General features: G+C 55.8%; 14 protein-coding genes across 14 annotated transcripts; 4 read left to right on the top strand and 10 right to left on the bottom strand.

Moving 5' to 3' along the window:
- Window positions 1–3,030: 3,030 nt before the first annotated feature.
- Window positions 3,031–21,845, bottom strand: NCLIV_051470 (putative dopey, N-terminal domain-containing protein; the record flags this gene model as incomplete). Its single annotated transcript, XM_003884701.1, has 23 exons — window positions 3,031–3,202; window positions 3,574–4,865; window positions 5,607–5,786; window positions 5,949–6,179; window positions 6,331–6,438; window positions 6,811–8,071; window positions 8,560–8,679; window positions 8,923–9,316; window positions 9,956–10,353; window positions 10,586–10,848; window positions 11,405–11,470; window positions 12,631–13,157; window positions 13,484–14,124; window positions 14,271–14,461; window positions 14,789–14,920; window positions 15,467–15,766; window positions 16,125–16,708; window positions 17,244–17,845; window positions 18,390–18,571; window positions 19,034–19,168; window positions 19,608–19,766; window positions 20,373–20,620; window positions 21,209–21,845. The coding sequence occupies 23 exons, from the start codon at window positions 21,843–21,845 to the stop codon at window positions 3,031–3,033; spliced, it is 8,823 nt and encodes a 2,940-aa protein (XP_003884750.1).
- Window positions 21,846–24,839: 2,994 nt separating this feature from the next.
- Window positions 24,840–25,906, bottom strand: NCLIV_051460 (conserved hypothetical protein; the record flags this gene model as incomplete). The annotated part of the gene is made up of 3 exons (XM_003884700.1): window positions 24,840–25,042; window positions 25,301–25,387; window positions 25,858–25,906. 3 exons carry the CDS (start codon window positions 25,904–25,906, stop codon window positions 24,840–24,842), a joined length of 339 nt encoding a protein of 112 aa, XP_003884749.1.
- A 3,257-nt stretch (window positions 25,907–29,163) lies between these two features.
- On the top strand, window positions 29,164–34,072 carry NCLIV_051450 (putative centromere/microtubule binding protein; the record flags this gene model as incomplete). Its single annotated transcript, XM_003884699.1, has 8 exons — window positions 29,164–29,304; window positions 30,142–30,383; window positions 30,741–30,840; window positions 31,002–31,078; window positions 31,522–31,967; window positions 32,527–32,740; window positions 33,227–33,371; window positions 33,926–34,072. The coding sequence occupies 8 exons, from the start codon at window positions 29,164–29,166 to the stop codon at window positions 34,070–34,072; spliced, it is 1,512 nt and encodes a 503-aa protein (XP_003884748.1).
- A 3,043-nt stretch (window positions 34,073–37,115) lies between these two features.
- On the top strand, window positions 37,116–46,083 carry NCLIV_051440 (putative WD-40 repeat protein; the record flags this gene model as incomplete). Its single annotated transcript, XM_003884698.1, has 11 exons — window positions 37,116–37,793; window positions 38,325–38,587; window positions 38,910–39,540; window positions 39,983–40,406; window positions 40,791–41,024; window positions 41,742–41,877; window positions 42,240–42,624; window positions 43,056–43,259; window positions 43,818–43,931; window positions 44,551–44,655; window positions 44,956–46,083. 11 exons carry the CDS (start codon window positions 37,116–37,118, stop codon window positions 46,081–46,083), a joined length of 4,302 nt encoding a protein of 1,433 aa, XP_003884747.1.
- A 2,569-nt stretch (window positions 46,084–48,652) lies between these two features.
- On the top strand, window positions 48,653–49,789 carry NCLIV_051430 (SRS domain-containing protein; the record flags this gene model as incomplete). Its single annotated transcript, XM_003884697.1, has 1 exon — window positions 48,653–49,789. One exon carries the CDS (start codon window positions 48,653–48,655, stop codon window positions 49,787–49,789), a length of 1,137 nt encoding a protein of 378 aa, XP_003884746.1.
- A 2,224-nt stretch (window positions 49,790–52,013) lies between these two features.
- NCLIV_051420 (KLLA0B04587p, related) lies at window positions 52,014–58,283 on the bottom strand (the record flags this gene model as incomplete). The annotated part of the gene is made up of 12 exons (XM_003884696.1): window positions 52,014–52,447; window positions 52,644–52,784; window positions 53,191–53,362; window positions 53,702–53,943; window positions 54,193–54,464; window positions 54,912–55,121; window positions 55,473–55,708; window positions 56,130–56,221; window positions 56,656–56,791; window positions 57,181–57,259; window positions 57,648–57,758; window positions 58,180–58,283. The coding sequence occupies 12 exons, from the start codon at window positions 58,281–58,283 to the stop codon at window positions 52,014–52,016; spliced, it is 2,229 nt and encodes a 742-aa protein (XP_003884745.1).
- A 3,990-nt stretch (window positions 58,284–62,273) lies between these two features.
- On the bottom strand, window positions 62,274–66,300 carry NCLIV_051410 (conserved hypothetical protein; the record flags this gene model as incomplete). The annotated part of the gene is made up of 5 exons (XM_003884695.1): window positions 62,274–62,418; window positions 63,391–63,516; window positions 63,999–64,304; window positions 65,039–65,170; window positions 65,663–66,300. The coding sequence occupies 5 exons, from the start codon at window positions 66,298–66,300 to the stop codon at window positions 62,274–62,276; spliced, it is 1,347 nt and encodes a 448-aa protein (XP_003884744.1).
- Window positions 66,301–71,301: 5,001 nt separating this feature from the next.
- NCLIV_051400 (hypothetical protein) lies at window positions 71,302–73,045 on the top strand (the record flags this gene model as incomplete). The annotated part of the gene is made up of 4 exons (XM_003884694.1): window positions 71,302–71,539; window positions 72,009–72,146; window positions 72,384–72,533; window positions 73,002–73,045. The coding sequence occupies 4 exons, from the start codon at window positions 71,302–71,304 to the stop codon at window positions 73,043–73,045; spliced, it is 570 nt and encodes a 189-aa protein (XP_003884743.1).
- A 4,225-nt stretch (window positions 73,046–77,270) lies between these two features.
- On the bottom strand, window positions 77,271–85,058 carry NCLIV_051390 (conserved hypothetical protein; the record flags this gene model as incomplete). Its single annotated transcript, XM_003884693.1, has 3 exons — window positions 77,271–83,354; window positions 84,105–84,182; window positions 85,014–85,058. The coding sequence occupies 3 exons, from the start codon at window positions 85,056–85,058 to the stop codon at window positions 77,271–77,273; spliced, it is 6,207 nt and encodes a 2,068-aa protein (XP_003884742.1).
- A 5,057-nt stretch (window positions 85,059–90,115) lies between these two features.
- On the bottom strand, window positions 90,116–94,951 carry NCLIV_051380 (conserved hypothetical protein; the record flags this gene model as incomplete). Its single annotated transcript, XM_003884692.1, has 1 exon — window positions 90,116–94,951. The coding sequence occupies one exon, from the start codon at window positions 94,949–94,951 to the stop codon at window positions 90,116–90,118; it is 4,836 nt and encodes a 1,611-aa protein (XP_003884741.1).
- Window positions 94,952–98,382: 3,431 nt separating this feature from the next.
- NCLIV_051370 (hypothetical protein) lies at window positions 98,383–101,550 on the bottom strand (the record flags this gene model as incomplete). Its single annotated transcript, XM_003884691.1, has 1 exon — window positions 98,383–101,550. The coding sequence occupies one exon, from the start codon at window positions 101,548–101,550 to the stop codon at window positions 98,383–98,385; it is 3,168 nt and encodes a 1,055-aa protein (XP_003884740.1).
- A 4,041-nt stretch (window positions 101,551–105,591) lies between these two features.
- NCLIV_051360 (Similarity to HYPOTHETICAL INTEGRAL MEMBRANE PROTEIN YIPA_yeast, related) lies at window positions 105,592–109,118 on the bottom strand (the record flags this gene model as incomplete). The annotated part of the gene is made up of 7 exons (XM_003884690.1): window positions 105,592–105,678; window positions 105,999–106,172; window positions 106,394–106,480; window positions 106,744–106,825; window positions 107,190–107,250; window positions 107,515–107,854; window positions 108,450–109,118. 7 exons carry the CDS (start codon window positions 109,116–109,118, stop codon window positions 105,592–105,594), a joined length of 1,500 nt encoding a protein of 499 aa, XP_003884739.1.
- A 5,282-nt stretch (window positions 109,119–114,400) lies between these two features.
- NCLIV_051350 (hypothetical protein) lies at window positions 114,401–125,281 on the bottom strand (the record flags this gene model as incomplete). Its single annotated transcript, XM_003884689.1, has 14 exons — window positions 114,401–114,529; window positions 114,908–115,036; window positions 115,380–115,478; window positions 116,061–116,213; window positions 116,636–117,267; window positions 117,717–117,873; window positions 118,244–118,365; window positions 118,662–119,054; window positions 119,262–119,906; window positions 120,292–120,460; window positions 120,734–120,937; window positions 121,210–121,663; window positions 122,323–123,752; window positions 124,436–125,281. The coding sequence occupies 14 exons, from the start codon at window positions 125,279–125,281 to the stop codon at window positions 114,401–114,403; spliced, it is 5,562 nt and encodes a 1,853-aa protein (XP_003884738.1).
- A 2,230-nt stretch (window positions 125,282–127,511) lies between these two features.
- NCLIV_051340 (putative toxofilin) lies at window positions 127,512–128,387 on the bottom strand (the record flags this gene model as incomplete). Its single annotated transcript, XM_003884688.1, has 1 exon — window positions 127,512–128,387. A coding segment is annotated over one exon (876 nt), but the record flags the coding sequence as incomplete, so codon positions are not given.
- Window positions 128,388–130,486: the final 2,099 nt, after the last annotated feature.

Below are 130,486 nucleotides of genomic sequence, written 5' to 3'. Positions count from 1 at the left end.
CGCGGCTTGCTGAGATCGGGCTCGAGCCTTGTTCGAACGGCGAGACTGGGCCTCCGGCGGCAACGATCCACGCGCCACGAGTGAAGGAGAAGGAAGTCAGAGAGGGAGGAAAGACCTTTGTCGCGGGGGAACGAGCAAAGTGAATTGGGAAAGGAAGAGAGAGAAGTGAAGTGATGGTTTGCACGGCTGTCTCTCTCTCTCTCTGGCCGACAAAAAGAGCATGCGATTTTCCGGTGGCGATCTGGACACATGCGTGACTCGGAGAGCACAGTTGCGAGAGAGGAAAGAAGCGACGGAGAGCTGAAGAAGAGGAGGGGAACGCTGACGGGACAGAGAGAAAAGACTGGGAAAGCAAGTCGTGGTTGACACAGCGGAGGTTTTCTTGAGGCATTCTTTCGGAAATCTTCCTTTTTCACTGCATGTGCATCAGAAGTGGTCCGAGGAGGAGCCGGCGAACCGAGGAAAGACCAAGGGCGCCAGAGAGCGGAAGGAGCGAAGAGGCGGGTTGAGAGAAAAAACGGACAGAAAAAAGTGAACTCAAACGACGAGGGAAAGAGGCATAGAAAAGAAGAAAACCGAGAACGGACGAAAAACGCCGAGAGAAGACGTCTTGCATGCACACCCTGCTGTCTCTCGCATTTCGCTGGCCGCCACGGGAACCTGCGACATCTTCTGATTTCACGCGACGTCATGCCGCCCAAAAAGACAGAAGGAAACTTGAGGTTTCTTGTGCACTTAAACAGGTAAAGAGGGTGCCGGGTTTTCTTGTTCGTAGACGACCCGCATCCCTAAATAAAATTCAGTTCAAGCGCGAGACATAACCTTCAGTGTAACATGTCTGCAAGCATCCCCCTGGTGAGGGAAGAGGACAGTGCCGAATAGTTTACTATCTTTGTGTACAGTTCTGGTGTTCGGGGATAGGTAAAGTGGTAGATCTACACTTTTCAAAAGGACGGAAGGACAGGCGTTCTCAGTATCTCACCCGTGTCTCTCTCGCCACAAGCACCGGAGGGGCCGGCTTCCTTTCCTGTTCGCAGTGTTGCCCAGCAAAGAACGCAGCTCTGCATCCTCTGTGGTACTCGAAGGACCGTGTGCAACCAGAGGAGAAAAATTGCACGTGTATCTACTTCTCCGCCGCAGGTGTGCTCGTCAAACCGTTGTCCTGACTGTCGGTGTTACCATGGAAAGTGAGTTTCGCACGCCCAACAGCGAAATGGATTCATGCACTGCATTTTTCGTTAAGCCGAAGACGTCCCCAGAGTTACTGGAGTCTTCCGACCAACTCTCCTCTCTGTGAAGTGTGGTTTCCTCACCGAGAAGCGTCGCTAAACACGGGCGTCCTGTCCATCACTCGAGGCTTTAGAGCCCCCACTGGAGTTTATGTAAAAGGCATATAACTCTTTATTCACGCTGTGTCGCTGCGCGTTTGGACGTGAAGCGGAAACGCCTGCTGCTCACAGAACCGAGGGCAAACAGAGCATGGGAATGTTCGTTAAAGGCCTGTGGCGCTTTCTGCAGCAGTCCTCTGGACACCGCCACGGCGAGACCTGGCGTCTCCGGGGTTCCCCTTTTCCCAGCATTTGCTCTTTGCGAGAACACCTCCACATTTAACAGAAGTACCAGTTCTTTCTTTGACTCTTCCTTGCTTCTGGGTTACGGAGCGGGGGCGGCGGGAGCTCCTGTGTCAATTAAACCCCCAAGTTCAGCAACATGGCAAGAGCCTCCTGTTTGGAAGGGCGTTGCATCCGTCAAGTTGCGTGCCGAAAGGAGACACGAGACCGTTGCACTGTCCTCAGCTTACAGAAAACAGGCTGGTCGGCACGGCGAGCAATTGTCTAGAAAACACTGCATCGTGAGAAGCTGTCCTAGCACGAGAGGATTCTTCGCGACAGCGACATCTGCCTTGATCGGGTCTCTCCGCGCCATTCGCGGCTAAAAACTGGAAACCGTCGTCTCGATCGACTCCGCGTCTTTCCTAAAACATCACGCTTACGCTGCCCTACATAACGACGTTCGGAACGTTTTCCTTTTTCGTTATTCACACCGACAACGCCGCCTAGAGACAGCGATTGAGCGTCTACGAGCTCGGACTGTGTGCTCTTCTTCAGTTTGCCCCAAGTCGGAATTCGTCGTGAGGCACGAAACAAGCAATTCCGCCGCGAGTCGCGCCCGAGAGGATGCGCAACTCTTTTCGGCTGCATTTGAAAGGTTTTGTCGGCGCTGTAACCCACCCAGGTTGCCATTCTCTACGGAAGTTAGTACGGAGCAGTGGGGATTTCTCTGCAGGGGCCTCGCGCTCAAATTTCACGGAAATAAAGATGCTCGATGTTTCCCGTTAAGGAAGAGAACCGTAGCCCTATGGATACCCACACTGGGATGCTAGGAACTCTGTTCTGTTTCCATTTCCCCCGTCTCGGCTGCGCGTTTCTCCGGATTCGTGTATTTTGCTTCTCGCGCAGTTTCTCCAGTCCTCCTGGCACTGCCGAGCCATTCTGGGCCTCCTACGGACCGAGAGGGGACCGCAAACCAGGCGAGGACTGCGCAGCAGAGAGTTCGAGAAAAACGTAGGAAGAAAAAGCGAGCGTGGCTTTCGCTGGCCTACAGAACGACAGACAGCGATCGAGAGAGAGGCGGCGTAGAGTGGTACGTCCAATGCGATTCCTCGAACTGCCCTCGATCCCTCCGGGACGAACAGAGGCGCCCTGAGACGGCCGAAAGGCTGAGCGGAACCCATGAAAACTCTCTCTTCGCCTAGAAAGCGCGCGAAACGTGCACAGGTTCTTGGAGAGGGCAAACACACATAGAGCGAGTTCACCCTGACGTTCTCGTTTGACGGGAAAAAACAGCAAGTCGCGAGCAGTAGCTGAGCTCACGCACAGGAGGCATCTGAGCGTTCCGGAAGGCCAGGAACGCCAAGGGGTTACGCTTTCCGAGCCGCCGGGCCAACATGGCGGCAGAGCCATGGCTCTCTGTAGCCGGAAAAAGAAGAGAGAAGAGAGATGACGGAGGCACAGGCTGCGATACGGCATCTCAAACCGCCCCGCCAGCGGCCGCGCCCGCATGCGGCGCCTGAGAAGGCAGAAGGATATCAAACCCGCACGTGTAGAGGCTCCACAGATGATCGAGAAGTTTCGGGCAGTCGAGATCCGCCCAGAGGTCGAGCATGCCGTCCGAGACTTCTAGAAGATCGTTTTCGATGGATCTGAGCGGCAGCGAAGCACACATCAGCGACACAGCCTTCAAGTAAATCGCCGCGATGCTCCACGGGTTTTCTTGCGAAACGGAAAGCGCGCCTCGAAGAGACATCCTTCGGGGGTTTCTGTTTCCCAGAGAGAGGCCACGATTGGCTTCCCATCGTCAGAGTCCCCTCCCGCTTCAGAGACAGCGCAGAACCTCCCCAAGCCGCCGGTTCGCCCCCTGACGCGAGAGAGTCGTTCACGTTTCTTTCCATTCCCTTGTGCGAAAACGGAGAAACCCTGTCCGGGTCCGCGCCATCGAACCGACGCCCGCCTGCGGCCGCCAGAAACGCCGTCTTGTGCGTTTCTCGCGCTCTGGCCCCTGTCGTTCACTCACCGGTCGACCAGGCCTTCGTCTAGCTTGGTGCGACGCAACACCCCCGCCACAGACGCCGCGTTGACTGCTCGGGCGGCCTGCGCAAGCTCCTGCGGAGTCTCCACGCGCCGCAGAGTCACGAGAGGTCCTCCCGTGACCGGTTCACCGTCGGTCTCCTGGAGCATGCAACGCTCCCTCCGCGCGCCGCGCTGCCTCGCCTCGTCGCCTCGCTCTTCTGTCTCCGAGCGCTGAGGCTCTCGCCCGCCTGCCTCTGCCTTCTGTCTCTGCGCGCGCGGGTCTCCAGATCCTCCGCGAGCGCCGCGGTCTCTGCTTCCGGCCGGCTGCGCGCCCGCTCCACCTCGCTGCGTCTCTTCTCGGTGCGTTGCCCGCCTCGGGCGCGAAGCCGAGGAAGACGCCTGAGAGACCTCCGAATCCGCGGATCCGTCGTCGTCCCACTGTGCCAAGAGGACGCTGAAGGGGATGAACATCATGGGCTCCGCGTCACTCTCTGTGTCGTCCTTGTCCTTTCCTGCGGGCGCAAACTGCTCAGGCAGGTGCCCTATCGCCTGGTCCGTCTCCGGCTGCGAGGTCGCAGATCCGCCGCGCGTCTCCCTCTCTTCCGATTCACCAGCCGAAGTTTGCGTCTCTCCTCTCTCTTCGCCTCCCACGTGACCGCCAGCCTGCGCCTGGTCTCCCCTGGCGTCGTCGCCTCGCGCTCGGACCCCCTCTTCGTTGGCGCCTCCGTCCTCGCCCCGTCTCTCTCTTTCCGCTTCGTCTCTCTCTGCGTCTGTCTCTCTCTTTGTCACGATGCCGTCGGTCCCCGTGTGTCCCTCTTCCCGCGAAGAAGAGACAGGGGCTGACTGCGCAGCGGCGCTCTCAAGCGGTTCCTCGCTGTCTCCCACCGCACGGATCCCCGCCTGCCCCGCGTCTTTCCGCGGCGATCCTGCGGAATTGAAGACGAGCGTCTCTTCGACAAACATCCACTGATACAGGTGAAACTCTGGCAGATCCAGCAGCGCAGCGACGTCGACGACCTTGAGAGCCGCGAGAAGCAGAGACAGCGAAGGGTTCGCGCCCGAGCACGTGTGGGCCGAGGGCGGAACTTGCGCCGCGTGGGGCATCAGCGCCGAGGACGGGAACGCAGGCAGTGCAGACGGGAACGGCGAGGAGGCGGAAGACGGCGGAGACAGAACGACCGAGGCCGATGTCGCGGAAGAGAACACTTTGATAAGTTCGGTCAAGAGAATCGGCCACACCGGAGTCAGCGCCGAAGACGAGAGGCGGAGAAGAAGCACTCGGACGCAGAGGAAAACCTACAGGGAAATGGGGCAGAACGCAGACCGACGTGACGCAGGACCACGAGCCGAAAACGTGCGCACGAACGCGAGGCCTCAGTGCCCCAAGATACCGGAAACCTGAGCAAGGCTCAAACGCGTGGTGCGAGAAGCCTGTTTCCGGCGCAACCTAACACACAAAGACTTGTCGCGGAGTGACAGGCTTGTGAGACAGCCAAAAAGACAACCTGTGTTCTCGACGAAAACGCCTCCCGCAGTGACGGCACGAGACTCGGACGCGAACCGCCCCCCCAAACCCGGCGATCGGTGTGGAACGGCGACGCCGGCAAGGCGCGCAAACAGTGTTTCAAATCGCGAAAGCGTCTCGGAACCCCACCCAGAGCCACGACTGGACTCGTGAGCTCGGAACGACAGGAAACGAGAGAATGCGAAGAACGCACGGGACCCGGACAAGAAGCGAAAAAACGATCAGCATGTGTCCTCAGAAGAACGGCCCAGGCTCCGGGGGCGGCGCCCCTGAAACTGCGGAGTGGAGGACGAGAGAAATACTACACGGCGACAGGACATGCGGCTGGTCGGAATCCCATCGGACCTAGGACACTAAATAGGACTCCAGTCTTGCGAGATAAAGACGCGTTTTCTTCATGATTGCTGTACACCACCGCACTGGGCTGCTGCAACAGATAGTGGAGTTCCAAATCCTACGACAGGAAGGATTTCCCACAACACGCTCTAGGCGCGACTTTTAATGCTGTTCACCTGCTCGGTGAGGCACGGAGCCTGGTTGCTGGCGTTGAGTTTCAGAGCCTCAGTCAGCTTCTCGAGAATGAACGGCAACTGCGGCTGAAAGATGTCTTTGCCGCTGCAGAGAAGAAGAAACGCGAGACGCCGAAGATACCGCATGCGCTGGGACACGTCGTTCTCCTTCGAGGAAAACACCTGCAAAGACGGGGAAAAGGAAGGTGGGAGCAACAAAATAGGCAACACAGGAAGACAGGGGAATCCATAAGACGAGACGGGGAGACACCCCCTTTGGAGAAGGGGGCCGTGTTTCGTGACAGTGTTTCTTCCCGGCCGATCCATCTCGTCGGGTCTGCTTACGCCTGCGTGTGGCGCCGGAAGAAGCATGTCGATCTTCTGGGGCTCGCCGCTCATCATCACTCTTGCGCCGATTTTCGCCCAGCCCCTCAAGGTACGTCTGTCCATCGCGAAGAACGAGGCGAGCGGCAGGTTCTCCAGAAGCGCCTTCTTCATCATCGAAATCCCCGACGGAAAGAGCCGTGTGGGGAAGTAGCGCAGGACGCACAGAATCAGGTACCGGTACGAGAAGGCCTGACAAACGCACACACGTACACACACACATCGCACGAGATGTCAAAACAGCTTCTCACTCCCGATCCGGTCCTTCCTCTCTTCTTGCTGCCTTGTGCGTCTGTGTGTGTCATCAATTCCTCCGCAATCGAATCGCGCCGTCTCTTCTCACTTGAGGCGATTGGTTGTGGAGTGCTGGAAGGACGTAGGCGGGGAAGTCGTCGCACAGGACTTGGAGAAAAAGAGCGGTCAGAGGACTTCTCCGATTGATCTCGCCGATCTGAAAACAGAACAAATTGATGCCAAGAGCGCCCATACGAGCCGCCGACGCTAACACGGAGCCCGCGAGGACGGTTATGCGCTTTCCTGTCTCATTGTCGCTGGTGCCTCGGGGCGTTTGGAGGGCATTTGCAGTCCCTTGGTTAGACGTGTCGGGCACCACGCGCCTCCAAAAAGCTTGAAAGGACGCCAAAAAAAATAAAACAGTCGCTGTCTGTCGCTGCCCCATAAAATCGTCCCGCCTGTCTCTAGGGCCCCTTGGTCTCTCGCTTGCCGAGATCCCCTGTCTCCTACGGCGTTCCCACCTGTGGCAAACGTCCGTCTCTTCTTTTCACCTTCTTTTTCGCTTCGTTTTCGTGGCTTCTCTTCGTACCTCTACGCAGAACATAACGATGACGGCGAGAGCGTAGTGCGCGGCGATTTCGACTGCGTCTGTGGGGACGAGGGCGGAGACGAGTTGTTTCTCAATGAGAACTTTGTTGATGGTCATGAGGCAGGGTGGGGAGGCGAGCGAGGGCCGGGCGCGTAGGCTCTTCCTTTGCTCGCGCTTGAGGCGGTCCACTTCCCAGTCGTCGCCTTCTTTCTCTGCGCGTTCGCTGCAACTGCCTGTCGCCGAGAACCGCGAAGACGACACAGAAAGAGACGTTGTGAGGGAAATCGCCTGGTTCACGAGATCGGCTTGCGGCGGGAGCGGGGCGAGAACGTCGAATGCGCTTCCACTCGCCGCCGAAGCCACGCGGGAACCGAACTGGCGTACCGCGACGAAGACGCACATTCGAAAGAGTTCCTGCAGCTCTTTCCTCGTTTTCTTCGACGCAATCGTCGCTTCCTTCGCCGCCTTCACGCGGTCGAAAGCCAGCAGAAGCGAGACAAGCCACAGAACTGAGACCGGCTGTCGCGGGTGCGCGACGAAGACCGAGACCAGCTGGAGGAGTTGCTGCCAGGCGACTTCTGCGTCGTCCTGAGGCGGCGAAGGAAAGTCGAGCCTCGAGTCGAAGAGAGGCAGAGACGCGGCGTTGCTCGCGATGCCACTCGCAAAGGTCGAAGGCGCGACCGGGACTGAGACGCCGCAACTCTCGTCGCCCCGCCCGGCAGACGCGGCCAGGGGTCCAGCGCCCGCCTGCGCGGGGCCGAGCGAGCGGCGCTTCCGGGGTGTATGTACAGCCGAGTTCACCCCCGAGTGGGTCTTCAGGCCGAGGAGCTTCGCAGCCGCGAAGGCGTCGGGCGTCGACACCAGACTGGTCTTTGCTTCGCCTGTGGAGAAGGACGGGATCGTGGTGATACACCGCTGGAGATACGGCGGCGGGTGCCTGGCGACTACGAGCGTGTAGAGGAAGTGGAGGAAGATGGCCTCGCGCTGCCGAATCAAACGCACGTTCGCGAAGGGCGGGGCGAGGAAGGAAGAGGCGAAGGAAGACGCGAACGACGAGGACGAGAAGGCAGGCGACACGTACAGCAGCCGAGGACCGCTGGGCGCCTCCGCTCTGTCCCCCGAAGATGCCGACGCGGAAGGCGTCCCCGAAGAGGAGACAGGAGACGCCAGCGCGTGGACGGAGGGGAGCGTCGACGAGGCGCCAGGAGAAGCGCCGCGCAGCCACTCCTTGAAGACAGTTGTCAGAGGAGGAAGCAACGCGCTGAGAGAGACAGCAACACAGGACCAGAAAGGGGAGAGGAACTAAAGCGGAGGGAGAGGAAACTCCTGAGCAGACCACGGCGCGCGCGCGAACACAGGCGCGTGTGCGGCGAGTGACAAAAAAGAAAAACGGGACGAGGAAAAAGAACGAGCAAGGAGGCGGAGCCGGAGGGCGAGGCACGGATAAGAGGGAGAGAAGAAGCGTTTGCAGGAGCGGCCTCCAGAAAAAAAAGAAAGAGTTAGAGGAGAGGAGAAAAGGGAATCTGGAAAGCGCAGAGGGATCCGGAACACACACGAGCGGTGCACAGGAGATAGCGAGACGATTCATGGAGAGCCGGAGCGGAAGGAAAGGCTTTCGAAAAAGAGGAAAGACGCCACAGAAAGACACAAAGAGAGTCGAAGGCAAAACAGACAAGCGTGGCCGCAGTCCTCTGCTTTCCGCAGGGGGCGACACCGCCTGCAAAGATTTCCATATGTTGACTTCCTCACGTGAGAAACGTGGTAGAGCATTGCTTGAGAATGAAGAGGAGAGCTGTCAGCTTGTCCCCCTCCTCGTTAAGGCCCAAAGCCCACACGACCAGGCAACTCTGGACGAAATGCCGCGGAAACCTGCAAAAAACAAAATGCAATCGCACAGCTGAAAACACAATCGCACAAACCTACACATACGCAGACACGCAAAACATATATATATATATATATATATATATATGTTTTTCTAGCTATCTATCCATCTAATATGTTTGTATTGCACGTTTCGGGTGTATCATGAAGATGTGGCAAGGCGCGTCGCCGCACACGTCTCTCTGGTTTTGTGGAAACGTGGCGTGGGGTCTCCCTGGGTCTCCTTACGCTTTGAATAGGGTGTCTACGATGGCTGTGACGCGCATTCGCACAGCCTCTTCGTTTCGTCGGGCGTCGAGATCCACGGCCTGTGCCTTTGAGTCGCGTCTCTCGACGCGTCCCTCGCCGCGTCCTTTCCTCTCGTTTTCGCGTCTTTGTCTCTCGCTTTCGCGCTTTCCCTCGTCGGCCAAGATCTCTCGCGCCCTCATCCTGCTCCGGTCTCTCCAGGACGCGTGGGGGGACCGTGGAAGCGTTGCCGACACCGCGACGACTGAAGCCACGACGATCGTCGGGAGTAGCAACGTCACGTGCGCCAGCTTCGCTTCCACTTGCCGAGACGCGCTGTCTCCAGAAACCGCCGACGAACCCCACGCAAACAAATCAAAAAAAGGCAACAGCGCCCCTAACGCAAGCAACACACCACAGCCATACACATGTATATTGCTCTACACTCACGCGTGCATCCATTTTCACGCATTCGATATATATATATATATATACTGTGCAGATGCAGTCTTCACTCGATTCGAGTCTATACATGCACACATCGGCATTCGTACCAAATACAGACATGCACATAAAAGCAGATCCTACAACTATTATATATACCTATATACATACATATAAATATCCATATATATATATATATATATATATACACATGTAAACCTCTATATGGAGGTGCTTGGTGGCTTTCCGCGCGAGAGAGAAGTAAGGTGATTTCCAGTCGCTGAGCTTGTGTGGTTGACGAGGCGTCTGCGCTTTCAGTGTCCCTGTGCATGCGCACGGATGCGAAACGCGTGGGGGGAGAGGAGCGCATGCAGCTGGACGTCGCCTGCACCACCGCGTGTGTCTGTTTCGCGACAAAGGCCCGATCCAATTTCGCGAGAAAACACTTTTGTTCCAAACGGTATCGACGCGAATCCCTGCATGCGTCTATTCGCATGCATGGATATTCCAGGCACAGAGGCCGTGCGCGCGAGCGAGGCAGCGAAGACAAGTTGCGACGAAGCTCCAGGAGCCTTTGTGTGTGTGTGTGTACCTCCGGAACTTTGCGCGTCGCCGTCTCCGCCGGCATCGAGCGCGGCGGCGTTCGCTGTGTCCACGAGGAACTGGAGAACTTGGGCGAGGCCGTTGATGAAAGGCAGAGCAGCCGAGAAGGCGAGGCGCGACGAGGAGGCCGAAGGCGCGTCGTCTTCTCTCGCATGTCGCGCGCATGCAGATCGTGCTCGGACAGTCTGCACTGGGTGGGCGAGGGTGAGGGACGGAAACGCGGTCTGAGCGCCAGGGAAACCCGTCGAGCGGCGAAGCGAAGACAGAGCCGAGAACGAAGAAGGCCGCGAGTGAGGCGGGGGCGGGCGAATGGCGAACATCACTTGGGAGCAGAAGAAGTGAATGAGGGTGTAGGACGCCTCCGAGGCTTTGTGGGCGTCAAGGTACCTGATGGAGGAAAAAGAGAGAAGGGAACTCATGGACGGGGAAGGGCGGGAAAATGCGACGGCTGCACAGTGAAGAAGTCGCACAGTGTGGGAAAAACTCAGAGACATCTAACAAATTCAGGCCTGCCCGGTTCGAGTTCGTTTGTCTCCGGTGGAGCGCCTTCCTTTGCCCGCTCTGCTGCTGTTTATCTCTAGGGCGGGGCTTCCACACTCCTCTCAATCACTCCTCGCACTTGAGATACAACGTCGCCAAGTCGACTGCTTGCTCGACGTTGTTGTCTCCTTTGCACGACGAGAGAAAGGAGGCTTCGACGGAATGTCGCTTCTCGCTGGAAACCGCGACGCGGTCTCGCGTTCTCCGTTCTGCGAGATGACGAGCCCCGGCGGAGACGTCCGGGGACACCTGGAGCGCTCTCGCCTCGCAAAGATCCATGCTGCGCAGGAGCACGGGCAAAAACGCGGCGGCTTGGTCGGGAAGCGAACGGAGGTGCGGCAACTGCGAAGGAAAAACAGATGCCAAACGTTTGGCGAGAACCGAAAGTTCCACAAATCACACAGAGAGCCTCCACAGGCACAGGCATGCGACCGACCCGTTCTCAACAGACGTGGAGAAAGCAGTGTCGCGAAGCAGACCGGCAAAACAGAAGCGCGTTGTGTGCGAGCGCTGAAGACGTTAAAACCCTTGGAGGAATCAACGCGGACGCGCACACACATTTTTGATGTATGCATAAATGAGTATCTAGAGGTAGGCATGCAAAAATATAAAGACAGATACACACGTGTTCATGTTCACAGATGCTCACCGGTTTTCGCACAGACCGTGACGCAAATGTACACACAGAGAATGCACTAAGCAGCGAGATACTCGGAGACTGAAAGATACATATATATATATATATATATATTCAGTGATGAATAGATAGATCGAGGTTAGGGAACTAGGTCGAGATTTGAGAAGAGAGATAAATGTACTGTAAATAGGGAGAGATGCGGATGGATCAGATTTCTAAACTGAACAGAACAGCCCACGCGGAGCGCGGTGAGCTTCTCACTTTGCACTTTTTTGTTTCGACAGCGACGCCAAAGAGAGGAAAAGGAGTGTTCGCGCCTTCGAGGCCCTGAGAAAGACAACGTAACGAACCCACGACTCGCTTTTCTCAGCGTATGTGCAAATGACGGAGACACATCTGATGCTTTTAGATAAACGGCTGGCCTCCTGCTTTCACTGGCTTACACCACCATATCTGCATACAGTGTGCACACGTGCATATATATATATATATATATATATATATATATATAGCGATAGATATATCTGCATCTCTATATGGAAAATATGGATACATCCTTATCTAGAAATGGGTATTCAATTCTATATATTTAGACATGTCGGTCTTAAGCCGTCATGATCGGGAGGATATGAAGCAGAGACAGTTTGATGAGAGAGAGTCTGATGAGCGTTTCGCTGGCGGAGCACGAAACGAACCAGTTTATGAGCGGCAAAAGAAAAGTCGGCCTGCGTAGTGTTGCCGAAAAATGGCGAGAAAAACTCGAGTTGTTGAGCTTGTTGCTGGAGAAATAGTTTCTGCTGTAACTGGAGCTCGGACTGTGCAAGGAGGAAGCGCGTGGAGGGAGAGCAGGAAGGCCCCGGCGCACTCGACTGCAGGATGACCACGCGAAGAAGACGGAGCAGCTGCGACTGGGAAAAGAAACGAAAGGACAAACGAGGGGATATGAATGAGAAGAAAGAGGAGGGAGAAGCAAAAGGAGGGAGAAGAAAGACGGCGACACCGAGACGACAGTCGAGAAGAAACGGAGGCTGTGAGAGAAGGGCGCAGCGGGGAGAAAGGCAGAAGAAAACGCGGTGGTGTGGGGCGGCATGCGAGAGTAAGAAGAAAGGTTTTCGCGTTTCCAAGACAGACTTTCTATCTGAGAGCGCATCCACGAAGAGTCAACGACAGAGGACCCTGACACACGACACGAATTCCCAAGTATAGACACCAGACACGCTCTTTGACATCAGTCTACCCGTTGCCGCCTCTCTCCCCCTCTCTCCTTTCTCTTTCTTGCTGTTTGTCCCTCCTCCTCTCTCCTCCGCTCCTCTCTCTCCTTTCTCTCTCTTGCTCGTTTTCTCCTTTCTCTGTCTCCCGTGGCGTTCCTTAGCGAGAACAAAGCGCCAAGGAGATTGCTTCAGCGCAGGTGATCCGTGTGGCCGGAGAGTCGAGCCAAACGGTCTGCTCAAGGAGAGCGTAGAGGAACCGGCGAGCAGAGCCCTCACTTGCATCGCGTGATCAGCCTGGTCGACTGCGGCGTCGAGCGCAGCGATCAGGGGCTCCGCGACGAGACAAGAAACCTCTTTTGCGCGGCTGACGGGGTGTATGGAAGCGATGAAGAGATGCAGAACTTCTGCGGAGGAACCTCGGACGGCCGCGAAAGACGCGGAAGAAGACAAGACGGGAGCGGGCGCAGAGGAAGAAAGAGAAGAGGAGGCAAACGCGGAACACGAGTAGGAAAGGGGCGAGGAAAAAGACGGGGAAGAAGAAAGAGAAGAAGAAAGAGAAGGAGAAGGAGGAGCGGGCTGAGGGATGTCGCTTTGAAGGTCGTTTGCCTCTTCAGAAGACGAGATGCTCGGAGAAAGGTGTGCGGGGACTGCGGCAGAGGAAGAGTGCGGAGCAGGAAGACTCTGGGAGTGGACGCAGTTTGGAGGGTGATCCAGTCGAATGAAGCGGAGAATGACAATGCAAAAGAGATCAATGTAGTCGACGGCAGCAAGCTCCTCGTAGGAGCCAAGGAGAGGAGGCGAGCCTGGAAAAACAAAACGCGTCACGTGTTTCACAACTGGTGGCGTGCCGTCTCTGTCCTGAACACGCCCTTGTGTATCTCTTCCGCTTCTCTCTGTGTCCCACGTTTTCCACTTTCTCTCGTCCTCTCCTCTGGCTGCCACTCCAGTTTTCGCGCATCGCGTCCCCGCCCTTTTGTCTCTCCACCTCTCCTTCATTCTGTTTTCTCCTCGCCTTCCTCTCCCCTCTCTCCTCTGCTTTGCTTTCTCCCAGTTTCCGTTCTTCTTTCCCGTATGTTTTATGTGCCTTCTTTCCGGCCTCTTCGTTCCTCTGTCTGAGCCAGGAGCGTACCGCTCTTCCTGCCGGCGACACCACCTTCATCGGTCTCCTGCAAGGCGGAGTTCTCGTCTGTCTCTCGCTCGCGAGCTCGGTTTTGCTCGCTCTTCCCTCCGCCCTCGACTCTGTCCTTCCTCCGCAGACAGTCGACCAGCGACTGGCTGTGAACGAAATTGCGGACGAGCAGTGTCTCTGAAACCAGGAAACGCTGCATGCTCTCCGTCAGCAGCTGGCCTTCGCACCGGAGCAGGTTGTTCAGCAGGCGCACAGCCTCGAGGATCCGCTCGGCTGCAGCGCACGAAGGCAGTGAAGGGTTCAAAAAGCCTGCAGGCAGAGGGGAACCCCCGAGAGGAAGAGAAGCAAGCGCTTGCGTGCATGCAGAGGGTGAACAAGACGCGTGCCCGGGAGCGAGAAAAGGCAGCACCACGTTGTGCGTCGGTCGCGCCGCGAAGGCGAGAGACGCGAGCGGCAGAGAGGACGGCGGGAGCTCTCGCGCGAGAGAGCGTCGAGGCGATTCGCTCGCCTCTGCAGCTGAACTGGACGAAGCGGCAAAGTGCGAAGAAGGCGCGTCGACAAAGAGCAACAGCTCGAAAATCGGGTCCAGGAGATGTGGCAAGTGACCGACTGCTTGGCGAACGAACGCGCGAGCGGCGTGCCTGCATGCAACCGCCCCACAGAAGGAGGAGAACGCGGCAGAGTGAGAAGAACGGAAGACGAGAGCGGGAAGAGAGACTGGCAAGGCGTCGTCCTCTCCCCGTTCGCTCTCACGCTGTCGCGGTTTCGCCCTGCTCGGATGGTTTACCGGATTCTAGGTTCCGTCTCCTCCAGCGCTCGCAACACCACCAACATGGGCAGCGAGTAGAGCGGTCTCTGAATTTCGCGTTTCTGCAGCTGCGCGCATCTCCAGAGCAGGGAAAACCTCTCGATGGCTTCGAGTCTTCGCCGCGGATCCGGCGACTCGAGCGCGCGAAGAATGATTGCCTGAACGACGTCCTGAGAAGCACCGGAGAGCCAGTCACACGCACTGGATGAGGGAAAAAGGACGCGACACTGGCGAACAGAGCGAAGGGGCGAGAGACGCCTAAGCCGAGAGAGCTCCATGACAGAAAGCTGCCGGTATGTCGTCCTCTAGACGCGAAAAGGCTAAGACGCGACCCGGACGAACACGCCGGTAGGATTCGCCGCGAGAGCGACGGAGACACACGCCGTTGCCGCGTGCTGGTCTCAGCTTTTTTCGAGTCTGTCTTTTTCCCTTTGAATTGTCCTTTCGTTCCTTCTTTGTCCTTCTTCTTCTTTCCCCCGCCATTCACGGTTCGTTACCTCCTTCTCGAGGCGGCAACTCGCTTCGAGTTGCAGCAGAAGATCGGCGACGGCGCTCGGCGCACCCACGACTCGCGGCCGCCCATCGTTGTCGGTGAGAGCTAAGGCCTCCCAGAGTCTGACTGCCGCTTGCTGAAGAAACGAAGGGAAAACGGAGACGCTGACGATTCTCCCGAGAAAATGCGAGTCAACGTGGGGCGAGCCAGAAGAAGCAGAGGTAGGCGCGGAGGGAACAAAGGCGGCGGCAACGACCGAGGAAACAACGGGAGGAAGCGCAGAGAACTGGAGGAAAGGGACACCCACCCCTGGCGTAGACAGGCGAGTTCGACGCGTACAGAAAGATAGCGGATGGAAACGCAAAGGAGACAGTGAGCGAAAGCCCCTCAAAAAAGACGTCAAAAAAGTGGAAGAGGGATCGGCGCACGTCAACCGGCCGCCTGGCACTGCGCGTTGCGAGACGAGAAACTCTCAGGAGAGGCCAAGGGCAAGCGTGAGGGACATAGGGGAGATGGAACGAGACAGCGCAGTTGGGAAGCGGACGCCCCAGATGCTGTGGAGAGCAAGACACAGAAGCGAAGAGAGCATCTGGACGCGAAACTCAAAACGGCAGCGCACTAAGGCTCAGTCCAGTGACAGTGTTTGCTTTTCCCCTGTCTTGGTTCGGGTCGGAATACTCACGTCACAGTGCGCTGTTCCGAGGATGATGAATCTTCGCCTTTCGGGCGAAAAGGAATTGAAGAGATTGAGGAACGCCTGGAGCGCTCGACAAGCAACGGGCAGCTGTTGAACTTGGCCGCAGTCGAGGAGGGCGCAAAACCACGTCGGCAGACATCCGCCAGGCCACGGGGAGGAGTCTTCTTTGCGTTCGTCCTCTTCTTGCCTGTGTGCGCCGCCTTCTGTTCGGCCTCCGTCCCTCCCGTCCGCCACAGCCTCGCGCTCGCCCTCGAGAAGGTCGATCTGCAAGCGATAGAGGATGACCTGAAACACATGCGACGGGAAGAGACAGTACGATTGGAGAAGTGAAGGCGCATGCGCGCACGCGAGGCCACGCACTCACAGGACCGGGAGAGGAAAGGGAGAGGCGCAAGCACAAAGCGCCGAGGAGAGCCGCAGAAGGCACCGTGGACAGGCCAAAGAAACCGAGGACGAAGAAACGCTTTAGTGTGAACAAGAGAGCGCACGAGAGAGAGAACAAGCGAGAGAACAAAGAGAGAGAACACGCACGTACACGGGAGAGAAAAGGCGGACAAAAGAGCCCGGAGAAAGGGCCGGGTGACTCGAAGGTAACACCGCAGAAAGGAATCGGATTCTGTGCCTCGATGGCTTTCTTCCTCACCTGCATTTCACTGAGGAGATCAAGCGTTGCAAGCACCCTGGCCTCAACGCTGTCAGCGTTCGCCCGAACTCCCAACCACAGCGCCTCCGTGTACGAAAAAAAGCCGTCGACAGCACAAAGAAATCTCTTTCTCTTTCGGTCGAGATTCGTATTGCGCGGAAGGGCCAGCGGAGTCCTCTTCGTGGCCAAATTGTCTTTGCTGAGTGCCGAAGAAGGAGAGGGAGGAGGCGATGCCGCAGGCGAAGGAGGCACGAGGCCGGTCTCGCCGTCGCCTCGCTCTTCTCGCTTCCTCTCCTGACCTTCAGCAAGAGCTGAAGAAGGAAGAGGAAGTCGTGGACTGACGAGAGCTGCAACACTGGAGCTGGGGCGGGGACCGGAGGGCCCGCGTTCAGTGCTGTCCTCGCCGGCATCCGAGCACGCAGAGGGAGGCGAAAGAAGCCCATCGGAAGTGTCTTCGTGGCGGCGCAGTTGACTGTGGAAGTGGAGAGCTTCTTCGACGCGAAGGAGACAGTCCCGCGAAGTCTGGAGGAGACTATCGATGACCGGCGTCGAGTCGAACGTCGGTGCGAGCACGTGGAACCCCTCTGGAAGATGACGCACAGCGAAGAAAAGGCGTGTGGGGAGAATCCGAAGAGAGCAAAAAAAGGCAGCGCCGCGCCCGTCGAACAGCGAAACACGCAAGCATGAAAAACCACGGGAAAAGCAAAAACTGAAAGCGCGCGCGGATGCCACAGAACCAGGACCGGAGGATCACGCCGGCGAAAAAAGGCGAGGAGCAGGGCGCAGAGGGAAGGGTGAAACACAACGGCGAATCGAGGAGAGACAGAAATGAGATTGCTGAGAGAAGAATGGGAGCTCAGACGTGAAGAAGAAACGCGCAGCCTTGGGCGCGTGCCTTATTTCCATCCTCCTTCCTTTTTCATGCGTTTCAATGCGCCAGGCCTCTTGCTACAGTCGCTCCTTGTCTTGCTGAACTCACTGTCCCAAATGTGTCTGCCTCTGGACATTCACGAATCACTTGTTTCTAAATGCACCCGTCTCTCTTGTCTCTCTTCTCTCTCGTTATTCTGTTTTTTGGTTCTGAAGCTGCTCCTCTCGGGTGTACTGCGAGTCTCTCACCGAAAATGTCGCTAAGAAGCGACAACATGCCACACAGGCCGTCGATTCCCACCAAGGTCCGGGGGCCCTTTGCCGCTCCGAGTTCTTCATTTTCTTCTTCTCCTTCGCTCCGCACTCGCTCGTCGTCGCGGCCCCTAATCCCCCCTTTCTCTCCCTCTCTCTCGCCCGCGTGTAGACCGCCCCAGCTTCGCTTGTCCCCCCGGTCCCTCTCTCTCTCAAGTCTCTCTCGTTCGCTCTCTCGTTCTCGCTCCTCCTCTTCCGGTCCCCCCTGGCCCCGTCCTGGCCGAAAGGCGGTCTCCGGCAACAGCGTCGATCCTTCCGCTCGGCTCAGGTACAGAGAGGCGAGCAAGAGGACCTCAACGCACCCCTCGGCCGCCTCTTCCCGAGAGAGAGAAGAGGAAGAGGAGGAAGGTGGAGATGGGGAGGAAGAGGAGGAAGGTGGAGATGGAGAGGAACGAGACAAGGGAGGGATTGAGGAGAGCATGCGTTGCATTTCAACGCCCAAGGCTCCCCAGACCCAGTCAGGCTGTGTTAGTTTGGAGTGGAAAAGCTGCTGCGCTTCTTGAACCACGCGAGATCCCCAGGTCGGATTTGTTGATTCTCTGGGAAAAGGGAAGAAACACAGGACGGGAAATTCACTCTCAAGAGACAGCGATAGATCCGGAAAAACAGAGGAAAGTGGACGAAGGAAAAAGGAGATCAGAAAGACGCGAGGAGACCAGGAACCGGGTAGCGAAAAACAAATTCAGACAGGAGCCTGCAAAGCAGCAGATGTGGAAGTCTGAAGGTTCCTCTCGAAGGAACGTCTGGCGGAAGAGAGGAAGGGAAAACAGATGGGCAACAGACAGAACACCACAGAGTCTGTATAGCGTGCAATCTATAAAACGAGAAACGCGGGACATGGTCCAACTGTATCCTGCGTAAAATAAGCAGGCGTTCGACAGCGGGCGGCGCTGCACGAAACAGAGAAACGAGACGGCGCTCCGGATAGACCGCATCGAAGGTACGCGAAGAGGACCCAGGGAAGCCTCAATTGCATCCCTTATGCGCCCTCAGATGCGAAGCCGAAAGACGTGGGAGTGCGTTCTACCCCGTTCTTCCGGTCATTCTCGCTTCTCCGCGTCTCTCCCTGCTTTTTCGACATACCTCAGTAAATAGCGAAGAAGGGGGACGGTGAGGGAAGGCATCAACTCCTGAGCGAGGCCTTCAAGGTCCTCATTGTCGACGATAAGAATCGACAAACTCTTTAGAGGATACGTCGCTTCTTCCGCTGTCACGGGGTGACTCTCCAACTCCAGCTTCACGGTTTCAATCAAAGGTCCCTTTACCTTCAGACACGCCAGACGCGCGCACAACCGCATGCACATGTTGCCGCATTCGCATACTTTACATCGTTTGTTATCAATTTAGGTGCATCTGTGTATATACAGAAAGGTACACTTGCACGCATCACACATAGGCAACAAAACATTTCGAGAGCTTGGCGCGAAATCTGCAGATTGCCTTTCTTTCTTCGATCACGGGCGCGTCTCTGAGTCAGCCCTTCGGATGCATTCAACGGTGTTTACTCAAAGACGAAACGAAAAAACACAGCTCCACTCATACTCTTGTACCGACGTGAATGGCACATAAAATCGGATACACCATTAGGTAAACATAACCCTAGATACATGCATATACATATATGTATATATATATATATACGTATGCCCGCGACTCTACATGCGCAGGGCAATACGCGATCTATATATATTTCCCTGTTTGCTCTTTTCCTAAAAGAAGCGACGCACATGTTCCGAGAGAAACGAGAGGTCGACAACATCAAGGATGCCGTCGGGGTGGCGAGTAATCCACTGAATGAAGCGCCGCGTCAGGGACCATTCGCGCAGGGGTAGAACCCGGAGAGCCGCGCGGAGAAGGCGGACCTGAGACGCACCACACGTACAAGACACGTGCACCTCAACGAGACACGATAAAACGGCTGGACCCGTTCCACTGTCTCTCCCGCGAGAGTGGAATCCGACACATGGTGCCCCACAAAAAAAAACACGAAACACGAACTCTACTCAACACAAGAACGACGTATCTCTCTATACCTATATATATGTATCTACAGGGATATATATATATATATATACATATGTACACGTATAGTTGAACACATGCAAAGATAGATAGATAGATAGATAGATAGATAGATAGATAGATAGATAGATAGATAGATAGATAGATAGATAGATAGATAGATAGATAGATAAAGGCTGCGATGAATCGATCGAAGGCCGCACTCTCTTGGGGTCATGTAGGAGACGGTTGTGACGATTGACGAAAAAGAAGTAAAAAAGCGTTTTCTCCGCGTCTCACCGTTTCCTTTCGAGTGAGCAGCGGCTGATCAAAGGGGAAGTTGGTGATGAGGACATCGAGCAGCTGGCGTTTGACGAGAGGGCTCTGGTCGCCAAACGTTGCCTCCAAGGCGCCGACAACGAGTTCTTCGCGGTCGGGCAACAGCGTCGCAATCTTTTCCTAGAAAGTAAGGAATCGACTGGGGCACAAACTGAAGCAGAGAAGGAAGACGAGGCGAACTCGAAAAGCGACACAAAGCGAGGGACGAGGAAAAGAGCGAGGCAGACGAGAGGTGTTTTGACGGCGAGAAAGGAAAAAACGAGTCGGGAGATTGAGGGGGAGACCGGATGTGTTCGTAAATGGGGACGGAGCGCGGGGAGGCGGCGTGGAGAAAGGAACGGGTTCCCGCCTTCCGGTGGATGCCAAATTGGTACGAGAAAGCGCCCCTCTACACCAGAGGTGTCCGGTGCAACGGAGTCTCTACAGAAGAGGCACTGTAATCTAGAGACACTTACCGGAACACAAGCGTTCTCCCTAACTCCTCACCCCTGGATCTTCCTCTCTCCTCTGTTCTCACCTCTCTTCTCTCCCGTCTTCTCTCCCGTCTTCTCTCCTCTCTTCTTTCCCTCTTCTCTCCTCTCTTCTTTCCCTCTTCTCTCCTGTCTTCTGTCCCCCTTCTTTCCATCTTCTCTCCTCTCTTCTTTCCCTCTTCTCTCCTCTGTTCTTTCCCTCTTCTTTCCCTCTTCTCTCCTGTCTTCTGTCCCCCTTCTTTCCCTCTTCTCTCACCTTGTCATCCAGGAGAGCGGGTAGGGACGGCGTCATGAGCTGGACAAAGACGCCGAGCGCTGCGAGGCGCACGCGACTGGCTCTGCGCAGGGCTAGCCAGAGAGCGGCGACGAAGGTGCGTTCTCCGACGCAGTCTCTAAGTCTCCAAATGGTAGAGGAAACGTACGCGAAGGCCGGGGCTTTGTCGTCGTCGAGTCCGGGCAGCATCGACACCAGCAAACCCGAGAGACAAGGAATCAGCTGCCTGCCTGAAAAGGAAGGAGGGACCGAGAGGGAAAGCGAGATCCCCGTCTGCGAAATCGAAACGCAAAGGCAACGTCTCCCCGCCTCCCCCCCTCCCTCCATGCCAGGCGGCGTACGCAGCAGGACAAGCGTGAAGCGCAAAACCCGCTGGCCGGCGAGGGATGCCGCGGGAAATCGCGAGGAGACGGAAATCGAGCACGGGGCGCCGTCGGTGCACGGAGGGAACGCAGGGAGACGCGACGCCGCTCGTCGACAACGCCAAGGCATTCGCAAAAACCGGCGAATCCCGGAAGACAGGAGCGGCTCAGAGACGCGAACAGCGCAGAGGGAAACGGGGCAGAGAGAGGCAGAGGCGCCGAGAGCTGCCTCTCATGGCCGAGACGCAACCACGCTGGGCGGAGCCGAAGTGCTCGGCTTCCCTGGCTCCGCCAGCAAGGGTTTCGCTTTCTAGAGCATGCGGTGAGAGGACAGGCTACAGCAGGCAAAGAAAGCAGCGGTCGCGCGCGCCTTCCCGAGGAAAGAAGCGGAGACGCGTGCGCGGAGAACGTGGAACACGACCCCGAGAGGCTGCTAACCGTTTGTTCGTGTCTTACCGAGAGGCAAGTAGTACGCATTGATAAGGTCGAGGAAGAACGGCTTGACGTGCGTCGCTCCATCTTGAAAAAAAGGCAAAAGGCCAGCGCTGTAGATGGCGAGGTCTCGCGACAAGCCGTCAGGCCCGATGCGTTCGAAGATGGCCGCATATGTCTCCAGAGCCCGCGTATGTACACCGGAAGGCAGGAGCGGATTGAGGCACTGCGCGAGGCGCTTGGCGACGACTGCCTTGTGCGGAATGAAGGGAAAGAACGGAGCAGGTGGAGCGGCGGAGAACGCAAACGAGGAGACAGTTGGCGGGGAGAAAACACGCAAGAGTTTCTGGAGACAGTTGTTCAAGTCTGCCCACTCTTTGGCCTTGTCGAAGCTGTGCAAGACAGCCAGAACTTCGGCTTCGTACCTCCGTGCCTCAGGTCCGTCCCAAACGACTACTTCCCTCTGGAGCCTGTGCGGCGCCGCCCGACCGTCTTTCCGGCCTTTCCGCGACTCGAGCAAACTCGGCGTGTCTTCCCCTCGCGCGGCCCTTGAGGCGGAAGACGACTGTTCTCGCGACGCAAGCGCATTTGCGGGCGGAACCTCCGCGCCACTCTGCAGCTCTCCGGGAGGCGAAGAGGCCGGTAGAGAGAGAGAGCTCATCTCGAAGCCCCGTGAGTTTGCGCTCCGCCGCTCCGGTGAGAACCTGCAGCCCCAGCGACATATGACGCAGGGAGAACAGAGCCTTCGCGTGTCCGGCGGGCGGAGGGGACAAACTTGACTCTTCCCCTTTCGAAAATGCTTTGATATGCAAAGCAGCCCTCTCGTCTCTGATCAAAAGACGGATCTCCAGCAGGAGCAGTTGCTGCCTGCGCCCGGTTGTAGTTTTTTTCCGAGCTGGGAAACGAAAACCGTGTTCGGGGAAGCTAGCGGCTGTCTGACTTCCGCGTCAAGTCTGCAGAGTTGACTCTGGAAAATCGGCAGACAGAAAAGGAAAAAGAGGGTGCGAGCGAGGAGCGGGAAAGCGGCAAGCAAGGGGATGGGACTGTTCGACGGCCAGCGCTCCGTCACCAGCAAAAAGATTGACAAGAACAGCGAAAGCGGGGCGTGGAAACGTCCAACCGCAAGGGTGGAGGAGGATGAGACGCAAGGCCACAAACAGACTGGAAGAAAACCGAAAACGTGACGACGGCAAGACAGGCTTCTCAGCACGAGACAAAAACGACCTCTCCGAGCCAGCTGTGCAACATGAAAATAGACCGCGTTTTGTCTTAATTGCATACTCTCTCGCTGATTCACAACCGTACTAGAAGCACGGGATGCAAAACGGCAGAAAAACGCCCAAGTGTGTCCAAAACAGCCAATTCGTGGTCCGTTTTAGGCGGAACAGCGACGGTTCGCCACAAGTCACCCATTGTCCTTGTCATGCATGCGCAGTGTGAGGCATGTCTCACTATCCGCTCGAGCCGACGACGACACACATTCCAGTCCTGGTTCTCCGCAACCTCTGGAAGTTTCATGAACGAATGGCAAGTCTATCACAAGTTACGCTGCTGCTCGTCTTTCTTGTCCTATCTCCTGCCTGAGCTCTCCCAACCCCCGACCCTCCTTCGCATGCAAAGGTCCAGTTTGTGAGCGGACACGCGGTCCCTTCTCGCCGGTGGGTTCAGGCCGGGCGAAGCAAACGCGTTCGTTCAAAACGCGGCAACCCGAGACAAGAAAGCGTTATGTTCGCATGGAAGTGGTTCTCTGCTAAACACTGTCGTCTCAAGCGGAGGCTGATGAGCCTGCGCTGCGGTGGTTCGGCGCGCTGAAACGCGGCGGTGTGCTGCGTCAGGAAGTCGCGAGGATCCTCCTGGTTGGTCCTCTCAAGTCCCTATAGCAGCATACACTTCCCAGTACAACACAAAAGGCAGGGGCAACAAAACCTGCGAAGGGAAATCCGCTGTTGATTCGCAGATATCGCCTTGTAGCGTACACACACATCCAGGCAATGTCTTCATCTTGCAGGCGTTACAGAAACGGTCTTGCAGGCGTTACAGAAACGATCTTGCAGGCGTTGTCGAAGCAGCCACTTCCGCGTTGCGCTAGAGGGCGACAAACTCCGTTTGGGAGAGATATCGTTCCCGAGCTCGGTCGTGGATTCTCGTAGCCGTTGGGAATTTGACTGCGGGGTGGTCCAGCAGCCAACAGGTATTCCGAGGGCATGCAGGTGACAACCGTTTTCTAGTGTGCAGCGAGGCCGAGTCTTTCTCGCGATTGAACATATCCGATGGTGGCGGGTGTACGGCACCGGGATGCAGATTTTGTATTGTCCTGCCACGTTAGTCTTTCATTTATGACCTAACAAATTCTCCCCGTTTGTGGTTCCCTCCTGAAAACGCTTCACTGACAAGGAATTGCTGGTCCGAACAGTGAGCATCGTGCCTGAGAGTGTTACGCGCGGATCAGCGGATTCAGTTGCAGCAGTGGCAGAGAAGGCTCTGCTGTGAAACTGACAGGTCGCGTGGGTGCTTCCCGTATCCTGTTTGAAGCAGCTCTTTAGGTGCACGGAAGATAAGTATTGCTAGCGCTTGCTAGAGTGAGTCCCGCGGTATTGCGTTTGCGCGTTTCTCTTCTCGGCTTTGATACATTTTCAGGCAAGAATGCTGGGGACAGGCAGCCTCTGTGTAGCAGCTTAGAAATGCGGAGTGTCCTGAACGAATCGTATGCCTGGCAGTGCGGGCATTGAGAAGCGACTGTTATCTGTGAGAAGTGAACGAAGCGACTCAGTCACTGGGGGTTTCCTCCTTTCGAATATTTTTCTACAAAGGACTCCTGATATTTTAGACCTTCGCAGACCAAGAACTTCGTTGTGGCCATATCTCTATCATGGAATATGCTTCTTGTGTCACACACTCTTCGTGCGCTTTTTTGCACGTTGAAGCTCACCAGGTAGTGCCCCGGAGAAAAGCCTCCTCTCGGTAGATTTCTTACATGTGGCTACAGCGTCGTCGGTGTGTGTCACGCTCCAGTATAGTTCCCGGTGATTTGTAGAGCGTCACCGACGCATGACCCATCTGGGCGTATATAGCTGGTGTGCTACACACAGAAGACGCTGCGGGTTGTGATTTCGGTGTCGCTGGAAGACTCTCCCGTGATCCCGCGGTGTTGCCAATACGCTCTCCACGCTGGCCCCGCCACGCACAGATCGACCTTCCTTTCGGAAGACACATCCATGTTCAATAAAACCTGCTTGAATTTTTTCCAAGTCAATGCGTTCTCGTGTTTTTCATACCACGCGGCCAGGGAGGGAGGCAGGCTCCTGAAGCAGCTTCACCGCCACCAGCCAGCAAATACATACCTGTTCATACAATACCTTTCCCTAGGCGTGACGTTCCCATAGAAAAACAGAAGGATCTACACTGAGAATCACTCCCCTTGAGCGACACAGGGAGACTGAGTAAACGACTGTCCTGTTCAAGGCGTGAATTACGGCGCTTGAAAGCCGCCTTGAATTCCTGTCGAGCGGCCTGTTGCTCCCCGTGCGAGGTCAGTGGACCTGGGCGAAGCAAAGGACTGTGGAAGAAAGGCACGTCCCGTGGCGGGATCCTGTCCGGTTCTCTTCCGGGAACGAAACGAGGCGTTCACCTGCACATTCTTCGCGGAGAAGCTCGCTTACTTCCCACCTTCAAACTCGCCGAGTCCTGCTCCTGCGTCGGTGCTTGTCGTTTTTGTCGCCGCCAGCTTAGTGTCCACGGTGTAGCGGCCGGTCTCTTTCAAAAAGTTGATCGCGTGGGCCTGGAGTTCGCTGTCCGTGATCGAGTTGTCCACGTAGCTCATGATTTGCTCACGGGACCAGTTGCTCGGAACATTGCCGCCTGCGACAAAAAGCAGTTTTCACGGGTGGAAAGGAGTAAGTTGCCAGGGAACACATGAAAGAGTTCCGCTGTGCCCGACCCGGCGCAGTGGTCGCAAGAAACCGTGACGCGCCGCACTTCCAAGGAACCGCGCGATTGCGCCATGCAGCTGCTGGTCCTCTATAAAACGACCCGGGTAAATCGTCCGAATCTTCAGCCCCATTCCAGGCTGCCTTAAACGGCTCTCTGTGGTAGCCTCGGCACAGAGAGTTCACTTACGAAGGTTCAGGAAGACGAGCACCTCTCCTAGGAGAGGTTGGAACTTCGACGGCACGGGGACAGCGGGCGGCTGCGTGTCGGTTCCGCCTGAAAAGACAGCAAATGGGCAGAACGAATGCACAGAGTGAAGCATTCGGAAACGTGGAGTACGTCATCGGCTTCAAATCCACGTTTTGGCAGCAAAGTGCCTTCACCCCCTGTCCAGCCCCCTCCCTCTCTACGTGGCATTGCGTCCTGACCCTAGGAGACGCCCGTGGGGCTCTGGCTACTCAAGGGAACCAGCTCACGCAAATCACCCACCCCGGTTTCAAGCATAAGCGGATGCCACATCTGCTTTTAGAGTTTGATGACTACGAGTGGAGCACAAACAGGTGAACTGCAGAAGAACCAAGTTCAGCGGTCGGGTCTCCTAGCCGCGCTCGAGAGCGCTCTCTTCCCACCGGGAGACTCCGGAGTACTGGCTGTAGCGATGGCCTTTCGCCGGCGGGTTACACCTCCTGCCGGCAAATCCAACAAAGGTTTTGTTTTTCAACCCCATCCGAAAAAAGGAAACTTACCGACAAGCCAGTAGGTGAGACGGTGGAGACTCTGGAGCAGACTTGCCATTTTGACTCGGTCTCAAGCTCTGTGCACCCAGCGGATTGTGCTTCGTTGATCCTAAAAAACTTTCGGGAGTTCTCGCCTACTCCCGAGTAACTCTTCGTTACGAGGTCGACGCGTGAAGCGCTTTGAAACAAACGGAAAACACGATATGTACGAGTTACCAAAAAGTGGGGAAAAGTACCATTGCGGATGCGTGTGTTCCCCCGAAAGAGTCAACCACCGACGGGCAAAGCGCGTGGTGACGCCGATGGCTGCGTGTGTCGAGCTCGGCTGGTCCGGGTCCCGGCCAGCTAGCAGACTGGGAAACCTGCCTTCATTTGGCGGGGAGAAGGTGGAGACGCCCTTTCGTATGAGACCACAAACGCTCTGTGGATACTGAGGTGGGCGTTTCGCTTCCTGTGGTTCCGGTTCAGTGGGCGGATGACGCCGTGTTCCACTTGTTCTCCCGCTGTCTGCTCAATTACACCTGGCAAACTCAAAGAGGCGCCGCGCAGATCCCGATGCTGTCGCTCACTTCGTGCGGTACGCCACTCGGGGACAGAGCAGTTCTATATTGAGCAAAAAAGGCCGAATCGGGTTGTCGTGAGTGTGCGTTGATGAATCGGCAAGTAGGGGGAGGTTCGAAAAAGCTGGTGTTTCGCCAGACGTTTTCGGTGGTTCGAATCGGCAAAAACACGCCGCTACGCAACAATTTTGTCTCGACAAGTACCAGGAAACGATTAGTCATCCGACCGCGTCACCAGCAGTTTCGACAACCAATTATACGCAAGGCGTCACTTGGTGGCGGACACGCGGTTCTCCCGGGATCGCTGTCGTTTGGACGTTCACCCCGTGCCGCGAACAACAGGCAAAAAGTGGTAGTCCAGTTTCGTAGGCGAAATACTGGAGGCTGGTGGATTGGTAAACGTTTGGGTCGGTAGTTACCACGTGCCAATCTATGCTGTTCTGAACCAGCATAACAAACCTGGAAGAACGTCTGAACAGGCAGGTACTGAGAACACATTACGATACCTCCGTTGCACTGAAAGGTTGTAGAAACAATGCGAGGCCAGGGTGGAAGTCGCCAGTTCCGCGTTTTTAGCTTATGGATTCTTTGTACCATTGGTAGCTTAAAAACCCGTACCCCCGTGAGCGAATCCACTCTGCCATACTCCTTCCCTCCCTCGCTCGTCAGGCGCTGTCAGCCTTCACAAGTGTCTAGCTTGCTTCTCGTGTGGGCAACGACGCTTGAGATGTCGTACTCTTAAACCTTGTACAGGCGCGCTTGATCCCACCACTAGGCACACACGTCTTTTCGACGCGCCAGCGTACGAGTAAAGTGGTCTTTGACTGATAACATTGAAATAGCGGATGAAAACAGAGCCTGTCATGCCTCTGTCGACGTGCGCTGCATTGTGACCACATCCACGGTACGAGAGGCCGTCCCACGAAACCTGCTGCTGCTGAGCGTTTTGCCGGTTCGTGGGTATCTGCCGGTCTCACCAGCACTTGGGGTTGTGAGTAGTGATTAGTCTTTCCGCGAGCACTTCTCGAAGCCAAGCCCACGTTTCCTCCTCAATCGCCGCATGAACAGGCGCCGTGGACGCCTCCTTTCCGTTTCTTGGAGAACGGTCCAAGCTGCAAAACAACAGTTTCGGTGCGTCAGCGACTGCAAGGTTCCACCTACCCACCTGATCGCTGCAAGGGATTCAAAACAGTTCTGTGTTTCCTTGGCGCACTGAATGTGAAGCTCGGTCGGGTACCGCTCGCAGAGGAAGTGTGGCCGCAGTTCGAAGCCACTATCTCTGGTGGCGCATCGTGTGTTTCCAAGAAATCTCGAACGTGTTACGAACCGTTCCCGAGAACTACGCCATACGTACCGCAACGGAATCTCCCGGCGAAGCTTCACTGTTAGCGTACACCTGCTCTCCCCCTTTGGTAAACCGGTTCCGCCCTGTTTATACCGGAGTCTTCTCATGCTTTCTTCCCTTGTTTCACTTTTCTCTCACCCTTGAAAACAGAGGAAGGGCGAGCAATACACGTTAGCTCATGGTGGACTGCTTGTGCAACAGCACGCAGCCCCACTCGTCCTGCTATCGAGCGCTCGGCGGTTGCATACTGGAGCTCAGAACGGAACTCGAACTGCAGAGATGGGTCATCAGAATGAACCAAAGGGACGACAGGAAGAGGTGCCCCTCACATTGGTTTCGTGTACATCTGATTCCTGACATGAACCCCCGGGACTAAAAGCCGCAAGTCTCGAACTCCACGAGGACAGCGCCTGCGCGCTAGTAGTGTTAGGTCTACCCTGCGGAGAAAGGGGATACGCCTTTCTTGCCACTTTTAGATCCACCGGAAATGTAAGGAAAGGGTTCCGTTTTTGAGGAGTTCGCCTCTTTGAGAAGAAACTCTAACTGTCCGCGATCCGCAGATTCCCGCGAAGTCGGCACCTGCGCGCTCGTCGCAACCTGTGTGCCGGCGGTCCCCAGTGAAAAGAGACAGCCCCACACAGCAACCGCTGGCTCTCTTCTCTCTGGATCTGCCTTTTCGTTTTCTTTTCCTGGCGTTCGCAGGTGTTTCTCTTCAGTTGCGGGTTCGAACCATTCTTTGCTTGACTCGCCTGTTTTTTTTTGACTGGAAACCCGCTTTTCCGGTCGAGAATACGCTCCGGCCTTCTGGGACGAACGGCCTCTGCGCTGATAGAAACTCCTGGCCGAGTCGTAGGCGGCTCTTTTCCGTTTTCTTCTGTCGGATCCGCCTCGGGAATCCTTGCGTCATTTTCCATGTTTTCTTCGTCTTTGTAATTTCCCTGCCCTTGTTCTTCTCCTAGTCTCCCCTCCTGTGCTATCCGCGTGCCCTTCTCGATTGTTTGCCGCCGCGTTCCCGATTCTTCCGCTTTTCGTCCGGGGCTTGGCATCGAGGGGAGACAGCTTTTTCTTACGTGTTTTCCGCGTTTCCGTTTCTCGTCTCGTCCACAAAACACCGCGCCGTGTCGCTCCACAACGGCTGCCGATCCGCGCGCAAAAACGACGCCGGGAACGTCACGCCCCTCGGTGGCCCCCGTCCTTTCTGCACGGTCTTCTTAGTCGCTGTCTATCTACTTCTCAGTCTCCGCTCGCCGTGTTTTGCGTTTTCCCCCCGTTTCCCGGTCTTTTCCCGCACGTGCTCCAGCCGCAGCGTACGGAACACGACGAGGAGTTCTGTGGGTTCGCCGCTCCTGTGAACTGCGTCTCGCACCGCTCTTTAGTTTGTTAAAGGCCGCTCGCTCAGCCACAGGCGTGATGAAGGAAGCAACGAGCGATCCCGGCGTGCTGGCCTCTGCAGCCGCCGAGGGAGGGAAGAAAAAGAAGAAATCAGACTACGCGATCGAGCCTAGCTCATCGCCCCCCATTGACACGAGCAAATGGCCTCTCCTACTGAAAGTAAGAACCGCTCGGCGTCTCGGACACCTCGCATGCATCGCAGGATCTTGAAAGCTCCGTGGCGAATCCTCTTCGTGTAGCATTTCTCTTCATCGTTCTCGACCCCAAAGCCGTTCGTGGTGGAATCTATGACACAATACTTGCATACGTCGATGTGCCTAGATGCATGTAGAAAAACTGTAGTCTTGTGCGTGAGCACCCCCCTAGCTCAGTGGGTGAAGGGACACGCATACCTCTCTCTGTTCTCTATGCGGTTTTCGCCCGGAGAGACACTCCGTTGCTTCCCCGCCCGTACACCCAAGTCGCGCTCTCACTCCTTCTCCGTGTCTCTCTCTGGACCCTGAAGATTCTTCGCTCGCGGCGCGCGCAAGTTCCTCATTTCATCCTTATGGCTTTCTGACTCGCGGCTCTTTTTACGTCTGTGAAGTGCGCCCCCGCTCCCCCCCCCCCCCCCCACCTTCGGCTTCTCTGGTCTTCGTCAGCCCGGTTCCACGCACTGGCGTCACCCTTTGCTCTCTCCCGTTTTCTCTCTCACTTCTCGTCGCCGCCTGCGTCCTTTTACATGTTGCCTGCGCAAGTCTCGCTTGCCTGTGCAAGTCTCGCCTGCGTGTCGTCTCCGAAAGAGACCGCGTACCTTCCTCCTTTCCCCATCCTCTCCGGTGGATCACAGGCATCTGCTGTTTTTGCACCCTATCTGTCTCTCTCCTCGATTCCCCGCGCGTGGCCGCCTCATTTTCCCTGCGTTTCCACTCCGGTGGTGTGCTCCTTTTCTCTGGCTGTTTCCTCGCGTGTCGCCGTCTGCTGGATTGCGTGCCGTCTCCTGTCGATGCCTTGCAGAACTACGATCGCCTGAATGTGCGCACTGGGCACTACACGCCGCTACCCCACGGCTGCTCGCCGCTCTGCCGCCCGCTGCAACAGTACATCAACTACGGCGCCATGAACTTGGACAAGCCTGCAAACCCTTCGAGCCATGAAGTCGTCGCCTGGCTGAAGAAGATTCTTCGCGTCGAAAAAACCGGACACAGCGGCACTCTTGACCCCAAGGTCACCGGCTGTCTTCTCGTCTGCATCAACAGGTCGGATCTCCGTACCCGCTCTCGTAGAGGTCCAATGTAGAGATCACACGTTTCTTTGCTCGTGTTCGTACCCGTCGATATGGGCGTGCAGACGCGGGTGTACAAAGCGCTTTATGGGCAGTTTAGGCAGGTGCGTGCTGGCACGAGCAAAACGCTCTCTGTGCATGCGGCATACAGCGGTCGGATGCACACACAGTTTTGCATACGCCGCGCCAGACACAGCCCTTCTGAGATGCAAGAAGAGGAGCGGAACCGCTCCGCATTACGGTTGTGGACACAGAGATAGGGGGAAGGAGCGAAAAAAGGCGCGCGCTGCATGTCAAGTGGCTGGCGCGCTTTTCCTTCCTTTTTTCGCAGAGCCACGCGCCTGGTCAAATCTCAGCAGTCCGCGGGGAAGGAGTACGTGTGCATCATTCGTTTCCATGCAAAGCCGGAGAGCAGAGCAAAAGTTGCCCGGGTAAGCCGCTGCGCCGGAGGCCTGTCTCTGCGTTCAAAAACCTTCGGCCCTTCAGACAGTTCAGGGATCGACAGCGGAGCCTGTTTCGGCGTGCGTGTCTTTCCAGTTCCTCGTTTCGCCATCTCTCGTCACACCCTTCTCTCCTCTGCTCGTCTCTTCAGGCTCTTGAAACCCTCACCGGGGCTCTGTTTCAGAGACCTCCAGTTGTCGCTGCAGTCAAGAGGCAGTTGCGTATTCGGTAAGCCGTCGTGCTTTTCACTTCGCGTTCGAGTAAAACCGCACTTCTGACGTCGGCCGAGCTCAAAGGGGCGGGGGGCGAGGCGCAGGGCGTTCGTGCGCGCGCGTGCGGGGTGGAGACGCAGCGAAGGAAGACGAAAAAACTGTCCGTTGCGGCGCGTTTGTCTCCCACTTTCTTCTTACATAGGCGTGTACTTGTGTACAAGAGATTGTATACTTTTACACATATACAACTGTGTGTTCCATGTGTTTATCAACATACATGTATGTGCACGGTGAGACTCGTCGTCTGTCGTCCCACCCCACGGGGATTCTCTTTTTCTGTGTCTTCAAGTTGTGAACGGCTGTTGCGTTTGCGGAGTATGCGTTTTTTCGTGGGTAGGGTAGCCGTAGTTTTTGTAGTTTGTGGCGCGAGTCTGGTTTTTTCTGTGTGTCCGTGTGCAGAACGATCTACGAGTCGCGCTTGCTGGACTTCGATGACCAGCGGCACATGGCAGTCTTCTGGGTCAAGTGCGAAGCAGGGACGTACATTCGAACGCTTTGCGTCCACCTCGGCTTGGTGCTCGGTTGCGGCGCACACATGCAGGAGTTGCGTCGCGTGCGGAGTGGGAACCTCGGCGAAAATGACCACCTGGTGACGATGCACGACGTTCTCGACGCCATGCACGTCTACGACAGCACGCGCGACGAGACGTACTTGCGCCGCACGATCTTCCCGCTCGAACTGCTCCTCACCGGCTTCCCGCGAATTGTCGTGAAGGACAGCTGTGTGAACGCCATCTGCTACGGAGCCAAGTTGATGATTCCCGGAGTTCTCCGCTTTGAAAGCGGCATCGAAGTCAACCAGGAAGTCGTCCTCATGACCACCAAGGGCGAGGCCATTGCTCTAGGTAAGACAGAGCCCCCACGGCATCACATGCTTGCATTCAAGGTACAACTCCATATGTGGATATACGCCTTTGTATATGCGTGGGGTAGAAGAGCAAATATATTTATATATTTATATGTATTTGTATATAAACATGTGTAGGGTTTTTGTTTGGTTTGGTAAGCCGTGCGTTCGATGTGTGGATCTTCAGACTCAGCATGTTCTCCTGAGTGGGGGACCCGGGGATGCGCGTCGGGGGGAACGGTGGGATGTTTTGGAGCTGTGAGGAACGACCGTCACGCTGTGTTTGTCTTTTTTGAGAGGCAGGGTTTTTCGTCCTTTCGCTTTCCGTCGCACGCCCCAGCCACTGCAAAAGGCGACTCGCTTCGCTTCTTCTGGCAGGTCCCGCGCGCCTGTAACCTTTTTGATACTGCTTGCAAGTGGCGGAGTGCACCAGAGTCGGAAATGTTAACAGTTAAAGGTCGCTTTCGCGTTGTGTTCTCTTTCGCAAACAGTAGGCCGATGCTGCGTCTTGGGGAGCGAAACGGCGCGTGTGTTGTTTTCGCCCTTCCTGTGTTCAGCTGTCGCGCAGATGACTTCCAGCGTCATCGCCACTGTCGATCACGGCGTGGTGGTAACGATCAAGCGCGTGCTGATGGACCGCGACACGTACGACATGCGATGGGGCTACGGGCCGAGAGCCAGCGAGAAGAAGAAAATGATTCTCGCAGGCCTTCTCGACAAAAAGGGAAAACCCAATGAAAAGACACCCGCCACGTGGCTCAAGAGTGAAGGGTACGTCCGGCGCAGTTCAGAAGTCACATGTATATGTTTCGACACACACATCGATATATATATATATATATATATATGTGGAGGAAGAGACGAGCGGCTCGGCGGTGGTCATGTCGGTGTTGATGTGTGAGGAGAGGGCTTCTGTGCCGTCGATCCGTATCGATTCACCGGCGTGCACTTCTGTGTATGGAAAAATACGGTAGAGTGAGAGGTGATTTTGCGCGAGTCTCGTCTGCGCTTGCAGAAGTCTCTCCACGCAGTCATGGAGGTCTGAAGAGGACCGGTCCCGGAGAGGATTCTGTGGCTGTCACGCGTGTTTTTGTCTCGCTTTTTTTGGGGCTTTGCGCACTGGGTGCGTCGCCGGCGTGACTGCCCGCGTTAAAACGCGGGCAGCTCGTGTCTTCGCGTCGTGCTTACAACCGCGCCTCTCCCACGCTCTCTCGTCTGTACTTGGCGAGTTTCCGCTTTCCGCGCTCTCCGTTCCAGGTATCTGCCGAAGTTGTGTGGCTCGGAGGAGACAAATGGAGAAGCGGAGAACGCAGTCAAAGAGGAAGAGCAGCCTCGTATCAAGGAAGAGCCGGTTGACGACGAAGAAGAAAGACGCCGCAAGAAGAAGGAAAAGAAACTCAAGGTGCGTCAACATGTTTGCATGTTCACGCGTGGGCGCGTATTAAAGCTGCGCCTTTGCAAAGTGCCTGTGCCCCCAAAATGTTAAGGAAAGGACAAACACCGCTCGTCTTGCAGCGGGTTCACCTCTCCGTTTTTCTCGTGTGTACAGGGCTCTTCTTCTCTCTTTTTGGGGCTCTTTTCCACACGCAATCGTGTATCTGCACAGAATGCTTCATATCGACCTATATACATATATATATGTTTGTATAGATGATTGTTTATGTGGTTTTCGTCAGTGCGTCAGCTAGTGTGTATCATCAGAGTGACGAGGTTGTGATTCGATGTTCCGTCGTGCGTAGTTTTTATTTGAGCTGCAAACAGAAGTCGAAATGCCATTCAATACAACGCTGTGGTCGGTATGGCTTGCCTCCAGCATGCACGTGTGCGCACGTATTTATGTATATATTTATGTATGTATTTATGTATATATTGATGTGTATATTTATGTGTATATTTGTGTGTATATGCTTGTTAATGTGCATGAGTGTTGATGTACGAACGTTTGTGGTTTCTCAGAAGAAGGAGCGCGAAGCAGAGGAGGAAGAGGGCGATCGGAAACGAAGACTCTCTCATGGGTCTGAGAATGGCGACGCGACGATGGACGAGGCGGTTCACGAGAAGAAGAAAAAGAAGAAGAAGAGTTCCAGCGCGGAAGACGAGTGAAGAGTAGAACCGAGGCAACAGAGCGGTTTTCTTTTTCCAAGTCTCCCGTGACCTTCACTTCCTGTCCCCTGTCTCTGGCGTTCGTGTCTCGCGAAACGACGTCTTTTGAATTCCAACCAGAAGCGCCGTTTCCTAAAACAGTGGCTGTAAGCTCCGCACAGACACCCCACCAGGCCTCTTGCGTTCTGCGCAAGAGAGAGCCTAAACCTTTTTCCAGGCAGCCGCATGCGCCGTTTTCGCCTGCCGAGAAACCGAACGATTTCTCTTTTTGCTGTTCATGCTGAGTCTTCTGCCCACTTTAAGGAGACTCGTACCTGCCTCGACAGCGGCGCATGTTTTCGCCAGGAGAGAGTTTCTTCAAGACCTCAGAGTTTGAGCGGCACGGCGCTTTCCGGAAGCACCCAGCCCATTTTTGCTCCACACAAAAGCTAGAAAACTGTGGGAATCCGCTTCAACGCAGTTAGCAGCCCACGCGCTGAAAAGCACTGTGAAAACGGCGAGCGTCAAGAGCGACGGAATAGAGAACGCCTTGTAGCAGATTGGAGAGGAGCCCGCCGCTGCACACAAACGAGTCGCATGCTTTCTAGATCACCGAGCAGTTTCGTAGATCGCGTTGCCTGTCCTGTCTTCACAAAAGAACCTCGGCTGTTCCACCGGGTCCAACCGGGAAGTTCTCACCCCGCCACGATGCCGAGGTTGGGTAGGCGGGAGAGAGAGCGAAGCTTTCGTTATTTTTAAAAAGTGTCGTTTGTGAAAGCTCTGACCGATCCACGTTTTTTTTTCATCACGGTTCTCGGCGTGTCTCACCTTAGGTCGACCTCTAAAGGGACACGAGAGCTAATGCGTGTGTCGTTCAGCCCTCCCTAGCGAATGCCGTGCTTCCTTCTGGAGAGGCGTCACAAACGCTTCGTTCGGTCCCACCGGCGGTGTCGAGTGTGTCGAAAAGAATTTGAGTTACGTGCGTTCCCGCCGGGGCGCAGAGGTGAAGGCATTATAACGTTTTGTTCTTCGCAGCGGCCCCTCCTTCCCGAGGAGCTCCAAATTTAAACAAAACACTCAAAAGCATCAAACAGATTGGACACCCAAGGGCCCATCGCGTCGCATGCCGCTCTCACCCTCTCTCTCCTTCTCTCTCGCGGGTGGAGTAACAAACTCAGGCTCCTTCCGACAGAAAGACACTTTCCCATTTAGCCAGAAACGCGGAGGTACTCCGTTTCCGCTCTACATGCGCCGCATCTGGGTTTTTTCAACGAGCGGAGACGGGGACAGCCGACCTGCACGGAGAGAGGCCTAACGCGGAAAAAAATCGCTGTTTTTTCACGAGTCCACAGCGTTTCCTGTCCGTCAACCCGGAAACGAAGCTGCTGCAGAGTGCATGCCTCGCGAGTCCTCCGGTTTCGTAAACAATTCACCTCCCGCGAGGTGTATCACTGAGAGTCTCAGGCGCACAGGACAGGCATCGGAGACTTTGTTTCGGCCTGGCTGCTCAGGCACGAAAACGCTTTTTTCCTCTACTACGATTCGCTTTTTTGCTTCGCAGAAAAGGTTTTCAGCCGCTCGCCCGTTAAAAGCGCTCGGGAGATATGCGAACGCTTCAGAGAGTCAGAGATCCACTAAAACATGCTTCCTCCGCCCACCGACGCTCGCCTTTTCGTCACAGAGAAAACTCGAAATTAGAGAGGCTCTGTGCAGTGTGACTACCTTGGTGGCCGAGCTCGCCTGACTCTCCAAGCTTCCGTCTCGCTGCATTCTTCTTTTGTCTTGTTCTTCCTCGCTTATCCAAATTTGCTTTCTTCTTTCTTCTTCTTCTCCTTCTTGCTTCTTCCGTCTCGGTTCTGTGGGCGAGGACGTGTGCAAATGCACTGGGATGAGGAGAATTAAAACGCAGTGGCGTGCCGTCTTCAGAGGAGCGTATTTTCTTGAATAGTTTTACCATATAAAATTGAACAAAAAGGTAATTCTAAAAATCCTTTATAAGATAAATTGCATCTGAATGTACAAAAATTAGTTACACCACAATGATACTATTTCATTATTTCTTGAAGAGGTTAACTAAACGACGTGGACATTGAGAACGCCTCCCCGGCTCGGGGCTCTCTACGTGAAAGACGGGCGAACGGCACGAGAAAGATGCTCAGAAAAACTGGGAAAAGACAAAGGAAAGGAGAGGAAGACAATTGGAGAGGAGTGCTCTAGACGCTGGCACGCTGAGATACGAAAGACACAACACAAGAGCGAGAAAATCGACCTCTCAAATTTCCTGCATGCGCATGCGCTCGACAGCATCATCTTTTTCCTCGCCCCACATCTTACTCTGCTCGTTTTCTCAGTTTCTCTTTCGCAAGTCCTGACTAATCTTCTCTCTGGCGAAAGGCGCTCGCCTAGCTGAGCTTCGTTTCCATCTGTTCTTGGACTTGCTTTCTCAAGCGTCTCTCTTCTTTCTCCGTCTCACTGTTTTTCTCCTCTCGAGTGTCGAGCCGTCGTCTGCACTGGAGAGAGGCATCAGCTGTTTGAGCCGCTCACGGGAGAGCGAGAGGCTGTTTGCGGCGAGTTTTCGTTCCAGCTTTGAGTTTTTTTCTCCTTTCTCTTAGCGCGCGAGGAGACAGGTGTCGCCTCTTTGCTGCGAGGAGTTTATCTGCGGAGATCCAAGAAAGCGCCTACCTCGGAGTCGGCCTGCTACACTCTCTCGTTCCAGATCTCGTGCTTTTCCAAGTTCCCGAATTCCTGACTGAAAAAAGGGGAAACAGAATCCAAGGGAAAACAAAATGGAGAGTCCTGTTCGTAGGGTGTGGTGAACGGAGACGTCCGATGCTGCCCGAGGCTTCGAGACACGTTTCAAAGAGAGCCTCCAACCTTGACGCCTTCCCTCCTTTCGTCTCCTCTTTCTCGTCCTTCTTGCTCTTCCCTCTTCATTGCCTCACTCTCCCTTCACCGGTGAAGGTGGCCCTCCTTTCCTTCGCCTCGTGATTCGCCCGGCCTCACCTGAATCGCTGTCTTCTTTTTTCTCTTCTTTTCCTTCCTCGTTCCGTTTTGTTTTTGTCTAATGGCCGAGCTGTCGACAACCTGGCAGCCTCGGCTGCTGCTGCAGTCTTTCTGCAGCAACGCAGCGACTGTCTCCTCCCTGTCTCTCTCTACTCCGCCGCCCTCGGTTGCGGAGCGAGAAGCGCGTGGGGAAGTTCTCTTCTCTCTGTGTGGCGGCTCTCTCTTTGCTGTTGCGCTGGACGCGGCGGTCCGCTCGAGCTCGGCTGACAAGACCAACGGAGCGGAGGAACGGGCGAGAGATCCAGGTGTACATACACCAGAGGAAGCGGGGCCGTTGACTGCGCCTGCTTTCCTGCGCAATCCCTTCGCCGCGCCGCAGCGGCTCATCGATGAGGAAGTTGAAGAGGGACTGGCAGCCTTCGCTGCCGCTGACCTCTCGTTTTCCTCCTCTCCTCCTCCCCTGCATGCTTCCTCTTCTGCACGCCGCGAGGGTTTGCTGGTGACTGCAGGAGCCAGCACCGGCCTCGTGCGGTGTTTCCGGGTGTACGTACAGCCGAGGCAAGGGACCCCTGAAGAGGAGGACGAGACGGCAGATGCCTCTCGAGGCCTGCAGCTCCTTCGCGCGATGCAACAGAGGACGGGCGAAGGAAAGGAAAACGCAGTTGCATCTCCTGTTCTCCTGAATGGAGAAAATGGCTCTGGATCTTGGTTGAAGATGGAAGAGCTCGTAAAGTGGAAGGTGCGCACGCTCGCGTTGTATCTGCGCATGCGCTTGTCGATCGCGCGTGTGTCTCATCTGTTTTCGGTCCATGCCTTTTCTCCTCACCTCCTCTGTTGTGTCTGCCTGGTGATTCTGCCTAGTTGCCTCCCATGCTACCCGCTCGGTGTTCCTCCTTAGACTGGAGCTCTCCTTTGCTCTTCGTTGGGGTTCCAGCGAAGTCGCTTGTCTCGTTTTTTCACTCATTTCTCTTTTTTCTCTCCCTCTTCTCTTCTCCTCTTCTCATCCCCTCTCCGCTCCCTCTTCTCCGCTCCCTGTCTTCTTTCCCCGTCTTCTCTTCGTCTCTTCTCTTCCCCTCTTCCTGTCTTCTCTTCCGTTCTTCTCTTTCCATCTTCTCTTCCCGTCTTCTCTTCTGCTCTTCTCCCTCTCGTCCGGCTGTTTTCGCTCCTTGTCGTTCTTGTCTGTGTCTTGAGTCGGTTTGTCTTCTTTTCTGTATCTCTTTTTGCACTGCTGTTCTTTGTCTCTCCTGTTGTGTGTGTCTCGCTTCCTCAGAGCCCGAGCGCAGTGACTCGGCTGATCGTTGTCTCTGCGCCCTTCGCGCCTCCGTTCCTGCTGAGCCGAGCGCGGAAGGCGGTGTGCCGGTGTGTGGCGATGGGCTGCGCAGACGGGACGGTCGAGTGTGCCTTGTTTCTGTTCTTCCAAGGGGAGAAAAAGGAGAACGAGGAGGGCGAAGAAGACGGCCGCCCAGCACAGCTCCAGGTCGTTCAGCGCTGTTTCGTGGACAGGCTGAGCGGCGAAGCTGTCAGCTCGATGAAGTGAGGAAACGGGAGACCGAAGTGTGCAGAGAGAGGAAAGAGAGACAGGGCGCAGAAGTGCACAAGAACGGGAGAGGCAGGGATGAGAGAGCTGTGAGAACCGTGGATACAATGTCGCTGAAGAAAACAAACGTGCCGGCCAATCTTTCTGTTCTTTTCGCGCACACCTGTGTATACCTTTTTTCGTCGTCCCCACAAAACGCAGTGTCCGTCTGTTTTTTGTTCTGTCTGTTCCTCGCGCTTCCGTTGTCCTCGCTTTCTCGCCGCCGCCTTTTTTCTGCCTTCGACCTCACCGTTTTCATCCACCGTCTGCTTCCTGCAGATTCCATTCGTCACGCCTCCTCCTGGCGGTGGGCGGCGAGCGAGGAAGTTTACGGCTCATCGACTTGTGCCCGTCGGTGCTGGCTTCTTTGTGCGCGGTCGCCGGCCGACCAGAAGCCCACTCGAGTCGCCGGTCGAGTGTATATACACTCGCCGACCACATGTCGGCCATCAACAGTCTGGCCTTCGTTGACGCGGATGCGGCGGCGAAGAAGCACACTGCCGGGGACGCGAGCGAGCGGCGACCCCGCGCCACGCCAGTCGCGCACCTTGTGTCTGCTGGTGGAGACAAACTCATCAACTTTTGGAACCTTGATAGATTGCCGGAGAGTGCAGGCGACCTCGAGGCAACTGCCGTTGAACTGGGAGGGCGAAAAGGAGACGGCAAGCGAAAGGAACTGAGCAAAAAGGCACACATGACAGCGGACGACGAGCTGACTCCTGCCTTTCAGTTTCCCACTTCGGAACTCATTACAGCCATGGTGTACGTACACCCGAGAATGGAGGAAGGCGAGTCGGTCGACCGAAAGACACAGTTCAGGGACAAGAAGGAAGAACGAGGCGTGCTCATTGTCGGAGGAGAACAAGGAACTCTCTTCGTCCTCTCCCTCCAGCTTCGAAAGTTCATTCGGGTAGGGTGTGAGTTTAAAAACAGCTGGGAGGTACATCGTGAGTTCTTTCGGGGATCGTCTGAACGCGTGCGCGTCGGCAGGGGTCTCCAAAAAGGGGTTCAACCACAAAGTGGTCAACGAAGCTGCAAGGACGCACAGGGAAAACCAGCCTCCCGCACTCTCTAGACAAGCAGTCAATCGCATGCCGTCACTCAGATAGATCGCGAGATAGAAAAAGGTAGGGAGATGGCGAGCGAGAGATACACAGAAATAGATAGGTGTCCTTACGGACTTTCAGCTGGAGCATTTCACTTGTGGTTTGTGCAGGTGGCTGTACACCTCGATTCCGCCGCACACCTCTCTCGCTTTCTGCCTGTTGTGCCGCTGCTGTCTCTCGCTTGTTCTCAGTGACTCATCCACGTTGTCGTCTGTGCTGCGTCGGTTGTCTCTGTCTCCTCTTCAGAGTTTGCCGCTCCCCACGCGGAGCGCGGCGGCGGTGGCGGCTTCACTTGCAGGTTCTTCCGCGCCTTCGCCGGCGTCATCCCAGCGACAGTTGGAAGACTTCAACGCCGTCGTGCGCAGCCTCACTCTGCTCTCGCGAGACGGGACTGTCCATGTTCTCGCAGCACAGGAGTCAGGCGCAATTGCGCTTCTTCCCCTCGCGCTCTTCTTTTCTGCGCACTCTCTGCCGTCTCCCGCCCTGAGGAAACAAGCTCTCGCGAGCTCCGCCTTCTTCATCGGCAGAATGGACGGAATCCTCGGCACCAAATTCCTCCCGCAGCCCCCTGCTTGCGACTGTCCGTGCTGCCGCGCTCGGCGGGACACCCTCAGCCTCGGCGAGGCCCGAATCGGACGTGGAAAACGAAAGAGAGAAGACGCGTTGGAAGGTTCGCAGAGACACTCGGGATAAAAGGGGCTTGAAAGCGGAAATCCACGTCCTTGTGGGAATCGAAAACTGCTGGAAATGTGGACACATTGCCTAACCGTATCATCTGACCCCGTCCGTCGTTGATCACGCCAACGTTTGACGTCGACATACACATACACGCGTATATCAGTATATGCATATGCATATATATATATATATGTGAATTTTGATCATGTGTTTACATTTATGTGTGTGCATGCATTTGCGTGCGTTTGCGTGGAGTTCTTGTGGCGACTCCTGCTCGCGCGGTGCGTGCCTGTGGATTCGTGTCTCTCTCTGTAGGGCAATCTGTGTGTATCGCCGTAGAGCGTTTCTGCCTGTGTTTCTGCGCTCTCTTGGACAGAGGACGAAGACTCGCCTCTCGCTCCGTCGTTTCCTCGCTCGCTTGTCGCTCTCGTCGGCGAGCGACAGCCGTGGGTGTTGCGCCTCGACGGCCCCGCAGGGGAAGGTCACCCTGTGGGTTGGACAGCCGAGAGCACAGAAGAATCTGCAGACGATCAGAAAGGGGAATTCCCGGGATCGCGCCTCACAGAGGCGCACGAGGCGCCTGCCGCATGCTGCGATGTGTCTCGAAAAGGTGAGCAGAACACTGTATTCTCGCGCCTTCTCTACAGGCAACACAAACGCGAGAAACAACGAGCAGTCATTCTACAATGGTCCACATTGGCAAGTATATATATATATATATATATGCACAAAAAACGTATACGTGATTGTCGGCGTAGATATATAAGTGTATACATATGCTTATGCCTATTAATATATATATATATATAAATATTTGCACAGCCGTGTTCTCATCAGGCGTATAGGTGAGCACATATGCCTATGTATATGTGTATATTTACTTGGACGTGTTACTATTTCTAGTCAATAGAATCTTTCCCGAGCTGGCCGCCGAGTCTTGGGCTTTATGATCTGTTCGTTTCTCACCGTTGACCCCTCTGTCTTCTTTTTTATCTCTCCTCTCTCATCCCTGTGACCGTTCTCTGTTCCTGAGAGGCGAACGACAGAGGCCTTTCTTACATTTTTCTCAAACGTCCACTCGTCAATGGCGACGACGGCATGCGAGGAGTTGGGTATTTCTTTCTCTCGCTTCATTTCTCTTTTCTTTGCCTTGAACCTTTTTTTCCCTCTCTGTTTTCGCCGCTCCCGCGGGTGGCGTGTGGGGCACAGCTCGCTGCGGCGTTTTGTGCGCTTGGCGGCTTCCTGCGCTTTCTTCGTTAGGAGCCTTGGATCGCGTTTTCCATTCTTCCTTTTTGTTCTCCCTGGCTTTTTCCCTTTTTCTCGCCAGGTTGCTGGGTGCTTAGTGGCGCGTCAGACGGCTCGATCGCGGTTTGGCACGTGGCGACAGGAAATTGCCTCGCGCGCGTTCCGCCGGGGCACCACGGGGGCGCAATCAACGCCGTCGCGTTCCAGCAGAAAGAGTGGTGAGGCATCTGTAAACTGCATGCGCAAGAAAAACTGCATGAGCGAGTGTACGAGACAAACGTGGCATCCGCAACTCTAGTCACGAAGAGAGGGGTTAGGCAGCAAAGGGAGACACCGCGGAACGGGAAACGCTAGGTTCCTACGAACGCTTTTTTCTCCTTCTTCACCTTCTCATTCGTCTAGGTCTCCGTCTCGATCTTGATCTCTTTTTCTTTCTCCTTTCCTTTCATCTTCGTCTCATTCGTCCTCTCGCTCTCCTTTGCTACCGTCTTTTCTTTTCTCCTTTCGTTCTTTTTCCTGTGTCGCTTTTTCTCCACGTTCGTTTTCTTCCGCGCTTCGTTTTGTCTTCTCTTTCTTTCAGGTTGCGGCCGTCTCCGCTTTTCAAGAAGGGCGCGCCTGTGGACGTCGCCGCGGACTCGTCTCGGAAAGACAAACGGGGAGATTCCTCCGGCTCCGCTGTGTGTTCGTGTGACTGTCGAGGCATCAATTCCTCTACGCCTCACTCGCTTCTCTTCGCCGCTGCGTCCTCCGGTGACCACGCCGTGAAGGTTTGGAAGGCGGAGATTTCCCCTGCCTTTCTGTCGCAAACTCGAGGGAAGCGGCGCGAAACCGACGGAGCGTCTGCAAAGCGCAAAGACGCCGACAATGCAAAATGCAGTGCTCCGCAACTCCTCGTCACATCTCTTGCCTCTGTCGTCGCTCATCGAAAAGAAATCAACGACGTAAAGATCTCCCCTAATGACTCGGTGAGTCTGAGCCTCATTCAAACGTCTGCCTTTCCGCATTCCGCAGCTAGTGAAGGGGGTGACACAAACCAAACGCGGCCATGCGAAACACCGACGCCCTTTTACGTGCATGGGTTTTTCTCCGCTGAGATGTGTACAGAGACGGATTCAGAGGTGTGCATGCAGAAGTATTGTTGTTCATGCTCGTCCCTGCATGCAGTCTGGCGCGTCGCACAAAAGGGGAGGGACAGGAACAGGTGTTTCTCCGATGAGTTTGGCTTTTTCCCTTTTTTTCGACGCGACAGTGCCACCGCCTGTCCTCGCTCCAGTCGTTCTCTGCTTGTGTCACGGTCTGTCCCCGGCTCTTTGTGTTTCTGGCCGGGCCCTGTCTCCTGTCTCCTTCTGTGTATGTTTGTGTGTCGGTCGCGTCCTCTGTGTGTGTCGAAACGCAGCTCCTGTGCACCGTCAGCCAGGACAAAACGGGAAAGCTCTTCGCGTTCCCTTCTCTCGTGTACATCGGCGAGCTGCGTGGTCACACGCGCAGCATTTTCGCATGCGCCTTCCCCAAACGCGAGAAAATCGTTGCCACTGCGAGCGCAGATTCCACAGTGAAGCTGTGGAACGTTGACACGTGTGCATGCATCAAAACCTTTCAGGTAGGAAGCAGAGTCTTCTCACCTTGCCCACACAGACGCATCATCCACCGTCAACCGTATATATGCGCACAGAAATAAAGATATATATATATATATGTATTTACATATCTTAGGCACGTATCTTCCTATATATGGATATCTGTCTGTGCGTTTGCTTTCATGCGTTCCGGACACAAACCGCGCTGCTGAGTGTAGAAGCGCTGTGCGTATATATATATATATATATATGGATATATGCATACATGTATTTTATGTATGTGTGTAGGTTTATTTGTTGATATCAAGGTATGCATTCACGTACAGGGAAACGCTTTGTAGCGTGTGTGTGTATCTCGTTTGTCTGTGAATAAACGCACCGCGCGTCATGGTGGTTTCTGCGCTACCATCAAACCCGGTGGCTTTCTAATGTATATATATATATATATATATATATATATCATCAATACGTCAATGAAATATCAATATCCATGTATATGCTGTTTGGCTTTTCTAAATGTGTGTGTTGAGGCGGTGCTACATCGCATGCGTTTCTTTTCCCGCTTTTCGCGTGTGCTGCAGAGCACTGTGGGAGGAGGCATCCTCGCCCTCAGCTTTTTGTCGAGAGACACGCAGCTGGTCACCGGGACGAGCGAGGGGCTCCTCCAGCTGTGGAATTGTCGAACTGCGGAGTGTGTGAGCTCCCTTCCGCCCGTTCACGAGGAAAACAAGGCAAGTTTCTCCGCTGGCTTCAGTCAAGGGTCTGGGCTGAATCCAATGCGGAGTGCTCGACCGAAAACGCCGAGTTGTATCGAAACAGAGGCTTTATACTCACGAAACGGAACTATCGGAGAAGGAGAACAAGTCGTCAAGGTCACATTTCATATGTATGTGTGTATCCGGTGTATATGTGTTTATGTATGCTTATGTGTGGATCTTTACATGTACATGTTTGTAGCTGTCCAGGGTGTGTATACACCCCGATAGGGCGGGGCAGCAGGCTCGGAGAGAGATTTGTATCTCTTCGTGTGCTGTCTCGACCGAGAGGAACGCGTCGATAATTGTGACAGGCGCCAGCGCACTTGTGGAGGCGTCGGACAGTGTGTTTCTTTCCCATCACTTGTTTTTTGTCTTGTCGCTCGCATTTCCGCATCTCCTCGATCAATCGCGGCGACGGCTTCTGCCGCGGACGTGTTGGCGGGTGGGGACTGTCTCTGCGCTTGCCTGCGGTCTGCTTTCTCTCCCCAGTGATCCGCGTTTTGGGGGGCCATCCTCCGGTCAAAAAAAGGCGTTTTGTTTCTGGTTTTCTTTCCAGATATGGTGTCTCGACGTCTGCGGTCCGGCGATGGTCACGGGCGGCTCAGGCGGCCAGTTGTGCTTGTGGGAAGACATCACAAAACTTGCACGACGCAAAGCTGAGGTAATTCGAACGCCAGCTCTTTCCAGCGCGACGGAGACAGAGCATGTCGCCTTTGCAGAAACTGCATCCATTCGCAATGCACGCTTACACATTTTCATACAGCTATATAATCTATACATCTACAGATATATATATATATATATATATGTATACACATCCGCATCTGTATCGACACTCACACATATATATGTATATATATACACATATATTTGTAGGGGTGCCTGTCAGATTCAGAGTGTGTGTGTTTACTGGTCGTTTTGTGTGCGTGTCGGCTTTGTGTTTTCCGGCTTTTGCGTTCAGCTGGCGCAGCAGCGAGAGACTCAGCAGCTTGCAGCGTTGAAGTTGTTGGCGGCGGAGGGCCGCGGCGACGAAGTGTTTTCGTTGCTGCTGCGGCTGCGAAGAAAGGCGGGCATGCGCGAGTTTTTGGAGACGCAGAGCGGGAAGGTGCTGCTCGAGGCGTTCCAGAGAGGCCTCGATCTCCAGCGGCAAATCGTTCTGCATGCTGGTCGCCCGCTCGCTCTGTCCGGCTCCGACCGAGACGTTTCGACTTCGACTTTCGGCCGGTTCACCTCGTTCCTGGAGTCTCTCGAGGAAGAGCGCGAAGCGAGAGGCGCCGGAGCGGGCGAGGGCGAGACGCACAGCGCTCGTGCGAAGAAGCGGAAGAACGGCGGCGTCAAGCGCGAGGAGAGTGAGGCAGGGAATGGAAAGAAGCGAGACGGCACGCCTTTGCGGAGTGCGTGGCTCTGCGGTTTGGACGGCGAACTTTCGCTGCTCGACTTGCTGCGAAACATGAAGAAGAAAGATGTCGAAACGCTCCTCGAATTCGCGGCAGACTGGAACACAAACAGCCACAGTGCGTGGCTAGCCCAGGGTTTGGTCAACCTTCTCCTGGAAGTCCGGGGCGCCGACATTCTCGGCGACGCCGCGAAAGGCCGGCAGAGAGACTTTGACGTGCAGAACGTGATCAGCAGCTTCTGCGCGTACACCGAGAGACACGACCGACGCCTCACGGCTCTGATTGAGAAAACGTTCCTCTTGGACCTGCTGCAAGGCTGCGAGGCGGTCGGCGAGAGCGACAGCCGCCGCGAACGCGAGCGCAGAGAAAAGACGCAGAACTTGACTCCAGAAGACGCCACGACGTTCACGCGCCTCTGTCTGTACGGAGAAGAAAACGAACAGACCGAGATGCCTCGGAGCGAGAGAAAAACAAAGGCAGTGGCCGCAGAGGAAGGAGCGAGTCAAGGCGTCGTGGAAGAAGAAGATGAAGAGGAAGAAGAAGAGGACGAAGGGGAAGAAGAGGAAGAAGGGGAAGGTGGAGATGGGGAGGAAACCGAGGAAGAAGACGAAGCAGAAGGAGAGGAAGACGGTGACAGTGAAGAGGAAGAAAGTGAAAGTCAAGAGGAAGCCGAAGAGGAAGAGGACGAATGAAAATAGGAAAGCACTAGCTTCGAGGGAGAACTCAGAGGGTTTGCTTGTCTGATCCTGCATGCAGGATCCCCCGATCGTCACGTCTCAGGTCTTGGGGCTTGTGTGGCTGTCCCTCCGCTGTGAGGCTGGCGCTGGGTTTCTCTTGTACGCCTTGCGCGGTGCGGTTGTGTCTATCCCTGTCTTTATGCATGGTCTTTACCATTCTCGTTGTCTCTTATCTTCACCTTTTCGCTGGCCCCTTCTTAATTGTTTCTCTGTATTTGTCTCTGTTCCCCAAGACTCCTTCATTTTTCTCTATTGTCGAGTAGAATACCCCTGCCGTTGTCGTGTTTCGACACGGTCGCGAAAGAAACACAGCAAATCCGCGTTCTCGCTTTCTCTGTATCCTAGCAGTGTCGCCAGACTTTATGGACTTTGTTAGGCTTTGCAGCGAACGTAGGCTTTCTCCGACTTTTTGAACGCGAAAACAGAGACCGATTCAGGTCTGCTGTACATCTCTGGTCTACACACCTCTCTGCGTGGTCCCCTTCGTCGCTCAGAACCCCGGAGGCGCCTTTTCCTGGTTTTGGTATAATCTTTCGCCTCCACGTTCTTCTCGCTTCCGGGTGTTCTACGACTTCGTCTCTCGTTGCTCCTGCCTCTTTCTTGGTCTGCCGTCATCGCTTACGTTCCTCTATCACCCGCCCCGATCGCTATGCCGCCATCTCTTCACTGCCCGGTCTCGCCTTTAAGAAGGACGAGGGAAGGCCCTAGCTTCTAAGCGCGAAGAGTAGATGCGCCTTACACTTAACACCGAAATGTTCACCTTTCGGTGTTTGTTTCGATCGCCTCAGAGCGTCCAAAGCGCAGGGGGATACCCCGCAGACGCATTGGCTTTCGCCCTTGTCTCTTTGTGTGTAAGAAAATCGTCGTTTTTCGCACAAAAGGACTGGCAAGAGAGCAGCAAGAAAGGACACATCAGCGGAAAGGGGTCTGGGGGTTCCGTGCAGTTTTCTATCGAAGGAAAAAACAAATCCGAGGGATGTATCGCTGCTTGCCTTTAGCGAGCGCATTCGCAGCGAGTCGGTTTTCGTGAAAGCGGCAAGTGTATGGCTTCTGGGTCACTGTAGAATAACGCGAGGGGTTTTTATTCGTGGCACAGCTTGCAGTTTTGACGCAAAAGGTGCGTGTGGGAGCTGCAGTTCGGACGACGGTGCGCCTTAGCCGCTTCACCGCTCCGACGCAAGAAAACGGGAAGACATGTAGAGGGAAAAGAAAGCATCTCTACCAGCCTATTGGTTCTATTTCCACAACAGTTATGAACTATGCTCTGCTAACACGGTAGAACTTGGATCCGGTGAACAAAGACATTCAAGATCTAAACCAGATATAGAGGTCTCCGACAGGAAGGTGCGTCACGCCTCAGCGACAAGTTTGGACACTTTCCTCGCGGAAAGTCCAAGGGGACGGTCCACTTGGAGGCGTGGCAGACGGTCGGGAACTGGATTTGAAAGAGGTTCAAAGTGGGAGGGAGATGTAGCACAAGTTCAGAAGAAAAGCCGATGAAGGTGAACTCAGAAACGCAGCAGCATACACGCGGAAGTGACTCCGAAGAAATGCATTGGAAAGAGCAAAGAAATTCGACGATGCATATGGGTCAAGACACACTGCCAGCGAAGCAACCCGTCCCTCCTGTGGAAACTTCTGCAGCGCAAAAGTCTTCTTCTGTGAAGTTTAAGATCAGACCTGCGCGGGGGCTAGAAATCGCCGGAAGGAGGTGGCGAGGTTGCAAAAGCTTTCCTTGGTGTCCCTCGTTTTCGGGGACACTTTCCTCCGTTTTTCGATCTGCTGCACTGGTGATCTACAGGGACAGAGACAGATGACAGCTTCCGGTGAATATACAGTGTACAATTGGAAGATATTCCTCCGCGAAGCTCCGATCTATTCGGCGGGATCTCGAAATAGGCGTAGGAATTGAGTTAAACGAGCAGCCGTCTCGCGTGCGTCTCGCTTTTTTGGGCTGCGTAGCTGTTCAAAAACCGAAACGCACGCTGCGCGCCAGTCTGTCTCCCGATAGGTGGGGAGGAGCCCGAGAGCAGGCCCCTGCACGGAGACAGACAGGCGGTGCTTCACCTGTAAGGAAAAAGAGGGAAGACAGGCAGCGAGGCCTCTCCCGCGCAAGCAAAGAAGGCCTTCTTGTCTCCCTAGCTTCCTTGTGTTCTCTCCGGCTGGGCCTCGGCGTCTCTCTGTCCTGGACGGAGACAAGAGCGACGCACACACGCCGCCCTGCCTCACTATTTCTTCATTCTCGCACATCTGTTTTCGGCACCCTCTGGTCGCCGCTGCTGTCTTTTTCAGAGTTCCCGGGGAGAGATCTCGCCGTCCACTTTGTGTTTTTCGGGCAAGTGTCGCTCTTGCGCCGCTCGGTTGCTTGCCCAGCTTTCCATTCCAGGGCTTTTTTGCCTTTGCCCGCGTATTTGTCGGCATTCTCAGAACCGGCCCCTAACGCAGGCTGAGCGCCCTTCCGTCCGGGGCACGTGTGTTTCCTCGCTTCCTTCTGTGCGCGTTTTGTCCGAGCACGCCGTCGAAAATGAAGCTGGCGTCCTCCGTGTCTCTGCTCGCCACAGCGGCGACCGGCCCGAGCCTGCTTCTGCCCCTCTTTGCAGACGCTGCGGGAATGGCTGCAGTCTGTGAATCGCCCACTCGGCCTCTGGAGTTGGTGTCTGAGACCAACGCGCCTCTGCGCTTCCGCTGCGGCAAGGAGTTTCCCGAGTTGGTCCCTCTGGACGGTCGCGCCTTTGCCGTCGACGCCGACGGCACGTGCGGCGCAACCCTCGTCGACGAAGATCTGGTCCAGGTTGCGCTCCGGCCGATGCCTACCAGTGAGTCTGCAGGCGTGAAGGACCCGAAGGGATATCTTGTCAATTTCACGAAGAACGCTGTGGAGAAAGACACCAAGATCTGTTTCCGGTGCGCACCGTCTCCGAACGCCACTCCAAAGCCGACGCCTGGCTCCACCCTGGACGCATGCGTGATCTTCGTCACGCTCAAGGCTCGAGAAACCGTCACGTCTGCCCCAGTTGAAGCCGCCGACTCCGACGACGTGCCAGGGGCCTCGGAAACGCCTGCTGGGTCCACGGATGCGGCGCTCACCGAAAACAGCGAAGCGAACGTTGCGCGGCAAGACGAGACAAACCCGATGGGCGGCAGCGCGTCCACTCCCGGTGTCGAGCGGCGAACCCCGATGCAGGACAACCCGGAGGAGGCGACTCCCGCCGTCGAGGTAAAGGACACTCGGCCGCGTGTTGCAGGCGCACGGATCTGCTCGGCAAACGAAGAGAGAGTGACAGTCCCCCCGAACCAGCAAACCAGTTTCGGCTGTGGTGCGTCGATGGTCCTGGAACCAGCCGATCGCACAACCGTCTTCTTTGCAGGTGCTGACGAAAAGTGCAGCGGCGCCGCCGTCTCCCTCGTGACGGTTGTGCCGGGGTCGCAGCTGACTGCCGAGACCGTCGCTGGACAAGACGTCTTCACATTCAAGGCTGGTACCTTGGCCGCGAACGAAACCAAGCACCTCTGCTACATCTGCTCGACCGTCGAGACCACTGGAAACAACACGCAATGCAGAATTCTCCTTACAGTCTCCTCCGGCGCCCCCAGCCTCGCCCTGTCTGTCGGTCTTGGTCTTACTACCGTTCTCGGAACCTCCTTCGCTCTCGCTTTCTAAGCAGCCTCGTTCCGTGCAACCGGACAAAAACAGAGACTGAGAAGAACGGGGATTCTGCACGTCTTTATAGGCAACCCAGTCCCCATCGGCCTGCCTGCGTGCACGGACCTCGAAGTTGTGTCGCTTCTCTATCAGAAGGAACGGTCGAATCACGCTGTTGAAGCGAAGCGACTGTCTGGTTGCAGTAACTCGGAGAGCAACTGCTCTGCAAAAGTGGAAATTAGACATTGTTTTCTGCCCCGCCAGCGCATTCTCCGGGACTCCTGGCGCATAGCCAGTCGAAGGTTCCCGGTCCGTCGTGCCGCCTTGCCGGGTTACCGTGTTGAAATCGATTAGCGTTCGTGTCCCAAGACTCGGTTCCACCCCTACCAATTTTTTTTTCTCCGTACCATTCAATCTGCGCCTGTCCAAGCCTATCCTAACACTTCTTCCTTCCAACTGTCAGCTGTGTGGTCGCGCGTTCCAGAATAATAAGCAAGCTGAGGGACAACACTGAAAGTTCTAGATCACGTGTCTCTCGAGACACCACGAGAACGTCACAGTTCCCGTCAAGCGGAGAGTACGAACTCAGTGAGGTCGCAGTCCTGGGCTGGGAAAGAAGAGGTTTCCTTGCACCTGTAGCCTTCAATGCTGTACCGGTGAGTCGCGACTATTTCCATTTTACTTCCACACTTTTCACCCTATAAAAGGGTTTCGTACCGAGTCTACTCTTTCACTTGCGTCGAAGAATACGATCGGTACTTTTGGTGTCGGTGGTCACCCTGTGCCTGACCGTCGAACACAGTTTTTCTAACCTGTGTACATGCGCTTCAGTCTCCTCGCCGTCTTCTTGTTCTCCGTTTCTCTAGCATCTGACAAGACACACTTTCCGCAGTCTGTTGGCCTCCCCCAATGCCTGGAGGTTCACATTTGTTCAGAAAAAGCACCCTTCCCCGCCATTTCCTCGCAGAGCTTCAACTTTAAAAGCGCGTAGTCTTTGTCTCAACTAGCACAAGCAGGCTTTCCTGGCTCTCCCGCCTTGGGATTTCTTTCGATCGGCCGAAAAAGCGGGGAAGCTTACATGCCCCCTGAGCTCAAGCTGTATCAAGCGAACACGTTTGGGACGGGGCGTCGCTCTTGAGCATCTGAACGCGACCGTGAAGAAAGCTGTCACGAAATGAATCCAGAGTCTAGAGAGTTCACAAAGGCGCCTTTCCCCGGAGCAACTCGAGACGTCGACATAAGTTTTCGCTGCTGTCCTTTCTGCACTTTCCTCTCTGTAACACGACTTCCTGTAGTCCCGCCCGTTCAGAGGCACACGTGTGGAGACGGCGTGAACATCCGTTTCACCCAATCTACGAACTGACGCGGTGGACCCGCGGGGCTCCTTCGTATTATCTCGTTGGGGACTTACTTGTTGCCCTCCCTCTTGCTTCGTGTCTCATTTCTACTCCGGACACGTTGCTCTCCCCTGTCTAACCGACCTCGTTTCGGATGTGAGAACTTCGCTTCTTTTCCCCTTTCCGCGGCGTGTCTAGGTTACAGGTTTTACCACCTTTATGAAAGAGAGGGCGAGCAGAGTGTTTTTCGTCTCCCGCTGCATCAAACGTCTTTCTCAGTAGAAAAGTGCTCAGGCGACACGGCCACACAACAAACGAAAGAAAAGGTGAAGAAAAACAACACTTCTGTCATGTTTGCGGTGTAAGTACACGCCGGGTCCCCGCCAGTTCTCACTGTGAAGACCTGTCGCATCTGCACTGTGTTGGAGATCCAAGCAAAGGAATTTTTCCCTTTCCACCTACGAAAATCTCGGATCCGACAGATAGTTTCCCATTCCGCTGAGAGCGATTCTCCTCAGAAAAAACCGCTTTCCTCACACAACTCGCAGTTCCCTTCCTCCGTTCACGACGCGTTGTATCCTATCCGCCCCGAGGCGAGTCCCTATTCACTCCTCGTCTTTCTTCTTTTGTGCTCGCGGTTCACTCATTCCCTCTCCCATCACACTCTAAATCGTCTCCGTCCTAGTTGACAGACACCGAGGTGAAAATCGTGCACGGCTCGGCAACGAGACCCGAGGTGTATAGACACCCTCTGTATGCCGTGTCTTGTGTTCCACGTGTTCAGACCAAAGCAGAGACACCCAAGCGCCGCACCACGGGCACGGCCGCCTGCCTTTTTCTTCGCATTTCGTTTGCTCGCAACATTTCTGCTGCGAAGTGCGCGCTGCGGACTTCGGCTCCTGCGTTCAGAACCCTGTCGTGGCAGGCGACCCTGGAAACGGGGACAGCACAGCTGCGCCGCCCACGCCTCCAGAGGGCTGGCCGCCTAGGGCTCCAAACGCGGGTGCGGCTGTCTGAAAGGCTCCGAAGGCCCCTCCCGCCGCGCTGCCGGCGCCTGCTGGGGCTCCACAGAAAGGAGTAGAGGACGAGGCAGGAAACGCAGTGGCCGAGCAGCCGGCTTGAGGCGTCGGCTGAAGAGGGAAAGTCGGATGAGCCGCTTGAGGGCCTCCAAACGGAGCGGAAGGTGCCTGACCATAAAAGGGCGAAGCCGCCGGCGCCTGCGGGGCCGGGAAACCGTTCGACAATCCAGCGTTCGCAGAAAACGCGGGACCCGCCATAGCAGCGGGGACGCCGGCAGTGTCAGAACCTGTCGGCTGTGGTGTCCGATTCGCGTTCAAATCTGACAGAAAAAAACAGAGGAAAACACGGAGATGCATATGGACAGACAGAGACATGGATAAAGCTATATTTAGACAGAAAGCGAGGCAGAGATAGAACTACAGCGAAAGATGGAAGGGCCATGGAGATAGAGACACCTATACAGATAGGTATAACGATTCGCAGAGATAGGTGTACGATATGCATTTCCTTCTTACTCGGGCCAGAGACAGAGAAGGAGGGGCCAGGAGACGTGAGGCTAAACGCGGCGCCGGCGGCTCCCGGGTGAGCCCGCGACTGGGTCCCGTTCTCTGTGAGGTTCATGCTCAACATGGCGAATCGCGAATCCGAGAAGAAACCTATAGAGAACGAAAGACACCCAAAAACGAGACAGGCCATCAGAAAAACGGAGCGAGTGTGTCAATGCCGGATCCCATACGCGGCACCCTGCAAGTCGAGTTAACAGATACGGTTTGGGAGAAGTGTAGCGTCAGTCCCCGTACCGAAACGCATGCGACCATAGGATAGCGCACATCTGAGGAAGTGGCAATACAAACTTGAAATGAAACGAAACCGGACATCCCCCTGGCAGCTAGCAAAAAGATAGAACTCCAGTTCGTCCTCGAGTCACGCGAAGTCCACGAAATACGGAAAAACAGCTACAGAATCTCTTTCCGAACGATATATACGGAGATATAAGCAGACATGGGTATATCCATGCATGCACGCGTGTGTTTTTCTCAACGCATTTTCCCGCGGCCTCACCGTCCTTTGGTGCCTGTGGAGCGACAGAGGCGGCGGCTGGGGGGGAGAAGGGATTTTTGTCGGCGCCTGTTGGAGGCTGAGCCATGACAGCTGGGCCTTGATTCGGAGGGGGGGGTCCGGCGGGCGATGCGTCGGCAAAGAAGTCGATGGAGGAGACAGGAGCCGCCGGAACCTGCAGGTCGGAGAGGGAGGGAAAACTTTCACAAATCGATCTCGCTGTTCTTCCCAAAAACCCGGCGCCGCCCTTCCAAACTGATAACGGCACAAACCATAAACGTGTGTGAATGGGGATGGTCCCATCTGCACGGGAAAACGCCCAGAGGCGCCAAAGAGCCACGAAGATCGGACGACAGGGAGGGGACAGAGACCACGTGAGGAAGGAGGAAGAATGCAGGGAAATCTGTGTGGAACTGTTTGCTGCGCAGCCTCCTCGGCCGGGGCCTGGAGCGCCTCTGGAGACACTGTGCGCGCACTTGGCGTGTTCCCGAGACACCTGTGGATCTGTGCCTACCCCGGTGGGCGCCGACGCCGGCTGCGATGGTGCAGCCTGGAAATTCCCGAAGAAGTCGCTGGACGCGTTGCTGTTCGCGTTGCCGTTAGGGCCCATCGCCGGCGCGCCGCTCCACGGATTTCCGCCAGGAAAGGAAGGAAACAACTCGAAAGGCAGGTTGCTGCTCGCAGTGTTCGCCTGGGCGCCGTTCGCGGGCGCGGCTGTTGAGGCCGGCGCCGCAGTGAAATTGCCCCAGTTGTCATCTGCAGAGACACCCGGAAGAGAGTCCCCAACAAAAGACCGCGCAAGATGGACTGCTCACACACCGCTCCACAGACAGCAACAACGAGAGAGATGCTCGGCAGCAACGCGCCGGGCGACCTACAGACAGCGGCGGGAGACAGACAAATTTTGAGATGGTTCCTCCAGAGCGACAGCGAGCAGCGAGCGACAGACCCGAACATATGACAGCAGAGAGAGAGAGACAGAGAGCAGAGAGAGTAGAAGCGTACTGGGATCGAGGTAGGGAGGAGACACACCAACGGAGACAGTAAGACACAAGTCCCAGAGCGCGCCGTGCAGGTCCGACTGCCGGCTTTCTTCTGGCGAGCCGAAGAAGTCCAAAGTTCTGTGCGGACCCAGGGCCTGGTGTTTTGCGTGGAACAGCACGTGCCTACCGTTTCCGAAGAGAGAATCGGAGGGGAACGGAGCGGCCGAGGCAGTCCCCCCCTCCGCGCGCGTCGAGCTCGGCGGCTCATCCAGAGCCAGCAGGTCGTCGCCGGGACTGAACAAAATGCAGTCACAACTCGCAAGTGCGCGGGTGCGTCTCTCCATGTCTCCCACGCAGATCGCAGCCAAAACGGAGTGGAAACGAAACTCGCATTTACACGTCACTTCTGAGACACACAGCCCAAGGCAGCACGGAAACAGATGCACGTGCGCGTGTACACTGCCACGTACGGCTATATATATATATATATATAGCATTGAGTCGTCTTCATGACGAGACTATTGAGCAGTCGACACGCGCTACCAGCGACATTCTTCGTGTATCGCATGTGTAGCACTACACCTCCGCCCTGCACGCAAATTCAAAAACATGTTTCATAGTGGTGCCTATGTAGCTGTCTTCAGGACATTTTTGGCACGAGTATGTACATATATACATATTTACATATCTTCATATGCCTATTGTGTGTGCAAGAAGATGGTTTTTCTGCGTTTTGCTTACGTGAGTTGGCCGTTGACGCGGTGTTTGCGTCGAGGTTTTTCTCCTTCCTCCTTGTCTTCCTTCTTCTTGCTTCCGGAGCTACCCTTTTTTCGCTCTTTCCTCTCCTCTTCTGCGCGACCCTTGCTGGAATGCGCTTGGGGACTGCCCGACGGCGACGCCCGTCTCTCGCTACTTCCCTCTGCCTCGCCTCGCTGCAGAGAGTTCGTTGGGCTGCAGCGCGAGACAGGGACAACCGCACGTGAGTGTGGCTAGCAGAGAAGTGAGACAGAAGAGCGAACAAGGGAGAAAACTCGGGCGAACAAAATCATCGAGGGAGGAGACATGGAGGAGACAGGCAGGAACCGAGAAGCGCAAAGGAACATGCGAAAGGCATTCGTGCCTGGGCGATCCCGCGTCTTTCCTTTTCCTTTTCGTCCCAGCCTTCTGTTTGTGCTTCTTCTCTCCGGTCTCCTCTCGCTACCTTCCGCCACCTTCTCTTCATTCTTTTCCCTCCGCGTCTCTCTTTCCTCGATTCCCGTCCTCTCTTCCTTCTCTCCACTCTTCTTCCACAGCCTGTCTTACCTCTGTCGTCCGTCTCGCGATTTTGCCGAACTCACACCGGCAGCTCCAGCGGAGCGCGACGCGCCGAACGGCCGCCCAGCCGTGTGGACTTCGCCGGCTCGCGCGCGACTGCCGAGATTTCCCACATTGCTTCCGGAGAAAGAAGAGAACGAGGAGGCAGACCCCGAGAAAGAACTGGAGCTAAAGGAAGAAAACCCTGCGCCTGTCCTTTCGCCGCGTGCGCCGATCCCCACGAACTGTGCGCAGAAGCAAAAAAAGGACACACAGCGACGCGCCCGCTCCTTTGCACACAACTCTCCACATCTCTACACATGTAAACAGCTTCGCCTTCCTGTACCCATACATATATATATATATATATATAGGTGTGAGGGTATGTGTGTCCTTGTATTTGGAATAGGGACGGTAAAGATGTAGGAGCACGTGGAGTCCAAATGGTTCAGGCACGCGACTTTTCCGACCACACCCGGTGGACATTGGCGCGTTCAAAAAGAAGGGTTATGGGACCACAATTCCGTCGGTTCACTCTCTGCCTTTCTCTACATACAGAAAGAAATAGTTCTGTGTCCACACATTCACACGCGCATTACGACGCACTCGATGAAGATGAATATGTCGTTGTGAACGGAGTGGCGGACGCACGAGAAAGACAAGTACCTTGTTTCTGTTCTTCTGGGCTAGCTCTCGCTCCTCTTTCAGCAGCTCCGGATCGAAGGCCAGTCGGCACACGAGCTTCGCCTTTTCACGAACTGAAAAACGAGATAGACGGCACGGCGATTTGGAACAAGACATGGAGAGAGGGGGAAAAGTGGAGGGGAAAAGCTACCGGGCGTCTCGCTGCAGGAGACCTAGATAGACGATCATGTACACAGCAGGGAGACGAGTTTCTCTGTGCCTTGCGCCGTCGCTAGACAGTGCTGGGTGTGTGCAAAACTGTCCGTCAGCAACGACGGGCGAAAATTGCTCGTCTGAATTCCTCTATGTGCGCTTCAAAAACGAAAAGACGCTGCACGGAGATCTGCAATGAAGAACGCGGAAGAACGGGAAGAGATACGTGGCAAAAAGGAAGCCGAGGAAGACAGATTCAGCACGGGAGACAAGAGACGAGAGAAGAGAACTCGCAACGCAAGAGCTTTTCCGCTTCTGCTTGGATAGAGACGTTTTTCTGGGGAAAAGGACGCACTTCCTGCTCCTTTGTCTCGGCCTTCCTCCGTGAAGCTGAACTGCTGAAGAACACGAAGAGCGAACTGATTTTCTCGCGTCTCCTCCACCACGCGCTCGCTTCCGTTCTTCAGAAGGTACTCAAGCAGCGTCAGGGTCTGAAAAACAAAGAAACTGGAAGATCGCGACTTGGACGGGAAAGACCGACTCGGCAGGAAAGCCCTGAGGCTGTCCAGCGGAGAGACGGTCGAACAAAAGAGAACGCAGAGAAGCTTATCAGCGAATGTGTGTCACGGTGAGTGGACAACAGGGAGATTCGGTTCTTGGCAGAAAGGAGACAAACAGTGCACACACCTGCTGCTCGTCTCCCCGGGAGAAAGAAAACAGTGCGCGAAGGAAAAGGTGGAAAAGGAGGCGCTTGTCGCCTCCGCAGGAGGTCAGGCTCCACATTCCCTCGCGGCAGACCCATGCACAGCGCGCGGTTCCACAGAAGGTGTGCGACTTGATTTTCCACGGTCTTTTTGGAAAGTCTTCGAAGGGTGCTCACCTTGTAGATTCGTCTCCATTTCTTCGGAGGCTCGGCCAGAGCCGTCCACAGAAACTTCATAATCTGCATGTAGTCCGTGCTGCAGGAAAACGCACCACCAGAAACCGGAGCTGTACAGATACCCCCTTTCCGCTCGAAAGGGACACGAGTTGAAGGGAGGAAGGCTTCGGGAAAGGGGGAACGAGCGAGATGGTGAAAGAGAGGAGGCGACGGTGTTCCAGAAATGGAGAAGATGCTCGAGGAACGCAAGAACCGGCTCAGACTGCCGGAATGGTCCCTTTCGGCAAGAGACGAATTTCTCTTGGTCGATACTTGGGGGTCAACCTGTGAAGCGGCGTGTGCGGCACTCCTCGACAGGCGCTACAAAAAGAATTGTAGCGACAGCCGACAGGGTGAAACACAACCCAGTGACGAAAGCAAGAACCGACAAGAATAAAATCCCGAGTCTCGCGATTTCAGCCACTTACCAGTTGAAGGAGCACCTGGCAATTTCGCTCAGCACCGACGTCGGACATCCCCAGTTCTTGTCGCTCGTCGCCTCTTTCAGGTTCTTCTCCAGTGGGCTGTCTTTGCTCAGCCTGTGAAAGACGAGGAAGCGAAAGAAAGCCGAAGAAATTCGAAAACCAGAGTGGAAGAAGTGAAGGACGGAAGCTTCAGGTCCAGCAACAGAGACGATGGCAGAAGACAAGCAACACCGTCCACATTGTATGTATATCTATCTATCTATCTATCTATATATATATATATATATATATATATATACTTGAGAAATCGAATTCTGTCTCGATGTCTGTCGTTGCTCATAGATGGGCAACTGGGAGAAGGGAAGGACACAGGGGGACTGTGTCCCGCTCGGCAAAGTGCAGTCTCTAGTGTTTGTTTGCTAAAAAGCGGAAACAATAGAAGAGCGATACCCCGTTGTTCGACCGTTTCTTCTTGATGCATACACACCTCCGACAGACACTCTGGTCCTCTTCGGACGCTTCTTCCCTGACTCACGTCTTCTCGGTAACTTCCTTGACCTTTTCGCTGGCGACAGAAACGAAGACTCCCAGCTTATCTGCCAGCTTGTCGATTTTCTCTTGCGAGAAAAGCGACGACATTTTGCCGACGACTAGTGGAAACGACGAGGAGCTGTAATCTGGGAAATAGGAGCCAGCCACCCTCAGGCTACCGGGTGAACGAAGAAGGCCGAAGCCCGAAACGCGGCGCCGTGTCGATTACCGCAAACTCTCGGGTGTACATACACCTCACGCACACACAGGAGTGGCGCCGAGGACGCTCGCCGCACTTGTTTTGGACAGGCAGGAGAAAACTGGCTGGACAGGTAGCAATGCAGAGGACCGTGTCTCTCGCTCCTGGTCGCAAGAATCGGCAGCAGTCCGTCACAAAGATCGGGCCTCTTCGTTTGAAAGAAAAAAGTCTCAGTGGAAGCTGAAAGTGTTGAAAGGAGAAGTGAACTGTGTTCGAGACACAGTTCAAGGATTGCCCGCGGCGCCACGGCAACCCCCAGTTACGATTGGGGAGGGGAAAAGGGGAAAGACGTGATAGGCAACTTAAATTCTCGTTGTGAGATGGTGTCCAGATATCCTGGTCAAGTGTATGTACACTCGACCCGACAACACACGCAGCAGACTGTTCGTAGAGTAGCTGAGCTGACGACGCGGCGGCAACTGCCAAGGTGGTGATTTGCGGCTTAAAACCAAGGCGGAAACGGCACGGAAAGAGACCGGGGTTGCCTCTTTTCCCTCTCTGAAGAATGAACAAAACTGCGACGCGATTTTGCCTCGTCCAACGCTGGGAAGCGACACGGAAGTCGGCAAAGGACGGAGCGACAGTGGACCGCAAGAGAGGTTGGCAGCGTGTTCGCCCTATAGGAAAAGAGAAACAGTTCCACAGTAGGGAAAAGCCGCCGAACGCGTCTAAAAACACGAGAAAAGAGCAACTGTCAACGCTGGAGGTCAGCCGAAAACAGGGGGGAGACCGAGCGTTCTTCCGCGACTTAACCGACGAGAGGAGAGGACCTCTCTGAGTCCACTGACGAGGAATCCGGCGCAAAATACAGACGGAACGTCACCGAAAAAAAGCTGAAGGACCCAGTCCCAAAGACAAAGCGAGAGAAACATGTGTGAACTTTTTTCTTGAGTCGCCCTGTCGCCGCCGACGGCGTGGATCTACGAAGGCAAAAAATGACGCCGCACCGGGAGACTGAGCAGCCGGCAGATGGAGAAAAGTTCCCTGGAGAAGGGTAGCTGAGCAACGGACGGGAAGGGAGAAAGCGAAGCGTTGCGCAGCGGGGAAAAATGAAGTCATTCAACCAATCCACACAGCGGAAGGAAAGCTCCGAAAAAGAGAGAAGGCGAGAACGCGTTTTCGGTTCGCCACGTTAAGAAAAACGAGCGAGGTGTACCTACACCGTGTGGTGAGCAGCACTTCACAGCTTTTTCCCTTCTCTCGGCTGTCTCCCGCGCTCTCGCCTCGCCTCCCTGTGCGATCGCCTCGCTGCGAAGCTGCCGCTTAGAGAAAACCGCCCGAAAACCCGGCGTTCTCTGTTAGTCCACCTCAAATAGAAAGAATCCCACCGGAAGGAGCCAAAAGACGAATCAGGCCGTGCACGGAGACCGGCGAGGCGAGGGCAAAGAGAGGGCCAACGAGGGCGAAGAGGGATACTTGCGGTTGCCCCAAAAAGGACTACCACAGATGCACGCTGCAAACCAAATGTTGGCGCCTAACAGTCTTTGTTACCCGATTTGTCTCGTTCGAAGTCGGAATCCCCAAGAAGAGAAATATGTGAAGGGTCTCGTGACACAGAGAGACGGGGAAAGAGCAGGGAGAAAAGAAGCGGTTTCGCGAGAGAACGCCTTCTTGTCGCGTCACGCAAGGCACCTTCCGGTCTCCCCGCCCATCTCCTGTTCACCATACAAACCGGGTGTACGTACACCACACGTCAGGGGAGCAACCGAGAGGGGACCTGTGAATCACACTGTGCGTTTTCGCTCGGACCTCTTTCCAAAAGGAATCCGTTTCTTACCGAAGCGAGCGTAAGTTCTCAGTGTGAGGGCGCGTGTCCCCCTCTGCATCGACTGCAGATCGGGAATTGATCGTTTCCGAGAACAGCCGCCACAACGGGTGACCGCGAGTCGCTCCTCTCGTGGGAGACCACAGAAAGCCACATTTTCTGGGCGTCTACAGGCGACAGACAGTGCCGCCTATAGGGTTAGCACTCTGCTCCAGTGCCAGGCGGGGCTTAACAGGCCTCCGCTCCACATGGTGTGGAGGTGCTTTGGAAGAAAGCATTCGCCCTTATGCCTTCAGAGAGGCGACCAAGATGCGGACAGAGAGGGCTGCTTGCTCAGCGATACGCCTGACACTTGTGACTGGAGAGGGGAAGAGAGAGCAGAGAAACAAAGCGCCAATTGCCTAAAGAGAGCTGGAAGTGGAAAAATGAAACCCAAACAAGCAACGGCGCGGAGCAGCAGAAGGCAATGCGTTACTCTAGCGATGACGTAGTCACCGTGGAACAGGGAAATGGCTATATGCGTATGGAAGTGTATGGATGCATTTGTATACCGACCACATTCCTTATCCGCATATACCTGAATGGATAACGATAACCCGGAATCTACACACATGCACATATATGCATATAAAGACGTTTCGATAGATAGAAACGTGTGTATGCATTGATGTCGATACATGCATGTATATACATATATATATATATATATATGCATATAGAGTGACTTACATGGGGACAAGTGCGTCCCGATACGTTTTTAGTGTGAGGACATTTCAGTGAGTTTGTGAAGAAAGAAGAGAACAGCCATTGCACCTACTAAGCTGGTGTTGTGGTGTTGTGCTCCCAATATCTCTCCACGGAGAGGAAAACGTCGCGTTGTTGCGGCAGAGAGGCATGTACAGCCGAAGGGACGGGTTAGAGACAACAGCCGCTTCAGCACCTTCTGTCGGACTGCTCCTCGCGTGCTAAAAGGTGATTGGTTCATATTTTTTGTGTGATCCCAAACGACGGTCCACTCGGGTTTACATCGTGAAGACAGCGCTAGTTGTCCACAGCACGTCTACCGGAGGCGCTGTGCGTGTTTTCAAGAATTCGCTAGAGAGAAATCGTCAAGGCGCTTCATAGAAATCGGACCGGCTGAGAGAGTGACCCATTTTAGGAAAAAGCGGCGATCTTTTCTCACAGAAGCTCTTATGTTGAGAGTCACGTCGTGGAGACTTTGAGAGCGCAAGACGCATATGCCTCCCGGAGTCGTGTGCCCGCGGGAAGGATGTAAGAAGGAAAACGGTGGCATTCCTTCTGCTTTCTTGCCCATATTTTCTTATTTTTCCTTATGTTTCGCAGGGTCTCGCGTCGGAGAGAGAGGAAGAACCGTTGTGTCTCTCGTGATGGCGCCGCGGGGACTCCTCTGGCCTGGGCCTTCTTGGTCCAGTCTTCCGAGGGAAAACGGGCGCAGCGCAATCCAGCTACGCAGTTGGCGACAAGTATGTAGAAAGCGTACGTCCTGATATGGAAATATATATTTCGTTGACTGTTACACGCTAGTGTATATCGCGTGGTGCTGATTTCGGTTGACTATCGTGGAGATTGTGGCGGCAGCTCTGTCAAAGGATTGCGTTTTTTTCTAACCTCTCTTGGCGTCTTTTTACACGCAAAAAAGGGCGGAGTGTACAGAGTAGAAGGACGAGAAGGGCTTTTAAGTCCGTTCTGAAATTTTAAACAAGAAGCTCCGCTTCACTACATATTGATGAATATTTATTAGATAAATTTGCGGCGACGAACCTATAGAAACACGTATAGTTATCCAAGATAGACATACGTGTAGATATAGAAATATGCACAGAGGCGATTATTACACAGTTGAAGACGGTGAAGAGAGGAAGAACGAAATCCTTGTTCTGCAACACATACAGCATCTGACCGCATTCCCTCTCTCTTCCTCATCTTTTCTTTCTCTCCATTTTCTTCCGGTTTGCCTGCTACGTGCACAGCGCCACAGGAACGTCTTCGCTTCCTCTTGATCTTTCTCTCCAGTCTCTGAATCCCCGTCTTCTGTCGACGCTCTCTCCCGCCCTCAGACAGAAAGAAGAAGAGTCTTTTCTTCCTCTCTGCCGTCTGCGTCAATTCTCTGTTTTTCCACGCGAAAGAGACTCCACAAAACCTCGCCAGGCGCCACGCTCGCCGCAAGAGGCGTCGCAGAAATGTCCAAACTGGCGCCGCTGAAAGAGACTCAAGACACGAAAGCAGAGGAAAGCATGCAAAGCCGCAGGGAAAACCGAAGAGGAAGGTCGAAAAAAGAAGAGGGAAGACAGACGAGGAAGAGACAGATCGACGAGGACAGAAAAACAGGAACATACGCGGGGACCGTTGAGAAGGCGTAAGGCGTAAAAGGGAGCGACTGTACACGCGAACAAGGGAGGGAGCGAAGAAAAGAAAGAAAGCAAGACTCAGAGAGAGGAGGTGGAGAACTAGAGAGGGGGAACTACAGAGGGAGACACAGAGAAGAAGAGAAAGAGGAGAAGGCGCGGAAGCAAAGGAATAAAAGAGAAGAGGAGAAAGAGAGAACGAAAGTGGAGTATCGAAGAGCGACACAACATGGGCACCTGTCTTTTTCTTTCGTGTCCACGAGGCAGTCGCCTTACTTCCTCTGTCGGAGTGGTATCCACACGCTGTCTTCTCTCCCGATTTCGTCTGCTTCTGAGGAGGGCTGCGCGCGCATCGCTTTGCAACGGCTGGCGCATTCTTGATGCCGGAGTAAAAGTTGACGGTACAGCTGAAAAGCTGGCGAGCTCTCCTGTTCGCGCCTTGGTCGGAGATTGGTGTACGCGAGGTCCACTCTGGTCACCAGATGAATGCACATGCACATGCAAGGTGTAAAGACGTGTATAGATATACAGTGGATATGCGCACATGCACAAATCGACCGAAAGAGAGAGAGACGGAAAGGAAGAAGAAAGCGAGGCGAGCGGAGACACGAAGGGGAAAGAGGAGCGACGAGGAAAGGGGGGCAAGTCGCGCGAACAGCGACAAGGGAAGAGAGTGCGGAACAGCTTTGCTCTGGACTAAGAGAAGTGAGACAAGAGCAGAGAGATTCGGAGAAAAGAGAAGCCGTTAGGAACACGAGCGAAAACGGGATGTCCAGGCACTCGAGACGTCACGCCTCGCGCAGGCCTTGCAGCTCCGCAGCTTACTGTTCGAGGCGCGGAAGGTCGGCAATCGCCAGCAGAACGGGGCAGAGAAGCGTGATTTTCTTGTTCTCTCTGAGGTTGAGAACTCGGAGATACGGCAAGAAGGGGATGTGGCTGTGTGCCCAGAAGCTGCGTGAATATGCAGAACACAGACGGACCACGCATGAACGAGCGTCGCAGAGATGGAACCGTAAGCCGCCAAGAGGAAAGGAAACGGATGCTCGACCCCTGGTCTGTTTAGCACCACAAAGAGCTTCGGAGAGGGCGGCGCACTTGCCTGCTCTCTCTCCGGTGAAAGAGCGACACACGAAACGACTCACACAGAGGCGAAAAAGGAGAAAAAACAAAACCAGAGAAGACCCCGCAACGTGGAGCGCAGAGACACCCAAAGTGGGGGGGGGGGGGGGCAGTCAGTCTCCACAACGTGTTTTCGCTCCCGACGTCTTCGCCACAGCAGTCTGCGGAAACAAAGAGAAGCGAGAGCAAACGTGCGCCCGCCGCAGAGATATGGACGGCCAGACACTCAGAACGTGCCCAGAAGAGAAGGAGGAAAGGCAAAAACACAGAAGAGAAAAGGTCAGCTGCAAAAAAGAAGGGGGAAACAGACTTACAGATCAGCCACGAGGTTCCCACTTAAGTTCAGCACATCCAGTCTACTTCCGATATCCGCGAGAAGAGGATACGGCAGGCGCTCTAACCCCATCGCACTGAGGTCGAGAGCACATCGATGCTCCTCACAAGGCCCGCTGTCTTCTCCTCGCTCTTCTGGATCCTTTGCCTCTCCTCCCTCTCTCTGTTTCTCGGCCTTTTCCGAGTCGGAAGAAGTCGCTCTGAGAGCCGAAGCCGCCGAGCGCGCGTCGCTCTTGAGGCGATGACACGCCTGGTTTTCGAAGAAACCCCCAGAGAGAACCTTCCGTCTGAGAAAGGGACAAGACGTGGGAAACAGCGGAGGTGGAAGTTTGCGTTGTGCGCAAGAGTAGCAGAGAGAGAATGCTTACACACGGTGGCACATAGACACACAGAAGTCGGGCGTTTTCTCCCACCCCGCGTTACGCCGACATGTGCCCGCTCAGGCACATAAGCATACATACAGCTATTTATGAACGAAAGAGAGATGGGGTGGAGATGCATGCGGGTTTTAAAAGCGTCCTTGATCAGGAGTCGCAAGATACACTACATCTCGCCACCAACGACCCATATATATATATATATATATATATATTCATATTTGGATATAAATGTATGCATATGTAAATGTTTGACAATGATATATATTGACATGCACGCAGCCATCTACGTTAGTGCTGATAAGTGTGTATGCCGGTGTGTGTATATATGTGTACTTCGTATTTGCCTTTATATGTATATATGTATATCTGCATGTAGATAGACAGATAGATAGATAGATAGATAGATAGATAGATAGATAGATAGATACAGATGGAGATACATGGAGATAGGTAGATAGACAGATAGCTATGGACAGACGGATATATAGATATAGATAGATATACACATATATAGATGGATAGATACGCAAACGTCAACACGGATTTGAAAGCGTAGCTTGATGGGGTTCGATGCAGCGAAGTGTTGAAGGTCTGGGGATGAGTTTGAAGTTTCGGGATTCAGAGGCTCGCCTTTGGCTTACTGGACTTCCAGGAGGAGAAGGCGAGCGTCGTGGAGGCGTTTGTGGCGAGGGTCTACAAGGGCCATCGCGCGGCAGAGAGTCGCCTGTTCGCCGAGAGAAGTCCGTGGCTTAAAGGTTCTCAGCAGATGCCACCTGAGGCGGGGAGAAACCGGAAAGGCGAAAACACAAACGGTTGTGAAATGCTCTGTATGTACATGAGAGCATCTTTAAGAAACGGAAGAAAGACGAGCGAGATGCAGCGGAAAAAGAACAACGCAGGACTGAAAAGGAGAAGAAGAGAAGCCAGAGGAGAGAAAGAGGAAGAAGCGAAGGCAAGAGCGAGAACGGACAGCGAGACGACGACACACAGCGGCGAGCATTCCTGGTTTTTCTGTTGCTGGAGAGAGAGCACGCGTAGACGCCGGCTTAACGAAGGGGGAAAAGACAGCTCTAGGCAGGTGGAGCTCGCCGAGATAAAGACGAGAATTTCGGGGAGTCGCGCAAGCCGGCAGGTCACCGTCGGACACAGATGCGAAGGACGATCCACAAAAAGAAAAAGAGACGGCAACAAGGGTGCGACCAGAAGTCCCAGAAGGCGCACGCGAGATCTAGAAAACAGGAGACACACGAGGCGCCATCGCTTACTTTGCTTCAATCGCCAGTTTGCACGAGGGCTCGAGTTCAAGGAGCTCGTCGATTTTCGCTATCTCTTTCTCCACCAGCCTCTCCCGTCTTGTCTCTTCTTCACTCTCTTGCTCCTCTCTTCGAGGGTCGTGCAGCCGGAGGCCAGAGAGAGAAGAAACAATTCGCTGCGAGATCACCCGCCAGGGAGACGGCGGGCGGCAGGGAACACTTGAAGAGAGCCAGCACGAACAAGAACAAGAGGAAGAACAAGAAGGAGGCGCAACAAGGAAGCGAATGCGACGCTTCGGGAATTCGTGGCTGTCCGTGTGGACGCTAGCGGCAGAAGAGTGACAGCAAGGTCTAGTGGAAGAAGCCGCGTCTCGAGAAGAAACGGTACCCAGCCGGACTTGCGCCATCACACTTTCTGGAAGACGTAGAAGATGGTGATCTTGCGCACGCTGTTCCTCGGCGTCGAAGGCGCCAGCAAATCGCGAGAAGGTGATGAGGAACTCGAGCGTCGATCGTTCTTCCGTCGCGCTGTCTGTTCTTCTCTTTTTCGCCACGCAGGCATCTTCCTCTTCCTCTCGCGACTCTTCGTTTTCAGGACGAGTCGAGGTCGCGGGAAGCGCGCGAGCGACAAAGACCCAGACTGGGCTCATGGCAGGCGAACCGCCGTCTCGGATGCTGAACGTCGACGGGCGCAGGAGGAAAGCAGCGCCAGCAGTCACGCGTTCCGCGGCCCTCGACGCTTGAACTCCAAAACGAGTGCAAGCAGGCGAAAGCGCAGGAGCACGGAAAGAAGAGAAATGCGACGCAGCAGACACCGGCGACGAGACAAGGAGGCACGGAAGGAGACAGAAGAGATGAAGCAAGAGACAATGAGAGGAAGACGGCGAAAAGGCGGGCAAGAGTCAGAGGAAAACGATCTAAAATTTGGGGGAGACGGACAGGCACACCCGGAAAAGGCAACAAGCGGAAGAGCGACGGCAGACGTGCCGGCGATTTCCTGCACACTTACGTTGGGTTGACGCCGGCTGTGATGTCCGCCATGAGAGGATTCATGGGTCTCCAGACGCCTCGAAGTCTGTTGCCTGTTACCAGGAATAAAAGAGATAAAACAGAGACGCGCGCCCTCAATTCGATAGCGGCGTGTGTGTTTGTGTGTTTGTCTTTGTGGATGTAAAATCCTTCGAGTCGCCCTCTCTTCGCCGCTGCGCGCCTAGCTCGTGTTCTTCCTCTTCAATTTCAATCTTCTTCTGCTCCTTTTCATTCCCTTGCCCCTCTTTTCTCTCTCGTTTCTCTCTTTTCTACCTTCTCCTTTCTGTTGCTTCTCTTCCTCTCTCTCTTCTCTCTCTCTTCTCTCTCTCCTCTCTCTCTCTTCTCTCTCTCCTCTCTCTCTCTTCTCTCTCTCCTCTCTCTCTCCTCTCTCTCTTCCCTCCTCATCTCTCTCCTGATCTCTCTCCTCATCTCTCTCTCTTCTCCCTCTCATCTTCTCTTTCGTCCCTTCCACGGGTCTGTGCTCCCCCAGAGAGAGCTGCCGAGGAGGAGTCTAACACCGCACACGCCTCGGCAGATACTCGCAGGCGAATCGCCAGGTCGTCTGTGCATGCGCCAGTGTACAGTTGGTGGCGCGTCTTCTCTTCTGGTCTACGGTCCTCGCGTAATACCTGCATCGGGCTCAGCGTCGCGTCCGCTGTCGCCAGGAAAGAGGAGCGAACAGTGCGACTGCGCGGCGTCGATCGAACAAGGTGTCGAAAAGCAGAAGCACAGCGCGAGACAAGACGGCGAGGAAGAAGCCGGGAATGGGAAAAGCGCGAGGAGAGAAGGAGACAAACGCGAAACGTGGCAGTCCAGGAGGGACATGTACACCTTCCACAGGGCCTGGTCTCCCGGCTCCGTGTAGAGTCCCTGAACAGGAGCAAAACGGGGAAGAGAAAGCATGAGAAAACAAAGCGAAAAGGAAAGCAGCGGTGAGACGTGCACTGGACCGCGAGAGAAAGACCACTGCCTCTTTTGTCTTCTCGCTTCTGCGAAACTGGAAACCGCACTCTCTCTCTCTTGCCTTCCCCCCCCCCCCCCCTGTCTTTTTGCTTCGCCCCTCCCGCACCTGCCATATCCAGTCGAGCTCTGCATCCCAGTTGACGAGGCCAGGCGCAAGGCCATCCACTCTCCGCCCCCACGCCGAGTAGTTGCTGAAGTCTTTGTCGATCAAGGCCTTGGTCAACTCCAGTGTCGCAGCAATCTGTTTGGCGCTTTCTCCTTCTTCGCCTTCATTGGTTCCTGGCGCTCCCCTTGCTCCTTCCTGCGCTGGCCCGTCGCCTCTCTGCTCCTCCCGCGCCGCCAGGCCTCCCTGGCGCTCTGCCCAAGTCGGCGCTTCCTTCATCTCGCCGGTCGCGCTCTCGACCCCGACCGCGGCTGCACTCCTGTGCTCAAACCCGTTCTGCGTCTTCTCTTCGCTGTGCATCTCCAGAGCTTCTCGCCGAGCCGTTTCTCCTCTCAGGGACTTGTCTGTCCTCTGCTTGCGCAGCTCCTCGACAGCGACGCGCCAGGCGACAATCTGCGAGCGGTGTTGCCAGCAGTGGAAGTTGCGGCCGTCCTCGCCACGCCGAAGAAGCAGTGTGTTGCAGTGTTCGATTTCTTCGTCGAGGACGGCGAGTGCCGCTCTGAAGTCGGGTTCTGTCGATCCGTGGCGCGGCTCTTCGCCTGTCGCCAGCCTTCCCTCCCCGTCTCCCGCTCGCTCACCCTCCGACCCCAGAACATCTCGTTCTCCCTCCTGCCTCTCCGCTCCACCTCTCCGAGAGACAAGAGACGAAGAAGGAGAGAGGGAAGACGAGGAAGGAGACAAAGACGCCACATCTGCATGCAGATAGGAGGCTAACAGTTGCCCGAGGGTCCACGTTCGGTGACTCCAAACGCAGTACGACTTTGCACTTTTCTTCCCTATCGCCTCGAGAGTTACTTTGAGTTCCTCTCTCAGCAGCAAGCGCTCCGCAGCTCGGCCATCTCCGTCTAAATCGAATTTCCTGCCAAACAAAACCAGGGTCTTCTCGCCATCCTTCGGGACACACAGGGCGGTCTCCGCTGTGGAAGGCGAGTCTGAAGTAGACGGACAGGCTGCCGTCGCGTCTCTCGCATCAGAGACACCTGCTGAGGAAACAGCAAAGGAGGAAGAAGGAGAGGGAAAAGAGGAGGAAGAGGAAGAGGAAGAAGATGCGGAGACGGAAGTTGATGGTGTCGGCGACGGCGGAGATTTCAAGAGTTGGACGAAGTGGCTGAGCATGACCCGCCGATATGCCCAGAGCACAGCGATCTCAGGAGACACTTCTAGGAGCTTTCCGGTAGAACCAAAGTTCTCTGGAGTGAAGCAGTTTTTCTTTTTTTGGTCGAGCAAGTGCCGAAAGAGAAAGACGCCCTTCTTGACTCTCTCTCGCTGTTCTGCTTGTTGTGCTGCTCCGAGCGCATGCTCCGCTTTCTTGAGACGGCCGTGCATTTTTGAAAAAATCACTGAAAGAAACGTCCGCCAGTCTGTCGAGCATCGCCTCCCCTCTGCCCCGTGTTGACTCTCCGCCTCCTCCCTCCTTCGCGTTTGGCGAGATCCAGTGCCCCGCTCCGCTCTCTGGTCGCCTCCTTTCTCTCTCCTCTCGCCTCAGTGAAAACGGAAATCTCAGAATCTGGACTCCTTCTCTGTCTCCCTTCTCTCTCTTCCTTCTCGGTCTTCCTCTCGGAGTCTCTCCTTCGCTCTCTCTCTCCTTTCTCTCTCTCTCCTTTCTCTCTCTCTGCTTTCTCTCTCGTCGTGGAGGCTTCCAGGAGATTGAAAGGGGAGGAAAGTCGCCTCGCAGAGGGATTTTGGAGCCTTTACTTTCTTGAAAATGTAGACGTGGAATTAATTTCATGAATTATAATCATACAGCCACTTTTTGTAATTTTTGTGGAGTAGAAAAGAATGGAAATCAAAGTAGACGCTGAAGAATGGCTTCTATTAATTTAGCCACTCTTTTTCCGCAAACACGCGAGTGAAGAGAAGAGACAGTCGCGAGCGGCGGGGTCGAGAGCGGCGGGGCCCAGCTGGACGCGTCGTGCTGAGCCGCAGGGGATTCGGGCAGATTCGAGACGGAAAGACGAAAAAACGGAAAAGGCAAAAAGGTGTGAGCGTCTGTGGCGGAGAAGATCTTTCTGCAGTTCCCTTCCGCCGACTCCCGAGCGGCCAGATGTGCGATCGCTGGAGGGTCAAGAGGCGGGCGACGAGAAGACCGCAGATGCACAAAAAAAAGGAAAAGTCGTACACATCCCGCTCGAAAGCGGCGAGACAAACGGAACGCTGAGGGCCCGCCAAAGAACAAAAAGCAAAGAAGACACGGAACACAAGCGGAAGAGACCGAGACACCGACCAGCCAGGGTCCGACGCATGCATCGTGGCGCATGCGCACGCCTGGAAAAAAGATGCGACGTCTCTCCCCGCACGCGTCCCTTCCTCGCTTTCTCTGGGAGTCAACGCTGTCGCCACTTCTTTTCAAAACTGGTCTCTCTCCTTCCAGGCTGCGTTTTTGTCTCTGCTTTCCTTTCCGAGATCTCTTTTCGTTTTCGTCCTCTCGCCTGTTCTCTCTCGCGGCGACCTCGTGTGTCTTGTCTCGCTCCCGCCTTTACAAACGCTCCGCTTCCGTTCGCGTTTGGGCGTTGAAGAAATTCTCTTGAAGAAGAGCCGTCCAAGCGTTCAAACATCTCGCTGGATGCTCCCCTAGGCCTCGGCTGTCTTTCTCGCATCGCGCCGTTTTGACAGCCGGTTTGTTTCCGCCTCTCGCCTCCCGAGCACATCTCTCCGCTTTTCGCCGCAGCCTCTTCCTCGTCGTGTCGCAGTGGAGGAGAACGTGTTCTTTGCATCGAATCTCGCCTATGACTTGTCGCGGCTATCCAGTCTTCGCTCCCTACTTCCTTGTCCCCTCGAGGACCGTTGTGAAGAGAGCTTGGGCGTTGTGGAGAGCCGTCTGTCGAGACCTTCCGAACGACTTTCTCCCCTCGTCCTCTCTCTGCTTTTCCTGTCCGTTCCTCTCTTCGCCTCCACTGCAACTTTTCGTTTCGTGACCTCTTTCCCCCCTTCTCTTCTCTTTCTCGCCTTCTCTTCTCTTTCTCGCCTTCTCTTCTCTTTCTCGCCTTCTCTTCTCTTTCCCCCCTTCTCTTCTCTTTCCCCCCTTCTCTTCTCTTTCTCGCCTTCTCTTCTCTTTCCCCCCTTCTCTTCTCTTTCTCGCCTTCTCTTCTCTTTCTCGCCTTCTCTTCTCTTTCCCCCCTTCTCTTCTCTTTCTCGCCTTCTCTTCTCTTTCCCCCCTTCTCTTCTCTTTCCCCACTTCTCTTCTCTTTCCCCCCTTCTCTTCTCTTTCTCGCCTTCTCTTCTCTTTCCCCCCTTCTCTTCTCTTTCTCGCCTTCTCTTCTCTTTCTCGCCTTCTCTTCTCTTTCTCGCCTTCTCGCGCGAGAACAAAAACTGCCCTGAGTGTCGCATCAGCGACCGCGAGACGGTGCAAATTGAAGACGGCCGGGCTTCTGCTTTGATAGTCTCCGGTGTCTCCCTACACTCTGAGAAGGCCTAGCGGGCGCGTGTCTCCCCTTTTTCTCGCGTCGCGTCTCTCTTTTCTGCATTTTTCCTCGCCTCCTGTTCTCTCCTTGCCAGGATGGCTGCTCCAGTCGATGACGATTATTTGCGCACGGGCGGCGTGAACCCGAATCTGTCGATTCTCTCGTCGCCCCTGTCTCCGTCTTCCTCTCTCTCGCCTTCGCTCTACGCGACCCAGCCGTCTCTCTCTCTCTCCTCGCACCCTGCGAAACTCGCCGGAGACCTCTACCTCAACGGATATGGAAAGCAGTTCGGAGACAAAATCACCTACTCCGCCGGCATCTCTTACGCGGCTGGTGAGACGAAATCTGCAGCGGCCGAACGGCAAACGAGACGCGCAAAGCTGGCCTCTCTCGCCAAGTGTGGCAACCTGGGTTCTGCTCTAACCGATTTTCTGCTCTCCGTCGTGGTCGTGAGACGCAGTTTCTGCAAGATTTTGCGAAGGATCCGAGGTTGGAGGGCTCCTCGGCACCTGTCTTGCTTTTCTCTCTGGTGGCTCTCTTCGATTCCTCACTTTTACCCTCTCCTGTCTTGTCTCTGTCTCTTCCTGGCCTTCCCCGTTTACCTGCTGTTCCTCGCCTGTCGATCTCTTCCTCTCCTCTTCGTGGCTTTCTCCACCCGTTTTCACCCTCCCTTCCTCTCCTCGTGTCGCCCATGTCTCCTCTGCCTCTTCTTTCTCGCCCTTTCCTTCGCGTTTTCCTCTGACACCCGTTCTTTCTCGTTGCTCTCAGACACTCGGTTTTCGTGTTTTCTCGCCCCTTTTAGGTCTGAGTCTCGGTGGCCTGTATGGATTCGGCGTCGGTCTGAAGCGAGGAGGCGCTACCGCTCGCCTGCGCATCAACGCAATCCTCAACGGCTGCAGCGAACACGCCCCAAAGACAGGCGCCCAACTCGGGACGATCAGTAAGCACCGCTCTCGAAGAAGCGAACGGACAAGTCCTAAAAGAGCGCAAAACAGAGAAAATGAAACGAGAAAGAGGAGCAAGAATGGCGGGCGGTCTTCTCCGAAACGAGAACAGAAATCTTCAAACCCGAAGAGGTGTTTCTCCAAAAAAAAGAGCACAGTCGCGTCAGCCCTGTCTTCTCTCCGCTAGTCGACTTTGTGAAAAAGATCTCTCTCGTGCGTGTCGGAATTCGCAGCTCTTTTCTACTGCTGCTTCAACAACCTCCTCGGCCTGTTCCGCGAAGACGAACCGACCAATGCTCCGATCGCCGGTGCTGCTGCTGGCGCGCTGTACAAATCCCTGGCGTCCTGGAAGGTCTTGGGCGCGTACGCGGCCACAGCCTCTCGTAAGTTTTCCCCCTTTCTGCTGAATCCCCCGCTGTTGCTTGGTCGCGTTGGTGCGTTGTCTTCTTTCCAACCTTTTCACGGTGCCGAGGACATCATCTTCCACACAGTCTCTTTTGCGTCCCGGGGTCTGCGTCGCCGAGTGTCCTGCGCGTAGAAAGTGTATGGGGTTGCCTCTCTTCAGCTTGTTCCTTGTGTCTTCCTTCCGTAGTTGATCTTCCTGCTTTGCGGCTCTCTGCGTGTTTCTAGAGAGGGAAGCCGAGCAGAGTTTTCTCACTCTTTTTCCTCCCCGCCAGTCGCGGTCTTCGCTCGCCGGAGTGGAGAGACGGCAACCTGCTGGAGACGCTCTCTTCGCGTCCTGTCTTGCCGTTCTTGTTCCCTCGCTCCCAACTCTGTCCATGCGTCTCTCTTCCACTTCTCGCGCCTGTGTTCTTCTCTGCTGCAAACGTCTCGTCTCTTTGCTTCCGCAGTGGCTTTCACGGGAATTGACCAGTATCTCCGCAAGTACGTCTGAGGCGCTCAACTCCAGCGAGAGGCGTGACGTGATAAAGAAAAGAGGAGAAGAAGAAGAAGAAGAAGAAAAGAGAAGAAGAAGAAGAAAAGAGGAGGAAGTGCTAGTCGAGACGGAGAGAAAGGCGACAGTGAGGGAAGGTGTCGTGAAAGCACGGACAGTGAAGGTTCCTGCTTGCATGCTTTAGGGATGGGCGGGGTGGTTGTGAAGTGGTTAAAAACCACGAAACAGGAGAGTGAGGAGCATGTGGAGCCCAAAGTATCCTATGAACCACAGCCAAGAAGTATGCAAATCTGGATCCTAGTGTTTCACTTTTTCTGCCTCTCTTTTGGAGACATTTACATGTGTATATATGTACAGACATTCATGCGTCTGTATTATATATATATATATATATAGGCGTATTTGTTTATTGACACGCTGATGCCTACTTGAGTGTGTACGTGAGCGGACAGACGGGGAATGTGCGTTTTTCGTTTCCGAGCGGCGAGTGTTTTATCCGTCTTCACTATGTGCGTTTTTCGTTTCCGAGCGGCGAGTGTTTTATCCGTTTTCACTATGTGCGTTTTCCGTTTCCGAGCGGCGTGTGTTTTATCCTTTTTCACCTGGCCTTCTTCTGTGCTTCCCTTTCTCTTCTGTGTCTTTCCCATACTCTCGTTTCTTCCTTTCGTCGTTTCTGCTCGTGGGGGTATCCATGCACCACTTTGGTGCTGTCGACGCGTTTTTCGTTCTTTGCTTCCTGGCGGCTGAGTTGGTTCTTCTACATTTTTGATTTCTGTCGAGTGCCTCGCGTGTTTGAGCGTCCAGTGAAAAAACGACGTTCCGCTTCTTCCGCAGCCTTCGTCGCCTCTCTTCGTCGGCGAACCTTCCCTTTGTCAGCGTCCTCATCTCTGAAGAAAATCCCGCATGCAATGACCGATCCAACCGCCCGAATATATATATATATATGAAATATTGGTTTAGAAACAAGTGTTCTTCTGTTTAGGTGAATATTTGCTTCGGTGCTGAAAGGTCTTTTCTCGGGGTTTCGCGACAGGCACGGGAGCGCGTGGGTAAACGGAGGTATTGCGTCACGGTGTCGATGTACTTGGGGATTGTTTTACAGAGCGCCTGCAGACCCCCTGTCGAGGTGATTCTTCCTCAGACAAAGGTCTTTTCCCTTTCACAGCGCATGCACGTGCCTCTCTTCACCGAGTTCTGATCGGTCTTGCCCGCTTGCCTGTCTTCGCACTTAAAAAAGAGAATTCGCGCACTAAAGAGGAGACCCGCGATCAGACACGAACACCTTTGCATCTGATTTTCTCCCCTCGCCGAGGCTCCTTTTTCCCTTTTCTGAGACTCTGGACAGAACACGTCTCCCTGGCGCAGTGACAAACGCCGAAGACTCCATATACACCTCTGGATCTTCTGGACGTCGAATGATATAGATACAGTTCCAACTATATATATATATATATATATATATATATATCGGTGGATATATTGGGTATTATCGGATTTTTGGGACTGTTTCTAGGCCTCTTTTTTGTCAGCCTCTCTCGTCGCCAGCCTGTGTGTTTGAGGAGGCTGCGTTGAGTCTTGCGCTTGCACACCCATTTGTACCTCTGAGTTTTAAAAGTGCCAAGAAATCTGTTGTGTCTCTGTTGTTCTTCCACGAGGCCGAGAAGAACAGTCACGCACGCATCTCCGGTGGGGTGTCCGTTCAGTGCAAGCAGGTGCTCGTTCCAGAAAGCCGCGCGGCGACTCTGGTTCTGCTGCGTCAGTCTTGCCCTCCTCGTTCGTGTATTTCCTTGTATTTTCTAAGCTTCCCCGTGTTATTTAACTCAGTTGATTAGTGTTCGGTTTGGTATTTTTGTACCACCGATCTAAAATTGCTGCGTGTTTGTCATTTACACAAATCTAGCGACGTTTTTGTCACGTCCTGTGTATCGAGTTAGCGCACTGCGTACTTCGGATCAGACCAAAAGAGTTCACTAATGGACCTAGGCAGTAGAACCTTTCTGCACTGTCGCTTCTTCGGCCGCTTCTCCTTGTGCCGTCCTTCGCTGCAAGCCGCGCTTTTTCACCGAGCCTCGCTTTCCTCTCTGGCTGTTTCCGGGAAGAATCCCCGATGCTTTCGAAAACACGAGCGCAAAGACAGTAAAAGGGTGTGTGTGTGCGCAACATCATTCAGCGCGTCCCTCAGTCGTTCTCTGCTTCTCCCTTTGCTGGCTTCGAGCGCTCCGTCTACCCTCTCTTCGAAAGCTAACTCACGCTCGGGTCGCTGATTCTGCGGATCGAGAACAGACGCTTCCGAAGCTCCTTGCGTCTGTTCAGAAGACGTCTGTGGCGTCACCAGCACGCCGAATCGGTGAAAACAAACGCAAGGCGGAAGTGGAGCTGAGGCGAAACGCGCGCGCCGCATATATACACAGCCGGGATCTTTCCTGTGTTCCGGAAAGTCGTGGTTCTGAAACACCTCAAAAATCGAGTCTGAAATACCTTTTCTTCTCGCTGACGCGCGAGTGGAAAACGTAGGGAAGCAGCGACCTTCTCCCCTCTGAAGACTTTGAGACGAGCAATTCTCGGTTTCCACTTTTAAAAAGGGAGCGACGGAAACGAGCGCAGAAGAAGAGCGACAAAAACATTTCCCACCTCTACACCGAGGCAAACAATATATACAGAGGCGTCAGCCATATCGTGAGCTCCAGCCATCGAATATAAACACTTGAAACCGACGTGTGTCTGTAAAGCGGGACTCTGCGAGTCTAAATGTATCCAGAAAGGAACGCACAAATGTCGCGTTTGTGTTGTCTGTGCATGCCACGCACATACACGTGGAGGCGCGCTCGCCCTCCTCCGCCAGCGCCTGTGTGCAGAACATGCCATCCCTTCCCTGCTCTGCTTCTCATCTCGGTGCGAGACAGCGGAAACAAGCTGGTCTGGCCCCAGGATAAAATCGGATGCACGCGTTCGCGCCCCTCGTAGGCACGGTACCGGTCGCCAGATTCTCCCTGTCCCGCTGGGAAAACGACAGCGACTTCGGTGGAAAGGAACGCGACTGAAAAAGGAACACATGTAGATCGCACCCTCCGTCTCCAGAGCAGCGACTCCTCGCAAAACTCTCCCCCGCGAAGGCGCATATGTGTCTTGGTTTTGGCTGCGTTGAACAGAATGCACGAGGCACACTCCCGAACCTCCATTCTCCAGGAAAAGCGCAGTCGTGTGACCGCCCGCCCTGACTGCTCCTGTCGGGCTCTCCACTCTCTCCTCTCTCCACCGGGACGGGAGAGACTTGGCACGGGACCACCCTAGAGAGGAACCAAGACAGCTATGCCCCCGCATCTGCGCGTGATACCCTACGCTAGTGCCACGCACGCGCCCGCGACTCCAAGCATCCAGATCAACACAGAGAGTGTGAGCAGGCATGTGCCTGCAAGAATGCGAACCCGGCCTGTGAAGAAACTCTCTCGGGTCACCCTTCCAATCAGAAGAAAGAAACGACACACGCGCCGACGCACCGGGCGGACGCACACAGCCGAAAACGGAAGGCGCATGCGCCGTGCTCCTCGCCGGGGCTGGTTGCTTGTGGAAGGCACACATGCGTGAGCGACGGAAGGAGGAAAAACCGCGAGTCGGGCACTGCAACCTGGCCTCTCCTTTCCACACACGTCTTTCAGACATGAGGCGAGAGAGCATCCGAAATCCGGCACAGGCCGGAAAAGAGGAAGAACTTGAAATACCAAGGTCCATTTAAAAAGCGCATATCTGCATTCGAGAGTCTAGTTCGAGGCGGCCGTTGAAAAACATATAGTTACAGAAGAAAAAAAGACGTACTCTGTGTGCGTATGCGCAAAGAAACGAGTAGAATAGCACACATATGTTTATAGGTTTACATGCATACATACATATATATGCATATAACTATATGGGACGCATGCGTTGAAGACCGGACTCTGTGAGTGTCTTGTTGCCGGCTGCAAGCTGGCGGTTCCCTGTTTCGCCTTTCCGCACTACCCCGCCCCCCCCCCCCTCTCTGGCCTGCAATTCGCCTGCTTGGTTTTTGTAAGGCCCAGTCTGGGCTGCGAGCGCGAGTTTTCCTGCTTCTGCCTCAACTCACGCCGGGCGGTTCTCCCGGGCTTTTCGCGTCTTCCGATCCCTCCCAACCCGCGCCTGAGAGACCCTTGGGTCTCGACCCGCTGTCTCCCTGTCCCATGTGTGTGGGCGCGTGTACATACACTCGAGACGCCTAGTCGGCGCGCGCGTTGGACCCCACAGCTTCTGCCCGGGGTAGGAACGGCTCTGCCGCAAAGTCTTCGCGGGCGAGGCTCTCGTCTCCCTTGGCCTCGTGGCCGGACTTCTCTTCAAAGACGTCTGCCGCGGATCGATACTCAGACGACTCTTCGCGGTGGCCCAAGAGCGACACGGAAGACGCCGAGAAGGACACGGCGAGACTCCCCTCACTCGTCGACACTTCCTCGCCGGTCCACGCCCCACTGGAGTCGCTCAGCGAGAAGCAGCCCGAACTGCTGCTGTTGATCTCTCCAGAGCCTTCCAAGACTGTGTGGAAGGGGTTGAGGTTCTTTGCGTCTTCGGGGAGGTACCTCTCGCTCTTCGCTTCCCGTTCGTCCAACCGCGCGTGCTTCGCAGGCGCGCTGCCTGAAATCTCCCGACAAGTCTCTCGCTCTCTCTTCCGCGCTGTCTCTGTCCGTGGGAGCTCCGCCGCCTGGCCTGCCGCTGCGGTCTCCGACACCAACGGCCCAACCCCCCGGATGGGGCCCTGGGCGTGGGTCGTGCCTCCCGAGGCAGAAGCCGCCACTGCAGGAAACGAGGGCGACGCCGCAGCGCTTGTGTGCGCCGTGCTGACTCCCTCGCTGGTCAAACCGGCGCCGCTCTCTGCCGAGAAACCTGCGGTTGTCCCCGTTTTTGAACACGCGCCCCGCTCTTCCATCGAGGAGCTCGTCACAAGAGGCGAGGCGCTTGATCTGAACGCCGATGCGAAAGAAGACAGTGCGCCTCGCGCCGCGAAGGCAGCTGAACTTGAGTACGTCTCCTCGCCTAGTCCGCTATCGGGTCTTGCGTTGAACGCCGGCATACTGCCCGGGTTCCCCCTCAACCCTGGAGTGGCGAGAAGCATCGGAGACACTTTCTTCGAGACACCACACAGGCCCTCTCCGTTCGCCCCTTCCGTGCCCAGTCGCCGCTCCCCCGGCCTCGGTGGCTTCGTCTCGGGCTTCGAAGGCCACACATTCGGGTCCGCGTCGCCCTTCGAGACGTGATCCCCACCCCTTCGCTCCGCGTCTCCGGCCGGTCTGTCTCCTCCCTGCCTGACTGTCTCCGTCACGCCCGTCGCCTGTGGGGTCTCGCCAGCGAACGCGGTCCGGGCTCCAGCGCCCCCGAGGCCCCGCGACGAATCTCCCTTGAGTTCGCCTCTGCGCAGCTGCGACAGCCCGACCTGACCGACAGGCGCGCCGGATCGCTGGGCCGCCTGGCCCTCACAGCCTGCCGTCTGAGCCTCCGGAGCCTTCTTCCTTTGCGGTGTCTGGGCCGACCGAAGAGACAGGCCGGCAGCGCCGCCTTTCTCCAAAGGGCCCAGCCCCGCGAGCCCGCGGGTCCGCCTGTCGATGGCGTCCAGTGCGAGCTGGGAGTTCACCGTTTTGTCGCGTTGCTCTTCTTGCATCTGCAAGAGTTTCCTCTCGACTTCGCGCATCTGCGCCTGTCTCCTCTCTTCTTGTCGCTTCGCCAGCAGCCGCGTCACTTGGTCAATCAGTGCCGACGCACACGAAGACCGCGTGGCGGCCTTGAGATCGAGGGGCGAGGCACACGGAGGGGACAGCGGGGGACTCTGCCCCTCGGCCGCAGTGCCGGTTGTCTGACGAGCCGCCGCCAGCAATCGCTCGAGCCACGCCTTCATCGGGAGCGGGGAGCCCTTGCCTGCTGGAGTCGTGCGGTGATCTGCCTCCGCGCTGTGCGAGTCGCCCTCGGGAGGAGACAGAGATGCCGAGGGCTGCGCGTCCTCGGCCGCGTTGCTGTGTCCCCGCAGCGCGTTCCAGAGGCGAGCCGGCAACGCAGGCTCCGAAGGAGACGCCCCCAACTGGACGGTAGGCGCAGCTGACACGCCGTACGGGCCAGGTCGCCCCCCGCGGCTCGCGGGGGGCCGGGGCCCCGCCCCACTCGCCGGCTGCGCGCCTCCGGGGCCTTGGGCTCCAGGGGTATCGCGCGTCGCCTCCGACCGCGGTCGCCAGCGACGCATGTTCTCCGTGTTGGCTGAAGCCTTCTGCCGATTAGCAGCGGCAGTTGCAAGGAGGCGCGCTAGGCACTCGAGACTGAGGGGGGTCTTCTCTTTTCGCTCTGTTGGGCATTCTCCCGCGGAATCTGAGCCTTGGCGCCCCGAGACGTTCGCCCGCTTTGTCGACGCCAGGGCCTCCGCCACAGTCACGAACGACTCACGCTTCGCGCCACCCTGGCGGGCCACAAGGCGCACATACTCCTCAGGGTTCTCTAGGTACTGCTTCGCCGTCGCTTCACAGAGAGATCCCACAGCCGGCTCCTCGCCGGAAACGGCTGCCTCAGGGGGCGTCTGTACGCCTGAGCTCGAACGGGCAGACAACTGGGCTTGTCCCGACTCGGAATCTGTAGAGAGCGACGACGTCTTCGCGGAAACAGAAAAGGGGCCTGGCTGCGCGCGGCCCAGTTGCTTGTCTCTTCGCATCGGCCCGTGGATCATGTGGTGTTCCTGCTCCACAATAAGCTCGCCTCGCCACCGGTCCTCGGACGGAGAGCGGAAACCGTCCCGGTCTTCGCCGCCCCCCGGCGGCAGGCCCTCTTCTCCCGCGCCCCACCGGACTGGCGAGTCGCAGCCCGAAAAGAAGTCCTGGGGTTCGATGCGAACCTCTCGCTGCGGCGCGTTTTCCCCTTCTCCCTCGTCTTCTTCCTCGGCGTTGGCCACGCCGCTCGGCGCTTCTTCGTTCCCCGCGGCGCGCAGCCAGGCCCGATTTTCCCGGCCCCAACTTGCCAGGAGCCCGTCCCTCCGGCGGCTTCGCCCCTTTGAAAGGCGCACATCTCGGTCTGCGTCACCCAAGACCGGCAACAGCTGCGGGAAGGAATATTTCACGATCTCGTTCTCGAGGACGCGCGCGGCTGTCTTCAGTTGCTTCTTGACGAGCTGTTCGAGGAAGAAGTCCTCGTGCTCGTAGATGGACTTCCACCCCCACTGCGTGATCTCCTTCAAGAGCTTCAGCGCCGCTCTCTGTTGGCGGAGCGCCGAGTTCGCCTGCCAGTTGAACGTCGTCGGGTCGTTCCCGTCAGCCTCCTCCTCCGTCTCCTCGTGCTTCCCCGGCTCCTCTTCCTCGTCTCGCCCGCCTCGGCCCACGCCGGGCCCCCGCTCTTCCGCCGCCCCACTGCGCAGGCCCTGCCGACGGGTCGGCAGCCCCGCGCCCAGACCCACGAGCCGCCGGTCGCCCCAGTCGCTCCCGCCGCACGGTTGCCCGCAGTTGTAGTACTGCTGTGTGTCTTTGTCCTCGCTCAGGAACGGATCTCTACAGCTCACCGGCACGCCGTTGCACATCCACGGGGTCTCCTTCTCTTCCTCGCCCGCGCCACTGGCGTGCGTCGCCCCGCACCCGCCGCGACTGGCCCGTGTCGCCGCGCGCGTCGTCATGCGCGTCGTCACCCCCGCACCCGCGGACGGGAGATAGCCTCTGCTCCGAGAGGAGCTCGGAAAGGCCGGCTGGCCTCCCGCAACGTCTGCAGGTGGAGTCGGCGCCCGCGACTCTGCGCGCCGCTCCGGGCTCAACGGCGGGCTCTCGCCAGTCCTGCCTGCATGCGTCGCGGAGCCAAGCCGGTCGGCTTCGTCGTCGCGTCTCGTCTTGCACCCTGCCCTCTGGAGGAAACGCTTCCTCGCGTCGATGGCGAAGAAGTTGGACGCATGCAGCAACTCCTTCAGCGGGTCGGGGCCCTCGCGCGCCCCGACCACTTGACTCTGAACCATATCGTGGAGAATGTGCTGCGCATACACCTGATAGACGTTCACCACGCCCTCGTCTTTCCGCTCTTCTCCACTGGGCTTCTCCTCGCCCTCGCCCGAGCAGCTGTCAACGGCCGGAGCGCCTTCGCGCCGCTGCGGCGAGCACAAGTTCAGGGCCCCCGCGCCCAGCTGAGCGCCGGGCCTCCACGCCTCGCGCCCTGCGTTCGCGCCTCGCCGCTGCGCGCCCCGAAACGCGTTCCCGCTCGCCCCCGGGACGGGCCGACCCCTGACGGTAGCGAGCGCCTTGTCGGTTTCGTCTACTGCCCGCAGTTTTCCTCGGGGCCCGCGGGAAGCCGCGGCCTGCAACGCCTCCGTCACGACGATTCCGTTCGCGTTCAAAAAGCGGTGGAGGCGCTGGATCTGCTCGTCCTGGTCGGCCTCGTCGTCCTTCACTTTCTTCTCGCCGGCCACCTGCGCCCCAGGCGGAGGCCCTCCGGAGACTGCGCGCCACGCCGCACGCCCCGCCGGCGGACTCGCGCCTGCCGGAGAAGGCACAGGTTTCTGGGGAACCCCCTCGTTTGCGCGCGGGAGAGAGACCGCCTCCGTCGACTTTCTGTTCGATCCGTCGCTCAGCCCAGACACCCCGTTAGAGTCTTCCTCGGCAGCTTTGGCCTTTGCGTTTTCCCGCTCTTTGACTCTCATGGCGACTGCAGCCAGCAGCGCGGTGGTAGACGCCAGGGAGACAGTCCCCGGCCCCCGGGTCCCGTGGTCTTGGTCGAGATTCATCCCGTTTCTCAGAGACGTCAAAAGGGCCTCCGCACTCGACGCGAGCGCGTTCGGCCGCTCTTCCGGCCTGCCTCCGGACTCAGCGGTGGGGCGAACGAACCCGGAGGCGCGCCCCGCGAAGGGATCTTTCTTTGAGGCTTCGTCGTTGCCGTCGCCCGACACCAAGTGCGTGCGCAGACTCGCGCCTCTCAAGAGCTGCTGGACTGCGTCGGCGAGGAGCGACCGTCCCGACGGCCCGCCTCGCGCAGCCAGAGGGGGCGGGCATGCGCGGTCGCCCCTGTTTTGCGAAGTTGACGCGAAAGGCTCGTCTCTCTGTTGTTGAGGCCCAAAAGGCGAGAAGGCGGGGGGCGGCAGAAGAGACATCGAGCCCGACGAGTCGTGACCCCAGGCCCCACCCTCCTCTTCGCGATTGGGCCCCTGCGGCTCGCCTCCAGAAGACCCCACGGAAGGCCGTCGACCTCGGGTTGGGCGCGCCTTGGGAAACTCGCGGCCTCCAGTCGCGCCTTCGTCGACTGAACTCGCTGCAGCCTCGTCGCCGGAGGAGTGAGTGGCGGTGGGCGCGGGCTGGTCGGGCGTCTCACGCCCCGACCGCGCCGCCCCGCTGAGACTCGCGCCGCCTTCGGTCTTCGCCCGACCCGCAGCCGAGCCGGGGAGAAGAAGCGGCGAGAAGGGAGGGTTGCCCTGGAAGGCCCCTCGGCCCGCAGAGACACCCACGAGGGGCGAGCACGCGCTGCTGGACACGCTGACGTTGCTGAGGTCTGGAGAGGAAGAAAAGTCGTCAAAGTCGCCGTCATCCGTTCCACACGGGCGCGCGCGGTCGCCAGTGTCGAGCCGCCGGGCCTTCGCGGGCCCCCGCACCTGACTGCCGGACTGCGTGGCTCGGAGCGAGACGCTGCTGCGTCGACTGCTGGTCCCGCTCCGGAGCTTGCTGCCAGCCTTCGGCGGCGACTCGCAAGGCCGTCCGGGCTTCGCGGCGACGGAGGGCGAGGCAGTGGAGCCCGCGAAGCTGGCGATCGAGTTCCGCCGGCTCCGGCCGCAGAGTGGAGGCGACTTCTCCCCGGACTCCTTGGGTCTCTGCATTCCGCGGAAGTCGCAGGGCGACGCCGACAGCACCGGCGAGAGGGAGTCGAGAGGCGTTAGGTCCGGCAGCGACGAGAGGGCGTCGTCGTCTTTCTCGCCTCCACTCTCTGTGTGGACACCTGACGGGAACTGCGACCGCGGATGCGCAGACGCCGGCGAGGAGAGACCCGAACCGTCACTAGGGCCGGCCTCGCCGTTCCGGGGCCTTTCCTCTCCACTCGACTTTTGGCGCCAAACCGCGCTCGAGGAGCCCGGCGAGGGGCCCGCGGACGAACTCGCGCAAGAAACCGCGGGCGAGCCGTGGTGGTAACGCTCTGTAGGCGGGTCGACGCAGTTTGGGCACGAAGCCACGTGCTCTTTGATACAGTGCGGATAACACAAGTTGCAGCACGCCTCGAGAGTCATTGGCGGATTCTTGATGTCCTCCGGCACGCGCCCGTAGTGGTTGATGTACCGGATCACTGCCCACGCTTTGTTCTGAGCTCCCTGGTCCCCATATTTCTGCAAACACAGGCGAAATCGTAAGACACTCTCGAGTGAACGCGGCCAGCTCCGCCACCCACGCAAGCATCCCAAGCTCGCCCACATCCAGAGAAACGCCGACCCTCTCCACACGAGTAGGGAGACACCAGAAGCCCGCCCAAGACGACACTGCTCCCCACAGGGGTGGAGACATACTGTCAAGGTATGGAAGGATACATCTGCGCACCTGATTATGCATATACATACGTAAATATATATAATGTAACATTTCGTGTGTGGGCAAATTTCAATGTATGCAGCCGCGCATCTGCACATCTAACTCTGTACATCGCTATATCTGTGGGTGAGACTGTGCGCAGGTCGTGTCAGGACCAGGGATTGTAGCAGAACGCGTATTCAAACGGAAACACGGCACCAAAAACGATCAGGCAAACGTTTTCTGTGGACGACGGCTGCCAAGAAGCATATACGGTTTCGACTGTGCTCTTTTTGCGTCGCTCAAGTCTTTTTCAACTGTGTGGACAGCAAATGTACCGTTCGGGCTTCGTTTTGCGAACGGCCGGGTGCCTTGCTTTGCCCCCCACGCAACGTGCACGCCTAGACAGCTCATTCGTTCGAGAGGGTCCCAGAGAAAAAGTTCTGGCGACGCGTGTTGTGATTCCATTTGTACAAGGCGCGTGTAGGCAGTGGGAAAATCTGGGCCCCGGGCACGGCCCATCCATATATCAGCAGTCGCGCATTTGACACGAGGCAGCGCGCCGGACTTACGATCGATGAGAAAGAAACCTGTTTGCGGTTGTTCTTCAGTTTCTCTTGCGGGTAGATCCAGTATACCACTCGCCACTCCTGAAGACAGGCAACGGCAGCACAGCGCAGCCTGAGCGGTTCAGAGGCACGGGGGGACACGCGGGAAGAAGCGAGAGCGGAGCGAAATCGCCGGAGACACTAGAGGTCCCATGAGCCGACAAACGGTAGTTGTTTTTCTAACAGATGCGGAGAAAAAGTGACGGTTTTCAGCGACCGCATCCCCCCCGTAAGACAGCTGGTTCTTCAGTGTGGCCCGTGCGCGCGGTGTAGCGGAAAGCGAGGACACGCAGCCATTCGGTGATTTTTAGCTAAAAAGCTGACGGGCGCATGAGGCCGACAGGTGCTCTTTCCGTCTGGTGGAGAAAAGAGAAGGAATTGCGGTGGCGACGGTCCCAGCGATGCACAGTGTCAGCACATTGGGTGTACACGGGCACCCCACAAACAAGAAATCGGTGGAACGCAGCTAGTTAATTTGATTGTCAGCTGCAAAAGACAGCAGCACGGCGCGGAGCCCTTCTTTTACGTGGTTTTGTAGACGCGGGCCAATGCAAGAATGCACAAAGAAACGACCAGAAGACGCGGGCGTCGAACGGTCCGGCGCACCCCCATTCGAGCGGCACACTCTCCTGCCGAATGGCGACTCTTTTTTTCCACGGACACGTGATTTTTCGAGAGCATTTGCCTAAGAATGGGTGTCTAAAAAATGCGCGGAAGGCCTCACTAGGTCTCTTTTCCGGAAAAGCTAATGCAGAAAGATACGTCTTCCCGAAACCCCACAACGCCGGTCGAGCTCGAGATTCCCTCCTGTCTTCCAGGCGGAGAGAGCTGGACAGAAAAAACACGGATTTAGAGAGTTGCAGAAAGACGTACCTCCTTGGCACCAGGCTTGTATACGCGTTCACTCTTGGCCCTCATGTTTAATACGAAGAAAAGGACGGGAAAGAAAGAAAAAAAGAGGGGAGAAAAGATCTGGACACCGAGAACGCCGGCAAGGGCCACCCAAAGACGGAATTCCTCGCTAAGGAAGTCTCCCTGCCCTCTCTCGCGCGCTCAGCAGGACGGGTTCTCCCCCTTCGCTCCTGTGCCAAACTCTGCTCCCTGGTCGCCACGCCCCTGGGTACAGACGCTTGAGGATCGTCCCAAGGCGGAGCTAGTGGTTATCGAACCGCTCTCTTCCACGGTCACCCTTTGCTCGTTGTCCGATAGGGAGAGGACACCGGGGCCGAGAGCAGACAAACAGAAAAGATGAACACATGACTCTAGGTTAAAAGGCCTTTCAACCGGGCGCCTCCTCGTGGAACCACGCCGTGTTTCGAGTTCCCGAGCCGACAGAAAAACGTCCCGTCGAAAAACGCCGAAAAGACGAACGCTGTGCCGAGAAAAGAACCCTCTCTCCCAGTCGGGTGTGAACCCGCGCGGAGTATATACACCAGGGAGACGCGCGCGCGTGCGCGCGACAGAAAAACCGAACGAGGGAGGGTAAATGGAACCCGGGCGCGGAGAGGGAACGAAGCAAAACGGCTGAAAAGAAGCTGAGGTGGTCCCAGAGGGGGACACAGGAACGGGACTTCGAGAGAGAGAACGGCCAGCAGATGTGTAAGAACGAAGGGTTCCATGCCCTACCCTACTACACACTGTTCTGCATGCGCACGAAGGAGAACGGGGGCACGCACGCAAGACAGCAGAAAGGAAAAGCAAACGCTTCTCTGTGACGCGACCTGTTCACTCCGCGGGTCGCGCAAGTTCAATTTCAAACCACTGACAACGCACAACGTTGGGTCGGAAAACGGACCATCGGCAGGCGCAATGGACTGATGGCTGCACATGTCCCGAAGAAACTCTCTCCGACGTGATGTGCAGACGGGGGGGAAATGTGCGGGTAGCTGCCGAGCTCCTCTGGGAGAGAGACAACCGGAAGGAGAGGGTGTCCCTTGCGAGGGGGTTTACCCGTGCTTTTTTCCCATCTCTTTCCTCACATTTCCACTCCTGACTTCTCTCCACTTCTCAACTGCACCGGGTTTAGCCTCGCGAAACTCGAATGCGAAACTCGAATGGGGAGGCCCGCAAATGGGTTCCACGCGGAGCAAAGAGGCGCGAGAGCACAACCCAAGAAAAAATAGGGAAAAGGTGCGCAGTGGCGGTACGCAGTCAAAAACCCACAGTTTCAGTCGCCCAAGAAGAAACCAGATGTGCTGTCATTTCTAAACGTTCGCGCCCTCGGCCTCCTAGCTCAGATCCTGCCACATGTCTTTTCCATCACACGGGGGGCCTCGCGGAGGCCTCCACCGCCGACTTGAAATCGCGCGTTTCTTGTTTCCCAGAAAGAAACAAGAGTGTCTTGCCGAAGCCGAAACACGGAAACAACCCGAAATCCCTTTCCTGTAGAAATATGTCGGCGGCCCTGGCGCATTTGCACTCGCGAGTTAGGTCCCCGCCAACGCCTTTCGAGCTGCGGACGTCTCGGCTCTTCGCGGCTGACGGTGATTTCCAAAAGACTTTCGCTTGCCACGTCTGTTTGTGTTGGGCCGTTCTTCCGGTCGGCCTGAAGAGGGGTTGCGAGCATTTCAGAAAAAGACTCTAGTGCCTCTTCACGCACAGCACGTGAAAACGGTCAGATCTGACAAAGCGTACGAAGGTCCGGACTGGCACACGCAGGCCTTTCCAGTCGTGCAAATCCGGGCTCCGCACGGAGGAGACATGGAAATTGCGGCTGAAGGGCGATTCGGAATCTTTCGGCTGACTCGAAAGAAAACAGAAATTCAGGATTCTCCTAGCGTAACCCAGTTTAGGATACGTCGCCACAGAGCGGAAAGCGTTTTAAGCGGGGGGAGTATGTGGCGAGTGGCCATGCCCGGCGCGCAGCATCGATTTTGAAGACTGTGAAACTGAGAGGCTATGTGCTGCCTTTCAGTGAAGTATGTATTGGGTCTTTCACGCAAAAGACACCTGATCTGGGCTTCACAACATACTTCGCGCGGCTAGAAGTGCTTCGGAGGCCAGCCAACTGAGCAAGGGCGTGTTGGAACGCAGACGGCGCTGAGGTAAATCTAGATCTGCAGCATCAGCAGGCAAGTTGGTCGGTTCCAACAAACCGGTACCGCATGCAATCAGTTTCGCCTCTTTTACTTCTTTTGTCCCGGGAACGCAGCAAAGACGACGAGAGCTTTTGCTGGCAGTGGGGCCTGAGGAGTGCCGGTCTACCACGCCGCAAGGAACGCTCAAGAGCGACGGCAAAAGGAGTGAGGAAATCGGGAGCGAACCAGCAGTTACGCTTAAATAAAGAGTCTCACGAATCTGAAAGTGCGTAATCAGAAATATTTCACTCATGCAGACTTGAGTCTGCTGTGTGCAGAGAGACAGGCACGAGGGAGGGAGCTCGGCAGAATGGCTCGGAAAAAGGTAGAACGCGCTGATGGTTGACCGCCTCTCGGTGCGAGATATGGGCTCCGAACAGTCCCGAGTGTGCAAAGCGAGACGTAAGAATCAAGCAAAAAGCAGGAATGAATCACTGGTCTCTGGCAAATTCAGGCGGGTCGACCCATAAAACGTCGATGATGAACAGAGCTGCAGTTTGTGAGGCAACGGCCACACATTCATACAGCTCCAGGATTCGTCGGAGAAACCGTGCACAACATAAACACGCCCCAAGAGTGACTAAAACGCGTTCAATACTCACGCAGTCACATGTGGTTTCCTCTTTCTGGAGCCACGCGAAAAAGAAAAAGAAACAACAGGTTCGCTGCCTCCCCGTTATCCGTATGTGGCCGAAGAGGTGGGGCCGCTGAGTGCTCGCATTTATGAGTTGCAGTTCCCTGTTCACGAGACTCGAGGTCCCCACACCCCGCAGAACAACCAGAATGACGAGAGTAGAATGGTCAAATGTGCAGAACAAATAGAGGTTATTTATGTAGACGGCGGTCTGGACTGATTCGATGACTGGACAGATGTCACAAGAATGAAGTGGGCACCCCCTTATTACAGGTACAGCGGAAGAGCCCGCGCGAAGCTAGCGACACTTACACCCGAGCCGATCCCCGCGAGAGTCAATGACTGGACCAAGGGGTAACGACGTTCTGTGGCGTGTTTGCTACTACGACGACTTAGAGAGGCCATGAGCGACGAGTCGCCGCAGGCGATGAGGTCAGAGAGAGTCATCGCTGAGTCGGAACGTTGGCAGAACACACGGAAAGTCGCCCAAAGATTTCAGCTGAGAGGGAGAGAGAGACAAATTACTCTGCTAGCCAATACACAGCCGGAGATAGCATGAGGAAACATAATCCCTAGGAATGCAGATCGTTTTTTTCCCGGGTTCAAAGTAGCAAGGCCTCTCAGGTTCGAAAACTGGAAACGTGTACTGCAAAGAGAACCAAGACAGATGGTTTTGCAACTCACACAAGGAATCATCGTGTTCTCTGTTCCTTGACGGTTCTCTGAGTTGCAGCAGAGTTTCGTGACAAACGAAGAAGTCTCCTGTGAGCGGATATATGCGGTAAAATGTAGAGCCTGAGAGCCACCGGGGTGCGTGCTCGGCCCCATCCAAATCAAGCGGATACACTTGATCTCTCAACTCCTCTAAATGCGCAATCTCCACAGTTCTGTTCGGTTTGTGGCATCTGGCCACATAACACAGTCCGCAGCGATCCACTGAAGGCAAGAGAAGGACAGGACTGCTCTCGCCGCTTTGGTGAAAACAGACCATCTGTGTCATCCCCTTGATTGTGCGAACAGTGTGAGAAACCTGCAGGCCGAGTGCTTCTTTCTGCACGTGAAAACGGAGCCCTTACAAGAAGAAAAGGTGGGGGGCGACGGCGCCTACCGTGTGATGAGGACGGGGCTACGTGTAATGGGCAGCCTTTTGTAAACTGACAGGCAAAAATCTCTATCTTCCTATCATTCCTTCGAACCATAGGCAGTGGGAATCGTTTTCTTGGCGTACCCCCCATGAAAGAAGTCCTTCGATCTGAGGGGCGTACCCCTCCGAGATGAAGATGCGGGCACGGAAGAGAGGGAAATGCTGGCCGCCATTTCCATTGGCAGGCCGGCTTTTCTGTGTCGCTTTCGGCATCGTGAAAGACAGAAAACACCCTAAGCCGAGGGCGTTTGCAAGTTCCGAGAGGCTCGGCGGACGGCCCCTTCGCCATGGAAGTCTTACCCATACCGATGAACAGAAATTTGACGTGCAGTTGCTGACGGCTCTACAGGGTGCTCGATGTGGCAAGATCGCAGAAAAAGGGTAAAGCCGTAAAGAAATTGGAGGGGAGAGAGCATCGGAGCGAAGGCGTCACCGCGAGAGAAGAAGCGAGAGGGTTTACAGGGAAACAGCGAGAGTAGCAAAGCAGGAAAGAAAAAGGCAGAAGAGCGAAGAACGACCCCAAGTAAGCAGAAAGAACCTCGTCCAACCTGAAATTTCGTGTTCCTTTGTTTCCCACCGCCTCTTCTCTCCTGAAGCACTGCGTTGTAGCGCACTACCGCTCTCCTTTCGCGTCCTTTCTGCTCGCTACGTGAGTGCCGATTCTGCTGTTTGTGTGGACAAGGAAGACCAAACAGCCTCTGGCGCTTCCACGGGAGTTGCAAGGACCACCAGGAACCTCTACCCTAGGGAGACGTCTGTGTGCGTTGAAGACATCTTTTCTGTCGCAGTTCCTCCGAGTGGAGTGCGAAACCCAGATGCAACCACGGCGTGCACAGAAAAAAACGGTGCCGAAACTTATCTCTTCTCCAACAACGGAAAGCAAGGCTGCCCAGCAGCGGGAACCCGGATGCACCGTCTTTCACTCTGGAAAATAAACGAAGACGCCTACAGTCGAAAGGGCAACAATACAGCCAAATGGAAATAGGCGTGAACAGGTCCACCCCAGGACATGGACGAATGCTGGAGGCCAGCGTGCTTGACTTGAGTGTGCACAGAAAGCACACTTGTGGGTTTGTCCTTGTATGCATGCAAACGCATGCGTATGCCTCTCTCTTTGCTTCTATTTCCCCAGCATGGCCTTGCCTCTGAAACGCTTCAGAGCTCGCAACTTATCTATGAAACTCATCCCGCCTTTGCGGGTCGTGGTTTCCATCTGGAAGCCGAGAAGGTACGCATCTCCTCCAAAGTGACAGTGTAATGCTGCTTCGTTTTCTCGCGATTCGTCTCCCGTCTCTGTTTTTTCGCGTCTCTCTGCTTCATTTTCGTTCATCCCTTCCCTCACGTTCTCTCCACAGGCCGGCTCTGCTGCTCCCGCCGCTGTCTCCTGTGCTCCCTCTGTCTCTCCTTCTTCCTGTCCCGCGTCTCTGTCTCCTGCGTCTTCTCCCACGAACCGCCCTTTGCCTCTGTTCGTCCCCTCGCCTTTGTCGCGCTTTGTCTTGCTCTCTTCTCTCGCTGCGTGTCTCCCCTTCTCTCGAGTGCCGACGCGTGGCTGGTCGCCTGCCTCTTGGTCTCTTCCGTTGGTTCTCTCGCCTTGTGTGAGTCGCGGCGACGGACCAGTCTCACCACTTGACTCGTGTTCCTCGATTTTGGTGCCGGGGCTTCTCGAGACTCTGCGCTGCGCCTCTCTCTCACGTTTCAGACTCTCTCCTCCGCCAGCTGCACTCGCTGGTCTTCCTCGCTCCACATGCACCACGCCGTCCCGCTCGTCGCGCCCCTCCGAAGTTGATGTGTCGCTCCAGCCTCGCATTCTCTGTTCTCTTGGTCTTTTTCTCCTTTCTTTGCCCCTGTCTTCGCGCCGCTGCACACTCGCCGAATCCCTCTTTCTCCCTCTTGGGGAAGCACAACGCATTTCCACCTCAAGTTCTGGAGAGCATGATGTGCGGTGACGCTTTCCCTCGCGTGCGGGCATGTCTCTGGACTCCCGTCCTTCTCTCTTCCGCTCTCTCCTTCGCGCCAGTGTCCTAGCCCGCCTCCGGGCTGCTCGCCTCCCGCGATGGCTACCCTTCTCAGAGCCAGAGAGAGGCAGCGATCGACGCGCTGGAGACAGACTCGATGCGTCGGAAGAGACAGAACAAGTAGAGAGAGAAGACGTGCCTGAAGAAGCGAGTGCGTTCTGCCTTCTCGCCCGACGGTGGGGCCTGATGAAGGCCTCATCGAAGGCGAGAAAAAGGACAGAGAGGTCGACGCCCGATCCTGTCGCCTCGGCCGCAAAAGTCGCATAGAGAGAAGTCAGAACCCTACTCAAGTTCGGCCCTCTGTCCTCAGAGACTGCACGGTAAGGACACACTTCTCCTTTTTCTCCTGTCTTTGTCGGCACGCTCCTGACTCCCCGGGGCATGCAAGAGACCTCGCTGCAGCCGCTTCTGGTCCTCTCTGCCTCACAGACAGGCCTGCCGTGCGGTGCTCTACAGTCTCCGCGATGAAGCTTAGTCACCGCGGAACGCGGTAACCTTTCTCCCCCGCCTCGTGTTTCAGCTTGTCCTTCTCCACTCGGCTCGCCGTTTTGGAGGTCCGGAGTCTTTTTCGCGCTTGGCGCATCGCTCTCGCCTCGATCTTCTCTCCTCAACGGGTCCCCCATGGGCGCAGCAGAATCCCGCCCGGAGACCGGCACACAAGAGAGAGATCGAGGAGAAAGAGGAGAGGCACGGCCGGCAACGGTGTGGCGCCAGGCCGACGAGAAGGGAGAGCCAAACAACGCAGGGGAAGAAGACAAGGTGGACGCGCCTGGGGAAGGAAGACCGGGTGGGGGAGCGTGGCTTTGGAGGATCTGCTGCTGAGGCTGAAAAAGCGGAGGGAAGACGACCTGAGAAGACCCGTCTAAAGAGACGTGGACGGTTTGTGGCAAGTGGAAGGACGCACACGACGGAGGCACGGCAGCAGACGCAGGAGCCTCGTAGTGAAATCTTCTCGACCCACGTGCCTCCCTCACGGTGTCGCTGTCTTGCGCATCCCTGCTCCGGCCCTGAAGAACCTGCGGAGGAAGAAGGAAATGCGGAGAGTGGCTCTTATCGGCCCCCGAAAAGTATGGGCCAAGTCGCCCTCCAGTTCGCGTTCGCTCCCGCGTCGCATGCATCTGCGGCTCTTTCTCCCCCGATCTCCGGCTGCTCTGCGCTGCCCGGCCCTCTCCGTCTCTTCCGGCGGCTCTTTCTTTCTCCCTTTCTTCGCACTCTCTCCAGCTCGCCACGTCTTCTGTCTGGTGTCTCCGTGACGCCGCTCGGCCCGCGGCGCTGGCCCCGTGTGGGGGGCGGGAACTCGGCAACAAGCAGGGCGCGGAAGAAATCTTCCGACACGGAGGAGACAACTCGATGATTTCCCCTTCCTCGGCTTCGCGCTGCAGAGCCTCCCGCCGACGATGGTACTCCGCCGACACAACGTGTGGACTTGCGGCAGGCAGCTTCTTCAGACTGAACCGAATTCGAGGTTCTCGCTCAAGACAGACGCACGACAGCGGCGACGGCGCGGGAGAAGAGCCAGCAGAGAAATCAGCGAGGGGCGAGGAGGGACAGGAAACTGGAGAGTTGAGAGGCGACGAGGCAGAAGACACGGACACCACACAGGGGAGCTGTCGGGAAGCATGTGGAAGCTGGGAAGCGCGGGGACGGCTCCGCGCGGAGGAAAGACGCGGGGAAGTACGGTGGGGCGAAGACTCGGAAAACGAACGCGGAGACGACGCGTCAGTTCCGGAAGGAGAAAACGACGGAGGTTCTTCCTTTCTTTCAGGTGCCCAAGCGGAAGACGCAGAGAACGATACACACTGATCCGCAGGCCTCTTCTCTGAGATGGTCACTGCGCGGGAGCACGAACTCGAGGAAGACTGCACCAGGTCGGCATGTGCCACTGTCTGTATGGTCCTGCTGGTCCGGTCCTCCTCGTCGCTCTCTGCGTCGTCGATGGCAATCACAACGACGTTTTCCCTTTTGCAGATGCCCTCCTGGCCTGCACCCTTTTTCTCCCTCTTTTCCGGGGGCGCCTGGGTCTTTGGTGGAGAGGCGCCGGGACCCGAAGACATCCCGCGGCGATGACCCGCTGGACAGCGAGGCGGGTCGGCAGCAGACGAGCGCGAGAGGGGCGACGTGGAGCTGCGCTCCACAGAAGAACCTGCGACAGAAGACGCCTCCGGCGGAGACGCAGAGACTCCTCGTGCAGACGAACTAGAAGGAGAGGACGGGAGTGCCGGAGTTGACTTGGTTTTCGCTTGAAGCTTCTCGAGAAGCTGCTGTTTTGTCGCAAGCAGACGCTTTTGCAGACTCGGCAGGTTCCGCAGCAGCGAACAGGCAGGCCGCTGCAGAGTCGAGGGCGCCGAAGCAGAGAAAGTCGCGGCTAGTTCCTGGTCCCTTCGCGCAGACGCACCTGCATGTGGGCAGAGAGAACCAGCAAGAGAAAAAGACGACGCGGCAGAAGACGCGAGAAGGGACGAAGAGAGAGAGGAAGTGCAGGGAGAAGAGGAAGAACGCGAGGAATTCGAGAGAAAAGGAGTCGAAGCAGAGGCACTGGAGGGAGAAAAAGTCAAGACAGAAGAAGAGGGAGAAGAAGAGGGAGGAGAAGAAGAAGAGGGAGAAGAAGAGAGAGAGGTGGCGAGAGACGAACTAGAGAGAGAGGAAGTAGAGAGAGAAGTGGGAGAAAAAGTAGAGAGAGAAGTAGAGAGAGAAGACGAGAGAGAAGCAGCAGCGAGAGAAGGCTCTGGCCCAGAAGACGAAGTATAGGATGGCACCAACGACGAGAGAGGAACACCGGATGCGGCAGTTCCTTCCGTCTCTGTCTTCAAATGGGAAGTATGTCCAAAAGGACGAACGAATTTTTTAGCGGCAGCCAGTAATTTGCTTGCTGGATACGTTTTGTTTTTCTCTGGCCCCCTCGAGGCATCTGGTTTTGCACAGTCTTTTTCTGTCGCGTCTTCTCCCGTCTTTTCCTCTCTCCCTATGTCCTTCTCTCTGTCTGGGTGCTCGTCGGCGCCTTGCTCGACGGCTGCCTCTTCCTTTACTGTCTGTTTCTCTGCGTCTCCCTCGCCCTCCTCTCCGTCTGTTCCTTTCGCTGCTCCCGCCTCGGGTTCCTCTTCCGCCTGGCCGCAGAGCACTCGAGGGCGGTTGCGGCGTCTTCCGCCTCGGCTTGTCACCGTTCTGCCCGAGCCGCCGTCCTCGGTATCCTTGCCTTTCCGCGTCTCCGTCTTTTCTGGCTCCGCTGTCTCTGCACATCCAGACGACCCCGGCTGACGCCCGGGGTTCCCAAGTGACGCGATTGACGCAGCGTTTTCTGGAGAAGAAACAGAAGTGCGGAGACGCAGTCGCTTTCCCGCCTGCTGCCCGCGCTCTGCTCGTTCGCAACGCTTCTCTCCTTGTCCATTCTCCTCCCCCTCTTTGTCTCCTCTTCCCTCTTCTTTGGCAGCCCCCTTCTTCTCTTCTTCCCTCTCTGCTGCGTCTTCGCTTGCACGCCTGATGCCCTGACTGGCAAGGGGACCTGCCTGAGACGCCACAGGACAGTCGACAGCCTTCGCCTGTAAGGCAGAGAGAGAAGCCTGCGGAGAATGAGAGACGGAAGCGGCGGCCCAAGTACGTGCAGGGAGGCTAGAGGAGGGAGAAACACCGCCTCTTGCTAGGCGAGGTGAACGACGCGGCCCGCAAGACGACGCAGGCGCAGTGGCGGGAGACCGCGAGGATGACCAAGACGCTAAGGCCGAAGACAAAGTAGCAGGCGATGAAGAAGGTGAAGACATTGAAGAGGCGGGAAGAGACGAAGTGGAGGGGGACGCGAGAGCAGAGACGCTTTTGTTTCTGTGTGAAGCATTTCTCCCCTCACGAGTCCTTTTGCTTCCGCGGCTCGACTCGGCCTGCGGTTTCGGGTGCACATGCGCCTCGGGATCGGCCGCGGGTGTCTTGCCACATCGCTTGGTGTTTGCCATTTTCCCGGTCGTTCTTCGCAAGCATCCCCCAGCGCGGCGTTTTGTTCTCCAGACGCCTTCAAAGACACACCATCAAGAGCTGCCTCCTGCCTGTCTGCGGTCTCCGTGGCGGCTCCGGTTTTTGGCACTGCGAACGTCAGTAGCCAGCGAAGGGCGAAAACGGACCAAGGGCGGTCGGGAGACGCAGCTGGAAATCGACGCAGGTGTGCCAGGAGGAGCGGCAGGCCTCGCATTTCCCCTTTTTTCGGCGCGTCGCGCCTCCCGCCATTTCTGCGTTCGTCCAGAAGAAGGGCGATCTTGAGGAAGAAACCGCCGCGAGACGGAAAGCCGTCGCGTTCCTTGTGCTGTGTAGCGAGCAGTGGTCAACCGGCGGAGCGAAAACGAAGGGAACCGCCGAGTTTTCGGTGTCTGTACACTGCGTCGACCTGAAAGTGCGGACGAGGCCGCGGAAAGAAAGACAAGGGAAAGACAAGGATTCTCCCTGGAGAGCCGAGCGGAAAAACGACGCAGAGAAGGCGCCGACGAAAAAAGACCGCTGGACGCGCACCACAGGCCCCAAGGAAATCAGCGAACGAAGGTGGAATTGCCTTGCGACAGGCGCTTAAAAGAAAAAAGGAAAAAGATGCACAACCGGCAAAGTGCGCAAAGAGTCACCTGCGGAATCACACAGGTTTGCACGAGCTCAGCTGAGGGGTCTTGCATGTGAGCAGAGAGCCCCGCGCGACCTTCTCTCCTCCGTCGACGTCTGGCTACTCCGCTCGTTCCGCGCCAATACTCGCACACACACACACACACGCACACACATCTGCAGTTGCATTCGCACACGTGCCTAGACGAAACACACAAGCTCTCGCCCTTGCACCTGCCGATAGAAACCGAAAAATGGGCTTCTGCAGAGGCGCGTAGCGAGAGACGCGACTTGGCGTTCAAAAAGGGCCTTGCGGCGGAGAGACGGAATTTTGCATCTTTCGAGTGTGTCCGCACAGGCGATGGTGTCGCCTCCGCAAGCGGGAGCATCTTTTGCTCGCGCTGCCGCCTTCGCGATCCCCGTGCAGCCTCGCGATTAGGCGAAACTGGCCTAGGGGAGCAACCCAAAATCGACAGGGGGACCGAGAAAGGGACACACACGCTGCGTCACAACGTAACCGTTTTCTCTGCGGGTCAACTCAATCTTCGCCTCGCTCCTCACCTCCTGGTACCTCGGCCTCAACAGTAAGGCACAAATGGATATGCATTTTCGACCTCTATATACCACGCGTCCATTCATCGCTGTTTCTCTGCCCTTCCACGGACTTTCCTACTCTTGTGTATATGTGTGCGAGGCATGAACTCTTGCAGGTAGAGACGTGCGTGGGTTCTCTGAGACAGAAAAAGAGTAGCCCACGAGAAGAAAAGCTTCTCTCGCGGCAGTAGCCACGATATTCGTGAGGAACGCGCGAGGACGGTAACAGCGCCCCGTCGCCGTGTTCGAATCTGCGCCCGCGCGTTCTGTGGCTCTACCGGCGACGCGACTCCGCACATTTTCCACGTCAAGTTGGGGTGTGGTAAGGGATCCCAGATTTCTTGCTTCTTCTAGCGCTTCCCAAGCTTTTGTGGGGGGGTTTTGGGGGGGGGGGGGGGGGCGGGGACTCTCTACTGTCTCGGTAATTGCGGCAACGGAGTGTACCTTACGCGCCAGTGAACGAGGCGCTGAAAGCAATCCCAAGTTCTCGCAGAAAGTCCTCTCTCCAGAGCGGTCTAGTCCAACACAGAGCCACACAAAACCCCGCCGGTCTCGTCTCTCCACCAAGCGATGCACGTGGCTGTCTCTCTAGTGGTATCTCTGTCTCCCTTGAGGTGTATTGGTCTTTCCATGTCTCTCTATCTACACCTCGACCTGCGAGGAGCTACAGAGCACACTGCCTCTGTGCGCGGCACTGTGTCTCCCGGTGGATTTGTGGGGCTCGAAACTGATCGCCTTTGTCTCTTTCTGCCTCTGTGTCCGCCTCCCCGTATCGTCTGCCGATTATCCCCTATCTCTCCCTGTGTATTTGGATGTATGCTCCGGTAAAGCTCATGGCGAGAGTCTCCTACGAAACGCTTGGGTACGCGCACCGCTCCGTCCTTCTCGATGCTGCCTCTTCTTCTGCATCATCTCTCCGTCTGCATGCGCACGCCCACATCCAGGTGGGTTTCTCTGGAGAGGAAATGTGCCCCGGGAAAAAACGTTTCAGGAGGAGCTTTGAGAGAAAACGTGCAAAGCACACGACGGGCCAGCTGAGAGTTCCCTCACTCACGCCGCCCGACTCACCCAAAGGGATTTGCCACACTACACATGCATAAGTTCATGGAAATAATTTTAACTGCTGATAGGCCGATGGGTGACTCTGCGTCTCGAGTTAGCAGACTGGGAGAAGAACGGACAAGTCGCCGGCAGAAAACTTTCGGGGGATGTCGCCGTCTCAAACAACCGGATCGTGTTGGCTAGGTGAACTACTCACGTTTCATAAATACAATCAGTGAACGCTCTTTTTTTTCCATGAACGGAGTTACATTTTATATTGTCTTCGCTCCCATGGTATGTAGTACGTTAACAGTAAAGCGTATCCAGTGTAGAGTGTGGACATAATGCAGCACGAGCGGTGTGTTTAAGACTAGTTTATATGCGCTCCTTTTGATATGTAGTTTAACTGGAAGCTGCAAGACGGAATCGTTATTAAGCGCCAGGCAGTCCTAGACACTGAATTCATGAGCGTAAACACCAGCGGCTAAACATACCAGCAAACAGGCAGAGGGGAAAGACAAGATGGAGAGAGGAATAGAGGAAAAGTTTGAGGCGTGCACCAGAAACCTGTCTCTGCGCCTCAGGACTCCTGTCGACACTGAATACATGCGTACAACTAATTATAAATGTTTATAGAAATACCATCTGCTGGGAGGATGTGTCAAAACTGAGGCAAAGGAGACGGGAAACCACGCAGAAATGGATACTCGAGAGACACAAAGAGAACTGCGCAGAAGAGTTCCGCACCTGACGAGTTGTCAAGAAACAAAACTCTCCCCGTCACGGATCAGATCGACTCCTGGGGATCGCCCGCCTCCAGGTTCTTCCCGATCTCCCTTTGTCTTGCGCACCGGACTGTCTGTTCCTCTCTGCCTCTTAACAACCAAGGGACATCTGACCCTGCGGTTGTGCCTCGATTTCCAGGGTTCTGAGCCACCCTTTCGCATGCACACCAACGTGCTCCCACAGACGATCTGCCCGTTCGAATGCCCACGACACGACCCCATCCCGCAGTCCTCACTTATATATATATATATATATATATAATTATGTATATATATATAAAATTATGTATATATATATATATATAATTATGTATATATATATATATATATGCACATGTGTATACGTACACAGATATACGTATGTTTTCGGTGTGTCTCGTGTTTTAACTGGTGGTTCCGAATCCCCACATTTCCCGGTGGAGGATTGTTTCGACAGTTTCTAGGGCATTTAGGGGTAGGACTTGCGCCTCTTCGTCCCTGTCTGCTGAGAGCGCGCTGTCCTCCGTGGACCGTCCCGGCCCCGCAGTCAGTCCCCTGGTCTGACTCTGCGTGGTCATGCCCAGCTCGGCGCCCCACTCCTCGGAGAGAGACTCGGCGACAGTCCTGAGGCCCTCGAGGAAAATCTGCTGTCTCTGCAGAACGCCCGTCCCTCCGCTGCCCCCAGTGTTGGGGTGGAGATACAGGGGAAGTTGAACGCGCCAGTCGAGCGCAGGGCAGGGCGCATGCAGCGCGGTTCCAGTCCCCCCTCCGTTTGACAAACCGAGGAGGGACGCGGCGTTTGCAGTGCTGCCTGTGCTCTGCACACTCGAACTTTTCCCGCCGAAAAGGACCGCCGCCGTCAAACTATCTCTTGCTCCCGAGGCGCCTCCGCCGCCTAGGGCTCCAGCTGAACTCAGCCCCGCCGAGCTCGACGCCGTTTTCAGGAAAAGGTCGTGCTGTTGCGCCAAAACATGAACGAGCAGCGAGCGAAGGATTTTGCCCTTCGCATCGCTTGCGCTTCCCCCCGGAGCTCCCTCGCCGGTCGCAGAGCCCCACAGGTCCGGAGACAGGAGACGCAGGGCGTAGGGCTGGCAGAGTGGATTGCGGATGGGCGATATGGCCGGGAGATCGAGGTATTTCTGGATGAAGACGACGAGGTGGACGAGAAAGCCGACAGCTGCTGAGAGCGCTTCCGCCTCGGGCGGCGCAAGAGGCGAGCCCGCAGAGGAGACAGGCGTCCCCGCGCTCGACAGGCCGCCGAAGCCTGACAGGCCGCTGCCGCTCGCTCCCCGAAACCCGATGGTCCCGCCTTCTGGAAAAGAACTCGCCGACCCCACGTTCTTCGCTCCGCCTTGTTGGGGCGGAAGACTGTCTCCGCCCTCGAGCGGCCCAGTCCCCGGAGGCTGCGAGCCTGCGGGGCCCCGCGCCTGTGGGGCGCTGTTGCATCGTCCGGAGACAGCGGGCGTGAGGCCGAAGAGCGACCGCTCGAGCACGTCCAAGGAAGGGATCTCAAGTCCGCGAATGGTCCTGTCTCGGCCGTAGTTCTCAACTGGAAAAATCTGGACCAACTCGCAGAGCATGCGGATTCGCCGACAGTAGAGCGCCTGGTGGAGGAGAGAAAGATCGTCCAGCACACTCGCCGCAGGCCCGCTCCAGCAAGAAGGGCGAATCGGAGACAGGGACGCCAGCCTGCGGCGCTGGCTGGCGACTGCGCGCCTGAGCGCTTCAACGTGCGCCTGAAGGAGAGAGAGACGGAGACAGCGAGACAGAGAGGCGCCGGGAGATAGGTAGCTGCGAGGTGTGAAAGGAGACGCGAGCGATCGAGAAGCGAAGACAGGTGAGAGGCCATCCAAGGGAGAAGAGGAGGAAGCCTTCACGACGGAACGCGAAGCGTCACCCATCCGTTTTTTCTCTGCTGGCCCCGCCGCAGTGGGACAGGAGCCACACCGGGATGCATTCGTCTCTTCTTTGTTCACGCCTGTGGCTTCGCTGCCGTGCGTCGGCAAAGAAGGGCGATCGGCCTCGGCAGTTGACTCGCCTTCTTCTTCCACGTTTCCAACCGTCCCCTCGGAGACGCCATGTGGAGTCTCATTGCTGCGCAGCAAAGCGCACAGCTCTCTCTCCCGCCGTCTTCTCTGGCGAGTCGCGAGGGCGACATCTGTCGCAAGTTGCCTGAGAGACTCCAAGCGCGTCCACAGCGTGCGGGCGGACAGGGAGGGGAGCTCCGCGGGCCCTCCCGTGTCTCTGTCGCTGAGAAAGCCTGCGAGGGGAAGTGAAGAGCCGGGGGAAAGGTTCAGTTCTTCAGCTTGTCTCGGCGGAGGAAACGACGCAGCCGATCGGGAGAACACGGACGACGAGACACTCCCGCTGCCTCCGCCGGGCGCTGTCCCTGAGCCGTGCCACACGAAGCAGCGAGAGAGCGGAGGCGCAACAGAGAGAGAGACAGGAGCCGCGGGCGACGCTTTTGCACGCGCCGTGCCGTGGGGAGGCGGGAGTGCGCGATGGAGACGCGAAGACTCGGCCGTGCTTTCCCCCGGCTTCCACCGCCCAAGGCGCGTGCTCGACGCTGCGCGCGAAGGCGGCGAGACCGCATAGGGAGAGACACCGTATGAAGAGGGAGACAGATTCGTCAGTCGCTGGCCATCCGCCAGCGTCACGACCACGACCGGATGAGACGGGAGACTCCAGAGCATTTCTCTAGGGTGCAGAGGCCGCAACTCTCGCAGATCCACCCGACACAGAGGAATCTCAGAACTCTGTGAGGCTTCATCTTGAGAAAACTGCAGTCCCGAGAAAGACCTGCGACATGCTTGCGAAGAAGCAGGAGAGACAAACAAAGCTGGCGGACAGGGAGACGGAGACGAAGAGGAAGACGAAAAAGAAGAGGACGAGAGAGATGAAGAGGCAGAATGAGACGAACAAGAGGGAGAAGAAGCGGGGACAAAAGGCGAATGCCGGTTGGGCCCACGAGAGGACGGCGAAGGGGAACCAAGACGAAGCCGTGCGGTGACGGGCACCAGCGAAAGATAGAAAGAGTGGCAGAGACTGGAGAGAGCATCGATGTCGTCGCAACCAGAGAGGTGCCATGACGGCTGCGGCATGCAGACGAACAGTCCGCTGCGGATAGCGGGCAAGCAAGCAGATCGTGAGTCTTCCTCAACCTCAGAAGACGCGAACGGCAGAACCGACCAGAAAGAAGGGGAATGCGCGAAAGAAGAGGAACGCGCGAAAGAAGAGGAAGACGCAGACGAAGACGCGGGTTGAGTAGAGGCGACTTGACAGTTTGTTCCAGGCTCGAGAAAAGCGGCAGAAGCAGAGGGATTCGAGGGCGTAGAAGACGAAGTGGAGAACGGCGTCTTGAGGCTGCTCAACTTGCGGTTCTCTCCATCCTGCTGGGTCTCGTGTTCACCGTCCAGTTCTGCAGGCTTCTGTGTGTGGTTGATCGTTCCTCGAGAAGAGGAGACGGCCGAGGAAGAAAGGAGCAAAGAGTCTCCTTCCTTGTCTCTGCCCTCTGGCCCTTCTGCTTCCGCTTTTGCTCCTTTGCGTTCTTCGCCGCCGCCCTCGGCATTCATCGCCTTCTCCCGGGTCTCTCCGTGAACACTGCGCACGCGCTGCGCATGCGGCGGCCAAGGCAGAATCGGATGCAAAGCCAGGTAGAACGCGGGAGGAGCTGCACAGGGCTCTCCACCCTCAGGTGCTCGCCAGGAAGACTTGCAAGCAGAGCGGGGAAGGCACCCTTCAGAGCCATGCCGAGAACCTTCCGGGCGCAAATGTTCAGGTTTTCCCTGTCCTGAGCGACAGGTACACGACGCGGAACAAGACCAGGGAGGAGAGCAAGCAAGAGAACAAGAGGAAGGAAAACAAGGATACGGAGAAGCACAGGGAGGACCAGGAGAGCGAGAGAAGGGATCGGACGACTGGGGGGGAAGATTGAAAAGAGATATGCAGCGAACAAAGCGAAGGCGCCGGCCGGGAGAGAGGACGGGAGACAGAGAGAGAGGAGAAGAAGAAACGGAATCTCCGGATGACTTTCGAGGAGAAGGAGAGGAAGAAGGAGAGGAAGAAGGAGAGGAAGAAGGAGAGGAGGAAGGAGAAAGAGAGGAGACAGAAAGTGCGGAAGAGGAATCTGAAGTCCAAGAAGAAGCACTGTCGTCAGATCCGTCTGTTTTTTCGTCGGAATGAAACACACTCGCAGACGACGCCATTGCGAGAGGGTCACGGAAATGAGTCTTGTTTTGCATGTAAAGCGCTTTTACGCATGCAAATAAGCATTTATTTGAGCAAGAGGGTTTGCCCAGCGCCTAAGCGGGACGAGCACGGAGGAGAGAGAGTCTCGCTCTCGCAGGCGATGTGGAGCCTGGCGCGCTCCGGTCACCCTTTCTCCTCTCATCCCTGCGCTCGGCCACGAAACAGAGTGAAGAAAAGGGTGACGAAACAGGAGAGGACGAAGAAAAGAAGACAATGACAGACGAACGAGCCGGTGAGAAGACAATGACAGACGAACGAACTGGTGAGAAGACAAAGACAGACGAAGAGTCGAAGAGAGAGCGGCAAACAAAAGCCGCAGCAACGGAGAAAGCGAGATGAAGCGAGGAGCAGCACAGTACACAGAGACCGAAAAAAAAGGTGAGGAAAGAGGAGAGAGAGGAGAGATGAGAAAAGAAGAGAGCGGCGAGAAATAAGAGAGAAATCAGAGGGAAAGAGGTGAGAGACGTCGACGTGTTTTGCAAGGCGTTGAGAAAGTCATGTCGACTCCTCGCTACGTTCTCGTGCGGGGTTCCAGCGGCCGTTTGCGTGGTCTCTGCGCGAAGAGTGGAGAGGTCCGTTGTCCTGGTCGAGCAAAGGGAGCCAATGGTGCATGCGTGTCTTCGCCGCGAAAAGAGAAGAGAAGAAATTTTTTGATGAGGAAGCCGGACCAGGCACCGCCGCAGCCCAGGACACGCAGCGACTCTGCAGAGCTTGTCGCCTGAGAGGGAGGAAGCACCAGTGCGAAGGAGAGAAAAAAACGAGGAGGCAAGCGACGAAGCATGCGATTTACAGAAAAGGTCGCGGAGAGATGAAAATGCAAAGAAGAAAGCACACACGAGCACGGCCACACATGTGTGTCGGCGTGGTCGAAAAAAAAGATGCGCTCTCTGCCGGCTGTGGGTGATGTTGATCTTCTCATCGCTCTTTTGCCTCTCCTCGTTTGCTTTCTTACCTTCTTCATCGGTTCTCGAATCCCCCCTCCCTCCTGCGTCCTCCACGACTCCTGTCTTCTCCCGCCTCGCAGCCGTCGTGCAACGAGTCGGCTAGCCCAGCAACCGAACGGACCACCGCGGGAGATGCGATTTTCCGAGTGCATGCACTTGTTCAAATGCGCCTTGCACGGGACACAGCAGCGGGCACAAAATCGACGCGTCGCAAGACAGCCGAAACTCGGTGTGAGTGATATATTTTGTGTGATACATGTATACATATACATATACATATATATATATATATATATTTATGGTGCAGACAGTTTTCTATATACGCCGAAGATACGGGATAGGTGCAATTTGGCAAGTGAGTGCAAAGATTGGCATCGTGTGTAAAGATGCATTATATACATATAAATATATACATATATATATACTAATATACATATACAAATATACATATACATATATATATGTATACATCTATTCACTCGGGCGAAAGAAGCAGAGAAGGAGAGAGAGGAGGCAAAGCGAACGAGGAAGACAAGAAGAGAAAAGCAAAGAAGGGCGACGTCGGGACGCGAGAGGAGAGAGGACGAGGAAGGCGAAAGGCACTAGATGGCCTAGACTTCTCCGGTTAGCTCCCGGACGACGCGCAGAGAGTCCAGCACGACACAGACGCTCCTGTCTCTTTTACAATGAGGCAAAAGAGTCTGATAGGTGGGGCCTCTCGCATCTCTCATCCTCGTTCTTCTGCCGTACTCGGTTTGTTCCCCTTCCTCCGGGTTTATTTTCTTTCCACGCGTTTCCGTCGTCTATCCCCACTAAAGTATCCTGTTTGCCGCTCTCTCCTCTTTTCCTGCGGCTTCTGATAGGCGGGGTCTCGCGCATTTCTCATCCTCTCACATGAACTACTAAGACAAGAAATGTGGACGCCAAAAAAACATGGACAGAAAAGTGTAGATCGTCCGGTTTAGAATGCAGCACAGAAGGGACGCAGAACCCGCAGACTTCCTGAAAGATCTCCCAAGTTTGGTGCATCTTTTCTTCTCGCCCCCCTCTCCTCTCACTTCATCTTTCGTTCTTCCTCATGCACTCCGCATTCGCTGTGCGCCCTGAGACCAACTCTTCCGCTCTCTTTCCTTTTCTTTCATCTAACACTCTGTGTCCGTTTAACACTCTGCTTGTGTTGTTCTCTCTAGCACTTTGTGGTGGTGGCTCTAGCACTCTTTCCCCTTTGCTTGCCACGAGCGCTGTGAGTCTCGGAAGAACGTCTGATGTCATCACAAGTCGTTTGGGCTCCTCGCACAGTTCACAACGGCTTCCCGCACGGTCTCGCCCGCGTGGAAGTTGATTTTTCGAGCCTCGCTCTGCGCCCTGATTCAGCCTCATCTGTCTGTTCCTCTAAAAGAGTTCCTGTTTCTCTAAAAAAGTTCCTGTTCCTCTAAAAAAGTTCCGGTTTCTCTAAAAAAGTTCCTGTTTCTCTAAAAGAATAGTCAAGAGCGGGTCTGGCGCAAGAGATGCTGAGCGGGCCGCTCTCGGGTGCCCCTTTTTGTAAAGACCTTTTCTAAAAAACGTTCACCGCTAGACAAAAGTGATTCCGCACTGAGGAGTCGTCGCCGTGCACACCTAGAAGACAGTGTGTGTGCAGAGAATCCCTCCGCCGTCGCGGTTGTCTTCTCATCCGGAAAACGTTTTCGAAGTTCGAAAAACAGCTTCCATAAAAGAAAACGCTAAACCGGGAGAGATAACGAAAAAGCAATAAAAAGGAAAGGAGAAGAAGAGCCATAAAAAGGAGGCTCGGCAGGCGGCATGTACGAGACGGGAGCACCGGCATACCTGCTGGAGAGGCAAGTTGCTCTCTGTCGCCGAGTCTCTTTCATTTCCAGCAAAAACGACCAGGAAAGACCCACGAGCTTATCGCTCTTTTCCCAAAACGTTTGCGTCTGTGGAACGCAAGATGCAATTCACAAGTCTCGACCGCCCCAGCTGCTGGTCCGACTCCCGCGCGGGCGTGGAGTCGAGGAAGGCGAGAAGAAAGACAAAAAGGAGACAGCGAGACACCGGAGAAGAGATCGAGAAGCAACGAGAAGGGACAAGAGAGGAGAAAGCAGGCAGAGAAAGAGAAGAACAGTAAGAGTGAGCGGAAGAGGACGAGAGGAAGAGAGAACGATAAAGGAAGGAAGAGACGGAAAGAGAGATGGAGGAAGAGGACAAACAAAGCAGACCAAAGAGGCAAGAAACGACTGAGGTCCCAGAAACACGCAAGCCCGCATGCGTGCTCCATCACACCCGTGTTCTTCACTTCACGCCGAAGATGACGGAGGAACACCGTCCTTTTCCTCCGGATCATGCGATCCTCTGGGCGTTGACGTTCCTCTTCCTTTTCAGTGAGGAGGCGCTGGAACTGTCTCATACAGGCTGCGCCGAGACTCAGAGTACAGCGATAACCACAAAGGAGGCGTAGAAGAGAGATATAGGATACGCCACCAGGAACCTCTGGTCGTGCATGTGGAGAGCCTGCATGCACGGGAAAAACCAAAATCTCTGCCCCACATGTCCTCGCCGCATGAATACATAGATAGAGTTTGGGAGATTACACCGAAAAAAACGTGTAGATTCACCAGAACTACAATGCTCACCCCACATACACACACTAGACACACACATGTCCATAAATAAATGTACACATACATGTACATATATATATATATATATATATAGCTGCGTTTATATTTATATGTATGTATGTATGTATGGACACGTATGTATGTATGTATGTATGTATGTATATATATATATATATATGAAAAACCGAGGAAGGGTGAGGAAGGACTTACGGATTCGAAGAATCTTGAGGCAGTGGCTGTGCACCAGAGGACGCACAAGACGGAGAATATGAGACCGACGGACGTTTTGAGGGAGATGAAGATGGAGGCGAGGGCAAACAAGACGACGGGTAGGAGGCTGTAGCCGAGAATGCTGATGGTGCTGTAGAGGTCGATCCCTTCATTCTGAGGAGAGCCAGGGGAGGAGAGCGCGAAGCAGATTTGAAAAGAGCGCGAAGAGCCCGACGGGAACGGAAAGGGTGGCGATGAAGCGCGCAGAAAGCGCCAAAACCCCGCAAGAAGAGACAGAAAAGCGAGAGAGAGAAGAAGGAAGAGACGACAGCGAGAGCCAAGAGAACTCCCCCCCCCCCCCCCCCATCGCACTTCCCTCACGAATTATCTCTTACGGGACTCATGAGGTTGAGGAGCACGTAAGTGCATAAGCTGCCGACGATCGAGAGGCCGTAAATGTGGCTAAAGGAAGCTTTTCCTGACTGGAAAAAACGCATGGAGAGTGGAAGCGTCTTCATGCTGCACTCAGGACACCCGAAACCGCGCGAGAAGCGAACCCCCCACATATTTCTCTCCTCCCCCTCTTTCTCTCTCCCTGTTTCCTTTTGGTTCTCTTTACAGAAGAGCAAGGGAGAGCAGCACCGCTTTCTTTCTTCGCGCACGCAACCCCGCGTAGCGTGGGAAACTCTGCATGCGATTCTCAGCTCCTTGATTCAAAGACGCGCGATCTGTGAACTTCTCTCACCATAAGAAGAAGAAACGCGAGAGTCACGGCGACGACGAGGGGTCCGCACATGTCGGAGTGGACGAGGAGGTCGTGCTCGACTCTGCCGGGGGGAGAGAGGAGACACACACGAGGCGCCAACGAAGAGGGAAACGAAAAAGGAAATGCAGAGAGACAGACGCGCCGGGCCCTCGAGAGGCGAGACAGAGAGCGGGAAGAAGACGAAAGAAGCGAGAGCGCACGGAAGCGGCGAGGCGCGCGGGAGTGTAACGAAGAACAATAGATGAGGGACCAGCAGCAGAGAGATGAGGCCGGCCAAGAGACGAGGAAAGACGGGCAGAAATCCGGTGTTTGTTCGCGGAACAGGTGCCATGCAAAAAAGGGGAAAAGATGAGGGAAGCGACGAAAGAGACGGGAAGGGAAAGAGGAGGCGCAAAAAGGAAAAGGGCGAGGCCTTCCGAGCTCACTTGTAGAAGAAAACGACGGATTTAAATCGCTGGACGACCTCGTCGGGGTGAATCCCCAGTTCTGCAAAGCGACAAAAACACAGAGAATATGCAGTCGTGAAGCCACGAAGTGGCGATATTCCAGGAAGAAAACGAAAACGCCTGCACATACGCTGGGATGCGAGAGACGAGAGGGAACGCGCCTATCGCTCGGTGCCTTTCTCCTTTTCGTGCCAGGTGTATCTGTCCCCGTGCGCCACGAGGCCCTACGATTCCTTCGTTTCGCGAGTTTCTCGTTTCTGTTTCCCCTTCTCAGATGCGTTTAGACTCTCATCCCGAGTCGCACCTTCCAGGAGAGGCGGCTCGTCGCCGATTTCGTCGCTCCCGTCTCTCTCCGTCCCGGCTGAACAGCCTGTCTGCAGCTGCACGCGCTGCTCCCGGGCTCCGCTCGAACTGGAGCCGAAAGAGAAGAGGCGGCCAAGGAAGCTCGGAGGCTCTCGCGCGTCGGGGCTGCCAGTCATGCAGCCACTCAGACCGAGAGAAGAGAGCGAGGAGACAGCAGCCGAAGGCGCCGAGCCGTGAGAGGGGACAAAGGCAGGCCCCGGCACCGCCACCGGATGCGGGAAAGCACCTGCATGCGATCCAGACGCGCCGTCTGGCGGAGCGAGGCCTGGTCGATGTGGATGCTGCCATACACACACACACACACACACACAGATTAACAAACCGGACTCGCTGCGCACCCACCAAAGCAAAGCCGTCTTCTCGATATATATATATATATATATATATACAGATATTAGAAACAGCAGCGTGCCGCACACACATGCCTACTTTGGGACACGTAGAAATACACTGAGTTGTCCCATCCTGCAGACAGATATCAACTTTCTACTTCCAGCTCTACCTCCCCCTCGAATGCCACTCCGCCTCTATCCATTAATTATTTGTTAAATGTACAGACATGTATGTATATGGAGATGCACACGCAAAAACGCATGCATCTCTATCTCTCTTTGTATACATATACACACATATATATGTACAGTCATGGATGAATAGATAGATATAAGCACGCACATGCATACAAGTTCGTCTGTATCGGAGTTGTATGGGGAGGCGTTTCTTCTGTTAGAACTGGAGTCACCACTTTCTCTACTGCTTGGTATTCTCTTCTTTCACTCGCCTCTTCAGTGGTCTCTCTCTGTGCGTCCTCGGTGGGCCGCATGTCCTTCGGAAGAGAGAGAGCTATATCGCTTTTCACACGAGATTCCTTCTCACCTGTCCCTGCGCGCTTTGTGTGTAGAAACTGAGTCCTGGGGGTCCGCTGGGCTTTTCTCGCCATCCCTCCTGGATCGTTGGCGGTTGTGTGGCACCAAAACCTCGCTCTTTCTCGCCAGTTTCTCTCTGTCTCTCAGCCTGCAACTGTTTCTGCAGAAGGAACTCTTGGTGCTCTTTCAGGCTCTTTCCTGCATGCGTTTCCTCTGCTCTTTGCACGGCCGCCTCTGCCGCTTGCCCCGGTGTGCTTCTGTTCGCCGCAGAGGAGGCTGGATACGAGGAAGGAGGATAAGAAGAGGGAGGATACGAGGAAGGAGGATAAGAAGGGGGGGGATAAGAAGAGGGAGGGTACGAGGAAGGAGGATAAGAAGAGGTTGAAGAAGAGTGCTGCGCTGAAAACTGGTTGTTTGCGGGCCTGGCAAACCAGGGCTGCTCGCCTGGCTTTGCCTGGTCTGGAGAGCCTTGAAAAGAAGAAACCGCGGGAGGGCGTGTCTCGCGCTTCACTACAGAGGAAGGAAACGCCCCGTTCCTCTGCATCGCTGGCGGTGTCGAGACAGCAGGATTCCCCGAGGGGACTGAAGGAACTGTCTGCACATTTCCCTCGCGAGCCTGCGACGCGTTGCCAGGAACAGGAACCCCAGGAGTTCGATTCCAGGACGCAGCCGGATCCATGGCGAGGGAGAGAGCGGGGAAAGCGCAGGAACCACGGGTCAGGAAACACTGGGAAGAGCGTGAAACCAGCGAGCGAAATCGCAGGAAACACGGATCAGTCGCAGAACTGTCGAGGGCGGAGAGGCAGAAGGAGGGAGCGCAGACGCAAGGAGGGGGGAAATGGGGCCAGAAGCACACAACGCTGAAAACGGAGAGGGAGGCAAACGCTGGGAAAGAGGAGAGAAAATGAAGTGGAAAAACGAACACGGCGAAGGCTCCCCCTCCCGCTTGTGTCTGCCTGTTTCTACCTCGCGTGTCGCGAGATTTCCTCTCCGTGTTTCACCGAAGAACGGGACGAAGAAGCAACAAACGGTGAGCTTTGCGAGGAGGCGAGTGACAAAAGCGAGCGACAAAAGTGCGTAAACAGAGATGGGAAAACGGACACGGGAGACCAGAGGCGCTGCCGCACCACGCGTGTCCCGTCGCTGGGGTTCAGGAGAGGAGAGACGGAAGCGTCCGTAGAAATCCGAGAAGGAAAAGGAAAGTGCGCAGCTTCTCCAAGACACGAAGAGAACGGAAAGAAAGACAACAAGGGACGGAGAAACCCGGAGAATCCCGCGCGCAAAAAAAGGCGTACGCAAGACACAGAAAGAGAGGCTGATGGGGTCGGTTTCGCGACAGCGCGGAAAGACGCAGAGAGACGAACGTTCTAGAGAAATCCTGTTTTGTTTCATGCGATCTCTCTATGCAGAGCAGAGGGGCGCGGTTCCGTCTACGAAGTTCCGTTTTAAAAGTGACCTGGCGCGCGTGCGCTGCTCCGTCCGGGGATGGCCGGCGCCAGTCGTGGAAATCGGCGGTTTTTTCCGCTTTCTTTGTCGGAGAGAGCGAGAAGAAGTGCCGAGTGAGGAGGACTTGGAAAGAGGAAGAGATAATAAGAAGCAGAAACGCTAGAAGAAAGGAGGCAAACAGGCAAACTGGAACGAGAAGGTCACCGCTATCACCGCTACGGAGACTCGGGATTCCTCCTCTCTCCTGCGGCGCTAAAAGCCGCCTCGCTCAGCACACACACACACACACACTCAGAGGGAGTTAGCGTCGCCGCGTTTTCCCCTCTTTCCTGGTACATTTGTGGATGCCTGTTTGCTTTTTCGTTGCATCTGGGGATTAAAGACACCGGTTTCCTGTCGTCGGAAGGCAGATTTCTTCCCGCTGTGTGTCTACTTCTCGGCCCGTCGCCTCCGGCACCCTCCTCTGTCCTTGGGCTCCACGGCATCTCGGCAGTTTGCTCCACGTTTTTCGTGCTTTTTGCATGAACTCAGGCACGCCCAATGGGAACTTCCCCAAGAGCTGCAGGGTTCGTCAGGCGCAAGTCATTCGAGGCAAAAGTATGCTCGCGAGTGAACGAATCTGACAGCGCCTCTAGATACGCAGCGAATGTGTGGCGTCTGAGAAGAAATGTTCACCGCGGGGAGTCCGCGGAACCTTCCTCATCGCTTTTCCTGCTTTGTCAGGCAACCGTTCGCCAGGACTCCCGCAGGAAGCGAGAGATGACGGTGTGTGGCATGCCAAGCGCTAAGCCACGCAAACCCGGATGAAGTATGGCCATGTGTGCATCTGCGGTGGTACTCGGTTACGGGTTGTAGAGCGAACTTCGCGGGTAAACTCACCCGACGCCACCCTTACGCAGCAAGAATGCACTCTCGGGGACTACTCGCAGATGCAGTGCAAACACCGAGTAAGGAGGCACGTGGGCGTCTCTGCGTTCTCGGTCCCTCGCAGTTGTGAATAAGAGCGAACCCGTCCGAAGCCGTGTAGATCGTGATCGATTCTGAGCTAAAAGTGACCTCGAAAGCATTCGGAATCCCTCTCGGCCGAACGCTGAGTGGTTTCCATAGCAACTGGAAACAACGGAACCATTCCACAGAGGCAGTCGACATGAAGAGGCTCTCTGCGTTGTGCGCGCGCTTAGTGGAGCCAGCGCGAATGCTACAGGCGCCGTCGGTATGTAGGATCTCCCAGAGAATTTGCACAGCTTTGTTCGTAGCCCGTGAACCCACGGGAGCACCGGTCGACCAGGCGTCCTCGGAGAAAGAAAGGCAGGAACGTTGCACGCTCCATCACACGCAGATTTGCGCCTCTCTCTCCGCTCAGATCAGGACATCCGGGGTTTAAGATACGTCAGCCGGCGGGGGAGCTCTAGTCTGAAAGTTTCCGTGCCGCGTGGAGGCTGCCGTGTACTCTGCCGACTTTGGACAGCTTTCCGAGTTCTTTTTGCCTGAAAGAAAGGCCACGGTGACTCAGAGCAGCAGGGGTATACGTGCAGAAGGCCTGCTGCAGCCAAGTCACGCAAATCGGCTCGTTTTTTCCGTCTGCAAGAACAACGCGAGAGCCGTCTTGGTTGCGCCGACCCGTCAGGTACGAGAGGGCCCTCCACCAGAAACGGGACGACGCAGCGTGCAGAGACGTCCCTGTGTCGGCCTTTCGGTTTTCTCGTGGTACCGCCTACGTGGCCTCGCCGAAATGGTGCGGCCATGCGCCAGCAACGGTATTCCCGCGTCTCCACAAGGCGCGCTCTCAAAAGAGATCACTGGCGTCTGAGTATTTCTTTCCTGCAGGGGCTTGGAGGCTCCGCGTCACAGACGCGTCGTTACCCCCACAGGCATGCGAGACCGAGCGTCCGCGTACGCCGTCTGAACTGACCGGCGCAAGGAGTCACCCCGGAACCGTGCTTGTTCGTCCTGTGTACGGACCTGTTTTCACGGCATCTGTTCACAAAGAAAAACGCGCAGCCCTCCTTCGGCAGCCTTCTCCAGTGTGCACCGGCAAAGCACGAAACGTTCTCAGGAGCATGGTTCCTGTCGCGCAGGACTGCGGCCGCGCGAAGCGAGAAAAAACCCTCGCTCAGAACCGATCCTGCACGACCAGGACAGCGAAACTCTCCCATTATGCGAGAAACAGTGGACTTTGCACTGTGGAATTCTCGAGTCTCTCGAACGCGTGAACGCACGCGTACGCTACAACTTCCCCTTCACTGTGCCAGTTCACACCTTTCCACACAAACAGAATGCGGCGGATTCGCATCGACAGCTCAAAAAGCTGGAGCCACACGATCTCAAGCGTGACACAAAAACCGGGAAAAACCCTGCACGTCCGGTAGTGTCCTGTGGACCGCATCCTCGGCTGCCACACAGGAAGAAACATTGGTGCATTTGCTGCCAGTGACACACTTTTCGCTTCCAGAATACCATCTAGGGGACACACACACACCAGCGGCGGGAACACTGGTGAGAAGCGCTGATACATCCATGCAGACATCGTCGCCTCACGGGGCAGTCGGCAGGTTTTTTGCCGGCCTCGAGGCGAAGTGAGCGATCTGGCGACAGCTCGAAGTCGGAGAAGCTGAGGCGAAAAGGTGCGCTCGCGGTACAGCCTCCTAGAGTGTAGCAGGGCTCTGCTGCCCGTGCATGCGCCTCTCCCTCTGTACCGACGTCCAGTCTCGGCACCTCGCCCGTTCTTCTGGGGCGGAATCCACACGAACGTTGATCGCTCTTCCCTCCGGTCCCACCACCGGCGAGAGGAAACGAAGATGACGGGAGCAATGCATGGATAGATACGAATGCATGTGAATGCATGCAAGCATGTCCGCAAAAAAAGGAGAACAGCGAGAAGCCAGTGAATCACGCAAAACTGCGACGGGGAAAAACGTGGTTCCACATCGCAGCCGCGCTCCCACACACGTGCGTTTCAACTTCGGTGCATGCACTTGCTTTATTCGTGGGCAAGTGCATGCAGTCCTCGATTTAAAACTGCTGCGTTGACCCCAACTGCAACCAGGGCGGTTCTCTTCTGCTCGCTGGAAGATCCCCCAAGTCAACAGAGAGAAGCGGGCGACGGCTACTCTCTCGGTTGGACGCGCACAACTTAAGATCCGGACGCTTGCCAGTCCCTTGCATGTCCCCACGACTGCATGCATTTCTTGCGTCCTGGCGAGGCAGTGCAGGTGAGAACAGGGCACCGGCGGGGCCACGCGACTTGCTGTGATGAACGCCATGCATGTGGAGACTCGGAACTGCCGCAAAACGGCCTCAGCTCTGTCGTCGCCTGTCTCTGTTCTCCTGGAACGAGAAGGTCGAGGAAATCGCCGGTGAACACGGCTCTGCTTCGCGCGCGATGCCGTCGGGGGGAGACGAGAAGGATGCAAGGGGAAAACGGCGGATTGCAGAAGAAAGGGAAATGCGAGAGCGAAAGTGGAGAGGGGACGCCGGGGAGGTATGCAGACGATGTGTGTGGTACACAAAACGCCGTAAGAGAAGCGCGACGACACATCAAGATGCCGCGCGCCCGGTGGTGGTCGTCGTAAAACCGTGCAGAATGTGAGTGGGAAATGAGGGGTGTCCACTCATGCACTCCCAAAAAAAGCGAAAACAAGTGCAACGACCTTACGCTGAACGGCACATGGATCCACCTCTGCGTGGGATGCGGATTTTTACACCTCGGCCACGCACACCAGGGACACCCTTCTCGAATGCAACTCCGTGCCCACGGATACCCGTTTTTTTGAGGTCGCACGCAAAAGCACGAAATGAGGACACAGAGGATCCACAGGCACAAGCGACGCGGGGCTCCGTGGAGTTAACATAAAAAATGCGCAACGTCAACCACAGACATTGAGACCGGCGCGCCCTCTCCAGGTGTACGTACACCTGGGACGTTTGCAGTCTGAGTGTTCCGCCGCTCGACTCGCTTCAGTCTGCGCGGTGAATATTCACACTTGAAACCAATTACCCCAGCTTTATTGTGGCCTTTCTGTTTCCGAAAACGGAGATTCACCTACGCAAAGTGGAAACGTGCTCGGTTGCCTCTAGTTTTCGCAGCGTCACTCCAAACTATCAGCGAGGCCTCCGCCGGCGACCCTGCACGCTCCCCACGAGACTCTGCTCAGCGTGGACGCCTTTTTCCCTCAGTCGCTTCGTGGACGAAAGATTGCATCAGGACGTGTATGCCCCACTTGCTCCGCTCATTTAACAGCACGCAATTCCTGTTTGCTTTCTACCCTAATGCACTCGACTCTAGAAAAGTTCAAACATATATACATGTATAACCTCTGTCTCCTCTCCTGGCTTCGTCCCGTTACAGTCCTTTTCGATCGGCACGCCAACCAGCCCCTCGAACAAACGCGTTGCATTCGGCCTTCCTGGAAACCGAGTACCGCCTGAATCCACGGTTTGGTCTGTGTTTCCACTCATCCGCCGTCTCTACATCGAACACGGGTCCGGAGAGGAACCAGCTTCTCCAGTGCAGTGCTACGCATCCACTGCGAAGGTCGTTTTCTTCTGTGCCTGCTTCTGGCGTCTTGCCGCTGTGAGTTGTTTTTGGATGCCGGGTACGCTGACCCGCACGTCGCCAATCATGGAGAGAGCGACTTCGGCGAGCTGAAGAGGAAGCAGGAAACCGAAGACACCGCAGCGACGCTCAGAGGCACCTGTGTAAACGCGATTCCTGACCAAAAAGATCTACATTTGGACATCATGTGTGGACACGTCTCGCCGGAGACAGACTCTATAGGGACACACACTGTGCTCAGACAAACACACAGAAGTATACGCACACGCCGATCCATACACACGCATACAAGTATATTCATGCATGCGTATGTGCACTATGAGAAGCCGGCGTGAGAAAGGGAAAGAAGAGCCATGTGCCTTCCAAGTGTGCATGTTCGCATGCGTTCGTATCTACGCTAAATCCCCTTTTCGTGCGTCGCAAAACTTGATTCTCCTGTCTTTTCTTTCAAGTGAATGGGTGCGTACTGTGACAGATTTGATGAGGTGCTTCAGGCGGATGTCCTCAACTTGCTGAAGAAAGTGCCTGAGGACAGCCTGGCCCGCGTTCCCCTTCTTCATCGACCCCGGCACCAGCTTCGCCTTAAATTTGTATTTCTGAGAGAAAGAACCAAACACGAAGTCCAGCGCACGGATAGTTGCTCCTCCATTTCCGCGCATGTATGCGTCCACCTCTCTATGACGGCATAAGCAAATGTGGACGTACATCTATCTACATATACGCACATGCACGGAGATAGGCGCATATACATCAAAAAGGTGGATACGCAGGGGTACATACAGAATGCAAACCTTCCACAACGCATTTGCAGAGAGATACAGAAAGACGCGCAAACGTGGATGCTACGAACGGCGCAGAGGAGAGCCACTGTTTCACCAGTCGCGCTGGCACGACGGACAAAACTTCGCAGGAGGACACAAAAACGTGAAAAGAACTCACGCTCATTGCCGAGTACGGCGCTGTGACAGGCACCACGCACAGCAAGGCGTCTTCGGGAAACGGCGAGGCAGTAAGAAGGTCGATTTGACTGCATTGCTCCTAAGGACAAAAATGCATGTCAATCAATTTCTATCACACACACACACATTCCTAGCGCCGTGAACCCCCTCTTCCACACTTGTACCTTGTATATATATATATATATATATACGATGGACATACTCGTGTGTATATATATAGATGCAGAAAAATATGAAAAAACATACAATTGTATACATCTATATTTATGTATAGGTAAGCATGGATGTCTATCCACCATTTTGAGCACTAACTAGGATATGGAGCTAAACTGTACAGAGGCATTGAGGGATTTGTCTGTGTTCGGTCATGAGTTCCACGTGCATCTCCGCTGCAGTCTCTGAGAAGCTTTTCCGGCGTTTGCTCTCGGAGGAGGATGTCAGCCCCAGAGAGGAGGAAACAAGCAAACGAGGGTCGGAAAGATCGACACCTGAGGAGTTTAAAAAAGTTTTGTTTTTACACAGCTCCAGGGCGGGCAGATGCGCAGTCCGAAGGGAAACCGAATGTGTTTGTCCGAAGAGACCGAAGATGACGCATACACAAGGAGACAGGCGACACCTTATGTTCATGCAGGCGAAGCGTGCGCCAGTGCCGTGGCCTCACCGCGAGTTTCTCCTCTCCTTCTTCTTCAAAGAATTCCTTCAACTCTCTCCGTTCCTCTCGCTGCTGAGCAGCCTTTCGACCAGGGAGTTTCTTCGCTGCGCCTGCAGCAGGTGCCGCCGTGTTGCCTGTCTCTTTGGGTCCAGGCTGTTTGATCTAGAAAAGGCGAGAAAACGAAGCGAAACGGAAGGGACACACGACCAAAAGTCTACATGTTCAAGCGCACCGCAGCAAAGATACACGAACAAACCATGAGGCAGTTGCGACATGCATCCTAATCTCGCATAGAGACCAGGCACACACAGACGACCAATTCCACATTCACGTTTATACGTAATACCTACCCAGAGAGTGCGTGCATGCACACGTATGCGTGCACGGCCTTTGGACAAATATACATCGTTCCATATGCATTTGTATCTGCATGTATATATATATATATACATACGTATCCATGAAAATACACATACGTTGTTTTGCCGGAGAACTGTTGGATTTACAGAAAAGGTGTGCGTGGCGCCATACCGAGATGCAGGGTTTTTGGAATTTTCAGCGAAACGAGGGAGAAATACGCTTACCTCTTCAGCGCCGATGAGCGACATTTTGTACTTTTTTTCTTCCTCGTCTTGTTCTCGGTATTTCTTCTTCATCTTTGCGAGTTTGCCTTTCTTGCCCCTGGGAACAGGTTGAAGGCGTGGGTCCTTTGCCTTCTTTTCCTTTCCTCCCTCTTCTTCCTCTTCTCTGTTGGTCTTCTCTTCTTTCTCTTCTCTTTCTCCTTTCTCTCCTCTGTCTCCCTTCTTCAGTCTCCGTCGCTCCGCCGCAGAGATCCTCTTCCTCGGCACTGTCCCAGCTTCGAGCTCTTCTTCTTTCACCTCTTCCTCGACCGCATCGTCAGCGTCTTGGTCGTCTTCTGTAGTATCCGCCTCTTCGTCCGAAGGAGACGCCTCCTCTTCTTGCAACTCTTCCTCGTCCTCTTCTTCTTGTCCTTCACAGGGTTCGCTTTCCCCTACGTTTGCGCTCGCATCTTCCTGCCACCCTTCTCCGCTCGCAAGTGGACTGGCGCATGCGTCGAGGAAAAGTTCTTTTGGTCTCTCCTTCAACCTGCCTCCGACCCCGCGCTCGGCGAACAGGGGAGCGTTGCCCTCGCTGACGGCTCGTCTGCTTCTTCTCGTCCCGGCCGACGTCGTTTCGTCGTCTTCCTCCGAACGAACTGTGTTCAGACACGCAAAGAAGACGCAGCAGGAGTCCGAAAGGAAAAGCCAGCACCTCTCTCGACTCTGCAGAGCTTCCAGAGACAAAGATCCCTCGCCCTGGAAGAAAGGAAAAGAGAGACCACGCGGGTGCGGCAACGTGCGCGACGGGTCCGCGTCACAGGCTGCATTCCACTCTCTCTCTCATGTGTGACCGCCGCATACAGGCGGAGATGCAAACAGGCTCCCCTCGAACCTGGCGGGCATTCGAAACACGACGCACTGCATGTCCATACACCCACTTCCATACTTGCATGCAGACACGTATGTGTACGTACAAGTGTATGACAGCATATGCAGATATACAGATACAACTGAATACACATGCATGTGTATAGATTGTTATATGTATAGAGATGTAGATAGATGAAGAGAGAGAGACGTGGAAATACCATGAAGGCCTTTATACCTGGAGAGGCGAGTTTGTCGGAGAGGTACTGTTGCAGAGTGAGGAGATCCTTTGCAGACGGGACATCTCCGGAAGAGAAACCTTTGGGAGTTGGGCCGTGGTCGGCGCTGCGGCATCGAAATAGTTCCTTCTCCTCCTTTATCGACAAGCGCCGCACCTGTTCACAAAAGACAAGTCCTCTGTCAGTTTTTGCCACTCGAAAAGCGCGAAATGTGACGCTCCCGCATCTACCGGCGAGACGGCACGCCTACGCTGGCCCGCGAAACACACAAATACACGCACAGGTATCTCTCCAGATATATATGCATCTCCACAAGTAAATGGACACACACGCGTGCCTCTTCAGGCAAATTCACACAAATCCCCATATATACATATGTAGAGAGAGGGTGCGCGTAGACATCGGGAAGTTGCGTGAGGTGTTTTTGGCGTTGAAGATGCATGCATGTCGGAGAGTGTACCTCCACCGCACGCGCCTCGTGGTTCGTCTCTTCGCCCGACTCGTGCGTTCCGAATTTCGAACTTACAATGATGTGGATTTCCTGATCATCAACTGATTCTTCTGCGTCGTCGCCTCCACTGTTCTGGAAGTCGATGCTGCTGCGAGAGAGGAGTTCCCGCGGTGTGGGCAGTGTCTCTTCGGTGAAGCCTTCACAGGAAAGCGCAAGAGGCAGCACGCCAGGACGTGAGGGAAGCGTTTTGGCGCATCTCGGGTTCCCCGGAAGCTCGTCATCCCGCTCTCCAGCTCAAAGCTTGGCTGCTTCTTACGACGCTGCATCTCTATCGTCGCACCTGAGCGCAGCTCTTCTTTTTTCTTTCTCCTCACTCTCTCTCGGTAGTCTCGTTTCTTTCTCCCTTTCGTCTTTTTTCCAGTTTTTCTTTCTCGCCTCTCTCCTCACTCTCTCTTTCGTCCCCTCGTTTCTCTCGCGTTCCTCGCGCACTCACCGACTGGCGGAGGGCCCCCGTCGACGCTCATTCGTCTGCTGATTCGACTGTCAGCTAGAGTCAAACTCTGCGCCGACAGCGTCGACCTTTCGCTGAAGGCAGAGGGGCTGCGCCGGTCGCTGCCTTGTTTTGCAACGGCGTCTCTGCCCGTGCCCGCGGAGCCTGTCGGCCGGCAGGCGCCTCTCTTGCCGCTCCAATTCTCAGCCGCCTGCATCTCGTTTTCGTCCCTCGAAGCCCTCAGGGACGGAGACGGCGTCTTTGCGAGCCCAGAGACGCCGGGAGTCGCAGACGCGGCCTGCCGCGATATCTCGCCGCCCTCGCCGGGGCCAGAAGGCGCGCTATCTCCCACAGGCGCGTCAGGAGACACTTCTCGCGACGACAGAGGTCCTCCCTCTGAGACAAAGAAGCAAGCGAGGCAGCCCATCATCAAGTGACAGAGAGACAGAGGGAGTGGGGAAGACAGAGAAAACGAGAGAGAGCATGGGAAACAGACACAGAGCGCGAAGGCCTGAGTTCGCGAGCGGTCTGTGTGGACGGCCACGTCTTGGGAAACTGCGCCACTCTGCCCCGAGCTTCTCTACGGGGGCTTCGACAGCTTACCCGCCTCTCGCGCGTGACCGGGGCGCGAATCACGGTCCGACTCTGCTTGCGTCTCTGCTTCTTCGGGCGGCACCCACGCAGGCCAACCTGTGGGCCTTCTGCGGAGTGCCCAGGGAATCTGTTCACTCGCCTCTGTCTCGCGAGCCTCGCGCAGTTCCTCCTCGATTTGCACCAGCAGCGGACTCGCGGGCTCTTCGTGGCGCGGAATAACTTCCGGCGGGAGGCCGTCGAAATCCACATGCAACGCAGTGATGGTCTTCTCGACGACTTTCGGCGGGTCTGGGGAGAAGGTGACGTGGCAGTCGTCGCCGTCGCTCTTGGCGAGTTTCGACGCGCGGCGGCTCCTCGCACGCTCGGCCCGGACCACGCCCTCAGCCCCCCGCTGCAACACCACCTCGCGCAGCTTCTCCGCCATCAACAGCCGGTGAGTCTCAGCACTGTACTGCCTCTGAAGCATCTCCTGGTGAAGCGGACGCAAATCCCCGACGTCCACCTCAGCTGCGCAAGAGGAAGGCGCCGCGGGGACTCCGGCGACTCCGTTCAACGCGCCCGCCTCCGGACGAGACGCAGCCGCCTCCTGCGAACGCGCCTGCTCCGCAAGAACTGCCTGGCGCATCTCGACCAGCTCTGCATCTGCGGCTTCGCCTGCGGGGAGAAGCACACACGCAGGCCGTCGAAAAAGTTGCCGAAGAAAAGAAAACGCGTCGACCGCGGGCGGTTTGGGTTCTCGTGTGCGGCTCGACGGCAAGAGAGAGTCTCTCGCGCGTCGCAGCGGAAAAAGTCGAAGCGACTTTGTCCGTCCACACTTCTCGCCTTCGACGAGGACTGCTATTCCCAAGCGAACTTCCATCTTTGATTGGTCTGGCAGGTGTACATACAGAAAGCAGCTGCGCAGACAGGCGGCCTTCGAGCTTCCCCACGACTACGCGAAAAAGAGATCGCGTCGAGGAGGGTGAGTCGCACGTCCCTCTGTTTTATGAGCGCATTTCTTCCCTCCCTCCGGCGGCTCCATTTCCGAGTTTCTCCATACCTCGCAGCTCCGCAATGTCCTGGACACTCAGACGTCCCGTCGGGTGTCTCCGCCGAATTCGCCGCCCCACAGAAGTGTCTCTGCTGGCTTGAGCGTCCTCGTTGAGCGTTGCAGGGGAGAACTCGACGCTGCCTCTCGCATACCGGCCTTCGCGGCGCGCACTCTGTGTCTAGGACAAAGGGACAATGCAAAAAGGCCGTGTTCCGGTATCTCCAAGAAAAACAATGTACCTTCTGTCCTAGTCCGCCCCTACTCACAGTATTTGTGTAGGTTTGTGACAAACGCGCGAGCTTCGAGTCTGGCAAGGACACCGTCCCCTCTCCATCGACCTCCCAAGAATCGCTGTTGCCGCAGTGTCTTCTGCATTTTTATGCAAACACTCCACCGGGGGCTCTGCGCCTGCACACCCGCCTCTTTCTCTCGCTTTTCCATTCCGACTCACTCCGATTGAAGGGCTTCTGGACGCTGTTCTCAGTTGTTCTTCAAGTTGATGTTTCACTTGATTCAGTTGCTCCTGCAGCTGTCTCTGCCGCACTTCCTGCCGTTCGAGGTGCGCGAGGACTGCGGCAGCCCCATCCGGCGCCGCACTTCCCTCGGCGTCGCGCGCTCCACCGGATGCGAGGACTTCGCGAATTGCGTTCACACCCTGCAAAAGCCGATCAAGAGACACCGACAGCCAAGTTCTTGAGTTCCATGGCGACGCATCAACCGCACCTTTCCACAGCGGGCCACGTCTTTGCGCCTCCAGCAGACAGAACACGCGTCTGCCTCTCTCTACCGGCCCTCCGTGCAATTCCGACGGCCGGTGCTCTGCAGCATGTGTCGTCAGGCTTCCTTTCACCTTTCTGCAGCTTCAGCCCGAGATTTGTGCGCTGTCTCTGTACCCTCTGCGCTGTCTCTCTACTCCTTCTCTCTCACCGCGCACTGCTCGATGTCAATTTCTCTGAGGAACTCCGCCGGGTTCCTCTGTTTTCTCTCCCAGGTGAGTTCTCCAGGACCGCTTCGTGACTGCGCCGCAGGCTCCACGAATCCAATGCGGAGATTCTTCTTCTCGCCACACACGTTCGCCTTCACTCCTCCACGCGCCCTACTCTCTTCTTCAGGAACAGCAGAAGAAGACGAAGAGGAAGAAGAGGAGGAAGACGAGGAAGAGGAAGAAGACGAGGAAGAGGAAGAAGACGAGGAAGAGGAAGAAGACGAGGAAGACGGAGGGGTTTTGTTGTCATCCTCCTCGAGTTGCAAGCGTTTTCGAGCGGCGACATGTCGAGCAACGGATGCCTCGTCAGCCAGGCGAAAGAGAAGGCCAAAGCCCATCTCGAGGCGGTGGATTTGGATGAAGTTGCGTCGTCCGCGAATCATGAAGGAGCCGGTGCTGGAAAAAGACAAAAAAGGGACAGTGAGAACTGGAGAGGATTAAGAAGGCCACGAGGATGAAGACATCAGAGGAAGGGTAGTGCATCGCCGCGAAACGCATGCGCCGTGGTGCGGAGACAAGGCAGCATGGATAGGAAGCGCGCGACAGGAGGCGGAGAAGAGGGGGAAGCAACGGAAGGCAAGGACAGAAAGGACCTCGCCGGAGAGGGGAAAAAATGGGGAAGACGCGCTGCAGCGTGCCGTCGATAAAACCCCGGAACGAGAGAGCAAGTGCCACCGGCAACACGTCGAGAAAAGAGCCTCACAGTGCCACGGACGCCATGCGGGGTCTCTCCACACGCCCCCGGAACAGCGAGAAAAACGGCTGAGCAAACGAATGACAAACGAATGACAACCGAATGAACGGACAGCGCTAGAGAAAACGATGAGTGCCCTGCAACAGGAGGCGACGCGTCGGCGAGTCCTGTGAATCAAACATGCGAAGTTTGCGATTTCCACGAGAAAACCAAGGCGAAGCTCTCGATGGATCTCCCACCAGAGCACACCCAGCGCGTTCTCCAACCGCAGCACTTTTTCCAGAAGGCCCGTCCCTATTCCTTTCTGGTCAAACCGTCCGCCTGTTCCAGGCAGTCGTTTCTTTTTCGTTTGCCTTCTCACCTGAGATAAAGGCCGCTGGGGGCGGATTTCGAGACTTGGTGTCCATACACCCACCAGGCGGCAGCGGGGGTTTTTGTGTTCCACGCGCTGCTTCTGCAGACCGCAAATTCGCCGCACTGCTGGAGCGTGGCGAGGGGGACGGGCGGTTCCTCAGTCTTTCCTGGGTCGGTTTCCCCGGTGTTTTTGATGATGCACGTGGCGGCGCCGTGGACATCTGCGTGGACGTACACGTCGTTCGCGCGGAGGTACCGGCGGAAGAGGATCTCATTCTGCTGTGCGTCTCTGCCGGCAAGGACGAGGTAGTGGTCGCTGGATATGAACCAGTGGAACTTCTCGAACCAAAACGCCTTGCGAACTTTCTGCAGCTGCTGCTGGGCCTGCAGCACTTGTTGCTCTTTCTGCTTCAGCGTCCGCTGCGCCTTCCGGTCTGCCGCCGCCAGCGCGGCGGCAGTCGCCGAGGACGTTTTCAGCGTCTTCGCCTTCAGCTGCTTCACCTGCGAGTGGAGGAGCTGGGCGTTGCCGTGGGCAGAGAGGGTGATGTCGATGGAGACCACCGTCGTCGCACCGCTCGCTTCCTCGCCCGGCGCCTCCAGCAGAAGGAGAGCGCGTTGCTTCTCCAGCCTCAGCTCCTGCACGTGGACCGCGAGAGGATGGCCCTCCTTGGCCTGCTGCTTCATCTGGCGCCCGAGCTCGTCCCAGTCGACGCCGGTCGCCAGCGCTGCGCGCAGCAGCTGGATGATCTGCTCGACAAGCCCCACGTTCGCCTCCACGGCTTGGGCCTCCTCGAGGAGACTCGCGGCCTCCTCCTCAAGCTGCTGCATGCGCTGCGCCTGGTCACTCCTGATCTTCTCCACTCGACTCAGCGCCTCGTGCCTGGCCAGCGCCTCAGCTCGCTCGCCCTTTTGCACGTCGACGCTGCTGAAGTACTCGTCGACGCACACGTTGATGTCTCGGAAGTGAAGCAACACACGCGTTCCCTCCGCAACCCCTCCGTGCACTGCGGCCACGGCAGCCGCCACATCTCCATCGTTTCTGGCTTCCATTCTCGCTTCCTTCTCTTCCTCTTCCTTCTCATCTGCCTCCTCCTCTTCCTTGTCGTCCTCCTTGACTTCCTCGTGGCCCTCTGTTCGCTTCTCCACTTGCGAGCGCTGCACAGCATCTGACGCGCGTTCTTCTCTCTCGCGTTGGATGTCCTGCGGGGAAGCCAGCACCGGGAAATCTGCAAACTGGCGGAGAACGACCGGCGCGAAGTCTTCGTAGTCGTACAGAAGCGAGAAAGAAAGGCTCTTTTGCGCTTCCGAAGGTAGCGACGCACGCCGCGTGGCCAAAATGTAGCCTTCAACGGGCGGCGACGCCAGAGACTGAGTCGCCACTTCGGGTGGCAAGGGGCCGGACCCGAGAAAATCTGCCGACGAGCTCACGGCGCAGAGCTGAAGAAAACAGACACGAGAGACGCGAAAAGCGAAGGAACGATGGACGGAGGCGGGGCGAACCAAGCGGGCTGCACGACAGCAACGCGAAAACACGCGACCGAAACACGCGAAGACGCACACGCGGACGAGGCAAGGACACGGCAAGACGCCAATGCTAAAGAACAGGCACCGGAAAGGTACGTGGAACGGGGGAGAAGGAAAAACCCGCCCCAGCGTGAAGACGCCTTCCTTGCTCCTTTTTTCTAACCAGTTGTCGCCCCACATTCTCCCCCGCTTTCCTTGCCATTACCTGGTCGCCCTTCGTGAAATCTCCCCCTTCTCCCTCTCTCTCCTGCCATCCATCTGTTCGTTCTCTCCCTCCAGCCGTCTTAAAAACTCTATTCGCCCTCCTCCTCTCGAGCTCGCTCGGCTTCTCTATCTCCTGTCTTTCCCTATATATGTGCTCTCTTCCTGTCTCTGCGTCCCTCTGTTCCCGCCCTGTTTCCCTGCTCCAGGCTTTGTCTCCTTTCCTCGTCTGCACTCCCACGTGGGGAGAGTGTCTCGCCGGCGCTCGTCCGGAGCTGGGGACGGCGCGCCCACGTACGCCTTCTCTCGCAGCGAGTTTTTTTCGGGCGCTGCATGTGTGCTCCATCTTGCGTTCGTCGTTCTTTTTCTGGGCTCCAAGAGAGGCCGGGACGCACCGTTCTGAGGCACTCGACGACTGCGCGCCGCAGCACATGCACAGCCTCGTCGAGTCTGTCCTGCGTCAAGACTCTCTTCTTTGCCGTCTCGTCTCCCTGCGTGGCCACCAGGAGCGCGTGGACGGCGACGGCAGGGCTGACGAAGGGAGCAAGGCGTGCGACAGCCTGCGACCAGGTGATTGGCGGCCTTGGCTTGGTCTCTGTGCGCGGGCCTGACTCTTCAGCTATGGCCACCAACTGCCTTCTGACGACATCGGCGGTGAAGTCCACCGGGCGGACGCCGTCCCGAAGCAGCGACCTTTCCGGAGAGTCCAGGCGGTAGTACTCGTTCACCGCGATTCGCTGCTCTGTCTCTTGGGGGCCCTGAGGGCCGCCTTCCGCTGACGGCGCGCTGAGCGTGTGACGTCTGAGGACCGCCAGAATGAGGTTCGTGTGGTCCGTCAAGACGATGTTCCCAGACACGTACAGCTCGACGATGAGACGGAGTGTATTTTCGCCCTTGCCGAAGGTGAGGAGGACGACGCGATCGGCTCCATGTTGGTGGATGTCTTCCAGTTTCTTGCCGCGCAAGCTCTTGCGGAGCCGCATGCAAAAGGGCGACGGCAGCGCCCCCTTGTCCTTCTTCCACTCCGTGGTGTACAGACGGAAGCCGGCGTGAATGAAGAGGAAGATTTTCGAATCCTTCCCCGCTAACTTCACGATGTAGCTACTGCTGCCTGCGCCGCGGCCGCCTCCCGAGGAAAAGTCGTACACGTTTGTGACACGCAAGCCCAGAACCGCGGGCCGGATCGATGCCACGAGAGCCCGGACGTCCAGAGCTCCTACGCGCTGCTTTGTCGGCGCCATTCCCGCGTAGAAGACGAGGGGGGGGGGGGGTGGAAAAGGCAGGGGCAACGGCAGAGCGAACGCGGCGCGCCACCAGAAGAACGAAGCACAGTGGACGGAACCTACATGCGCCACGAGGCGTATGTACACAAGGTGTGCGGTGATCGCGAGTGCAGGAAACGAATCAACGGCGCATGTCAGCACGCGCGAAACAGACGAGACCTGAAGAGAGGGGACACGAGGCCGTGGGAAGACGCATAATATCAGAACACGTCCACACAGAGAGGAGAGCGGAAGGGCGGGAAACGAATACCCAACCGGACGCCCACATGCAGACACAAAAGAAGCGGAGGGAGGAAAGGAGTGACGAGGGAAGGCAAAACTGCTGCCTTCACACGCACACAGTGGGGGCAGAGTCTATTTTGCTGCCGCGAAGAGAAGCTCGTCACCGGTGAGATATAGCTTTTTGCGCACGAGACTGAGCGCTCGGTAACTTTCCCCGTCGCACACAAAACGCCGGTCGGAAAAGAGAATGCGGGGGGGAAAGCGGAGCAAAAAGAGATGGAAGCATGGTTTTGAGCAATGCCGCCGTCGATCCGGCCGATTCAACCGCAAGAGGCATGCGCACCAAGTGAACTATTTCGACGACAGTTGTCTCTGACTGTGTTTCGACAAGCGAAAATCTCCGCAGACACGTCGACCTCGTCCAATGGGCGACGGGAGGAGAGAGAGAGGAGATTGATTAGTGAAGGTTTCACCACCCAAAAAGTACCAGAGCGGGGGGAGAAAGGGATTAGACCAGAAGAAGGGGAGTGGATTGCACGCTCCCCGAAACAGGAATGAGGACGCATTGGAGAGCTACGATCACATATTGTATGCGAAACGTGGAAACAGGCAGAAAACCACGAAGCGGCTGATCGTGAAGCGGACAGAAAGGCTCGACGGCATGTGTGAAGGACGGGAAGGCGACGCGGGGCGCTGCCTCCGCGTTTGTTTCGCTGCACATCCGCGTGGAAAACCCCCTCTCGGACCGGACGAAAGGTCGCGTCGCTAGCCGTTCCTTTCTCGCTACGAGAAAGCTGAGCCACTGACTCATTGAAGTGGAGAGAACTGCCAGCGAAATAGAAAAGCAACACACAACGGAGAGAGATGGAGCGTCCGCTCATACCATCAGTCACAACACATTCCATAAACCCACCAGCTGCGGCCTCTGCGCCGGCAGCCAGTTCCCAGCAGTTCCTCGATATAAGAATGATGTGCGATAAATTTTAGATAGAGCTTATGTTAAGGAGCATAGGAAATGGTACACACCTGAATTGGTATGCATTGATATGGCTGGACCTATCCAGGGGTTTATGAATATGGCCAAGTGATACGTTCCCTCGGAGCAAGAACAACGGAAGTGTCCGTCACCGGATCGATGCTGACACCACTCGTTCCACGATGTTTTTAACTGTCAATTCTCCCCTTCTTAGCCTTTCTCTCAAACAACCTAACAAAGCAACTCGCGAGACCCCTGCCTTTGTGTGCTTCTAGTGGTCGAACACCATCTGGCCTGCGCTGCCTGCTGAAAGCTTCCGCTGAGAAATACCGACTGTAAGGTGCGCCGCCTATCCCACTTTCATGTAATAAAGACGCCAGCTGTTTCACCTCACGTGAATAAACAGTGATCTCCTCTATCCTGCTCATCGCATGGAGAACTAGTGGTCCGCCTCTAAATGAAACTGTGCCATGCAGGAGTCTCCGTGAATGCCCCGAAAGTCGATTGAAACCTCATGGTGCAACCCCATTATTGTTCCACTGAACGGCTCACCCGCACGGCAGATGACTAGCTGCAAATAGATCGACTCCCGTTTCGTGCAAAACAAGACGAAGAATGGTACTGGAAGGCAAGTACAAGAAAACCAGCTCAGCTAATGTCGCCAGCAACACAGAAGTCTACGGTTATGGTCACTCTCAGTAATGTCTGAAGGGCCCATATGCGAGAAACCGTTCAGTTCAAGTCCCAGCTTAAGCAAGGGATGAAAGAGACAGGTCATTCAGCTCTCGCTGCTCGGTGGAAAAGCAAATTGAAAGTGGTTGCTGTCTTTCGACATGGAAAACGATTGACCGGAAAAAGTGCGGTGTCGCCAGCTTTTAACCATCCAACGGTGGCCTGGCGCCAGTCGGGCTTAAAGGATGTAGCACGCCAAAAAACAACCACACTCTACGAAATCGTGCGATTCCCGAAACGTCATCGCTTACACACCGCTCACAGGCGCGTGTCGTTCTTGGGCTCTGGCTTTTGTTCCGGCTGCGCCTGTTGCTGTTGCGCTTCCTGCTCCCGTTTCTCCTCGGCCTCAAATCTGGTGTTCGCGTGTTGAATTGCTCTTCCCACTGCGCCTCTGTTAAGATTGCCTTTTTCATCCCTGTCCTGGTTAAGGTGCGTCGCTGCCATCATCATCTGCTTCTCCATCCTGTCCTTTTTGCGCTTGAATAGCAAACGTGCTAATCCTGTCTTTTTCTTTTCGTTCTGATAGGAGCTAATAAGGGCTGCCTTCTGCTCCGGAGACATGGCGTTGATTGACTGCTGTGTGTCTTCATAGTCTCTCTGTTGGTCCGCGTTGAGATTCTCGTACTTAGACAAGTCGATTCTATTTAGGGTGTTCATGAATTCCGTCAGCATGGCGGCCCTGATTTGGCCGGGATTCATCAAGAGTCCTCCATGCTGGTGTGCAATTTTCCGAGCTGCCTCCAAAATTTTGCCTTCACCACCGTTGGATCCGATAACCGGTTTATCTTTAGCCCATTGGACATTCATTTTTATCTCCGGACGGGTCTGATTGGGTGGGTTTTCCTCCTGTCCTTGAGAAAATCTGTTCCATGCCCCAACCATATTACGAACACCAGGCCCGTTCGCCGAGCCCACTCCCGATGTCGCGATTCTCTTTGCACTCACAGAAAGTCTCCGCAAGGCAGAGACGGAAAGCTGCACTCCCTCGGACGCGATCAAGAGGGATCCAAGGGTGACGAGCAGCAGGAAGGCCGCCAGAGAACGTGTCTTGGGTCGCGCCATCTTGACGGGATGATATTGGAAGGTTGAGGCGGCAGGAGCTGGAGTAGTCGGGGCAGTCGGCAAGCGGGAAAGCTGTATGGAAAAACTTGCGAGAGGGCTTGACTCGCAACGGCCGCGAAATGTAAAACTGGCGTTGCCAACGCGCTCGTCGCGACGTCTAGCCGAGTGAACGGATGATTCGGCTAGAAAAAGACCAGTGTTGGGGTGTTACCGGAATGCGTGCCGGGGCCGAAACGTGAAAGTGTGTCTACAGCTGACAGCGCAAACGTCTGTCAAGGGCCAAATTAAAAACGATTAATTTTGACAGACGCGTTTGTCCAATCGCTGCGTTCGTTCTCGCTCCCCCGGTGTTTTTGATCGCAGCTCCAGCGGTCGTCATCATTCAACGGGCGCTTTACAGCTAGCAGCCGCGAGCAGACACACGCAGAGGGGCCGCAGAAAAGGAGCGAAGACACAGACCGAGCACGGCTAGCGGCGCTTTGAGCAAAGACACAGACCGAGCGAACAGGCCGTGTGGCGCTGACAGGAAGCGGTGCCCGGGATCCAGGATTGTAGAAACTAGGGGAGTGTTATTGCTTTCGGCCTAGTTGTGTTTGGCTCTCACGACCAGCCGGTCGTGGACGCGTGTTTCAGGGGCGCGTTTCTGGCCCAGGCGCCTCGGAAACAAGGGACAGGCCCTGAGACCTTTTGTTCTCGTGGAAAGAATTGTCACCATTCGTTGCGCGCTTCGTTTGGCACGTTTGGCAAGCAGTCGCCACTCCATACAAAGACAAGGCGTCCCTCGCTGGCACCGCTGGCATCAAAGAGCGTTCACAGGATGCATCCGATCAATATCCCGCAACCAAGGACGAGCCCTGGACAGAAGAAGAGATTGGGCCTATCCCATCGGCATTACTGACAACGAAACACAGTTTGCGCGAAGCTTCTTCGACGAGTTTCCTTTCTTGCACAAAAAAAGTGTCTTTCTCCGCGGCACCGCCGAGTGGCCGCGCTTTCTACTAACTCCATTCAGCCCCAAACAGTCGAGCAGCAGTCGAAATGGTGGTCTCACACTCTCGCTTAGGAAGGCAGTGGAATCACAACTCTCAGGCTACGCCGTACACGTACGAAACCCCAGAAACCCGCATTAGGCGAACACCCCGGGGGTTTGCAAGTGCCTCGTGGGGGATGTTGGTAGGCGCAAGAACTGAATCACGGACCGAGCTCCTCGGCAGACGGACTCTTTTAAACTTGCATCAGTCTTCCCCTTGTCCTTCGCTCCCTCATGCGAAAGAAAGTGCAAGGGCCGCTGGAAGGAGCAAAGTCTTTTATGAGTTCGCTGTGTTTACGGAGACGAAACGTCTGCAGAGAAGCTCGTGTCACGCAAACAAACTAGAAAAGGAATCTCTCACCGCTGTTTGCCTTGAGTTCTCACCCCCCAGCAGCTCGGTGTTCATATTTCTTTTCGTAGCAGTCCTCAATTTTGATGTGTGCCAGCTTCTTTTCACAGTGTCCTTTTCAATGCGGCAGCACCGCGCAGGGATGCGGATTCACTGACCACAATGAAGTCCCTGTCGTTCCGCGCGGTCACGAGGAAGATTCAATGTGTCCATTTGAAGGCGAGGATTCCTTTGGTATCCACCTGGAATTTTCAAGCCCGTTGAGGGCGGGAGGATGATCGCGGGTAGCTGAATGAAATTTGGGTCTAAAAGCGAGAAACTACGACTCTTTCCATGTATGGCAACTCGGTTGTGCGAGACGCGCTGTGTGCACTCCAAGACAGGCTCAGGCGTATTTTTTGCTCGAGCCTCCAACCCTAGAGCAACTCCGTGCTCGCCGCCACCCGCCATTCCCACGTGTCCGCTCGCATGTGTAGACCATAGCTTGATGTCGGCCTCAACATGCCAAGTCGTTGTGCTGCCGCAGCGGAACGTGTACCTTCGGCAGAAAAAGAAAAGTTAGTCCTCTCATTTACAAGGGTGTGCTGGATTCTCAGTTACCAGCTCAGGCAAATCAAGCACCAACACAGTCAAGAGTTAAGGCACGAACTTTCCTTCCGAGATCGGCACTTGGTGGGTCTGAACCGTACTGTTGCAACTTGGACAGGCTGTATGCAGCCATGCATATTGACGCAGATAAAAAAGTATGCAAACACTTTGAGTGGTGCGCCACTTCTTCATGCCTATTTATAC

Source organism: Neospora caninum, chromosome X, assembly GCF_000208865.1.
Source record: "Neospora caninum Liverpool complete genome, chromosome X".
NCBI classification, from domain to species: domain Eukaryota; phylum Apicomplexa; class Conoidasida; order Eucoccidiorida; family Sarcocystidae; genus Neospora; species Neospora caninum.
Note: the sequence above shows the minus strand (reverse complement) of the source record. Positions and strands in the feature narration are given on the sequence as shown.